The sequence below is a fragment of the Lygodium microphyllum genome, chromosome 25, assembly GCF_053477565.2.
Source record: "Lygodium microphyllum isolate KBCC chromosome 25, Lygodium_microphyllum_v1.1.10, whole genome shotgun sequence".
Classification (NCBI taxonomy): Eukaryota; Viridiplantae; Streptophyta; class Polypodiopsida; order Schizaeales; family Lygodiaceae; genus Lygodium; species Lygodium microphyllum.
The window spans coordinates 98,478,058-98,622,236 of NC_141159.1; the positions used below are offsets into that span (position 1 = coordinate 98,478,058).

The 144,179-nt window shown below is 39.9% G+C and overlaps 2 protein-coding genes across 2 annotated transcripts; both read right to left on the reverse strand.

The window, feature by feature from the left end:
* Positions 1–22,799: 22,799 nt before the first annotated feature.
* Positions 22,800–25,120, reverse strand: LOC148014541 (uncharacterized). The gene is made up of 5 exons (XM_087666565.1): positions 24,288–25,120; positions 23,861–24,059; positions 23,532–23,743; positions 23,057–23,342; positions 22,800–22,943 (listed from the first exon to the last, which is right to left on the reverse strand). The coding sequence occupies exons 1-5, from the start codon at positions 25,118–25,120 to the stop codon at positions 22,800–22,802; spliced, it is 1,674 nt and encodes a 557-aa protein (XP_087522691.1).
* Positions 25,121–48,694: 23,574 nt separating this feature from the next.
* LOC148014542 (pentatricopeptide repeat-containing protein At4g18520, chloroplastic-like) lies at positions 48,695–90,055 on the reverse strand. The gene is made up of 6 exons (XM_087666566.1): positions 89,912–90,055; positions 88,686–88,926; positions 58,319–58,405; positions 57,722–58,222; positions 57,167–57,361; positions 48,695–49,077 (listed from the first exon to the last, which is right to left on the reverse strand). Exons 1-6 carry the CDS (start codon positions 90,053–90,055, stop codon positions 48,695–48,697), a joined length of 1,551 nt encoding a protein of 516 aa, XP_087522692.1.
* Positions 90,056–144,179: the final 54,124 nt, after the last annotated feature.

The window sequence follows — 144,179 nt, forward strand, 5'->3', positions numbered from 1 at the left end:
ACGCGTACTAAAATTTTAAAATTTTTTGGAAAATATTACTGGTATGTCATTCTTTTCAAAGTAGTCCCGTCTTGTGTTTCTTTTGGGTTTTTTTGACAGGCGCACGACACAAAGAGAGGAGAAAGGAAGAGGCATAGAAGAAAGGGTAAAGAGAGGAGGAAGCAAGAGGCAAAGAGAAAGGAGAGAGAGGAGGAGAAGGAGTTTATAGCCCTGTCACCGCCCATCACAACAACGATTCAAGGTGAGTCCTTCTTCTTGTCTCTCTCACTCACTCACTCACTCTCTCTCTCTCTCTCCCTCTCCCTCCCTCCCTCTTTCTCTCTCTATCTTTGCTTTGAGTTGTATTCTGTTACCTTCTTAGCTTTTGGTATGTTTGCTGCAACGAGGAGAATAGCCAAAGAGCAAGGAGATGGAGGAGAAGGAGTTTGTAGTTGTGCCGCTGCCCATCACAACAAATATTCAAGGTGAGTCCTTTTTCTCTTCTCTGTCTCTCTCTCTCCCCCCTCTCTCTCTCTCTCTCTCTCTCTCTCTCTCTCTCTCCGTGTTTACTCTGAGTTGTATTTTGGTTCCTTCTTAGCTTTGGGTATGTTAGCTGTTGCTTGCTTTTCCTAGTTTTATTTTGTACTTCACTGCTAGTTCGCGTCTACAAGCGTGTCTGATATACAGAGTAGACGCTCTCATAGACGTGCAAGTGTTGAAGATCCATAAAACCTCCTAGGTTTTTTTGAGTTTTGTGGATCCGACGCGTGTAAAAGCGTGTCTGATCTATAGAGTAGATGCGCTTGTAGATGCGCTCGCATTAAACAACCACATCTCCTTTGAGATTTTTTTTTCATACACTGTTTTGCGCGTCTATATTTGCGTCTAATTTGCAGGTGAAATCACATCTATGTGTGCATGTATATGCGCATCTATAAGTGCCCCTGTAGGAGCATCTATATTCGGGTGTATATGCGCGTCTATATGCGCGTGTAGTTTTCACTATAAGCGCACTTGTAGATGTGAATTTTAGATGCACTAGTAGATGCGGTAATAAATGCGCCCGACATTTTTAAACACAATTCAAATATTGCGTCTACAAGCGCGTCCATGGATCCTTTTTGTTGTAGTGAACTCGATTGCCACCCAAAAGGCCACATCACATGTTCACCAATCATGCCAACTTGATTGACTGATGCACTCAAAAGTAAACCTTCTATGTTGGACTCAAGACAAGCCCACACGAGGCCTCTCACACTCAGTGCTAGCATGCTTCTGCCATTCTATGAATTTCTTCCCTCTTTCATACCGCACTACCAGAGTTTTTGGTAGCACCAATTTCTTACCATGCCACTTGAGCATAAACTCAATACACATGCTCAAGATGGATGCATCACTCAAATATCAACTAGCAGAGCTTGCTTGTAATCTCATGATGCACAAAACCCACCAACTGCCCTCGTGAAGTACTCGACTACCAATGTGTTAAGCCATTAATCATGAGGGAAAAGGTGAGACTTTGCTTCTCAACGAGGACAGAGGGTAGAGACGAGGAGCACGAATTGGCATGCACATCCAGGACAATGAGGCACAAGCTGCCAATGTGATTAGCTTGGCTAGCCCACCAAACATACTAAGACCTCCAAGCTGCCCACTAAGTGAAGGATTTTGGGGGAAGATGCCAACCCAACAAAGGCATCATCCAGGGGAGGACAATGATGGTGATGCTCTCATTGTCCCATCAGGTTTGGTCTACATGGGTCAATTGCCACAATGCCATGAAGCATATGCCAAATCTACCAACACCATACCACTTGTAGCACATTGATTTGGAAATAACGATGACATTGGGCATGATGCCTAAGAAGGGCACACCTTTTTGGCCCCTCCAATGTGGCTTATAAGCAAGGGTGAGCCATGGTACAAGACATGCCCTATGGGCTAGTTTTTGAAAGTTGAGTGTGTATATGTTCTCAAGATATGATCATTCTACATCTTAGAAGAGACATAATAGCTCAAGCTTGCATGATAATGCACACTTATATGATCATTCTACATAGGTCCTTGAAGATGAGGCATTTCTATATCTCTAAAGAGAAACTAGAATTTTTGTGCTAGAATATTTGACTTGAGTCTGTATGTATTATGTGTTATTGTCTACACATTATGTCTAATTTCTAATAATTTGACAAATATACATTGTAATCACTTATATGTGGATTAGTTTATGTGACCATGTTACACATATTTTTAAATTTGGCTTGTGCGATGACCCAAGAAAGTATTGAAAAGACCCAAACTTGAGTTATATATAATCATGTTGGAAATGATCCAAGTAAATACAAAATGATGAGCTTTGATTGTATGAAATTGACATTCACCACAATGTGGGGTGATGATAGATCATAAAAATACAAAACAAGTATGTGTACATTCAACAACTGTTGAACAAAACATTTGGTATCTAACTATACTTATAACTTGGCTAAACCCTAAATGTGATTTAAAAAATTCCGTAATACTTCTATGTAGTTTTATGCATGCTTGTTGCTGGTACTACACGTAATTTGCAATGCCACAACTTTCCAATGGTCGAATTTAAGCTTGATAGTTGCTCCTATCTCCATGCCTTGCAAAAGGAGAGATAGCGCCACTCTAGATTTATCCTCACTCTATGGGTAGGGAGTTGCACTACAAGATATAGGCCTTATATTGACGTTTAAAGTGATGAAAATAAAAACAATAAAATTTACCCCCGTCATTGCAAAAAGCGTCGTTATTAACGACGCCATAGAAACGTCGGTATTGGCGTCGCTATTAGCGTTTGTGACGCTGATAGCGACGTCAATAGCGACGCTAATAGCCACGGTGTGCGACGCGTATAGCGACGCCAATAGCGACGCGAGCAGTAAAATTGGTGACGTTAATAGCGACGGTAACAGGGATAAATACATGATCGCATAAAAAGCGATTGGTACAGTCATGACAGGATATCACTAATACATAGAACGTGTCTACATAGATCAAGCAACTAAAAAATAAAGGTGTGTGAGCTCCAGGGATCCAAGGGCGAGCTATGCGTCCTCGTCCCCTGAAAGCTCATCCCGCTGCAAAGGAGCATCCAACGGACTCTGCAGAAAAAGAAACAACACATCAGTCCACCATACAATAATGCATTCAAATATCTCATGATAACTATGAACAAGAAAGATGAGTGACTTACAGGGCTGCCGCGTCTTTACAATCGGTTGATCAATGCATTGAGACCGTACTTCTCTACATATCGAGTCTCAAGGCCAGACGTATTGCAATTTGTAATGGAGTGCTGTAAAGAAAACAAAATGTTAACTCTTAGAAATATGACTGTCAGTACAAATAATATTTCAAAAAAACAAACAAGCAAAACAAAAGAAAAACTTACAAAGTCCTCCAAATATGTCCTGTGGCCGCCACTCGCAAGATGATGGACCACTCCAGCCTCAAGTCGTGCCCTCACCGCCTCACGGTGCTGACTCCAACGTCCTAGAGAATCTGTAGCCTCCTCTCTCAGTCGGCGTCAGTCGTCTGCATCTAACCACTCGGGCTTTGCAGCCCCACTCTTGATTGCCTTGTGTGTGTCGGATCGTCTATGTGACATGTATGCACGCATGCAATCCATAATCCAGCCCGTAGGGAATCTATCTACAGCAGTTGGCATAGGAAACTCTTCGTGCAAGGATGCTACTATGTAGTCCTTGCTCCCCTCCGGTATGTTCTTCCAATGATCCAAGACGACGTTGTGCCAAAAAACTTGTTGGCACAACTCTCTTATATGAGCCATCACCCTCCTCCCCTCATCATTCATGATGATGGCTCCTGACCTATTATCGACTAGATATCCATAACCCCTAGGAGTCTGCCTAAGATGGGTCCTCTCCCATTTGCGTCCACGCTCGTGGGCATATCCAGGAGACCCCTCTGCATCTGGTGTACCAACGGGGGTAATCTCTCTCGGAGTGGCACCCAAAGGGGTGCCACCTAACTGACGGCTGTGCAAAAGCTGGAGTAACTGGAGTAGACGTCCCCACAGGTGTGACAAATCCTGGAGGTGATGCAGCTCCAGTTGAATGATGAGACGGAGACACCACATCCATGTCTCCACAACAGCATCCCTCTGATCCCGATGCACTCCCTCCCTCTAGCCCAAGTCATGAGCGTCGAGATCGTCTGCTCGAAGCCGAAGCATCCGATCGCGCTGATGTAGATCCAGCAGAGCACTCTGACAAAGAACGAGACAGCTCCTGATCTGCCATCTCTCTGAATCTGGCGATCTGGCCTGGAGACATACGTGCGAAGATGTCCTGTAACTCCTCATCGCTCATCCCTTGACTCATCCTAAAAATATCACCTGCAGAAACAAAAAATGATGTTAAAATAATCAATTTAAATCATACAAACCATAGTAATATATATCATTTTTAAAAAATCTCACTTAAAATGCATATCTTATGTACCCTTATAAGAGATTGGTCAATGAATTGAGTAAGTGGATGCTCCAAGTATGAAGTATCCTATGGTCCCATGTTAATCTCCTGACACAACTCCGCATACACTGGAAGGTCGATAGACATGTCACCATAAAAGAATGAGTCCATCTCATTCTCAAAGAATTCTTGGACTCTTGTATTTCTATCATTGTTAGCCGATGCTGGCTCCAAGCTTTCGACGGCCTCCACCCCTTGCAATATCAACCCCTCTATTTGCATATTATCTTCATCTATGCTTGAAACATCGCTTTGATCATATACTCTCACACTTCGGGGAGTTGAAGGTATAACATACCACCATCGAGGTTGTCGAGGGTTTGGATAAAAGATTACCTGTTCACAAACACGTACAAGAGAGTTCAAACCATTGTGACATAAACCATGTCGTAATACAATTAGCAAGCAAATGACTCCACGCACCTGTTCACAATGGGCCGGCAACACAAAGGTATCGCGCAAATCCGTCCATTTTTTTTCGGAATCTATTTCGAGAAATCCAGATGGACCTCATCGAATTGTTGCTCCAGCTCCTCCAAGTACCACTTTGAACCACTGCACATCGAATAGTATCACGGAGAAGCTACGGTAATCCACCGTAATAATACTTTGCAAGTTTCCAAAATACTCCATCTCATCCACAATCGTGTTTGAATCCGTTGCTCGTCGCCGGCTCTCTTGCTCGAACCTTGCCATGACACCACAGTCCATTGTGGAGCGCATTTTGTCAATACGCTCCACGCGAAAATGCCGTCCGTGCGACCACACTGCACTATATATTTTGTACTGTACATTGAAACACTCAAATTAGATGTCACATATAAAATTTAGATACGACAGATTCTAAACCCCTCATCACCTTTGGATTACATCCCCTCGAGAATTCCCACTCCTCCATTGAGACCTCTATCCCTTCGCGAGATGCTATGGTCAAGGCTCTATGCAACCATCGCGTTGACATAAACCGTGGCATCTCCTCCATGCCTTCGGGATATCCAATCGGTTGATGACGCGTACTACGTCAGAATTTAGCTCGCGCTTCCTCTCGATCTTGCCTTACAATCTGGTACTTGGCGAGCCACGTCTCTACGGAGGCATGGTGCAACATACAAAAGCGATTCACCTTCTCTTCCATTGAGGCATCCATTCTTTTTCTATCCCATTTCCAACCACCACATCTCCAGTCAGTCTATCATTGTCCTTCAGCGACCATAGCATTTCATTGTCTGGTTCCACCGTTGGTAGCCATTGTAAAATATACACTAGCGCCTCAGACACCAACCAACCTTCGGCCATGCTACCTTCTGGCCGAGCTTTTGTCGCACAAAGCCTTTCAGGGTTTTCATGAAGCGCTCCAGGAAGAACATCCATCACGTATGGACAGGTCCAGCAATCTCCACTTTGTCCACAAGATGCACAAGAAGGTGGATTTGTATTGTGAGCATGCTGGTGGGTAGGTATTTCTCAAAGAGACAGACCGTCTCCACTGCTCCCCACCTCGCGGATTCATCTGTGAGATCCATTCCATTGCACCAAAGTCGACAACTTGTACATGGCCCCTCGGATTTCTGGAGTAAGACATCCTACGATCACGATCAATAGTACAATGTGCCACAAATGAGAAAGCATTATGAATAATGGCCACATTCCGAATAGCAAAATGCCCATGCTAATTACAATCCATTTGTAGTACAAACCTGACATATCTTATGCCAATCATGGGATTTTAGCCCTGATAATTGGTCGTCTTTAGAAAATGCGGACCTGAGAGAACGCATCATACCCCTCGGAATGCGGATAGACTTGATTACTTGCTTCACAATGCGCTATTTTTTAGTGGACAAAACCCAAGGAGCGCGAGGAAGCTGCATGCGACTATCAATACTCGACTGTGGCCAAAGCACCTCCATCTTACCTACCTCCTTCAAATCCATTCGTGCCCCTATAGTGTCTCTCTTTCTTGTGATGTGGTCCCATAGCAAGCTGCCCACATTCTTGAAAATATGCATGGGATCCAACACCTGTAAGTGGGTCCAATATGGCAACTCGTAGAAAACTGAGAACCGCCGCATTCCATTTGGATGTGATTCCGCGTGGACCATTTTCAGCTCATACCAGCTTGCGGCGTTCATACATGTTGGAGGTCATCTAAGGAAACCTTCCCTGAGTTCATGATCCTCTGGCAAGAAAGCAGCGTGTCCTTGATATACCATCTTCTTCATGGTTCGTGACCTTCAGGAGTCTAACTGTGGTCCGCAGAATGGATATGCATGATAACCTGAGGTAACCAGACGTGTTCCAACACCACGACCTAGTGAATACTTGATTGAATGAGATAAAATATAGATATTACTAGCGAAAATGGAGGCCTGCTCACCTAAGCACTCTCCCAATCCCGGAAAGTCATGCATCGTCCACATGAGAATGGCTCGAATATTAGCTGACCGCGCCGACCATCGCGCCTGCTCATATCTTGCACAGTGACCCCCTCCTCCCACAAAATCTTAAGCTCATCGACTAATGGACAAAGATACACATCCATATTTTTTACTTTGTAGTGGCCTGGGACGAGCAAGCTAAAGATGAGATGTCCTTTCTTCGTAGAAATCCATGGAGGGATGTTGTAGTTGACAAGGACTATAGGCCACACACTGTAAGAAGTTAAGCGCAGACCAAATGGGTTCACGCCATCCATTGCGAGACCGAGCCGAAGATTCCTTGGCTCTCGCGCAAAGCTTGGGAAGGTAGAGTCAATGTGGCTCCATGCACGCGAATCTGCTGATATTCGTTGAACTCCATCCGTGGACCTATGCTGCGCATGCCACGTTGTCAAGCTCGCCATGCCGGATGTACTAAATATGTGGTTTATGTGGGGGATGAGCAGAAAGTATCTGAGAAATTTTTTAGGGATGGTTTGCCCTTGCAAGTCTTGTCGATACCAGTGAGCACCACACTTTGGACATGTCTCCATAGTCTCGTATTCTTCTCAAAATAGACAGCAATCATTGATACATGCATGGATGTTATTGTAGTCCATGCCAAGCTTTCGTAAAACATGTTGTACATCATCATGAGACTCAGGCATGGTATTTGTAGGTGGTAATATATGCTATTTCAATAACCTGAAAAAAATCATAAAAAATCTTGAAAAAGCACAAATGTTTGTAATAATAGTGTCAAAAAAAAAATCAATGAAGCCTATGTACAAGGTACCTGAACAACTCGGTCACACTCGTATCGCTCCACCCGTATTTTGCTTGCACACTTAAGAATGCAAGCAGTGTCTTCAACCGAGATACTCGGCACCCATCATATAATGGTATGGATGCTTCCTCTCTAAGCGGATCAGAAGTCTCGACATCCATGGGAATCAATGCATCGATCATTGCCTCCATCTCAGGCTCCAAGATTGTAGGTAGGTCTGGAAGGTTGCCTGTCTCCTCTGGCATTGACGGTATGGATTGGCCTTGTGAGTGGTGGATTGGCTCCTGCACTCCATCCATTGCACGCCCACAAACTCTTCTAATTGGCCGCAAAGGGTGCACTCCCCCTTGGGATGAGACATCACCTCCCTGGATAGAAAATTTGCTAGCAAGACCCAATCTTATTGTATATGGTATTCAATTAGCTTGCGAGTACAATGCATGATTGATATTAACTTCAAATTACCGTTTGCTGAAAATCTGGAATCGCTTGATCAATGATCTCAGATTGAAACTCGCCAAATCTCGTACGTGTTCTATAGACAATCGGCGTTTTCTTCTAATTTCCAACTTGCATTGAGAGCAAGGACATGGGATACGCTGATTAAGATACACCTTGCGATCTAAAATCTTTGTGCCTGTGTGGGGGTGTGTGTGTGTGTACCATAGTTATAAAAAAATTTCCAATCAATTATACTCATAGTCATAACCTTTGAAGAAAATATCTATTCTCAATTTAAGGGATTCTTCTTCTATGGCAATACTTTTGGGTTCATTTTGATGAAGTACCATAATGACCATTAGCTAGGGGATCATTTTCTTTTAGTCCTTCCGTTGACTAGTTGGCATGATTACTAATTTGTTATGCCTATAAAGTTAATACAAAAACAATGAATTATGCATATCACAATTAGATCCCCTAATTGGACATTATGAAGGATATGACCAATTTTAAGCCATCTTAAAGAGTCACCAATGTACATGGCCCACGGTAAAGCACATTGCATACCATTATCGATAAGTCCATTATCGTGTATCTTAAATCTCCTAATCAGACTTTATAAAGTGTATGACTAATTTTTAGCCCTCTTAAGGAGTCAATGTAATGGTACTTATAAAAAAAGCAAAGTGCATACCATTACCATAATCATGGATATGTTGTCGTTCCAATATATACACACACAAGTGGACTACATCTTGAGTAGACAAAAGCTATCCATTTGAGTAGACATACATCTCCATAAAGCTATCTATTTGAGTATACATCTCTTTCTCTTTCTCTCCCTCTCTTATTTCCTCCCCCTCTCTCTCCCTCTCCCTCTCTTTCTCTCTCATTTCCTCTCCCTCTCACAATATATCCTGACACTCTCCAAAAGCAAAAGGGAGAGGGAGAGAGAGAATGCACTCTCCCTCCCTCTCCCTCTCCCTCTCTTTCTCTTTCTCTCCCTCTCTCATTTCGTCCCCCTCTTTCTCTTTCTCTTTCTCTTTTTCTCCCTCTCTTTCTCTCTCATTTCCTCTCCCTCTCACGATATATCCTAACACTCTCCAAAATCTCCCTCTCCCTATCCCTCTCTTTCTCTTTCTCTCCCTCTCTCATTTCCTCCCCCTCCCTCTCCCTCTCCCTCTCCCTCTCCCTCTCCCTCTCCCTCTCCCTCTCCCTCTCTTTCTCTTTCTCTTTCTCTTTCTCTCTCTTTCTCTCCCTCCCTCTCCCTCTCCCTCTGTTTCTCTCTCTTTTCCTCTCCTAAACAAGCAAAAGAGAAAGTGATTTAAACCTTAAACAAGCAAATGAAGGAGAGAGGGAGACTCATTGATGAGATATGGCGACTGTGGGGCGGCTCCTCTTTGTGATGAAGGCTCCTCCTCTCCTTCGCGAATAACGATGGCAGTGGCGGCGACAAGTCTTCTTCCTCTCCTTCTCTCACAATGGTCGCTTTCTCTCTCGCTCTCGCTCTCAAAACACAAAATGCAAAAACGCGAAATAAAGCCGCGCTTGATTTCAACCTGTTTTTTTTCCTTGTGGAGCGTCGCTATTTGTGTCACAAATAGCGACGTCAATAGCGACGCCGCTACCTGCGTCGCTACCCGTTGTCACTATAGGCTTAAATCCTTATAGTGTTGAGAGAGTCCCATCCGAGCTTCTAATGGATCTTTATTCTATTGAGTTTGCCATGGATGTCCTCCATGCTTGCAACCCTCAATGGTTGGTGCACAATTATCATCTCTTTTTGACTTCAATGGTAATAGCCACATCAATTTTTAGGGTTTAAGAAGACTGTGACTAATGGTGGTAGCCAGAATCTTAGCAAGCTCATGTTGAGCATGTAGGCTTTATACAATTTCTACGGCATCATGGTTGGGGAGAGAGAGAGAAGGGAGCGAGTGTGTATGCATGCATGAGAGAGAAAGAGAGAGGTATATATGTATAGTTACAGAGATAAAGATAATGAGTCTGCATTCTTGCATACATACATTCATGTATAACACATTCTCATACATCCTTGCATTACACTATGAGCATACATTTTTAAAATACACTATTGGCATGCATAATGTTTTGCAATCCATGACTATCTACACCATGGTGAGTAAGGAGGCCATGTCTAGAATGCCATGACTCATGTTTGGTGGCAAAGGAGGAGCTTGTTGTATATACGTAGCTTTTTATATAATGACCTTTGTTATTTTTTATCATTTTATATTTTCATAGTGTCAAAGCGTTTGGTTCATATTCTCAATTTACTATGGGGGAATAATTGTTTTTCTATGAAAACTAAGTACAAACCATGGATAAGTTAAGTTTACACGGAAGCATATATCATTTAAAGGTTGCAACCAAACACATTTTGTCACTCTACTTGCAAATCTCCATTTATAAATGGACTTGATTTATAACAGTTACAATCTAATGTGCCATAGGTAAGATAGCTCATGTGGATTTAGTGTACTAGCATGAATGTCATTGACTTAGGATTGCCTTGTAGTCATTTGAACTAAAAGCTCACCTATTTATCTCAATGGTTAAAAAGCTCACCTAAGCAAGCTCACAAAAAAAAACACACCAGCTCGGTACCAGTCCCATGGCACTTATGCCAAAGGTATGGTCTTTCTTATTGCAAGAGGCTCTAGGATGTTTGATTAGGGATCTGGATATGGAAGGATGGTGTGTTTTGACAAAAGAACTAAGAAGTAGCTCAGAATAGCAATGCTGAGAATACAATTCTAAGTACATTGTCTTAAAGATGGAAGGAATAATCATGGTTGAACACAGGTGATATAGAGGATATAAATGTAGTAAACCCCCCCCCAAGGGGAGTAGCATGAATGTGCCTAAAGATAGCCTTGCTCCAAGAAGATAATCTTTGACGAATTCACATAGCCTCAATTATGACTCTGGGGGGTAGAAGGGATGAGTGTATATAATGAAATTTATTTTCATATATCCAATGTAGATATTACGTTTGTAGTGGAACATAGTTCAACGATTGCCATTCCCTACTTCTCAGAGAGAGATCCCACACATATTGGTGTAGTATACTAACATAATACAAACATAAAGGAGGCTCCCCTCAGGTTGAATATCGTGGCCCCATTGTAGCTCTTTTACACCTCATGGATTGGCCCCAAGATGCGTTGCTCTAGCATAAAGCACATACGAACACACTCCGCTCTTATATATTTCAAATGTTCCGAGATATAAGACTTCCTCACTTCAAAATTTTCCAAAGATTTGATCATCTAGCCCACAGCTTGGGTTTCCTCACAACTCCACGCAGGTCATGTGGCTCGCAATCAATTGCTATGCATCCAAGAGTTACTATGTGATATGCATAATGCAATTGTGGATGATACACCTTGTGCTCAAACATTTTATGATAAATGAACAACAACATGAGGTGCAAAAAAAAATCCTTTAATAATTTTCAAGCTACTCGTAATTGCAATGTTGCTAGAGAGTAGCACTAAGTTTCCTTGTGCTACTAGTCTCTCTTGAGTTTAAATGGTGATTGGCTTGTATGCTATGCATAATTAAATGAATCATAATTTAAAACATTTTTAGTTACCTCTCACTTATACAACCCCTCTTCCCTTCTACCGTTTTAGGTTTTGCATTCGTTGGATAAGTGTAACGTTCATCTTTATGTAGTTATTCATGTAAAAATCGATAAAAACCATAGTTTTACATAAAACAAGTCTTGATTGAGGCTTATCCCTCATGGTCAAGCCTTGTTATGCGTTCACGAACATAAGATATATATTTTTCTATTTTTAAAGCTCAAAAACTATTTTTTTCCTATTTTTCTTATTTTTTCTCATTTATTTGTTCATAAAAATGTGGTATTTTTTAATTTATGTTTCTTGATCAATCATATTGACTGAACACATGCCTTTATTAGTTTTTAATCCCACATAAACCTCATTCCCTAACCCAAAAATGGAAGAAACCCTCATTTTTCCTCTTAAAGGACATATTTTGCTTATTAAATTATTTATTACGACCATGTACGACTATGGGTTCTACATTTTATCATGTGCAACCCTCAAACATACTTCAAACATGATTCATACAAATTTTCTTTCCATGCGCACATCATTTAAGCCATCAAACATCAAAACAATGAAAATTTCTTTGTAAAAATTAGGCATACCATTTATTTGCATGTTATATGTTATTAAAAATGGATTTGGGACAGCCCACTGACCCATCATCAATTCCCCAATAGTGTTGGATATCGTCTCTCAGTGTCCTTTTGATCTTTTACCAATTCCTTCCATGCGGAACAAGCATCCTTCAACCCCCTTTCTTCTTGATTCTCTACATATGCCAGTCTCTTAGAGGAGAGAGGAGGACGAGAGAGAAAGATTGAGTTTTGATCTTTGCATTCAGGTAGCCATTGCATTAACTGAGATGGGCATCGAAGAGTGAAAAAAATGTAGAAACCCATTGCATTTTTCTGATTCATGGCTCACTCATTGGCTACCATAGCCCCACTCCATCAAATCGGTGCAAAAATGGGGGGGCGCCGATTGCATGTTGTGGCCGTTTCAAAAGCAAACCCCCCTAAAATTTCAATTTTTAATTGGGGGCCTTTGGCCTCCCCAAAAAGGCGTGCCCGAATTTTCTTAAACTTAAGCCATTTTAACCTTCAATCCCTTCGGCTTTCTATTTAGCTCATTCGATGTTTGAATCAAGTTGCGAAAAATCCTGCTAGTTCATCTTGAGGTCCCGAATTGCAATCACTTGCTTTGGCTTGATCCGACACCTGTAAAATTTATGAAAAATGCACGACCGCTGTTTGGTCGGACTTCAAAAGTGCTTTTCAAATCCCGTCTTCCAATACTGCCAAATGTTAACAAATCTGCCTCTGCCACTTCAAGAGGTTGGGTTTTCACCTTAAATTAAAATATTTTGGCACATTTTTATTACTTTCCAGGTCCAAGAGCCCATCTGTTAGAATGAAATCATTTTCAAGCACAAAGAAGCATATTCAATTATATATAGAATCAAGGGAACTCTCACAATTTCCACATAGAAGGAAATTTTTTTTGACACAATTTAGGTTTCTATTACTGATTAGATGCCATTTCTTGACTCAACAATATCAGCCAATTGATGTATTCTTAAGCCCTCCCAAATTTTCTTTTCTGTATGGAGACCTAAGGGGTCCATATTTCTTCTTATAGTACCTTCAAACAACACATGATCTTGAGGAATTATCCCTAACCTTGTTCTTAAATCATGGAAACCACAAAAGTAATGTTGACTTCATCAAAAGTGATTATCCCACCAGTAGGTTCGACAATTCTAAAGACAACATGGACCAATGTTGATTTTTCATTCCCAATTCTTCCTACAACACCTATCGTATGTCCACCAGCTATTTCGAGACTGATCCCTTTGATAACTAATGGCATGATTGGTTGATAACGAACCTTTAAATATTTTATGCTAATATGTCCTCTTTTACGCCATTTTGGATACAACACACTATCCTCTATTACTAATAAAGCAGCTTCAGTCAGATGCCTTGTGTATTTCCCAATTTGTTCAGCTGCCATCAAGTACTTTGAATTTGTGTTGCAGTGGTGCAGAGAACAAGAAGAGAAGAGTTCTTAGAGTAGAGAGTCATGGTAGCTTTAGCACTAAAGCTTATTCCAGGTTTTAAAGGGCTAAATGTCTAGATGTAATGCAGCTATGGGAAGCTTTGATTTGCTATGCTATAGTCGCTTGAAGAATCCCACTATGATGCCAAGGATATCCAGGGCGAGAAGGTTGAAATATCATAAGAAATAGTGACGTTGATTTAGTCTTGTCAGGTAAAGAGAAGAAAGAGCGGATCACAGTCAACGTAGAGTATACTTCAATGTTTAAAACGCAGAGACAAAGTAGCTCTTGATTTGAACATCACCCACTTTGTTCCCTCACATAATCATTGTGAAGGTTGATAATGGCAGCCTAATAGGAGGCCAATAATGAACGAGGCAGACAACATATTTCGACTGACATACGAATGTGAACGGCGTTTTGAAGGCATTAACTGACACAACAGCATTCATGGCTATCGGGGCGTACATTAGCATGATCGGTTAGTTTGGTGTGGGGTTTTATTCTATGTATCTTGTGACATGGCAGCATACATAATCAATGGTATTACAGGCAAAATTAATGGCATTATCATAGCAATAATGGCAACGGTAACGACATCACGGAAGGTCAATGCAAGGCGGCAATCAACATTCTGCATAGCAATGATAGTGGCATTCCACAGGGCAAGTCGCTGCATAGGTAGTGTTGACTACTAAGGACGAGCAATAATAGTGACTCAACGGTATTGTGTGTGCATATTCTTAATGAATTGTGTACTAAATTGGATTCCAAAGTAGGAAAAATTCTATTTGTGGGTTATTGTTTTGAATAAAAGGGATAAAAATGTTAGATAACAATGTTATCATGAGTTGAGAGTTAGCATGGATATTGTATTTTATGAAATGAGCAGTTGGTATAACACTATACAGGATACAATTGGACTGATGTGTAGGAGAGTGTGGCTATGTAGAAAATAGGCCAATAGTCATGGAGATTGAGTGGACCATAGGAGTGTCCTAGTTGTGGGTCTATTCATAGCTCTTGGAGTAATAGATTACAATCATACAATGATATTCAGTGAGCTTCCTATACATGTAGAAAATATCTCTAGATAAACAAAGAAACAAGTTTCTCATTGACTTGTTTAACAATATGGCCTCTAACCACTTAGATGAGTTTCTATACCAGTCAAAACATAGTTCTTGTATTTGACAATCATAAGTAGTGGACCCATTGCATTCATTCCCCATCCTTCAAAGATTTTCAAAGATACAAGTACATGTCTTAATGTAGGCTTTCATATTCTTCTTCCTATTTGTTGGCATTGCATGCAAATCATGCATTGATGTGCAATGTCTCTCTACAAATATGGCCACACATAGCGTTGCATTAAAATACTAAAAATGACATTCACATGCTCCTTTATGATTGGCTTTTTAAAAAAAAGGTCTACTCCCTCAGGTATTTGTCTCAATACCAAATTTTCACCTATCATATACAAGTCATAACAAACAAGCATATATTATGTTGCCCTTTTCTTTAAAAAAGTATTTTTGATTCCTTTTTAGTCCATCAAGACAAACCTATCAATAGGAAATTTTCATCCATTTCCAAGGTTTCCCTTCCAAGAAATTAGTTATGAACATTTTGTAAATCAATTATCAAGGAAAAAATTTATTGTGTTGTTGCATGTCACTACAAGGATTTAAGCCTATAGCGATGGCGGGTAGCAACGCGGGTACCGGTGTCGCTATTTAGCGATACTCCACAGGGAAAAAAAACAGGCTGAAACCGAGCGCGGGTTTATTTCGCATTTTTGCGTCTTATGTTTTGAGAGCGACAACGAGAGAGAGAGAGCGACCGTTGTGGGAGAGGGAGAGGAAGAAGGCTTGCCGCCACCGCCGCCCCGTCGCCGTTGTTCGTGAAGGAGAGGAGGAGTCTTCATCGCAAAGAGGAGACATCCCACAGTCGCCATATCTAATTGGTGAGTCTCCCTCTCTCTTTCTTTTGCTTGTTTAGGGTTTAAATCACTTTCTCTTTTGCTTGTTTAGGAGAGGAAATGAGAGAGAAAGAGAGGGAGAGGGAGAGGGAGAGGGAGAGGGAGAGGGAGAGGGAGGGAGAGAAAGAGAAAGAGAGAGAAAGAGAAAGAGAAAGAGAAAGAGAAAGAGAAAGAGAGGGAGAGGGAGGGGGAGGGGGAGGAAATGAGAGAGGGAGAGAAAGAGAAAGAGAGGGAGAGGGAGAGGGAGAGGGAGAGGGAGGGAGAGTGCATTCTCTCTCTCCCTCTCCCTTTTGCTTTTGGAGAGTGTTAGGATATATTGTGAGAGGGAGAGGAAATGAGAGAGAAAGAGAGGGAGAGGGAGAGGGAGGGGGAGGAAATGAGAGAGGGAGAGAAAGAGAAAGAGAGGGAGAGGGAGAGGGAGAGGGAGGGAGAGTGCATTCTCTCTCTCCCTCTCTCTTTTTCTTTTGGAGAGTGTTAGGATATATTGTGGGAGGGAGAGGAAATAAGAGAGAAAGAGAGGGAGAGGGAGAGGGAGAGGGAGGGGGAGGGAGGGAGAGGGAGGAAATGGAAGAGGTTGTGGGCAAAACCTTTGTGGTATGAAGGAGATGGTCTCAATAAAAGGCCATCTTTGTCTCTACTTTTTATATCAGTGCTATCCATGTCTTGACATCTAATTGAGCAAGGTCTATTTTTATGACTTGAATGTACTATTAACCATCATCATCTTTGTCTTCCAAAGGTTCATTATTGATTCTCTATGCATATAAAATGTTTGCAATGCATCCATGTGTCTTTAAAAGCCCTCAAGGGAGTCTGCAATCAATACCACATCATTTGTATACAATAAAATGGATATCAATATGCCTGCTAATTGGTTCCCCCGAGCCTACATGCCCCATGCTCTATTCTCATCTCTCTTTGCCCATGTTCTAAGCTCATATTTCTACTTAGGCACACTAACCGATTGTAATGATTTACCTTTGACATTTTACTATAACTAATTACAATTCAATTATGTTATTCTATATATAATTCTTGTGAAAAGAAAGTTTGCTCTTCTATCAATGTGTTTTCTTTGTAATAATATTTTTAATTTGGTAAAAGTATAACATTCTACCTCTTGAGAATGTTGGGGTTTTACACATAATTACTTAGTGCATCATTTGTACCAAACAAAAATTATTGTATGTTCTTCTTTTACGGCGGTCAGCCAATATTCAAGCCATTCTCATGTGGACGATGCATGACTTTCGGAGATTGGGAGAGTGCTCAGGTGAGCAGGCCTCTGTTCTCACTGGTAATATCTATATTTTATCTCATTCAATCAAGTATTCACTAGGTCATGGTGTTGGAACAGGTCTGGTTACCTCACGTTATCATGCATGTCCATTGTGTGGGCCACAGTTAGACTCCCGAAGGTCACCAACCATGAAGAAGATGGTATATCAAGGACACGCTGCTTTCTTGCCGAAGGATCATGAACTCAGGGAAGGTTTCCTTGGATGACCTCCAACACGTATGAACGTCACAAGCTGGTACGAGCTGAAAATCGTCCATGCAGAATCACATCCAAATGGAATGCGGCGGTTCTCAGTTTTGTATGAATTGCCATATTGGACCCACTTACATGTCAACCACTTGTTGGATCCCATGCATATTTTCAAGAATGTGGGCAGCTTGTTATGGGATCACATCACAGGAAAGAGAGACACTATAGGGGCACGAATGGATTTGAAGGAGGTAGGTAAGATGGAGGCGCTTTGGCCGCAGTCGAGTGCTGATGTTCGCGTACAACTTCCTCGCACTCCTTGGGTTTTATCCACTAAAGAAGAGCACATTTGTGAAGCAAGTAATCAAGTCCATTCGCACTCCGACGGGTATGATGCGTTTTCTCAGGTCCGTATTTTCTAAAGACGACCAATTATCAAGGCTAAAATCCCATGACTGGCATAAGATATGTCAACTTTGTACTACGAATGGATTGTAATTAGCGTGGGCATTTTGCTATTTGGAATGTAGTCATTATTCATAATGCTTTCTCATTTGTGGCAGTTTGTACTACCGATCGCGATCGCAGGATGTCTTACTCCAGAAATTCATGGGGCCATTTACAAGTTATCGACTTTGGTGCAATGGATCTCACAGAAGGAGATTAAGACGTCCTCTATTGAATCCGTGAGGTGGGGAGCAGTGGAGACGGTCTGTCTCTTTGAGAAATACATGCCCACCAGTATGCTCACGATACAAATCCACCTTCTTGTGCATCTTGTGGATGAAGTGGAGATTGCTGGACCTGCCATACGCGATGGATGTTCTTCTTGGAGCGCTTCATGAAAACCCTCAAATGCTTTGTGCGACAACGAGCTCAGCCAGAAGGTAGCATGGCCAAAGGTTGGTTGGTGTCTAAGGCGCTAGTGCATATTTCACAATGGCTACCAACGGTGGAACCAGACAATGAAATGCTATGGTCGCGCTAAAGGACGATGATAGACTAATTGGAGATGTGGTGGTTGGAAATGGGATAGAAAAAAGAATGGATGCCTCAATGGAAGAGAAGGTGAATCGCTTTTGTATGTTGCACCATGCCTCTATGGAGACGTGGCTCGCCAAGTATCAGATCGCTAGGCAAGATCGAGAGAAAGTGCAAGCTGAATTCTGACGTAGTACGCATCATCGACCGATTCAATATCCCGAAGGCATGGAGGCGATGCCGCAGTTTATGTCAACGCGATGGTTGCATGGTGCCTTGACCGCAACGTCTCGCGAAGGGACAGAGGTCTCAATGGAGGAGTGGGAATTCTCGAGGAGATGTAGTCCAAAGGTGATGAGGGGCTTAGAATCTGTTGTATCTAAATTTTATATGTGACATCTAATTTGAGTGTTTCAATGTACAATACAAAATATATAGTGTAGCATGGTCACGCGGACGGCATTTTCGCATGGAGCGTATTGACAAAATGTGCTCCACAATGAATTGTCGTTTCATGGCAAGGTTCGAGCAAGAGAGCCGACGACGAGCAATGGATCCAAACACGGTTCTGGATGAGATGGAGTATTTTGGGAACTTACAAAGTATTATTACGGTGGATTACCGTAGCTTCTCCATGATACTATTCGATGTACAGTGGTTCAAGGTGGTACTTGGAGGAGTTGGAGCAATAGTTCGATGAGGTCCATCTAGATTTCTCGAAATAGATTCCGAAAAAAAATGGACGGATTTGCGCGACACCTTTGTGTTGTCGACCCATTGTGAACAGGTGCACGGAGTCATTTGCTTGCTAATTGTATTATGACATGGTTTATGTCACAATGGTTTGAACTCTCTTGTACGTGTTTATGAACAGGTAATCTTCTATCCAAACCCCCAACAACCTCGATGGTGGTATGTTATACCTTCATCTCCCCAAAGTGCAAGAGTATATGATCAAAGCGATGTTCCGAGCATAGATGAAGATAATATGCAAATAGAGGGGTCGATATTGCAAGGGGTGGGGGCCATCGAAAGCTTGGAGCCAGCATCGATTAACAATGATGGAAATACAAGAGTCCAAGAATTCTTTGAGAACGAGGTGGACTCATTCTTTTGTGGTGACATGTCTATCGACCTTCCAGTGTATGCGGAGTTGTGTCAAGAGATTAATATAGGACCATAGGATACTTTATACTTGGAGTATCCACTTACTCAATTCATTGACCAATCGCTTATAAGGGTATATAAGATATGTATTTTAAGTGAGATTTTTAAAAAATGATTTATATTACTGTGCTTTGTATGATTTAAATTGATTATTCTAACATCATTTTTTGTCTGTGCAGGTGATATTTTCAGGATGAGTCGAGGGATGAGCGATGAGGAGTTACAAGACATCTTCGCATGCATGTCTCCAGACCGCCAGATTCAGAGACATGGCAGACCAGGAGCGGTCTCGTTCTTTGTTAGGGCGCTCTGCTAGATCTGCTTCAGCGCGATCGGATGCTTCGGCTTTGAGTAGACAATCTCGACGCTCACGACGTGCATCATAATATAGAACTAACTGCCCTTTCTTGAAGGTATATTTCTTAGATTTTAAATCATGCAGCTGCTTCATCCAACTCTTGGTCACTTCCTGATGTTATAGACTCTGTAATTTGAGATCATCCATGTGTGCCAAAGTCATTAAGTGCTCAAAGAGTGCATCTCCATCCCCAAAGAATGGTTGATTGTGAATTTTATAGTTCTCAACTCAATCTCAAGAGGTAAAATGCACTCCTCCCCATAAACTAACTTGAATGGGGTATGGCTTGTAGCTCGCTTAAAGGTCATATTATACGCCCACACAATCACATAAAGCTTCTTATCTAGGTCTCGTTTCTTTCCTAATATTATCTTTGACAGGATTTCCACAAGCTGTTTATTAGTGCTTTCAACTTGCCCATTCACATGTGGGTTATAAGGAGATGTCTTATTGTGCTTAATCTGCCATGCTTCAGTCAGGCTCTTAATAACCTTGTTTAGCAAATGTGTTTCTCAGCCGAAAGTAATTCCTTTGGTAGGCCAAATTGGCTGATAATCTGCTTAAGTAAGAAGCTAGCAATCTCCTTTGTATCGTCCTTCTTCGTCACTCGTGCTTCTGACCACTTTGTAAAATAGTTAGTTGTCACTATGATATATCTCTTCTATATAAAAGATGATGAGGTAATAGGACGACCCACTTCTCAAATGATAGTATAGCCATAATAGGAGAGTCAATTGCCACTTTCTATTCTCCCTGTCATGTCTTTGACATATATCACATCTCTTAACACACTCAAATGAATCTTGGAAAATGGATGGCCACCAATATCCAGCTCTTAAATCTTTTTGTGCAATCAATTGCCAAGAAAAGTGCCCTCCATAAGCAGAGTCACGGCACTCTTTCAAGATAAACGAAACCTCATCAAGCATAAATATCAGCGATAAACATCATTAACCCCTTGATGATATGATGTTCCTGCGATCAATGTAAATTTCAAAGCCTGCTATCTAATTTTCCTCTTCTTAGACTTTGATAAACTGGCTCTAGCCTCTCTTTTTGATAAATAGTGCATTATGGCAGCATAACAAGATGGAATGGAGGCTGTATCAATTTTAAACAATATCTTCATATTGCTTCCTTCAGCTAAAGTCTACTTTGGCTCCCCAAAATCCACAAGACATTCAAGGATGCCCTGTAGCTTCGGTGTCTTACTTCTAACATCATCATCAAACTTCTACAAAGTGATTAACCACTTTGCTAAACGATCATGTGGTCGTAGCTTCTTCATTAACAATCTAAGCCCTTTGCTTTCATATAAAATACTATCTTTTCATAGAGAATGTAGTGCCTAAAACTTTTAGTCACAAATACCATTGCAAGGCACAACTCCTCCATATAGGTGTAGTTGATTTTTTATATGCCCAACTTTCAAGTAGCAAAGGTGATCAAATGATACCATTTTTCCTCTGAGATTTGGGCTAAATAGTAGCTAATACTATGCATTATAGTTGTAGAAAATATATAAAATGTCTCCTCCCTCTTTGGGGCTTTTAAAACTGGTGTTTTTACTAGCTCCTATTTCACATAATGAAAAGCTACCTTACAAGGGTCACTCCATAAAAATAGGTAGCTAAAGGATAACAAATTAGTTAGTGGCAATTTTCTTTTTGCTAGTGCATTTATAAACCTTTGATAATATCCTACTCATGACAAAAATCTATGTACTTTCAGAGTGCGTGGTGGACTCATGCTGACTATGAATCAAAAGAGGAATCCACTATAGATGAATCAAAAGAGGGATCCCTATATTGAACTAATCACATGGCCTAACAATAGCCCATAAGTCACCCTGAAAGATACACTTTCGTGGATTAAGAGCTATAAAAAATTTTTTGTAGTGCTCAAAACACTTTCTTAAAATAATCAACAGCCTTTCTCTTATGGTGGCTACTCCTAGGTCATCTCCATAAATGCTCTCAACTCCTCTGGGGAGGAGATGTCACCATTGTGTGTTGTTCGTTGCCATGAACCAGCTACATTGCATAAACCAAAGGCCATCACATGGTACGAAAAGGTACTGAAGACAGTAATAAAAGTTGTTTTGAGCTTATCTTCTTTTGCAAATGCCATCTGGTTGTATCCTGAAAAGCAATCCACAAATGAATATATTTTCCTAACCACTAACTGGTTCAAAATTTTATCAATAAAGGGCAATGGGTAGTAGTCCTTAACTATTTTCTTATTAAGCTCTCTAAAGTCTATGCAAAGCCGGATTTGATTATTTTTCTTCTTTCTGATAACAATAGGTGAACACCATTCAATGTGTTGAATAGGAAAGATTAAACCAGCTTTTCACAATTTTTGTAACTCCTTGAACAGCCCGTCCCTCTGTTCGAAAGGCATACACCTTACTTTTTGATGCATAGGATGGCTAACTTTCTTTAGAGGAATGCTATGGACGGCGACTAGGGGAAATACCTCTTCGCTCATCATAGCTCCAGGCAAAGATGTCACAAAATTCTTGGATTAGGGACACATAGTCCCTCCTCTCTTCTAGACAGAGCATAGCTCCCAATTTTATAGGTTGTGGATCATTTAATGTACCGAGATCTAGCTCAATCACATCTGCATCTCTTATTCTATCTTGAGCTTCAATTGGATCATTATTGAGAGTCACATTGTATATATCCTCTGTAGTGGATCCCTCTTTTGATTCATCACTTGATGAAGTCTTACTACCAAGTGGTTGATCTGCTCTAACATAACTTTGAATGTAGTCTTGAATGCCCTGAGTGAGCCTCTCTATCTGCCCATCTATTTGCGGACGATATGCTGAAGAAAACCTTAACTCAGTATCCAATAATTTGAATAACTCCCTCCACATGTTACTTAGAAAACGGGGATCCCGATCTGAGATGATAGCCAAAGGTAGGCCATGATACTTGACACCCTTGAAAAGAACAATTTGGCCACCTTGGGAGCTGTAATGGGAGGCTCTATTGGAATGAAATGAGCTTACTTTGAAAAATAATGAACTACCACAAAGATCATTGTACAGCCATGAGACTTTGAAAGATCTATGATGAAGTCCATACTGACCACGTCCCAAGGACGCGAAGGTATAGGCATCTCTTGCAGTTCTCCTGCTGGCTTCATGCACTGTGTTTTGACCATTTGACAAGTAGAACATGTGTGAACATATTGTGTAACATCATCCCACATCTTCAGCTAGTGGAAAAATCTTTTAAGCTGATCAAAGGTTCTGATCTGACCGGAATGGCCACCAATAGGACTGTCGTGACACTCCCAGAGTATTTGGTTGCGGAGATCGGCAACCTTCGGAACATATAGTATTGAGACTGATAATAAATGAGGCCATCCTTGATTTCATACATCCCCCATGGTGTTTTGCCTGACTCTATATCTTTGATTAAATGATCAGCTTCTTCATTTCCCTGCATGTGCTCTCTGACTTGAGCACCAAATCTACTTTCAGCTATTGTGATAGCTTGCAACTCGGCCTCTCTACTGAGGGCATCTAGCATCTTATTGGAAGACCTAGGCTTGTGCAAAATTTCTATATCAAACTCTGCTAGGAAATCTTGCCATCTAGCTTGCTTGGGAGAGAGCTTTGGCTGGGTTTGGAAATATTTAAGAGAGATATTATCTATATAGACCTTTGTGGGTTTGTCTTGAACACAGTGTCTCCACTTCCTTAAGCAATAAACCACTGCGAACATCTCTTACTCATGTGTCGCCCATCTCCTTTCTATAGCATCCAACTTCTTAGATTCATAACAAACTGGGTGGCCATCCTGCATAAGCACGCCCCCAAGGGCGTATCCTGAAGCATCGGTATGGACCTCGAATGGGCTAGAGAAATCTGCCATCTTGAGCACTGGTGCATGTATCATCATTTGCTTGAGTTGGTCAAAAGCATGTTGTTGCTTATCTGTCCACTAAAAAGTAGTTGCGGGAGATGTCAAATCTGTTAAGGGCGTCGTGAGCTTGCTGTAGCCTTGAATAAATCAACGGCAAAACACTGTAAACCCCAAAAATTCTCTAAGTTGTCCAACCTTAGTAGGGGGTTGCCACTTCATGACCTCTTGAACCTTCTTAGGGTCAATGGCAATACCATCTTGCTTGATCAAATAGCCGAGAAAGTCTATTTGCTCAACTGCAAACTCGCACTTCTCCAACTTAACATATAACTGATGGTGGCGGAGGTGGGAGAAGACTTGGTGCAAGTGATCCAAATGCTCCTCCAGAGTTTTGCTGTAAATCAACACATCATCAATATAGATGATTACAAAGTCATCCACGAAATCAATAAAAACTTTATCCATTAGTTCACAAAACATAGCTGGTGCATTAGTGAGTCCCTCAGGCATCACTAGCCATTCATAACTGCCATAACAACTTCTAAAAGCTATCTTTTCTTCGTCCCCTTTTGCTATCGTGATCTGATGATATCCCTACTGCAAGTCGAGATGCGTGAAAAACCTGGCACCCTGAAGCCGATCCAATAAATCATCAACTATGGGCACGGGATACCAATTTCTGACTGTAGATTTATTGAGAGCACGGTAATCTGTACATAACTGGAGTGAGCAGTCCTTCTTCTTAAAAAAGAGCACTAGAGCTCCATAGGGGGATCTACTTGGCCGCATGTGCCCAGAGGCTTCCATTTGACCTATCTGCTTCCTCAGCTCCACAAGTTCCGTGCCTGTCATCCTGTAGATCGGCCGAGCTAGGGGCTGGGCTCCTAGCAAAAGATTAATCTTGTGATCTACACTTCTCTGAGGAGGAAGACCCTCCTGCAAATGGTCAAGCATGACATCTTGAAACTGATTGAGGAGATCTTGCACTTTTTCATTCCCTATGGTCCAAATGATCTGTTGAATCACTGGCTCTTCTTCAATTACTCGCGTAATGCACAGACGTAATTGCCCCCCATGCTTCAATTCTTTTTCTAGTTGTTTGGCCGTAATTTCTAAAATAGTTGAGACTTGACTTTGGCCGTAATTTCTACCTGTGAAGACTGGTATTTGTACTGGATCTGTTGGAGGGATAGATTCCTGATGTTGTTGAGAGACTGTGTCCACTGCAAGAGCTGGTACCTGCACTATTTCTTTTGGAGCTCTTGATTGAGCTTGCTTAACATGTGTCTGCTCTCTAGGTGACTCTTTTGGCACCCATTTATGTGTGTAATTACTATGAATAGAGGAGATCGGGTCACTCACCCGCTTATGGTCGATGTGCGTATCCAATGGACTTGGCGATGAAGATGCACCGTGATCCTGAGATCTCATGCGAAAGTAAGGAACCCACACCATTGTGGTTGGGGTTTGAAGATAAATCTTGTTTCTTTGCATCCCCAAAATCTAAACCACGTGATGATCTACCCAATCCATTCTTAGAATGCCCTCAAACCCATCCATGGGCACAACAATGAAATTTAACTTGCTCGCCACTGGCCTATCTGCACCAAAACATCCTTAGCCAGTTCACAATATTTGTATTTGCCTTGCACGAATAAAACTTCGACTCCTGCTGCCTTGGAGGGCCTAATGCCCAAGCGTGCTGCTACTTGCGATGAAAGAAAGTTATGGGTGGCACCAGTGTCCACCATTAAACTTTGCGAAACGTCTTCCATTGTGCTGCCTGCACATACATATTGTTGATGCTAGGAATAAAAGCAGGCATAGTAGGAAGGGGGTTAGCCCCCACAGCGCCCACTTTAGCTTGGTGATCCCAATCCTTATTGTCACTACAACAGAAATGAGGCATAGACGCGCAAAGTCGGGCGCGTCTATTATTGCATCTATATGTGCGTGTAAAAGAGCGTGTAAATAGACACGAATTTTGCATCTATATATCTACACAAATAGACGCCAATATAGACGTGCCACCAGACATGCAATTATTTAACCACCTAAATTTAAAATTAATATAATTAAAAAACCAAAGTTAATAATTATTTAACCACCTAAAATTGATTCTTGAGCATGCACATGTGTGCATGATAAAAACCATAGAATTAAGAATACACATTGAATCATTGAATAAAAAAACCAGAGTTAATAATTATTTTTTCATTGCTCTCTAATGAATGGAAATTCCTCCAGTTGACAAGCCTGATATAAGTAATTAGTGGCAAGCGACAAAAACCTTACTATACAATTAGTAGTAAGCATTGCAATATGTATCTCGTAATATCTCTACTTAAAGATGATAAAAAATACTTCCTTTTTATTATAAAAAATTCAATTTAGCTTTAAACTTGACTATTGATTCTTGAGTATGCACGTGTACGCATGATAAAAACCATAGAATTAAGAATACACATTGAATCATTAAGCAAATTAAGTATGTTACAGTGAATGATCCATCTCATCTTCAATGAGATCAGCCCTTGCTAACTATCTACTTCTAGGTCTATGTTACCAAGAGGTAACGAAACAAATAAGTCTATCCCACTATCAGATGTGTTACTATATTGCTCATTAACTTCATCAATATCATCGACAATCACATTATTGTCTTCTTCTGCGTTTCCTTGAACATCCTCGCGAGGTTCATCTTGTACTATATCACACATATCATCCATTATGGTGTCATCATGCACATCATCATTAATTGTTGGATAGTCATCTGCTATCTCCGTGTCGGTAATATTACCATATATTGGTTTTGAACGATTAGATATAGGGATGACATACCACCATAGGTTATTGTTTACCATTGGATGATACACAACCTGTATTTGAAAAACAAAAGCAAGAAACTTAAATACTTATTATATTGTGTATATGTATCACATGTATACATATTAAAAATTTAGCTTTTGCATATATACCAGCTCGCATTGTTGAGGGAATACTAATGTGTCATTCTTGTTTTGGTGAAATTTTGTAGAGTTAATGATTACAAAACCACTTGGATGACGCGTGATTGTGCAATGCTCACCATTTGTTACCACTTCTTTAAACCACTTCACATCCAGTACATACATAAAGAATCATCTGAAGTCAAGCTTCATAATATCTTGGATCAAGCCACAATAACCTTCCATGGTACCATTGGCATCCTCGAAGTGAGCAAGGACACCACAATCTTGGGTATTTCTCTTTTCATCTATACATTGAGTTCGAAGATGTTTACCCTCACACCAAAGTGCATTGAATAATATGCACTAGTAGTAAAAGATCAAAGATCAAACATGTCAATTATTTATATAAAATATAACTTATAGAAATAAATTAATTGATAGTATGTCTCACCTTTGATAAGCAACCTCGTGCATATTCCCACTCTTCTTGAGATATATTAATTTCCTCCTCTTTTTCCATTCTCTCCATTTCCTCATGTAACCAATCTATATTAATATGACGTGGGAGCGCATTAATTAGATGATCTGGAAATGAGACATTACGTCCATATCTGGTGCGAAATGCTTGTCTTTCGCTTTTTCTTCTTGCCCTTGCTTCATTATATAGTGTCACCCATTTGCTCATTACATCACTATTGAGCACACAAAAACTATTTAACTTACGAAGTTCTTCTTTTGTTAGCACTTTACTCATTTCTTTTCCTTGAGGTATTATAGAGGTCATCCTCAAGTCTTCATCATCTTTCCATAGTCGTGGTTGAGAGGGATCCACTTCAGCAAGATATTCAGAGATATAAACAAGGGATGATTGCACTAACCAACCCTCAGCCATGCTTGCCTCAGGCCGTGCTTTTTGCCTCACAAAATCTTTCAAGATTTTCATGAAGCACTCAAGAAAAAACATCCACCTTGCATGAACTGCCCCACAAAGTGCAATCTCATCAATCAAATGTACGAGTAAATGTAATTGAGTAGTCAAAATGGATCGAGGAAAATTTTCCTCCGCCAAACAAACCACCTCAATAGATAATACTCGAGCATCTTGCAATGTGTTTGGATCAATTTCCTTCGAGCTTACGTATCTGTCAGGATGTATTTGAGAATTGTTTATTTTTGTGTAGAAATTCAAATATATATAATGAAAAAATACAATGTATACACACCTCACAAGCTCTCCCATCTTGTAAATGATATCACGTACATCTTTGGATACACAATGGGATATGCTAGTAGGAAGTATGAACTGAATGTAAACAATATTCATAGATCGAATGATTAGTTGAGAAAAAAGTCATCATACCCCAAAGTTTACACATAGTTACTCCACTAATTACTATATTCATGGTTAGAGATACCCTTACTTGAATCATTTTGTGCCAATCGTGGGACTTCAAACCAGATAGTTTCTCCACACCTCTTTTCTTTTTCTTTATGAAGGCTCCCTTGAGACATCTCATACATCCTGTGGGTGTTCGAAAGCTACATATATGTTCCTTCACTATTTTTTCCTCGTTCTTTGACAAGATCCAAGGTGCATGGGGTAGCTCAATATTTCCTCTGGGTCCAATGCATGGCCAGGCTCGTCTCATGCGACCAATGTTACGTAAATCCTCCCTTATATACTGAATCACGAGCCCCTATCAAGTGATCCCATAATGTAGATACAACATTTTTGAATATGTGCATGGGGTCCTTTGATCTTGAGTTCAGTCCAGTACGGAAGACGAAAAAATATAGAGAACCTAACAAACAAACAATATATTATGTAAACAATTCATCATGCTAAATACTTTAAAGTCAATCGAGAGAAATGCACTTCTTACCGACTCATGCCGAGTGGAGGGTGGCTGTCGGCATTAATCCATCTCTCCTTCCAATCTCGAATGGTTAGAGATTGTGGAGTCATTCCATTAGTAGGGAGAACATATTTGGGATGCTCAATAGGAAGAAATCGATGATGATTGTTGTAGATAACCTTCTTTAAATGTGCTAGCCTAGAGGAAACTAGAGAGGGACCGCAAATAGGATATGCATGATATCCTGATGTGGTTAAACCTGAACAAACAAGTGAATTAATAAAATGCAATTGATTCAAGTCTTGAATTTAAAATATAGAGTTATATACATGTACCTAAACACTCTCCGTATCCTAGAAAGTCATGCATGGTCCACAACAACATGGCCTTCAATGTGAAATCTCTAGAGGATGCAGATGCACTTGTATCTTGCACCTCAATACCTTCCCATAACATTTCTAACTCTTCAATCAAAGGCTCTAAGTAAATTTCCATGTTTTTTACCTTGTGCTTTCCAGGAATCAGAAGGGACAATATTACATGTTCCTTTTTAATTGCCATGGATGGAGGAATATTATAGTTCACCAATACCACTGGCCATACACTGTATGATGTGCTTTTGATGCCAAATGGATTGATTCCATCCATACCTAAACCAAATCACAAATTTCTTGGCTCTTCTTTGAAAACGGGCCACAAATTATCTATATGTTGCCATGCCGGTGTGTCTGCAGGGATCCTCCATTTTCCATCACTTGAACGATGATTAGCATACCATGACATGAGATTTCCAATAGACTTACACTTGAACATAAGTTTTATACGTGGAACAATCGAAAAATGTCGTAAAACCTTACGAGGCACATCCATTGATTTCGTCTCCACTTCATATCTTGATTCGCCACAAACAGGACACTCTCGTGCGAACTCATGAATCCCACGAAATAAGACACAATCATTGACACATGCATGGATCTTGACATAATCGAGGCCTCCCAGTGATGTCAAGTAATGTCTTGCTTGCTCTCTCTTAGTTGGCAATTTGTTTCCTTTTGAAAGCATTTGTGATAATAACCTACATATATTTTTAAAAGTGAGTTAAAAAACCACAAACATATATTTTTGTCTGATTTCAAAATAGAACAATTAATATTATGATTCATAAGCCAAACTGAATTGATATCTACTTCAATAACGCATCCAAATTGACATTACTCCATCCATAAATTGTTTGCATGTTAAGTATCTCGAGGGACGCACGAAGAACGGAGTACGTACAACCTTCATATAACGGAGTAGATGATGCTACGTATAGTGGATCATCTGGCTTCATAGAGTGACCTTCTCCCTAAACCGGTTGCGAAAATAGATGGTGTATCATGTTGTCCAAAATCTCATCCTCTACGACTTGATGGGGCATTTCATGAGGGCTACTATCATGGTCGTGAGTCTCTACTCTTCTTGAAGACTCTGCCTCCTCGTGTCGATGTTTTGCAGCCTCTCGACACTCAGGAGGGAGCATCTGAGGATGTGGCACCACATCCTGCTCAACCACAAAAGGGAGTTTCATGTATGTTGATAAATATTGAGTAACATAGACTAGCAATCTTAGTGGAAAAAAAAAACAATGAATACCGGTGATTTTTCTCAGTCCCATTCTCCATACAAGCTGAGGTGTGACATTGCAATTCGACGTGCTCGAAAAATACACCCTCGACAACGATTACACATGCATTTAATTTTTCGTCATAGCCATGCATCTCGATTATGAAGACGTAATGTTTCATCCTCACTTGAGGATGTGCTTGTTGACTCATCAGCATGCACTGCACTAGGTGATGACGACGACATGATTAAACCTAATTCATGACAACATCAAAATATTTGTCATTCATATGTTTACATAAAAACTTCAAGCTAGCGTATTAATTATTCTAAGATCTCAATTTTAAATACACAAAACTCATCATAAATACATTAAAACTTATGATAAGAATTCACTATCAAAACTTATCTTAAAAACAAAAAATTATGATAAAGCCTAAATGCATGTCTATATCCGCGTTTACGAATGCATCTATTTGCGCGTCTATGTTCGCGTCTATACTCGCGTTTTCATGAATAATAGACGCGCATATACACGCGAAAATAGATGCACATGTCAAAATTCAAACCATACTTAAATCATTTCTTTTCAAACTGTGCCTTTCCTTTCCTACGTTTTCTGAAGCTTGAGTTTAGCCGACATGCAGTCTCTTCATGCCTCACCTCTTCTTTCATTTCAAACACACAAGAAGGGAAGAAGGAAAGCCAAGGAGAGGAAGAAAGAGAGAACAAGAGAGAGAAGAATAAGAAGAAGCAGCAAGCAAGCATCAAGGGAGGGTAACTTACCAAGGAGAGGAAGAAGGAGAAGGAAGAAGCGCCACCACCTGCCACACCAAACACCCAAGGTGAGTCTCTCTCTCTCTCTCTCTCTCTCTCTCTCTCTCTCTCTCTCTCTCTCTCTCTCTACTCTGTCTGTGTATTAGGATTTCTGATTCCATTATGTATTGCATTTTGTAAATCATCAATGGCAGTCGTCAGACTAGAATCATCCGACTGAGCGTCTGCCAGCGCGTCTACATTTCAATGTAAATGCAGGTATAGACGCGAAGAAATGTTTTCTCTCATTGATTTTGAGGGCACGTCTTAGAGCGCATGTACTGGCACATATGCTCTACATTCTACACGCGATGATACACGCACACGCCAGAGCATTGACCTCGAATATGCATCTGACAGCGCGTCTATACTGCAACTTAGATGCGAATATTAAGAAACATGTCTAACCTGCAATGTAGACGCGGTCATACACGCGCCAACTCTCCGAGATCTGATAAAAAACAACATATTTTTGCAATGATGAATGTGACCAATCCCATGTTTGTGTTTATCAGTTTTCTTGTTTATTAGCACTTAAGTTTTATGCTCAATGTCTAAAGAAAGCTCTTTGAAAATGTTTAGGTATGGATGAAGGTAATATATGATTTTTTGTATGCAAACAAATTTGTCTTTTTCTTGTGTTTTTTTTGCAGATGTCGTATCCTGGTTCATCTAGCAATGACTCGGATTTGGATCGCATGAATGATACATTGGCCTCGTTCGGCAGGGGGGTCAATGCATTTTTTGGAGGTTTTCCTAGTAGGGAAGACTTCATGGCAGAGATGACCTCCCATAGCAGACGAGGTGTTCAGCATCATGTCTGGAATGCCTCTGACGTCTTTGCCTGGCACTACTTCCCAAACTCCAATCCTGAGGGTCAGTGATTCTCGGATGATTCGGGATGCACAAAAGTGAGGGATTTGCTTCACAACAAAAGATCCCACCTCATGACACGCGCCAAGGACTCATTGCGGAGGCAGGAGGAGGGGCGTGAAGCCTATAGCCAACCACCTATGTGCCACTACATAGAGTGGAAGAAAGCCAAGAAGAAAGTAGTATAGAAAGTGAAGAGTCGCTAGCACGCAGAGGCGCGACGGATCCAAATGGAAACCATGGGATCGTCGCATTACGGATCGGGCGGCAGAGCGTCGTGGGAGGCAGAGTTTATAAGTATATTTTGATTTCTAGTTTTTAAAAATTTATATTTCTTTCAATTCTTTATATAATTTGTTCTAATACATTGTTTCTCATAATTGTTTGTATATATCATAATTGTTTTGCAGAGTACTATCGTTGGTAGGATACCTACTCCTAGAGAGGTAGGTTACCATCGAGGCCATAACTGCGCAGCCACATGGCTTCACTTCTATGAGGAGGGTCTCATCACTGAGGACCAATATAATCGGGCTATAAGGATTCGACAGCCAGAGGAGGTATTTTTTTCTTACTTTCCTATTAAAAGTATAGCTCATTATAACTTTTTCTCCACCATGTCTACGTAAGCAACCTTGATCTTTTGTGTGTGTAGGTGAACCCGGATGTGGAGCATAGCGAGGAGGGGAATAGCGACGCTAGTAGCCATGGTGGTACTAGCGAAGATGTTTCTTCTTCAGATTCGTAGAGGAGCACCATACCTCCTCTATGGCCTTGTTTTCTTGTATATGTATTATCTATCTTTGAGCCTACTGCTTGCGGCCACGCTTTAGGTCACAAGCACTTACACTTCCCATGTAAATGCTTTTGATCTATAATGAATACATGGACTTTTATTTTCAATTCTCATGCTTTTAGATCCATTGTCTTTTTTCCAAATGCACAATCTGATGTATGGGAGGGGGGGGGGGAAACCAGAGAGCATGTGGTTGCAACTGGTTTTTTTTTCCAATTCTATTTTGCGCGTCTATCCGTGCGCGTTTATTTGACCACCCTATCTCTGCATTAACATCGGTTTGATTAAACCCTTGACTTGTTCTTGTAGTCCATGGTATCCTAGCAAAAGAAGTATTGTGCGTCATGAGTGTTGAGATCGTTTGCTCGAAGAAAGGGCAGTTAGGAGACGATCTCCCTACCTGCATCATAATATAGAACTAAGTGCCCTTTCTTGAAGGTATATTTCTTAGATTTTAAATCATGTAGCTACTTCATCCAACTCTTGGTCACTTCCTGATGTTACAGACTCTGTAATTTGAGATCATCCATGTGTGTCAAAGACGCTAAGTGCTCAAAGAGTGCATCTCCATCCCCAAAGAATGCTTGATTGCGAATCTTATAGTTGGCAACTCAATCTCAAGGGGTAAAATCCACTCCTCCCCATAAACTAACTTGAATGGGGTATGGCTTGTAGCTCGCATAAAGGTCATATTATACACCCACACAATCACATATAGCTTCTTATCTAGGTCTCATTTCTTTCCTAATATTATCTTTGACACGATTTCCACAAGCTATTTATTAGTGCTTTCAACTTGGTATAGCCATAATAGGAGAGTCGATCGCCACTTTTTATTCTCCCTGTCATGTCTTTGACATATATCACATCTCTTAACACACTCAAATGAATCTTGGAAAATGGATGGCCACCAATATCCAGCTCTTAAATCTTTTTGTGCAATCAATCGCCAAGAAAAGTGCCCTCCATAAGCAGAGTCATGGCACTCTTCCAAGATAAATGAAACCTCGTCAAGCATAAATATCAGTGATAAACATCATTAACCCCTTGATGATATAATGTTCTTGCGATCAATGTAAATTTCAAAGCCTGCTATCTAATTTTTCTCTTCTTAGACTTTGATAAAGTGGCTCTAGCCTCTCTTTTTGATAAATAGTGCATTATGGCAGCATACCAAGATGGAATGGAGGCTGTATCAATTTTAAACAATATCTTCATATTGCTTCCTTCAGCCAAAGTCTCCTTTGGCTCCCCAAAATCCATAAGACATTCAACGATGCCCTGTAGCTTCAGTGTCTTACTTCTAACATCATCATCAAACTTCTACAAAGTGATTAACCACTTTGCTAAACGATCAAGTGGTTGTAGCTTATTCATTAACAATCTAAGCCCTTTGCTTTCATATAAAATACTATCTTTTCATAGAGGATGTAGCGCCTAAAAATTTTAGTCACAAATACCATTGCAAGGCACAACTCCTCCATATAGGTGTAGTTGATTTTTTATATGCCCAACTTTCAACTAGCAAAGGTGATCAAATGATACCATGTTTTCTCTGATATTTGGGCTAAATAGTAGCTAATACTATGCATTATGGCTGTGGAAAATATATAAAATGCCTCCTCCCTCTTTGGGGCTTTTAAAACTGGTGCTTTTACTAGCTCCTATTTCACATAATCAAAAGCTACCTTACAAGGGTCACTCCATACAAATAGACAGCTAAGGGATAACAAATTAGTTAGTGGCAATTTTCTTTTTGCTAGTGCATTTATGAACCTTCGATAATATCCTACTCATGACAAAAAGCTATGTACTTTCAGAGTGCGTGGTGGACTCATGGTGACTATGAATCAAAAGAGGAATCCACTATAGATGAATCAAAAGAGGGATCCCTATATTGAACTAACCACATGGCCTAACAATAGCCCATAAGTCACCCTGAAAGATGCACTTTTGTGGATTAAGAGCTATACAAAAATTTTTGTAGTGCTCAAAACACTTTCTTAAAATAATCAACATCCTTTTTCTTATGGTAGCTACTCCTAGGTCATCTCCATAAATGCTCTCAACTCCTCTGGGGGGGAGATATCACCATTGTGTGTTGTTCGTTTGGCATGAACCAGCTGCATTGCATAAACCAAAGGCCATCACATGGTACAAAAAGGTACTGAAGACAATAATGAAAGTTGTTTTGAGCTTATCTTCTTTTGCAAATGCCATCTGGTTGTATCCTAAAAAGCAATCCACGAATGAATATATTTTCCTAACCGTTAACTGGTTCAAAATTTTATCAATAAAGGGCAATGGGTAGTAGTCCTTAACTATTTGCTTATTAAGCTCTCTAAAGTCTATGCAATGCCGGATTTTATTATTTTTCTTCTTTCTGATAAGAATAGATGAATACCATTCAATGTGCTGAATAGGAAAGATTAAACCAGCTTTTCACAATTTTTGTAACTCCTTGAACAGCCCGTCCCTTTGTTCGAAAGGCATACATCTTCCTTTTTGATGCATAGGATGGCTACCTTTCTAGGGACACATAGTCCCTTCTCTCTTCTAGATAGAGCATAGCTCCCAATTTTATAGGTTGTGGATCATTTAATGTACCGATATCTAGCTCACTGACATCCGCATCTCTTATTCTATCTTGAGCTTCAATTGGCTCATTATTGAGAGTCACATTGTATATATCCTGTGTAGTGGATCCCTCTTTTGATTCATCACTTGATGAAGTATTACTACCAAGTGGTTCCTCTTATGCATCTAATTCTAATGAGGATAAAGGAACTCTCTCACTTTGAGGAGACTCAGGAAGGAGACTCAGGATATGCATCTACTACCATACGACTAGCACCTCTACCAAAAATCAAACGACTAACATGTATATCCACTTGACAGTTGGATTGCAAGATCTATGGCCTTCCTAACAAAACTTGATAGCTTGGCCACCCGACGAACCTAATGACTCTAAATTCCACAATGCATTCCGCACTAGCAAACTCTCACATGGACTTTGGTAAGACAACCATTAGGTTGTCTTAGATTGTCCTCAACCATTTCCAGATTTGTGGAGGCATCCTTTTGTGTTTCTAGTTCCAGCCTTTCCATCAATTTCCAACTCATGATATTGATGAAGAATCTTGTGTCTACAATAGCATGATACACTAACATCCCATCAACATATGTTGCCACCCTTAGACAATGCTTTTCAGCATGCTCAAACCAATCCTCTCCTACCCACTATTTTTGCCAAGGGCTCAATTATAACTAGTGCGTAGAATTTTCCTAAATTCCTTGTGCACTCTTGGAGATAGCTTGATCAACTACAACAGGTTCATATCAAGCTTTACATCACAAAGAGAACTTGCTAAATCAAACTCATGACTACTCAAAAGCAATCTCCAAGCATTAGATCCCTTGAACTTTCCTAGTAGACTAAAAACATGCACCAAACATTAGCTTCTTCTTTGTTTCTTAGATCATAAATTTGATGGTTCCTTTGGCTCCGAAAGGGGGGTAAAACTCCAAGTCGCTTACTCTATCCTTGATCGGGTCCTTCTTCTTATTCTTGTTCTCAAAGTGTTCTTTGCCTGAAAATTGTAATTACACGCTGCACAAATTTAGAAGCCCCTTCTTTATTGCAAGAGATCTCCCAAAAGTGGTTGAAAAGCCACTTGTTTTTTGTATATTACCCTATTCTAGAATTTTTCTACACATTTTTAGGATGTTTACAATAAATAAATCCAAAATATCAAGAATAGGCTAAACTTGTTTAAAATTTTCAATTTTTGGATCTATCCATATTATGGATACTAACACTAATGAGTGATATGATATTGAATCTCTAGATTAATAAGAAAGATGGATGATGATGCACTCCATAATTTTTCACATTGTGTCCGCATAGCGGCATGACATCCACCCCCTCTGAACCTGCACATTCTCTTGTATGTACAATTGATGTACCACCACTCGAGTCAAACACACATAGTGTCAACTTATCGCTCATCATGCACATAAGAAGGTATCCCCATAGATCAAGGATCAAAATGACTAGTATTTGCACAACTCTAACACTATACCAAGCATCCACTCTAGGATCATCAGGCCTTGGGTATGCATCATATACTAGAGACTGTTGAATCTCCATATATAGGCTATCAATGTATCCATTAACAATTACATAGCAACATGCCTACTCTTTTAGAGTCCAACACATAGAAATATTCTTATAATGACAATTGTGTACGACATCAAACATAAATTGACCCTCACTTGCATCCAACACATACTGACCATCACCGAAAATAGTAAAGCAATCCATAACTTGAAGCATCTTTGAATTTCCTATCAAGGCCTTTGACAAAGCATCCAAAATAGGTTTCAGTTGTAGAGATTTACACACATGAATCTCTATCTACACAGTCTGTAGCTCATGAACTATCTCAGAAATGATAATTGTATCCTACAAATCATGTATATCCAAAACTTCACCAATCTCCCTTTGAGTCCTACGTTTCTTAGTGAAGTTATGGGGTTCCTTAATGACCTAAGTTGGAACATTTTGGTCTCTATGCTATTAAGAATTAGGATTTTTGGAGAGACATTCAGATTACATGAGTGATGTCAAATATGACTATCATTGAACCAATCAATGCCATTGCATATGGATCACTTTGTGGGCAGTTGCCTTTGACAGAAGAAGAACATGATAGTGAAATTGGCAATTTTGAAATACTACCACTAATTCATGTTGGATCATTGGACACAACAATAATAGAACTTATACATTTGAAGAGTACAAAGGTTGTGAAAGGCTTACCACATACCGTAAAGATGAATGTAGAAATAGCCTCGGTATAAAAGCAACTCATTTCTAAGAAAAAGATCAACTAATTCAGATGTTGTCTTAGAAATGCCAATCAATTCAGATGTTGAATATTGCATAAGTTTTAGTCCACAAATAATTATCGGAGATAGTCAACATTTTTGACAAGTAAGGAAGGTAGCCTATCAAAAAGCTATACATTAGATGCTCAAGTTGTAGAGTGGAGCTAGATCATGTCAGTTTTGTTGGAAGTTAAGGAAAGTGAAGGGCCCTCAATATTCGAAAGCATCATCCAACAGCCAGGCCCTTTCTATATTAACAACCCTCATCTTACTTATGGGGAAATTCTTTGAGATCCTCTTGTTGGAATGATTCGACTTAATGGCAATAGGCTACCCTCAACAGTCTTTGGTTCAAACTCTCCTAAGTTTTTTATTTCCTTTTAGCAAGCGATCAATTGTAGCATCTCCAAATTTGAAAGATTTGATGGATTTGAGACAATATCTGCTTGAGTAGCTAGAGGATTGCTTAATCGAGGAGATTTCTATTTAGAAAATCAAGGATAAGCTTCAAAAGCTGAGCTTGGATCTAGAGGATCTGATTTTGGATCGGGTGTTGGCATAGAAGGATGAATAAAATTCCATGGTAGAACACTTGTGCAAGCTCCAGGAAGAGAACTCAATGATGAGGTGACAAGTCGAGCTATTGAATGCCAAGTAATCAATGACCAAGTCACTCTCCTACTACGAAGACAATGTATGGTTGTTTTGAAAACCTTCAATGTTGGCTTTAAAGCTTTTTGGAAAATGAAGGAAAAAAAGAAGCATTTTGTTAAGATTTATAAAAAGCAATGATGTTTAAAATCCTTAGGCTTTTAAAAACACACTCTTACGGAAAAGTTAAAAGCCTTAGCTTTATTAGTTACACGTGTTGTGTAGAAAAACCTATATAAGGAGGTGAAACAAACAAGGTAGGGGCCCTTCCCTTTACAGCGAATCTTGTTCTCTTATATGAGAGAGAGGAGGGTCACATACAAGTGTATGGATACTCATTTGTGTTGATCAACCTTGCAAAAACTTGGATGCTAAAGGTTCATAATAATGTAATAAACTTTGAAACGGTACGAAGTGATTGTTTTTCTGGACTCAAATTTCAATTTTTAGAAGTTTGTTACTTTGAGTTTGATTTTGGAGTATTTGAGGCTATAAGAGGCATATTTGGTAGTTTGTGCTCGTGTATTGATGGTGTTATGTTTGTCAAACATTAAAAATTTATGTTTTGCATCATGCTTTGACAAAGTCAATTCCCTAATCAACACTCCTTATTGTCTCGTTTTCAGGTTGTGTAAGATATTTGTTGTCACACATCGCTTGCTAAACATTTCTTTTTTGGTGCCCCCACACTGAGAAGTGCAAAAAAAAAAACTTTGTTGAGATTAGTTGAATTGTTGAGACTATTTTATGATGGCTAGTTATTTCGTAGAATTTCATGGTATGAAAGGAGAGTATCCTCAACAATTCGTAAAAAAAATAGAGCTTGGATGCATAATCCAACAAGTAAGTGACTCCATGATAAGACTCCTTTTATAGACATGTTACGGACCATACAGCCCAAAAAGAAGTAGAGGAAGACCAAGGAAGCCTAAGTCAAAAATTGAAAAGATAAGCTCATTCTGCCCAAGCGAGAAAAGTGGAGGAGAAGGCAAGCTTGGAAAAACATGGGAGAGCACATAATATTCTAGCAAGGTGCATAGAATATCCTAGCAAGAAAAGTGTAGGGCACAATGTAAATCATTAAAGAGTGCCAAGATCCCTCATGTGAAAATTGTAAAGTCTAAACGGGCATAGGTGAAGGGATAAGGCAACTAGAAGGGAGTAGGAAAAGAGGACCTTGGCAAGATGCCTGATCATGTAAAATTAAAGGGGATGGGTGCCCAAAGGATTTAGGGCTTGTATATAAACTCAAAAAGTGAATGAGAAGCTCATCCTTTGGTGTGTATGTAAAAGTAGTCTCTTCTTCCCTCCTTCTTGCTTGCTTGTGTGTGCTTGATGAGAGAGGGAGTGTGAGAGTGTTAGGGAGTGAGTTTGTGAGGATGAGGGATCTTGGAGAATAAGCTCTCCATCATCTCCACTCTTCTTATCCTCTTCTCTTCTCTCATGCATAGCTATGGAGGATGGAGTTTGGAGCTGGAGGCTTGAGGTTTCTTGAGCTCACATATCAAATCATGGAGCTATTGGTTTGCTTGAGGGAGGAGGCTACTTATTTGGGTATCACGGTAAGCTCACTACACCTTGTAGGATCGAAGGTGCCTCAACTAGGTGAGAGATAGCCATTTGTGCTCACTTGAAACACTTGAAGCAATAAGTGTTCTATGGGTCTTGGTGGATGAGCATGAGCTCCCACTACATTTTGGTTCTGTTGTTGAGACAAACATATTGAAGCTTAAGCACTTCAGCACCTCAAATCAAGTATAGAAGTAGGGTTTCATCCCTGAATCGATGCTTGATATATGTAGGAGATTTGGGATTTTAAATCTTCAAACAAGTAAGTATTTTGGGTTTTTGATGAGTTATAGGAAAGTAGGATAAATAATTTCAGTATTTGAGATTTTATTTTTGTTGCATTTAGAGTAGAATAGGATCAAGAGATCAAAGAAAAATGCTTTAGGATTTTTGTTGTAAAACATACCCAAACAAGGGAAAAATGGAGAAAAAGAGCACTTAAATGTGTTAATACCATGAGGGGAGCGATCACAGAGGTCAAGGCTAAGTGGAACAAGGGTTTAAGACCCTAGACACTAAGGGGAAAGCTCATTTTCACCTTTAGCAATGTGAGAGAGACAGAGAGACCCCAAGCTTGGAGCGGATCAATCACCACACCACCCCTTGTTTTTTCCAGTAATTACTTACAATATGTCCCTTTTTATTGCAAAAGGAACATTTAATAGAAACAATATGGACTAAGAGTTGATCGCGGATTGTTGAAGTAGATGTTGAACTAGTGTTGTCTTCATTTTGATATATTTTCTCCTCATCTAAACAAGATTGTATGATACCTTCAAGTGTAGGATTTGGTATATTGTTAGGGTAGTTACAAGAGTTGAAAAGACTTTCCTTACAGCTTTTAAAAGTATTGCAATAGCATCTTCTTCAGCACCAGCACTTGGAGCTTGGACTAAAGCTAGTTGAGCCATCAGTCCCTTCATGTGGAAAATGAACTTTCCCAAGTCTTCTCCTTGCTTGTATTCCAAGCTGAAGAACTCTATTTTGAGAAAGATTTTGGAGTTCTTTCCTCTTGCACCATACAATTTCTCGAGCTCATCCCACCTCTCCTTTGCAATTGCAAGCTGATCAATGCGGTGGATTTAAGGATTCATCTCGGTGCAACATTATTATGGCTTGGGCTCTTTCATTATCTTTAACATCTATAAGGTTGGATAGGTCAATGGCTTTGGTCCCTTTGATGAAGGTCAAGTAACCCCTCTCCATCATTTCATATTTCAGTAATACTTGCCATGGGTGAAAGTCTCTTCCATCAAACTTGCAAATTTGAGGTATTACATCAACATAGGTCATGATAGAAAGGTATTATTGGCTACATAGGGCAATGGCAGTGTCTAATCCTTTACAAGGTGGGCAACAAGAGCAGAAGCAAATGAAATGATCTTTAAATGAGTAATAGGTTGAAAGTAATTAAGAAATCAGCAAGACAACATTTGGAGAGGAGATGAAATGGTCTCTGTGTTTATATTTGACACATAGCCTTACAATGGCCAAGAGAGAGAGACGATGATAGTAAAGCACTTAGTGAATATACTTAAGGATTAAAAACCTTTGGATTGTTGAGAATAACCAGCAAGTAATGATAACTAGATTGATCAGTAGAGTTTAAAAACACTAATATCCAAGCCTTGTGAAATGCTTGTGTTGGAATCCAATTGAATGATAGGCTTAAGAGTCACCTTCGGGGCAAGAAGCTCCGAGTTTTGAGCCTTCAGATTTGTGATGAACTTGAATCTTGCTCAGTCAGTGATTAGAATAATTGTTAATGACTTCAGTAAGAAGAACATTGACAAAAACCAAGCTTCAAGCCTTTTGGCTATGTTTCCCAGATAGGGTGATAGTTAGGGTTTTCCTTTGTGTGAGCAACAAAGAGGGAATTAGGCCAAACCCTTTTAGGTTTAGGAGGTCTACTTGGGGGGATTTCAATGCCCCATGAAAGCTCAGATGATTGCGCTCCTTGCAGCCCGTGGCATCACGCTGAACTCGACACTGTCAAATTTGGGCCTTTCTCTAGGATTTCTTCAATGACAACCTCCTAGCTGCCCAATGTCGGGCTTTGAAGAGCCAGAATGGTGTGCCTTGAGTTGAAGAAGAAGTCTCTAGAAAAACTCATGGGCTAAAATGGTCTCCTTTGCCCTCACCAGGTCCTCCACTGACTGCTGGTCCAATTTTGGCTATGGAGGTTGAGAGGTTAAAGTGAGAAACCACACACTCATGTGCACTTAGGTCAAGATGGAGTTAGAGGAAGCTCAGTGGATTAGAGGTGGCTTTGACACCATGTTGAAATATCAGTGGCAACATGGAAATGTATGCACAAGAGGGAGAAGAGAGTTGAAGTACAAGGAAAAGATCTTGCTTATTTAGTTGCTCAAAGTACAAGTAGAGTACACTCTCTCATCTACTTGAGAGGACCTTTGGGTTGTTTATATAGCCACTGGAAGCTAGGATTAGGGTTTCCCCTATCCTCTAGTCTATTCACACCTCACCTTTCCTCATGTATCCTTGCTTACACAATGTTTCCATGCTATACTTTTAACAGGTGGATCGTTCGAGTCACAAGAAAGTCATCAGGATGAAGTCGATCCTTGGGACCAAGCTAAAAGCTGATGGGACTTTAGACAAGTACAAGGCTTCCCTTATAGTGCAAGCATTTTCACAAAAGAAAGGTATTGACTATGAAGAGACTTTTGTTTCTACTATGTGATTGACATCATTTTGTTTGTTGGTTTCACTAGCCACTCATTGCGGTTGGACGATCTATTAGATGGATGTCAAAAGTGCCTTTTTGGATGATTATTTGGAGAAGGAAGTATGTGTGGAGCATTCAGTTGGGGTTTTTTTCTTACTGATTGAAAAGATAAGGTCTTTTGCCTATGGAAAGCTCTTTATTGGCTGAAGTAAGCCTCGCAGTCTTGGTTCTAGAGGATGGATGAATTCCTTCAAACTCATGGATATCATTCTACTCCTTATGACCTGAACTTATATATATGTATCACTTCATAGGGGGTTAACTATATCCTGATGTATGTAGACGATTCACTTCTCACTGGCTTAGATTTTGCTACCATTGCAAAAATTAAGGCCAAGATTTGTGCTACTTTTGAGATGACCAACCTCAGAATTTTATCTTACTTTTTGGGGATGGAGGTAGTTCGATGTGGGGGATGTATTTTTGTGTTAGAGCAGAGGTACGCTTTTTAGTTGGTGGAACAATATCACCAAGTTGCGACACAGCTTGTGGCTACGTCTCTTGATCTCATTGTCCATTTGTCTAAGGATATCCTGGGTCAGCCCTTCGACGAGTATACCTATAGATTTGTAGTAGGAAAATTGTTTTGGTTAATTCATACTAGGCTAGATTTAGCATACTCTGTTAGTTTGCTCAATTAGTATTTCACTGCACCTAGGATGCTACATTGGATTCTATATCTTTGTGTTTTGAGATATTTGAGGTGTACTATTTGTATAGATTGACTTATGGTTCTAGTTTATGTTTATAGGGATACACAGATTCTGATTTGGCAGGAGATCTTGACATTTAGTATTTCCATGGTGGCTACATCTTTACCTTGGTTATGGCTTCCATCTCTTGGGCTAGCCATCAGCAGGATAGTGGCGGCTTCCACATCCGAGATTGAGTATAGGTTTCTCTTTGATGGCACCATGGAGGTCATCTCTATGAGGAGCTTATTAGCAGCACTTTAGTTCCCATGTGCTGCAGAGATTGTCCTCTACTGTGATTATTAGAGTGCGATTGTACTAGCTCCCATTATCACATCTTGGATGTGGAATATTAGAGTATATTTCCATTTCACCAAAGAGGAAGTTGAGCTAGGCACGATATGCCTAGAGTTTGTGCCTTCATCAGATAACTTTATAGAAATATTGACCATAGAAACATGGAATGGCTATTCCAGCCTGTAGGAATGGCCTAATGCATTTCAAACCCTCCGAGGAGGTGAAATGGCCAGGGAACGTTCCCAAGGCCGTTTCCTACCGTTCCTTGTTTGGAACAGCCATTCTAGGTCTTTTGACAAAAAATTGACATTTTTTCTAGTTTTTTCTTTGTGCTTGTGTCATACTCCTAGCATATGTTCATCCATCTCCATTGCTAATGTGCACACACTAATCTCTCTTTTTTTTTCTGTAAAAGGTAATTGTATTAATTACGAAAAAAAGGTACAAGTTTACATGATTACAAGATACACGATGGCTCTAAGCCATCGTGTGTAAATCTCTCTCTCTCTCTCTCTCTCTAAAGTGCTAAACGACAAAAGAGTTACAAAAAGTCATGGCAAAGACGCAGAGGAAATTTCCATATGCCAGAGAAGTAAGTACTCCCGAGGGAGTAAGTCAGAGTGCCGAATGATATCTATCTGCCAATGCAAGAGGCCTTTAAGCCTAGAAATATGTCCCTGAACATTATAGGCTAAATAAAAAAGAAAAGCATTCTGCATGGTCCAATTGTGCTAATAGCCCCACTATCTAAGAAAGTGAAACAAGATCTTCATATGCGATTGAGCCGGTGTGGGGTATTTGGGCCACGCAAAAACCCAGTCGAAAGGGCTTAGCGAGAAACCAACCACTGCTCGCCAAACTACCGACAAGAGTGACCAGATTTTCTTAGCAAGAGGGCAAGAAATAAATCGATGATGGGTTGATTCCACACTGGTGGTGCAAAAGAAACAATTGCCGTTGGAGATTCGACGCTTGGAAAGGGCTAAAGCAAGAGGAAGACCACCGATCATCACCCTCCAAAGAAAGACCTTGCATTTGAAAGGTGTCTTGTTCAACCAGCCCTCCATCACAGTTACCTTCCACCATGACCGAGATTTACACAATCCCCATACAGTATTGGCTTCAGTAACCAGCCATTGATGATCTCTAATCAGAAGATGATACACCTAGTTAGCTGAGGCCTTTTCCAAATTCAACTGGCCTGCAAGGTCCCAATCCTGCCAGGGACGATCCGAAGCAAGGGCAGGAAAGGGTTGTTAGCTTTGGAGCACCATCAAAAGCTGTCCCCATAAATCACGGTATCCATGAGGGATCCTGAAAAGCCTTCATATCAACACATTGCAACTAGCAAGGGTGGCATCTGCAACTGAAGTCAAGCCAAACGTGCCATACGATTAAATTTTAGTCTGAGCTCATGTTTGCCTTCCCAAGAAAGTAATCGTGAGGTTGCCAACAGTTCCCATTGAAAAGAGTTAGTAGCTAAGCGGTCCTTCATTGGATGCCATTGAGTCTTCTGGAGAACCAATTTTTAGGAACATACTAAGTGAGCAAGCAGGGATGATGAAGGACTAGAAAATCGAGAGTATGCATTAAGAACATGCCACCAGGAGCTTCGAATTTGAGTATTACCATGCACAAGCTCGTGATTCTCAAGAAAATGACGGGCTATCAAGACCCATGGGTGATGATCCAAGCACATGGCATGAAAAAGAGACCAACAGAGTGCCAGCATATGAGTTTCAGCATCCAAAATAGCCCCACCACCCATGCGTTTGGGGGTACATGCATGCGACCAAGAGATCCATGAAATACCTAGATGTAAGGAGTCCTTCCATAACATGAAACGAATGCATTGAGTAAGAGCATTCAATGTAGTAGTAGTCCAAGGCAGCAATGGCAAGAAATATGTGAGCATTGGCAACATAATTGTCTGAGCCACTTTGAGGTGAACGTGGAAAGGCAGAGCCTATGACTTCCAATACAAAAACTTAGCTGTCAGTTTCTGTGAAATCCACTCAAGTAGTTGCTTCGGCGGAACATCAACACCCAAAGGGCACCCAAGATGCCTGACAATGGAACCACGGGGAACAACTATTCCCTGCCAGTCCAGTGACTGCAAATCTGACTCTGTGCAACTGAGAATGGCTGATTTCAAAGCATTGATATGAAGACCAGAAGCATGACCAAAGAGAGTCCAAACATCTAATGCTTTGTGAAGATTATCCTTATCCGCACGCAAAATCATAAAGCTATCATCAGCCAAGGGTTGACTAATGAAGTGCTGTCCAAAAGGAAGAGACAATCCAGCCAATTGAGTCAAAGCTGCCATATGAGATAACATCGAAAGAACTGGATGAGTCGCAAGGGCAAAAAAGAGAGGACTCAAAGGGCAACCCTGTCTCACAGAGCATGCAAGGACAAAAGGCTCGGTAACACCACCATTTAGCATAACTCGCGAAGAAGCTGCAACACTAATGGTGTAGATCAAACGAGCCATCCGAGTACCAGAGCCCATAGTAGACATAAGGTCTGCAATGAAGGACCAGTCTAAATAATCAAAAGCCTTTTCCAAGTCCAATTGAATCAATACCACCTTCTCATTAGAGTGCCTTGCATAGTCAATAGCCAGTTGCACATTCAAGACATTATGCAAAATGTTTCAGCCCTTAATGAAACCACATTGAAGAGGATGTACAATGGCAGGAAGATGCTTATGGAGCCGATTCGCCATTACTTTGGAAAAGATTTTATACATAGAACCCATCAAAGAAATTGGTTGCCAATGTTTCAACATAGACGGAGAAGGAAGTTTTGGAAGCAGTTTGATAAGTCCTTCTTTCCATGAGGAAGGCATGAACCCTGTTTCCCAAACCTGCTGAAACATAGCTGTCAATAGTTTCACCAGACTGGTAGCAAAAACCTCAAAGAATTCATTAGTGAGACCATCCCAACCGGGAATTTTATCCTTGGGCAAGTGTAACAAAACATCCATAACCTCCACCCCACAAATATCTGTCTCCAAAGTAGTTTGCATGTCATGTGGAACTTGATTGTAGACCAAATCATAGAAAACTGAGCGAGCATGAGTAGTTTGGTCAGAAGGTGAAAGAGTACAACCAAGAAGGTCTAGTAAATAATTCCTACACATATTCACAATAGTCTGAGGATCAGTGACCATTTGATCTTCTGCATCCTGGAGTCCAGTCATATTCTCTCGAGCGGGAGATGCATGAAGAGCACAAAAGAACTTATGAGTCTGACAAGCACTATCTTGCAAATTCTCCATCAAATTTTGCAATTTGGCCTGTTGATAAGATTTTAACTCAAACTCTTTAAGAGATCAGCAAAACGCATAGCCAATGGCAACAAAAATACATCATCTCTGGAGTCTCCACCAGTAGAGAACAAACCAAAACCAGTAATTCCTCTGTTGTGTGTCGATGCCACCGACAAAGAGAGGCATGATGGATCCCATATTGCCGTACAACCCGCTGCACATTAGAGAGTAATCGTTCAAAAGAAGCATTGCCCTCAGAAGGGAAGTCCAATAAAAATCTATCAATCAATCGCTGCATATAATCGTTGTCGAAGGGTTTGTGAAAGCAAAGTCATGTCTTCAGAAGACCTTGATATATGTCAAGATGGAAGATCAATCAAATGAATAATCCAATGTCAGAGATCAAACTCATCATCAAACTAGTTCTAACATTCAACTCTGAGTCATATATTTTTAATAGCCATACAACAATTCGAGAACTCAATCAATAAATTGTGCTTAGGCTTCAGCATGTCATACAGGTAGAGTGCACCAATAACATTCTTGTAGTCCACTGAAAATAGATTCCTCTCTTTTACAGTGAGCTCAACATCAAGTTTTCAGGGCTAATCCAAGTATAATAGGATCAGTAGGTGGCAATATGTTGTTATGATGGGTTGTTTCTATAAACCTCCCTTCAAATGCAAAGTCTATGTCTGGTCAATATTTACTGATGCATTTCCTCTTACCTCTGCACTCTTTAGACGGGACATCTCAACTAGTGGTTGCTTCTTTTGACATGTGAAGAAATGTCCCATTATCAATCTCAGTGGCGAGGAAAGTTTAATCTTTGTTGTCTACTCTTTGCTTTCAAATGGTAGGCATTCTGACCTGTGAAAGTCTAAGGTATACTTGATAGCAAATGACACAGGATTGTCAAAGAATCATGCACAACTCAGATAACCAGTTCTGACAGACGAAGGGTTACCTGTTACATATCACACATCCTCCATGATTAAAGAATCTAGATAACTTCAATACTAGATTATGTCCATGTTGGGCAGGTATGTACAGATATACAGAATCTAGTATGAAGTCATGATGATCTATGATGATGCCATGTAGTATTACGAAACGACTTTAGAAAATCAGCTCTAGCCCATAGGCCCGTAACACATGCCCATAGGACACATCAAAAAAAGATTTCATCTGTGCCCTGCCTTGCTAACATGTTTTCTGGGGAAGTTGGTGGCAAAATTCCGGCCGTCCTCCCATTTTTTTTCTCCTCAATTAGCTTTCGAAAGTTGCCAAATACACCAGCATACCTGAGATTATGCTCAGATGGAGCAATCTTAGGGAGGGACGATAGAGCTGGTAACTCTGTTGCAACAGATGCTGCTGGTCCATTCTCTGCTTTCACAGAATCAACTCCAGCAGTCTCAATTTTGCATACCTATCAGCTTGTGCAGCCCAAGCTTCCTCCCCAATCAACGACATCCTCTTCTGTTTTCCTAGATTATTTTTAGAGGCAGGCCATTGCAACGGAATTCTATAATTTTGCGGCACTCGATTCAAACACTGGTGTCTGTCTCCAGAGAGATCGCAATGTCTGTCGTACTTTTCACCATTACTAAATCCAACATCAGCGGGGCTAACATACAAAATTCGATGATTTCTGTAATATTGTGCCTCCTCCTCAGTCCAAACGATGCTTTTTCCTTTCTTCGCCTGTTTTTTTACCTTGCTTTTTCTCCTCTTCCCCTTAATCACTTTTCGATCACGGAGAAAAAAACTTACAGCCACCAATCAGAAATTTTCTACGCCCCCAGAGAAAGCTTCCCTTCCCCATCGACGACATCCTCCTTCGTTTTTTTTTAGCGGCTCCTCTTTCGCCTTCACTAATAAAGCGACCCCCCCAATTTGGCTTTTCTCTCCACCAGGAAAGCGGCCCCTTTCTCTATTGCCTATGGTACCACATGCTTTCAAGCAAAGACCAAACATAACAGCATCTGCAGACACTCCTTCAGCCTACACTTGTCTGAGACAGTTCAGAGCTTCTTCAGCAAGCCCCTGCTCAGTATATCCGACAATTAATGCAGTCCATGAGACTACATTGCGAACTGGCAGCCCATCAAACACTTGGACTGCTTTTGCAAGAGAGTAGCATTTCCCATACATGTCCACCATTGTACTCCCCATGTATAGCTCTTTCTCAAGTCCTCTCCTAGTTATCTTAGAATGCATGCTATGCCCTGTTTCTAAATCTCCTTCTGTGCCACAAGCTTTTAAGCAGAGAATGAATGTGCTGGTATCCGCAAACACACCTTCCAGCTGTATCCGCTTGAAGCAAATCAAGACTTCCTCACTAAGCCCGTGTTCAGCATGTGCTGCAACCAAAGCCTTCCATGAAACTGTATCTCAAAGCGGCTGCTTATCAAACACCCTGTGAGCCTCTGCAAGGGAACCACATTTGCTATACATATTTATCAGAGAATTTCCCACAATAAATTCTCTTTCAAATCCCATTTTTGATATCTCACAATGTAAAGATTGGCCTGAGTGCAAGGCTCCTATGCTACCACAAGCTTTCAAGGTGCATAGAAAAGTAGCTCTAGTTGGAACCACACCCTCCTGTTGCATGTCCCTAAAGAGATCCAAGGCAGTGAGACTAAACCCATTTTGAATATATCCTGACATTAAAGCATTCCATGACACTTAATTTCTTTCCAGCAAGCCCTTGAAGACTTTATGCGCTTCGTTTAAACTTCCACATTTGACATACATGTCAACCAGAGCATTATTGATTAATTCCTCTTGCTCCAATCCCTCTTCCACGTAGAACAAAAGTATAATCACAACAACTAAATATGTACAAAGTATCAAACCCCACACACAACTTTTAGGTGGATTTCACACCACGAATGCGCATCAATACGACATCCACCACCTCTAATCCTGCGCATCCTCCAGATGGGCCAACTACCCATGATCGTTATCATCAAGATCCACAAACAGATCAATCTCTTCATTATGCATTTCCGATATATCAACAAGATTATTTGTCATATCATCTATCTCTTCCATTGGAGTTTCTTCTCGTTGTTCTTCTGTTGCAAGTTCTTCCAATGCATAACCTTCATCATCTCTTTTCTTGAAAATCTTGACTCTTTTTCCAGCAATAGGCACTCTAAGCACTGTCCCATCCAATTCTGTCAGCTCATATTTTGCATTACCAAAGACATGTCTGACTATGTACGGCCCGAACCATCTTTTCACCATCTTCCGACTATGTCTGACTATGTACGGCCCAAACCATCTTTTCACCATCTTCCGAAGTGCAGTATGCTGATTTTCAAGGCTGCTATCAAAGACTAATACCCAATCTCCCTCTTTTATTGCTTTAGGCCGCAAGCGATGCCTGCTGTCAAACCTGTCCTTATTTCTTAGTCTAGCAACCTTCAACCTGTCAATAGCTAGCTGAATATCCTCTGGTCTTCTCTCCAACTGCCGGATCCGAAGAGCTAAGAGCTCCTCTCTCGTCAAATCCTCCTGCCAAGGTAAAACTGACCAAGTCAAAGCACAAATCTCAGTCGGCATAACAGGTTTCTGACCATACATCAACTCTGCGGGCATATATCCTGTAGTAACACTGTGAGTCGTACGATCAGCCCACAAAGCAAATGGTAGAAGTCTCGGCCATTCCCTAATTCGTCCTCTGCATGCTTTGGCTAATGCTTTCACTATCGGCGGATGCCCTCTTTCACTCTTCCCATTTCCCTCTGGATTGTATGCTGTGGTTAGAGCCAACTTGATTCCTAGCTGAGAGAAAAACTCCCTAGCTTCATCTGCATCCAATTCACCACGATCCGCAGTGATCTTACCCACACAACCATACCTGCAGAAAATTTCTTCCAAATAAGAACTTACACACTGCACTAGTGGTTTTCGTTCTCAAAGATCTGCCCTCAAAATGATTGGTAAGATCCTCTCTAGCCAAAACAATATACCTCATCTGCCATAGACCCATAGGCATAGTAACCAAGTCAACTACCCACTTATAATGAATGCATAGCGGATAGGTCGGATGAAGCTCATCTCGGTGACGCACTATCGAATACATCTGGCAATCTCTGCATGTCTCTACAAAGTGAGAAACATCTCTATACATGCCTTTCCACCGTTATTTCTTCTTGATTTTCTCATAAGTAACCCACACTCCTCTATGACCAGCCCAAGGACTCTCATGAAACTCCCTCATCACCTGTAACTGTGTCTCTCTATTGTAGACAACCCGCAAAGGTAATCCGCCTCTTTTCTTCGGATGCTTCCAAAGAAATCCGTCCTTGAGAAAATAACCATAGGCTTTCCTTCTGATCTTCTTGAACTCTTCATCTGTCCATTCATCTCTTTTGCTTAGTGTACTAAGATACTTGCCAAAATTTGCAACCAATCTCCAACATAGAGTTCTTCTATGAAAGCCACAATATCATAGACATGACAAACATGATCAACCATGGCGGCTGAAATTTCTGCATCATCCTCTTCTGCAAGTAAAGTCTCCTCATCATCATATCTGGCTCTAGACAACATATCTGCCACTGGATTATCCTTCCCTGCTATGTATTTAAATTCTGGATTTAATGACTTGATGTATGCAATCCATCTCAACATAGCTATATCCGGAGTAGAGCGACTCGTAATCATACCAATCAATGGCAAGCAATCTGTCTCTACCACAACTAAACTCCAATAAAGTACTCTTTATCACATTTGAGAGCTGTAACAATTCCCAGTAACTCCCTCTTGATTTGCGGATATGTCCTCTGTCTCTCGCTTAGGACTTTCGCCCCAAACCGAATAGCATACCTGTTTCCATCTGCATCATCTTGACCCACAACCCAACCTATGCCAATTGAACTAGTGTCAACTGTCAATACAATAGGCCTTCCGCAATTATAATCCGCTTTCCTGAGGGTAGGTGCATTCTGCATATAACTTCTTCAATTTTCGCATGGCTCTAGTGTGGCTCTCATCCCAATAAAATTTATGCCCCTTTCGAAGCAACTGATATAAACAATCTGCTATGTGTGCAAAATGAGGTATCCAAATCATATAAAACACACAAGCTCCAATGAATCTCCGTACCTCTGAAGTGGTAGAACAATACTCCGCAATCTTGCCTATAGCATCCACCTTATCAGGTGAGGGTTTCCTACCATAATACCCACACATATGTCCAACAATGACCACCTCATTCACTCCAAAAACAGATTTTTGCCCTAATAGTGTCAAGTTCACTTCTTCTAATGTGGCCAAAATCTTCTCACAAGCTGAAATATGATCAGCCACAAAGTATCTACATCCCTGCTTATTTAGACTCTCATTTTTCTCTTCTTTTGCACACCCCTTAATGGGCACATCATCCAAGAAAGGCATAGTAAGCTGAGGTATGTAATCTCGAAGGACCTTATGCATGGCATTCATCATATGTGCAATAGAATTAGTGGCTTTCTTGAGGCAAGGTACACATCCTGACAAGCCCAATAGGAGTTCTCATGGTGGTTATGTCCCTGCTTTCCAAAGCCAGCTAAAACTGATCATATCTTGAATACAAATCACCTAAAGAATAGATGGCATGTCCAGCAAATGCTTCTGCAAACTCATCCACAACTGGACCTATACCAACATTCCTAATAGTAACTCTGTTTACTGGCTGCATGTCCTGTATAAATCAGAGAGTACCATTCTTCTTTGGAACCATAAACCACCTGTTTGAGTATGGTGCAGATGAAGGCTCAAGAATTCCCATCCTGATTTTCTCATTCAATAAATCAATCAGCTTTTGCAGGTGTGCCTTAGGCACTGGAATAGGTCGGAGATTCCATGGAATATGAGGAATAGTAAAGATCACCGAAAGAGCAACAATATCAGGATTCACACATCCAATCTCATGCGGGAAAAAAGCAAACCCCTTTCCATGTCACACAAGCATCTCCTGAAAGCATTGCTCTGGATTCCTCAAAATTGGCTGTTTAGCAGCCCTCTCTATTTGCTGATCATTGTCAGGTGGAAGCGGTACAGCTACCGGCTTCACCTTCTTATCCACAGTTTTGTATTTCGTGTCAACCCTGGCTTCATTATACTCTTCTACATTACTCAAATCTTGTTGTAAATCAGCAATTCTGCACTCGAATTGCTCTGGATTCCTCAAAATTGGTTGTTTAGCAGCCCTTTCTATTTGCTTATCACTGTCAGGTGGAAGCGGTACAGCTACCGGCTTCACCTTCTTATCCACAGTTTTGTATTTCGTATCAACCCTGGCTTCATTATACTCTTCTGCATTACTCAAATCTTGCTGTAAATCAGCAATTCTGCACTCGAATGGCTCAATATCCTCAGCCCTTTGCTCTATGGACTGCATAAGAACAACCCTAAACTCTGGATGCTGAAATATTTCAGCAGTAAACTTTGTTGGCTGAAAGTTTTCAGCCCTCTGTGTCTCTGTAAGCTGATCATAATCAGCTGGAAACTCTGTTTGCTGAATTTCTTCAGCACTCAACACTTTTTGCTGAATCATCTCAGCCTCTGACTCAATCTGTGACACAAAATCTGCAATTTCATAAAACATATCCAGGGATTGCACTAATACATTACTGTGACAACTCTGCATATCAGTTTTCAGTATATCTTCCATCTCTTCCATCGTATCTACACAAATCATACTGTCATATATCCCATCTATGTGCTCATCATCCTCTAAAATTCCTGCATTTTTCAAAATTTTCTCCTTCCTGCATACGTACTGCCAGGCAGCTCTAGGCAACCTTGAAAACTTCTGATAGCTCATCGAACTGTTTGCTGAAATCCCAACAAAACCGGAGGAGAAAACACTGCTGCCAGGAGGTGAGAACTCCAATCTCCTCTGCTCTGTACCACTGTCGTCTCGCGAAACGGCGGTACCTAATGAAAACCCGAATCCCTCATAGTGGGCAAAGGTGCATCTCTGAGAGTATCCCTATTTCTAACATGGTTCACACACACAGTCATAAACTGAACTGCTCTCATGCCATCTTTACTGCGAATTCGTGCATAAGCAGAACCATCATCCATTACCTTTGTTTCCATGCGCATCTCTGTGATGAATGGCTGTCCAAGAATTATGGGATAAGAGCATGAATCCTGCACAAAGAAATGGAAATCCTCCTCTACATCTCCAATAGAAACCCTGACACTAGGACAAGTAGCATACAAATCACCTGCAGTATTGTTGGCGGCTCTCATACGCCACCCATGCTCTACATCCATAGGCCATCTGTTACTCTCATAAACTCCACGGACTATGAGATTAATCTCTGAACCATGATCCACCAAAGCAACATAAGGCACCTGTTTCTCTCCAAATTTTACCATCGTCTCTATAGTTGCCCTAGCCCAATGACTCCGCGAAAAGTGACTACGTGGTATCAAGACAGGCTCATCAATTTCAGCATAATGCATAGAATGAACCTTCTTCTCCATCTACGGAAAAACAGAAGCATTCTCAACCAGAACCTCATCCTCATCCTCTTTCAACTCCCCAATCCAAACTCCATGTGTATCAGTAGTAGGCAATGCATGTCTTTTCCTCTTCAGGACCTCCTGAAACTGATCTTGAAACTCTCTTTTCGAGATGCCCAAAACCTCAGAAATAGTGAAAGTCACCTCACTGCCAAGTATCTTGTCATTAAAGATTTTCTTCATGTCTGTAAATGTCTCAATATCAGACATCAATCTAAACCCTGGTTGCTTTCTCTCTCTAGGATCTTGCCTCTTTTCTCTCTTTTGAGCATCTTCCATCTGTCGATCTGGCCCTGGTCTCAAAGACGGTCCTACAGTAGGTGGAGTAACAAACTCACCCCCTCTAGTCTTTTTAGATGCACTTGGATTTTCTTCATCCCTCTTACGCTTCTCCTCAACAAGTACATCTGCTCCCTGAGACTTAGCCAAATAAGCATAAATAGAGTACCTGTCAACAGGCGAATCCCAACCTGTCTCCGATCTGATGCTAGAGCCTGCACTAGTCAAAACAGTTTGCTGAATTTTTCCCTTGTTTGCAGTCTCCATAGCATAAGTCCATAGTGATGACTGATTATCTGATCCCTTCTCAATCTGGACTCCATAAGTAGAAGCATCTCCTCTAGCTGTCACATAAGAAGTACGCGCAGCCATGTCATCCACTAACTTCTTCATTCCGCCTTTCCCAAAGTTGGTAGCAAGCGGAGCTCCTGTTTCAGTCAACCAAATCTTACCATCTTGTCCCCAAAATACCAAATTCTTCCTCCTTGCATCCTGAAAAGATTCACAATCCTTGCAATGCTGATGGTCCGTACTATCACACCAAATACATCTCTGATCTCTCCTAGGTGCACTAGGAGCACTCCTAGGTGCAGTAGGAGCACTAGAAGAAGTAGTAGGCGCAATTGAAGCAAACTGCTCTTTCAACTTTCCCACCAACTCCGTTTTAACTGACTCCAGTGTCAAATCCGTTATGCCTTTGATTATGTCATCAAGAGAGGTAGGCACCGATGGAGTGGATGGTTTTGGAACAGAAGGTGTAGGCATCGGTCGTGGAACAGGAGGAATAGGAGGAGTAGAAACAGTAGGCACAAGCATAGGCCAAGAAACTGGCTGAGGAGGAGAAGAAATAATAGGGATAGAAGCAGGCATAGGAGCAGAAGATGGTGTCGGTGTCATAGAACCATTCTGTAAGCGGGTCTTCCATATCCTCCTCTTGGTCAAAGTCGAGACTGCATCCTGGGCATCCTGCCAATCTGTTTTAAGACCCATAGGCTTCATGCGATCCTCAAGAAGCTCTCCCAATTCTTCCTGAAGAGCAGGATCTGCAGCTTGCAAGAAAAGCTCAACTTTCTCAACATCCAATGCTCCTTGTTCAATGGCATCAAGCTGACTATACCTCTCTTCAAATTCTCGAATCAACTCTGAAGCAGCTAAACCTTTGTTTGGCATGTAGACCCACTCTCAGAATGACCGTCGTGTAGCTATCCCAAAGTCCTCAAGGAAATACTCTTCTTTCACGGCCTTCTTAAAATCTTGCCAATGTGAATTTTGAATAAAAAGATCAGTCACTTTTGCCCTCAAGGCAGGTGTGACAAGACGAAGGAAGTACTAACTCATAAGTCCCAGCTGGAACTCCAAAAAACCCCATCTTGATCTCATATGTCTTCAAATATGCTGAAACATTACGGCCATCAAATATCTTCTTCTCATTCTCAACTGCTTCAATCGCCTTAGTCGCGCTGTTTCCATTCTCCTGCTCCGAATATAGTTGCCTTTGCTGAGACAACTGCTGTTGATGCAATTAGTGCTGTTGCTGCATATACAATTGTGTCTGTTGATTTTGAAGCTGCATATACATGGACATATTTTGCAAAAATCTACTTTAGATCATCTGTTGAAGTACTTGATGCAGTAGTCATTGATGGAGCTGAAGTAGAAGATGCAGCTCGAATTGTAGAAGGGCTGAAATAGATGCTGAAGTATCTCCCATCCTGAAATTTCTGCGATGCTTTCACGTCGGGTTCACCAAAGATGTTGAAGGGTTTGTGAAAGCAAAGTTGCATCTTTAGAATACCTTGATATATGTCAAGATGGAAGATCAATCAAATGAATAATCCAATGTCAGAGATTAAACTCATCATCAAACTGGTTCTAGCATTCAACTCTGAGTCATATATTTTTAATAGTCATACAACAATTCCAGAACTCAATCAATAAATTCTGCTTAGGCTTCAGCATGTCATACAGGTAGAGTGCACCAATAACATTCTTGTAGTCCACTGAAAATAGATTCCTCTCTTTTACAGTGAGCTCAACATCAAGTTTTCAGGGCTAATCCAAGCAGAATAGGATGAGTAGGTAGCAATATGTTGTTATGATGGGCTGTTTCTATAAACCTCCCTTCAAATGTAGAGTCTTTGTCTGGTCAATATTTACTAATGCATTTCCTCTTACCTCTGCACTCTTTAGACGTCACATCTCAACTAGTGGTTGCTTCTTTTGACATGTGAAGAAATGTCCCATCATCAATCTCAGTGGCGAGGAAAGTTTATTCTTTGTTGTTTGCTGTTTGCTTTCGAATAGTAGGCATTGTGACCTGTGAAAGTCTGAGGTATACTTGATAGCAGATGACACAGGATTGTCAAAGAATCATGCACAACTCAGATAACCAGTTCTGACAGACGAAGGGTTACCTGTTACATATCACACATACTCCATGATTAAAGAATCTAGATAACTTCAATACTAGATTATGTCCATGTTGGGCAGGTATGTACAGATATACAGAATCTAGTATGAAGTCATGATGATCTATGATGATGCCATGTAGTATTACGAAACGACTTTAGAAAATCAGCTCTAGCCCATAGGCCCGTAACACATGGTTTACATCCTCAGAAGCCAATGCCCATAGGACACATCAAAAAAAGATTTCATTTGTGCCTTGCCTTGCTAACATGTTTTCTGGGGAAGTTGGTGGCAAAATTCCGGCCGTCCTCCCATTTTTTTTCTCCTCAATTAGCTTTTGAAAGTTGCCAAATACACCAGCATACCTGAGATTATGCTCAGATGGAGCAATCTTAGGGAGGGACGATAGAGCTGGTAACTCTGTTGCAGCAGATGCTGCTGGTCCATTCTCTGCTTTCACAGAATCAACTCCAGCAGTCTCAATTTTGCATACCTATCAGCCTGTGCAGCCCAAGCTTCCTCCCCAATCAACGACATCCTCTTCCGTTTTCCCAGAGCATTTTTAGAGGCAGGCCATTGCAATGGAATTCTGTAATTTTGCGGCACTCGATTCAAACACTGGTGTCTGTCTCCAGAGAGATCGCAATGTCTGTCGTACTCTTTACCATTACTAAATCCAACATCAGTGGGCCAACATACAGAATTCGATGATTTCTGTAATATTGTGCCTCCTCCTCAGTCCAAACGATGCTTTTTCCTTTCTTCGCCTGTTTTTTTAACCTTGCTTTTTCTCCTCTTCCCCTTAATCACCTTTTCGATCACGGAGAAAAAAACTTACAGTCACCAATGAGAAATTTTCTGCGCCCCCAGAGAAAACTTCCCTTCCCCATCGACGACATCCTCCTTCGTTTTTTTTTAGCGGCTCCTCTTTCGCCTTCACTAATAAAGCGACCCCCCCAATTTGGCTTTTCTCTCCACCAGGAAAGCAGCCCCTTTCTCTATTGCCTGTGGTACCACATGCTTTCAAGAAAAGACCAAATATAACAGCATCTGCAGACACTCCTTCAGCCTGCACTTGTGTGAGACAGTTCAGAGCTTCTTCAGTAAGCCCCTGCTCAGTATATCCGGCAATTAATGCAGTCCATGAGACTACATTGTGAACTGGCAGCCCATCAAACACTTGGACTGCTTCTGCAAGAGAGTAGCATTTCCCATACATGTCCACCATTGTACTCCCCATGTATAGCTCTTTCTCAAGTCCTCTCCTAGTTATCTCAGAATGTATGCTATGCCCTGTTTCTAAATCTCCTTCTGTGCCACAAGCTTTTAAGCAGAGAATGAATGTGCTGGTATCCACAAACACACCTTCCAGCTATATCCGCTTGAAGCAAATCAAGACTTCCTCACTAAGTCCGTGTTTAGCATGTGCTGCAACCAAAGCCTTCCATGAAACTGTATCTCGAAGCGGCTGCTTATCAAACACCCTGTGAGCCTCTACAAGGGAACCACATTTGCTATACATATTTATCAGAGAATTTCCCACAATAAATTCTCTTTCAAATCCCATTTTTGATATCTCACAATGTAAAGATTGGCCTGAGTGCAAGGCTCCTATGCTACCACAAGCTTTCAAGGTGCATAGAAAAGTAACTCTAGTTGGAACCACATCCTCCTATTGCATGTCCCTAAAGAGATCCAAGGTAGTGAGACTGAACCCATTTTGAATATATCCTGACATTAAAGCATTCCATGACACTTAATTTCTTTCCAGCAAGCCCTTGAAGACTTTATGCGCTTCATTTAAACTTCTACATTTGACATACATGTCAACCAGAGCATTATTGATTAATTCCTCTTGCTCCAAACCCTCTTCCACGTAGAACAAAAGTATAATCACAACAACTAAATATGCACAAAGTATCAAACCCCACATACAACTTTTAGGTGGATTTCACACCTCGAATGCGCAACAATACGACATTGTGAAAGATTGAATGCTTCAAATAAGACGAGTTGAAACGCAAAGGGAGTTTATCCAGAAATTGCTTAAAAGCTGCAATGGGTTGTGCAAGCATCTCAAGCTGTAGAGGAAAATGGTCTGACAAGGTGTATTGCCGCAACACTTTCATTTCCAGCATCTCAGGAAGAAAAGCATCATCATGTATGATGTACATGCGGTGCAACCACGACCATGTAGATGTATACTGTGCAGAATGAAAAGTAAACCCTGTAGAAGAAGGATGTAGCCATGACCAGAGATCTTGCTTAAGTATGGCAAGAGCAAATGCATTCCACACACGGCTTTCCGAAGTATCCATCACCGAATGCTCTGATGTGGACTACGAAGGATCAACACACATATTAAAATCCCCCATCAAGAAACCCCGTTTGCCAAGTGACAAGGAGGTCTGCAAAGTATTCCAAAGATCCCAGTAGTATAAAGGGTCATTTGGAGCATAGAGCCCAAGTAACCATAAGATCTCTCCTTCAAATAAAACTTCAATCACCACAAAACAACCATGTACATCATTTTTTATAAGAACGGGTTGATATTTCTCATGTACAATCATAAGCACACTAGAATAATGCATGGCATGGGTCCCTGCATAAAACAAGCGAAAGCCATGGCAATCCACAACTTTTCCTGCTTCGCCGTGACTCTTGTGCTCAACAGCACACAAGACATCCCACTGATTCTCATGTAATAAACTCCAGGAACGAGGCAACGCTTGCCTCGATTTAACATTTTCTGCTAGAATGTCAAGGACTCCCTCATCCAAAAAATCAGCCAACATGGCAAAAGAGTTCCGACGAGCAGATTTAGAGGTAGATGGTGTATCCACTGACTTGGGGATAGAATGGGGATAACGCCGATCCCATGGGGTAATCACATTACCTCTAGCATCAAAAGCCAACTTAGTAGGTGGGCCCTTCGGACCATTCGCATATACTTTCCTAGTGGATTGATTGCAAGGAACAGAAGAAACCATAGCATGAGAAGGGTGCTCTGACAACAACATGTCTTTCCTGCGCGTATAAGTACGCAAGGAATCTTGTGAAGCATTAGGCACAGTATCCGCCATGCCAACATCAAACCTTTTACCTTTTTTGGAACGTACATCTACCCAATCATTGTCACGGGAATCCAAGCCCGAAACATGTTGTTTGCCTTTATCCAAAAATTTAGGGGGCTGGGTCACATCCTGCGACAGAGCATCAAGCACCATATCTTCCCTGGGAGGCAAAACATGCTCCGCATTTGAAGTCGATTTCTTTGCTGGACATTCGGCCATAAAATGCCCCAATTTTCCACACGAAAAACAATGGCCTACAAAGTTATCCCATTTCAGACGAAAGTGCAAAGGATGCATGCCAGAGCAGTTAAGACGTAATCAAGCAGGCCTTTTCCGGGTAGTGTCCCATAACATATACAAATGGTTACGATTCGTGGCCCTTAGGCTTGGGGGGACCAAAATAGTGCCCACAACGGCTATGGCATCCTTTAACAGTGGCCAATAGACAGCCGGACAGTTTTCCATCTCAACCCACATCGGGCATTCATGTTGAAGCAAGTGCTGAAAATCTGCCATTGGGCGCCATGGCACAACATGGACCAAACGGTGATCAAAGAACAATGGTAGTTTAGTTAGCAGATCGGCATGATGCTTCTTGGATTTCAACAGCACCTCATAAAAGCCTCGGGGCCCAACAAAAATCTCTTCAACACACTCCCCTTGTAGTAGACTTTGCAACCCCACTGGCAAATATAGGAAAGCATTGGAATCCTACCAGTGAAGAAGAGTATAACAGCACGTTCATAAAACACCGAGAATGAGCGCAAGACATTTTTCGGGTCCACAGTGGCTTCCGAAACATCTTCAATTCCAGAGTCAGAAAATGTTTCATGATTATGTTGAACATAATTGCCAAGTAGAGTGTTGGCAAACTCCAACAAATGCTCCCAATCAACATCCTAAGAATCCACAGAATCAGAAGCAACCTGCGCATAAGAACCTTCCTGATGATCCATTGTCTCTTCCAAAGTATATTTGGTGCGTTTGCCCGCACGCTGGAAGTCAGGACTAGGGGGAATCTCCTCTGTACAAGGAACCATATCCTCTGGTTCCTCTGTATCAGAATCCGGACCAAGGGGCTGCCACCATTTGGTTGAGAAAGGCCATATCCAGACCAGCCATATTATATCACTACTTATGCAGGTTAGATGCTGAGCCAGGAGCTCACGGAAGATAGAAACAGCACAGGCCTCTCTCTCTCTCTCTCTCTGTGTCTGTTGTATCACAGATCTCTGTCTGCTATGTTAGAAATCTGCACCTCTGTAACTCTCTCTCTCTCTCTATATATGTACAGGGGCAGGTCAGCTCTTTGATCTGTGTAGGGTTGCACATGCATGCTCCCAGGTTATGTCTCTCTTTCTCTCTCTCGGCACATCAAGATGCACATTGTAGGCACCCACGGGCAGCAAACGCAGTGCAGATGGCTGACGGGACAACGGATGAAGTATACATGTTTCTGCAAAAACTGTGGCCTGTCAAACTGTCCTGTGGACACTTGTTTGCCGACTGGACTGAATGCCATGTCAAATGTTTCTTCTCCTGGATGCTTGCGTCGTCTCCACCATCCATAGCCCAAGCGTCACCCCGTCTGCTCGTTGAACTGAACGATTCGTCGTGTTCTTGCTCTGTGCCCTACTACTCGCGAATGTCTGGCGGAAGCGAGCAGGTCAATAGGCGCGTGTTTAGACAGGTTAGCAGGGCGAAAAGTCGAGGGCACGATGTTGACCTCAAGGCAGAATGAACCGCGCGCAGGTCTGAGGTCTCCCACAACGCAGGAAGCACGTCACGTGGTCAGGGCGAACTAGATCCGCCATCACTTCGCCGACTCTCTCCTCTCCTCTCTCTCTCTCTCTGTCTCTCTCTACTAATCTCTCTCTCTCTCTCTCTCTCTCTCTCTCTCTCTCTCTCAGGTTGAAGATTCAAAGTGCCAAGACAAACCACAAGCCAATCATGAGTCCATGCAAAGTTAAAATCTGATGCGTTATCAACTCTTGCAAATCACAATCAAATTTTAGCCCTATTTTCAATTCCAAGGTAATCAGTCCATAGATAATGGTTTGTCACACTGCTGTATAATATTTGTTTGTCTTGTAGATGTCTATCCCTCTAATCTTGAGGAATGGCAACCAGTGGAGTCTATTGTGATGTTATTGATGTTATACATGGTTCAATTGGAGAAGAATTGTATAGAGGCAGAAAGAAGATAGAGCTTGCAGAGAATGGAATATTCTTTTATGACCATTCTTATGTTATTCCTATGCGGTGTTGTCAATGGAGATCAATAAACCTCCTTCCTTTGCCAGATTTTTCAAGCTTTGAGTGACCTTTGCCAAGTCTAGCTACTAGTGAGGGCTATAGATGTAAGATATTTTCTGAGATCCAGAAAGCATTAAAATCTAATATCTCAAGTAGGCTAAGTAAAGTTACTTTGTTTATGCCTATTAATATATTTATTGATTTCTTCTCTAATATGGAGATAAAAATAACAAAAACCATGCTTTTAGTGAAGAGACTAACATATGATCATGTGATACAATTTGTTGATGAAGGATGGGATACAAGGACAGAAGGAAAAATTATATGTATAAAGATAGATCAAGACTCTATAGCTTGTAAATATATGATTGCTACTTAAAATTTTATCCTTAGATTTTACTATAGTCGATGGCATTTTGTTGGTAGTAGTTTAGTTGCTTTAGACCAGAATCTTGATGATTTCAGCAAAGATCCTATAGTGGATCTTGATATTTGGTTCAACGAGGATATTATTGCAAACTTAAAGATCAGAAAATCATGTACGCTACATCAAGTGAGGATGGATTTACAAAATGAAGACATTGAACTACCTTGCTCCTTTGTATTCCAACTTGACAAGAAACGAGTAAGTTTTCACATCATATTATATCTACTTAGATATATATCAAGATCTCACTTCCTAACTAACAAGCATTTGTAATTTATTTTTGGCAGATATCGAAAAGGAGAGAAAAGAATATACACTGCAAGGACATTCAAGAAAATATATATTTACTGTCAATATAAAATATATGTAGAAATTTTGTAGCAGATGTCTATCTGCCATCTCTATGAGATATACAAGGGCTGAAGGGCAAATTTCTATATATGAAGGCTTACAAGGTGATATGGCAAAGCTATTTCTTTTTTCGAGAACTATCCTTTCTAGGAGTCCTTTTGCCTTTCTTTGATGCCTTGGGTATAGAAGGTGTGGGTAAAGGTGTTGAAGCTGTGGCTTCACCTTCCGCGGTTATAGGCACCGCATCTCCTTCGTTGTGTAAATCCCCACCAATCTCTGTTGTTGGTTGTATACAATTGACCATTATATACTTTAAGAGCTTTGGTCTGACATACCAAACATGCTCAAATGCATAGCAATCCTTCAAAAACTATCACACATTTATAGGAAAAAGAGTTTTAGTTCATTATTGTTCTTACAATAGACTATATTTTTATCATCAATGGACTATTTGCAATGAATATCTATCTTAAAGTTAGCATCTTTCATATTACCTTTACATGTTTATCATCATTAAGATAAACAAAGTTAACCATTCTTCTAGCATTTGCAATCACCCTCCAGCCACAAGAATGGCTATCATCTTGATGAGGACACTGCAACCACCAACACAAAGTAAAACTATGAAATTTACGGATGGTAGTTCATAGAATAAACTTATGTTTCAATTATTTTAATAATAACTTGCCGCAACTTGTCTATATTGCATTGTTGCAAGCAAATCAAACGGCATAGGGAGCCTTTTCTCTAGCTCTTCAATTAATATTTTTGCACGTCTATATATAAAATATATTAAAATTTAGAGTACTTACAAAAAAAAGAATTGAAATATCAAGGAGCCCTTGGATAATATAACTTACAATTTAGCATTTCCATGGCTTCCTTTCATAGAGTTGATTAAAAAACATTGCTTATCCACACAGTCTATTGCAATCAAGCTCCAATGAGAATTGAAAGAAATCATATCTCAACAAAATAGTAGGATAAAATCTCAAAAACTCTAATAGAATATTGAATTACTTACTTTTCATTATATGGAATTATAAGGAGCTCCAAAGTATGAAAGTCAATCAGATTCAACCACTACTCAACAAAACTTGTATCAAGCTCGTTCCTCATAAAATATGAGATAGATGGATCAAGAACCTCAATTTTTTGTTGCGTATTCAAAGGAAACTCATGCATTACACTCCTAGAAAAGGCATAGAAATAGTGAGTATAAACAAGAAAAATCTTATTGTTAAAAAAATATCAAAAAGTAGAAGTAATTATGGGTGGATATACCTTAGGCTAGCAAGAATAATATTGTCATTTATTTCTCTTCTTTTATCCTTAAGAATCTGTGTTAGATATGATCAATGCCCCACCCTCATTAGGTGCTACCAATGATCCATGGTACTCAAAGTTGTAAGGCCCCCATTATGAGGAGAAGCCAAGTGTGAGCCCGGACATTGGTGGAGTCCTGACTTGTATATCAGATGAGGTCTATGTGATCGGATGGCAAAAAGGTGGCCATTGTGGGTCTAATCTTTGGATTAGACGGAGAGGTTAAGTTGGTAGCAACTCGAGGCACATTGCATTGAGTTGCGTGGTAAGGGAGTTAAAAGGGGCCCCTATTGTGGGGTCCAGGGGCCGCGGAAGCGGCCCCTGGCTGGGGGATCCCAAGGGGGCCAGCGGCCCCCCTGGCGGGGGTCCGAGGGCAGCGCCCCCAACCCGATGGTAAAGGGAATATTCCTTGGAATATTCCCTAACCGACTAGTGGAGGCTCATATGGTAGGTCGGCCGACCTAACGACCTTCGCGGGCTATAAAAGCTAAACCCCTTCGCAGCCATCTCTCACTCATCTTTCACCCAGTCAGAGTTGTTGTTCCAGCTAGCCTTAAGCTCTTCACCTATCTTCTGTCTAGATCGCCATCTAAGCTTCACACAGTGGAAGCGCACGGGTGGACAGAGCCATCTTTGTATCAGTTGTTTGAAGTTAAAGAATTTACTGATTCTCCTCTTATCTGTTGTGTACTCTCTATCTCTTTCTCAGATTCTGTTCGCTGCACCGTGTAATATTTTACAATCTGGACATAGGCAGCATTAAAGGAGACAATCTCAGCTCTTTTGCCTAAGTCACCAGGTAAGAAACAAAACACATTGAATCCTTTTGGATTAGCTGCTTCAAGAAGGGTGGCCAGCTCATTTTCAAAGGGCTCTAGTTTCTTTGCTTCCCTTTCTTCAACCCTTTGCCTCCTATACTCTCTCCATTTATCTGCATGTTCCTCTTTAGCTTTCTCCTCTTTTTCATGTTGCCTTGAATCCCTCTCATGGGTGACATCCTCAACCTTGGGACCAAAATCTTCTTTCTTTCTTCTAGTAGATGGGGGTACATTAAGGATATTAAATGTCCTCTCATCACTGAGGTGAACTGGCTCAAGGACCTTTGAAAATCTATATCTTAGCCTCCTAAGAATTACCATGTCCTTGTCCATGAGTGTGAGCCTATGAGCATAAGCAGCACAAATATAGGCATCTTGAAAAAACTCAACTAAAAAATCCTCTATGGCTTCCTATATACAATTAAGGACTGTTCTTGTCCATCTGAAACTATCGAAACTATGTTTGTCACAAATCTCACTGACAAGCCTTTGAAAAGATAGCTTTGGAATTGCATTGTTAAGAGCCGTTATTGCCTTCCTAATCTCCCTTAGGCACCTGAAATTTTGAGATAACTTTCTCTTTGGCTTTGAATTTCTAGAGAGCTTCTAAGGCTTTGAAGATTGATGAATCTTTGATGCTAAACCCCTAGGATCAATATTCTCCTTCCTTGCTATTGCTTTAGTCCTAACCATCTGCCAAAAAAAGACATGTTATTTCTTGTCTAGTGAAACGTGAGTTTCAGAAGAGAGACCTCCTTGCAGCATGTTATTTTCGCGTTTCACCAGACAACACATAAATAGCAAAACAATCAACAAAACTAAGGAAAACAAAACATTAACCTAAGGAATACCATAACAATTACCTACAATCTCTACACCATTAAATCCATAGAAGCAATGTTATAAAACATTAGGGAAAAATAATTATTTATTGTACCACCAGATTATATCATAGACATGAACTTTTCAAACGCGAGTCAAAGGAAAAATGCAGAAAACCATACCTTGTCTCACGCTTTGCTAGAAAAAATCCATTTAAAACCAATTTTGTGAATAACTCTGGTGAAATGCGAATACATTCTTCACAACCATAGCTCGAAGACCCTGCTGCATGACCACGAAAATGTGTTGCATGACCACAAAAATGTGAAACAAATTTGGCCGTTGTTTCCCTTTATTGGGGGACTTTCCTAAAAATTGATGGTGCATGCATTACTTGGCGGTGTGTTAAGTGGAACACGTGCGATGTATTCTGAGACTGTTATTCCCGAAAAAAGGGAGTGCGAACATCTTCTGAGATATTTCATGTGGTGTGTTAAGTGGAACAAGTGCACACGTATTCTGAGGTATTTCATGCGTGCCGAAATATTTGAAATTTCCTCAAAATTTGCGGTCGCCTTTATTTTGCCATCATTACGTTAACTTTTTCATTGGAACTATCAACACACATTTGACAATCAATATAAAAGGTTTTCCAAATCATCTTATATTGTCTTTCTTTCTCCTGAAATTTTACTTCAATTTGCCTTCAAGGTCCTTGCTTCCTGTTTGAAGAGCACTTCAACAATTTCTGATAGGTAACAAAATTTTATTATTACAAGTATCTGAACAAAATTTCATTGATTAGTATAGAAATAATTTTTAATAACACTTGAAAAATCACAGATGCCATGTGCTTTGTGTCTTTCAAAAGGAGCATAGCACTTCTAAAAAGGATTTTATCATAAATTTCTGTGTTTTAATAGAATTAATTCATAGTTCATGTTTCTCTTCTTGTTCTGCATCTATTGATCGATGAAACGCGAAATAATGTCTCTGGTTAGTGATGTCTTGCTAACTGTCGCGTTTCACTGGTAAAATGTTGAAATAACGCTTGTTTTCAAGTAGTGTCTGGTGAAATGCGAGTTCTTCACCAGCTTTGGCCTCTGGACACCTGTTTTCGCATCTCACCGGTCACATAAATTTTTTTCTCCTTTTTCGATCTTTTGTCTTGTGAAACACAATTTTGGGGTCTCTTTCCATGGTTCTATCGCGTTTGATTGGACATTGTTTCCATTCTGCTTTGTTTGCAGGGATAAATCTTTTGTTGGTCAAGATAACAAAGAGAAAGCTATCTTTGGAAGGAATGGATGAGGAGGAGCTAATGGAGACTTCTGATAGGCTCTTTGATTTCTTACACACAACTGGAAAATCTTCCAAGTTTAGCTATATCAGGGAAATTTTCAATGTTTCTTTTGATTTGAAAGAGTTATTGGAGGAACTTGAAGATAAACTTAAGGAGTACATATATTTTTATGATAGACATGTACAAGGTTTAGAAGTCAATGGATTTGTTCATTATAGTGATGTCATGGGAGCCACCAATACAGCCAGATCAACTTTGCTAGGCAGGTTCAAGCTCATTGATGAGGAAATCAGGAAGAGAGAAACATGTTGCCCTTTCCACATGTATCAACACCAATGCCTTCTGACCCACAAGGATGTTGGATTTATTGTGTATCTTCAGTACATGGAAAATTCTTCTCCAAATGTAGGCCAACAGAGAAAGCTAGAGGATATTGCAAGTATGGATAAGGAGGTCGAAGAGAAGGAGAAGATGTTCCAAGAAGATATTGAGAATCAACTTGTCCAAGGTTTTGATATAGGTTTGTTTAAGAGTAACAATATTACAATGGTGGAAGAAAAGAAGATCGAGCCAAGTGCACAGGTTGATGAAGAAGGTCCTCTTGCATGTGTTCCAACATTTCCCACTTATCTTATCAACAAGAAGAGATATGTGTTGCTAAATGATATTCAACATCTTTTTGATCTTAGAGAAGATTATTGCTTAGCAATCCTTGCAGGTTGGGGCCAAAATGACATGAATTTTATAGGTTATGAATAAGAACCACTAGCAAGTCTTGATGTTGAGGGAGAGAATTTCCAAGACAGCTATATAGCCTTACATACATGTATTAATCAAATCGTAGAATACGAAAAGGGGGGGCTACCTACAAAAGAAGAGTTCTTGCAGGTCCAGAAGAGACTTTGTATTGATGATGTAGGGTATGAAGAGAGATTGAAGTCTCCATCAGATGAGAAACCCAAGAGTTCAATAAATCTTTATGATGATAGTCTTCTCGAAGAAGACGAACACCCTAAGATATGAAATATAATTTGAAGTTACCCATTGAGTTTATGTTAGACTTTATTATGCATTATAGATAAATATCTATAACTTATACTGTTGTGGTTTATTGTGTAGATTGAGATTGAAGATCCGAACAAATTTCTTGGAAGGGCCAAGGGCTCTAGGCCAATGAAGCTTGGGAAAAATCAAAGCCTTGGCCATTATATTGGAAACTTAAACAATCAAACAATTATAATATATCATAGTAGATTGTCAAGCTCTCTAAGTCTACCAATGATGGCTTTGAGAGCTATCTCAAAGGTAATTGGATCTCAAGTTTTCAGGAGAGGTTTGGACAAGATCATTTTAGTGGAGAAGCAAGAAGCCATAAGAGTTTTTGGCTTCGTGCCTGGATACAGTGAATCTAGAGCTGGATATTTTGGAGTTCTTGGCTCCTATTTGCTCTCTTATGTAGGAGATAGTAAGAATTTGAAGCTTCTTCCAGGCTATTAGAAATAGGAGTTTTTGAAATATAGAGGTCTTATTGAGTGGGATGAAACAAAAGATTCCTCTAGAGGCCCTGTCGAGCTACCTGAAACCAAGGACTTCTCTAGAGGCCCTTGTTGAGGTGCTTGAAACTAAGGACTCCTTTGGAGGCCCTGTCGAGGTGCCTGAAACTAAGGACTCTTCTGCAACACAATCAGACTAGAAGATGCCGAAGATCAAGGGTTTCTTGAAACCCATCTTTTCCTAACTCTTTGTTTGGTTTGTAACCATTCTGTAAATCTTTACGTTGCACAAGATTTTAAATATCGATCTTTTCTTCTTTGGGTAACAATTTGTATAGTCCTTGCTAAAGATGATGTATTGCTTGATGTGATTGTATCTTTAAGCTTGAATTTATGCCAGATTTGTCAATAGAACCATTGAAAGACCTCTAATAAACTGTTGGCTTTGTGTCTTCCACCTCCATGTCTTGTGTGTCTGAAATATTTTGTTCTTGCTTGATAATGTGATTTTTCCATACCTTGGGTTGACCAAATAGATAGAGATCCATATTGTTTAATAAAGTATGGAGCATGGTTGTATAAAATATGCTGCATAGTGCCCCTTTTAACTCCCTTACACCGCAACTCGATGCAATGCACCTCGAGTTGCTACCAGCTTAACCACTCCGTCTAACCCAAAGATTAGACCCACAACAGTCACCTTTTTGCCATCCGGTCACATAGACCTCATCTGATATACAAGTCAGGACTCAACCAATGTCCGGGCTCACATTTGGCTTCTCCTCATTATGGGGGCCTTACAACTTTGAGCACCATAGATCATTGAACTTACCAAAATATAAACTTTTTAAAAATTCTATAAAATGATTTTATTTCTTAAATTTTTTTCTCTCTTTAGGATCTCTTACAGGGCATTTTCGAGACCTCAAAACTCCCCTAATTCTCTCTCGAACTTGCACGAGAGCGAGGAGTATCACATGTATCCCAAGCCAACCACGAGCTCACTGTATCCATGTCTTTGTAATATCCCCAAGAACCTCTCTCTCCGTCCCGCCCAAGTCTTACCTCGTCTACTGGAAACTAAAGCATGAGAGAGCACCAAAGTACATCTAACAGAATGGCCTGATGGTGTCCAAGACAGCTCTTGGTGTGCCATATCTTTGAATCAAGCCATCCGATCTGGAGACATACGTGTGAAGATCTCATGTAGCTCCTCGACACTCATCCCTCGACTCATGGTGCGGATCTAAATATACATAAAGGTCATCTGCACAGACAAAAATTGATGTTAGCATAATCAATATAAATCAAGCAAAGTACGGTAATATAAATCTTTAAAAAATGATCTTACTTAAAACACATATCCTATGTACCCTTATAAGCGATTCGTCAACGAATTGAGTAGGTGGATGCTCCAAGTATAAAGTACCCTATGGTCCTATGTCAATCTCCTGATACAACTCCGCATACACTGGAAGGCCAATAGATAGGTCACTGCAAAAGGATGAGTCGACCTCGTTCTCAAAGAATTCTTAGACTCCTGTATTTCCGTCATTTTTACCCGATTCTAGCTCCTCTACATGCTCCAAGATTTTGACGGCCTCTACCCCTTGCAATATCGACCCCTCTATTTGCATACAGTCCTCATCTACGCAGGGGATATTACTTTGATGATATACTCTCGCACTTCACGGAGCTGAAGGTACAACATACCACCATCGAGGTTGTCGGGGGTATATGATAGAAAATGACATGTTCAAAATTATGTATAAATGAGATTTAACTTTTGTGACATGTATCATGTCGTAATAAAATTTAAAAAAACATGAGTTCATGCACTTGTTCACAATGGGTTAGCAACACAAATGTGTCGCGTAAATTTGTCCATCTTTTTTCGAAATCTATTTCGAGAAATCCAGATGGACCTTGTCAAACTATTGTCCCAGCTCCTTCAAGTACCATTTTGAACCACTGCACATGGAATAGGATCATGGAGAAGCTACGGTAATCCACCGTGATAATACTTTGCAAGTTTCCAAAATACTCCATCTCATATATAACGGTGTTTGGATCCGTTGCTCGTCGTCAACTCTCTTGCTCGAACTTTGCCATAATACCATAATCTGTTCTGGAGCACATTTTGTTGATACGCTCCATGCAAAAATGTCGTCTACACGACCACGTGCCACTGTGTACTATACATTAAAACAATCAATTAGTTATTGCATATAAAATCTAGATACGACAAACTCTAAACATGTCATCACCTTTGGGCTACATCCCCTCAAGAATTTCCACTCCTCAGTTGAGACCTTCACCCCTTCGCGAGATGCTACAGTCAATGCTCCATGCAACCATCACGTTGACATAAATCACGACATCTCCTCCATGCCCTTGGGATATCGAATTGGTTGATGGCGTATACTACGAGTCAAAATTCAGATCGTGCTTCTTTCTGATCTTTCCTAGCTTGCTCGTACCTAGTGAACCACATCTCCATGGAGGCATGGTGCAACATAAAAAAACGATTCACTTTCTCCTCCATTGCAGCTTCCATTCTTTTTTCCACCCCATTTCCAACCACCACATCTCCTCTCAGTCTATCATTGTCTTTCAACGGCCATAGCATATTGTTGTCTGAATCCACTATTGGTAGCCATTGTGAAATATGCACTAATGCCTCAGAGACACCAACCAACCTTCAGCCATGCTACCTTCTGGCCGAGCTTGTTATTGCATAAAGCCTTTTAGGGTTTTCATGAAGTTCTCCAAGAATAACATCCATCGCGTATGGACAGGTCCAACAATCTCCACTTTATCTACAAGATGCACAACAATGTAGGTTTGTATCATGAGCACAGTGGTGGGCATGTACTTCTCAAAGAGATAGACCGTCTCCACTCCCTTACGGATTCAATAGAGGATGTCTTGATCTCCTTTTGTGAGATCCATTGCACTAATTTTGAAAACCTACAAATCGCCTCGCGTATTTCTGGAGTAAGGCATCCTACAATCGCAATCAGTAGTACAAACTGCCACAAATGAAGAAGAATTAAGAACAACGACTACACTCCAAATAGCAAAATATGCAGGCCACTTACAATCCATTTGTAGTACAAACCTGACATATCTTATGCGAATCATGGGAATTTAGCCATGATAATTGGTCTTTAGAAAATGCGGACCTGAGAGAATGCATCATACCCATCAGAGTGCGGATAAACTTGATAAATTTCTTCATAAGATGCTCTTCTTTAGTGGACAAAACCCAAGGAGTGCGAGGTAGCTGCAAGCGACCATCAACACTCAACTGAAGTCAAAGTACCTCCATCTTGTCTACCTCCTCCAAATCCATTCGTGTCTCTACAATGTCTCTCTTTCCTGTGATGTGGTCCCATAGTAAGCTTCCCACATTCTTGAAAATATGCATGGGATCTAACAAGTGGTTGATCTGTAAGTGGGTCCAATACGACAACTCGTAGAAAAATGAGAACCATTGCAATCCGTTTGGATGTGACTCCATGTGGACCATTTTTTACTCATACTAGCTTTGGGCGTTCATTCCTATTGGAGGTCATCCAAGAAAACCTTTTCTCACTTCATGACCCTCCGACAAGAAAGCAACAGGTCCTTGATATATCATCTTCTTCATGGCTTATGACCTTCGACAGTCTAACTGTGGTGCCCTCACAATGGACATGCATGATAACTTGATGTAACCGGACTTGTCCCAATACCTCTATCTAGTGAATACAAACTTGAATTAGCTATGATAGATATTACCAACGAGAATGAAAGCCTACTTACCTCAGCACTCCTTGAATCCCGAAAAGTCATGCATGGTTCACATGAGAATGGCTTGAATATGAGACACCGGGAAGTGGAACCCCAGAAGTGTATCAACTGAGCACACATGATAGGAATATATAGAGGGGACTTGGGGCACTATATATAGCTAACACAGACTATATATAGCTAACACCCCCGCTCAAATAAAGGTCCCTTACTATGGATGAAAAAACCCTTGGGGGCTCAAGGGAAAAACCCACAGCTCTATATAGGCCTACCGTTATATTAATATTCAAAATATAAAATTACAAAGTTGAACTTACAAGAGCCTATTCATAGGCATCAAAGGAGCTACATCGCTCATGAATTACAACATCAACGGAGAAGGAGCTACATCACTGAGGAGCTACATCACTCTTGAATTACAACAGTCTATTCAAAGGTATCAAAGGAGCTACATCACTTGTGAATTACAACATCAGCGGAGAAGGAGCTACATCACTCTTGAATTACAATAGTCTATTCAAAGGCATCAAAAGAGCTTTATCACTCCTAAATGTACAACATGTAAAATAAGAATAAGAGATATCACTGCAAAAGATAAAATCTCCAAGAAATTCCTTCAACCGAACTTGGGATGTAAGCAGTATATCTGTCACATTAAAAATTAAAGAAAAATATTACAGTGACATTAGAATAACACAAGGTCTATAGAGACGGTTCGCGACGCCGCTCTATAGACAACATAACACATGTGGGGCCCCATGAACAGAATATAAATAAAATAATTTGTCATCAGCTAGAATATAGATGCTCATCAGCTGGAAAGAATATAAACGAAATAATGTGTCATCAGCTGGAATATAAACCCTCATCAACTGGAAAGAATATAAACGAAACAATGTATCATCAGTTAAAATATAGACGCTCATCAATGGAATAACGATATATACCTCTTCAAAATATCTATCTCAATTTATGCCAAATCACACTTTGATTTTTCAATTCTTGAAGCTTCTTCTCAACTATTTATATGGGATGTGATCTAAGCACATATCTTAATATTCAAAAGCAAATCTATCCTCCAGAAGTCAGCACATGTCAAGTAAGAGATGGCTTGATTATCAAAGGCCATATATGTCCAATTTGGACCAGTCCAACAATCGCATACGCTGAGTGTGTCAAGTGAAGCAGGTAACAAATAAGCAAGGGCACCGTTTTACAATGAACACCAAAGACAGTCATCTAATCTGTCCAAATATAACCTCTATGACTGTGTTTTACAATGAATGCCAAAGACAGGCATCTGATCTGTCCAAATATAACCGCTATGACTGTGCAAAGATGGCCACATGCAAGCCATTTTTAGACTCTAATCCATCAAAGCAGTCTTCCGATAGATTTTAGCCCCACTAACAATCACTCTTGGCAAATTATTTCGAGAGGCATGCGAACTAATCCATGTTAGAAACAAGTGCCGTGTCAACAGCATGCAAGATTCTCACAAGCTTGAGATAGTACGAACCTTCATAGATGGAGGACTGCGCAAGGAGACGCCTATGATGCAATGTAGCAAGAACATGAGGGTTGGCGATGGACGGCATCTGCAACTTCAATTCAATCAAGAGCTAATAGGAATTGCCTCTTCTTTACTGTGTGTGTGTTGCATGCGTCTTTCTTCTGCAACGTTTGTTGTTTGTTCCGACCTTGCTTCTGTCTTGTGCCAGGCCTACTTCTATCACCATGGTCAGAAATTTGGCCTGAGTGGTAGTTTCTCCACTATGATGCCTTTCTGAAGCTCCATCTTCAATAGGTTTGTTGACCTCCTTCTCTTTTGTGTCTTCTAATCCAATATCATGATACCTAACGTCCTCTGTCTTTTCTCCATCCGCTGATCCAAGAAACTGGCATCCATCATCGTCCTGGCCTCGTCATCGACACGTCCTCTATCTTTTCTCCATTCTCTAATCCAAGAAACTGGCATCCATCATCGTCCTAGCTGGTCACAGTTTTGTCATCGGCATGGTCTTTGCGGTGCTTTCTCCGATGCTTATGCCTGTGATGCTTGTATTTGTGCTTCGAAGGTTTACCTTCACGAGTGTACTTATCTCTATGTTTCTCACTGGAACTCCTGCGTTTATGCCCCTTCAAGGCATCCTCTTCTGCCAACTGATCTTTATGCCCCTTCGAGGCATCCTCTTCCGTTGGCTGCGATCTCTAAGAGGCTCACTGTCAGAAGTTGTTTGATGCTCGGGCATGTCGATCTCCATGGAGAACCTGTTGTTGTAGGGCGAGGAGCATAAGAAGAAGGTGGAGTGGAAGAACTCGTTGCCTGCACTCTACACAGTCCTTCCCAACGCCATAGCTAGAACAACGGCGGTGAACGTCAACATCGACCTCGATGCAGACATCAAGAAGCAGCGGTGCCACGCCCCGCGCCGCCACTGTAGCTGCTGGATTGGAAGACGATGCCAACAACATGTATCTAGCGTAAACACTAATGCTGGAAAGCTTTGTGATGTTGTTGAACCTTGCTCTAATACCATGTTTGAAATTGCGAGGAAGACGAGAGACGAAAGGAAGAGAGGAGAGAAGAGAGATATGAGACACCGGGAAGTGGAACCCTAGAAGTGTGTCAACTGAGCACACATGATGGGAATATATAGAGGAGACTTGGGGCACTATATATAGCTAACAGAGACTATATATAGCTAACATCTTCCACCGCAACCCCCTCCCCCCATAAAATCTTAAGCTCATCAACTAATGAATGAAGATACACGTCCATATTCTTGACTTTGTAGCGGCTGGGAATGAGCAAGCTAAGAATGAGGTATCATTTCTTCGTAGAAAGCCATGGAGGATATTGTAGTTAACAAGGATTATAGGCCATACATTGTAAGAAGTTGAGCGTAGACCGAATGGGTTCACACTATCCATAGCAAGACCAAGCCAAAGATTCATTAGCTCTTGGGAAAATCCTAGAAAGGTAGAGTCAATGTGGCTCCATGTACGTGAATCCACTAATATTCGTTGGACTCCATCTATGGATCTATTCTGCACATGCCACATTGTTAAGCTTGCCATGTCGGACGAACGAAACATACGATGTCACTACAAGAGAAAGGTCCTATAGACACACACTGTACACGCAAAATAACGGGCGCGTTTATCAGCGCATTTATCAGCACATCTATTGACGCTAGTATATAGACGCGAGAAACGCATCTATATACCCGTGTTTTTAAACGCGCTTATAGATGCAAAAATAAACGCACAAATTTTTCATTTCTTATAAAATCCCTAAATATGATCAAATATCTTAACAACTAGTATTTTTTAGAATACATTACCAACTTTACTTCTTTGTGGTCTAATATAGCTTACCCAATTGTACTTCTTTGTGTATCTTGGTGCATTGTTCTTTGGATGTGCGCATTCAATTCTAATACTATAACACAACAAACGTTATATGTATCACAAAAGTAAACGGCTCTTAATTGATATTTTAGTTGTTTTTTAGTATTACAAATATACATCCAATCATTCAAAGCTAATTATATGCTACAATGAATGATCAATCTCATCTTCAATGAGATCGGCCCTTGCTAGACTATCTACCTCTAGGTCTATGTTACCAATAGAAAATGAAACAAATAAGTCTATCCCACTGTCAGATGTATTGCTATGCTCAATATTTTCTTCATCATCATCTGCAACCATATTGTTATCCTCTTCTGTGCTTCCTTGAACATCCTCGCGGGGATCATCTTGCACTGCATCATGTATATCATCAATCATGGCATCATCATGTACATCATCATTGATTGTTGGATTGTCATCAACTATCTCTATGTTGGTAGCATTGCCATATATTGGGTTTGAATGATTAGATATGGGGATGACCTGCCACCATCGGTTATTGTTTACCATTGGGTGATACACAACCTGCATTTAAAAAACAAAAAGTAAGCAACTTAGATATTTATTGTATTTTGAGAATGTATCAAGAAGTAATATATATGAAAATAAATAGCTTCTAATATACCTGCTTGCATTGTTGAGGTAGTACGAATGTGTCATTCTTGCCTTGGTGAAATTCTGTAGAGTTAATCACTACAAAACCACTTGGATGACGTCTAATTATGTAATGCTCACCCGTTGTTACTACTTCTTTAAACCACTTCACATCTATTACATATATAAAAAATAGCCTAAAGTCAAGCTTGGATCAAGCCACAATAACTTTCAATGGTGCCATTGGTATCCTGGAAGTTTGCAAGGATACCACAATCATGGGTATTTCTCTTATCATCTATACGTTGAGTTTGGAAATGTTTACATTCATACCAAATAGCATTGAACAATGTGCACTAGTAGTACATTGTTGAGATCATATTAATGATTTAGTTAAAGATGAAGCATGTGAAATTATTATATCATATATAACTAAAGATAATTTAATTATAAGTATGTCTCACCATTGATAAGCAACCTCATGCATATTCCCACTCTTCTTGTGATATATCCTTCGCCTCCTCTTTTTCCATCTTCTCCATTTCTTCATGTAGCCAATCTATATCAATATGAAGTGGAAGTGCACTTAAATGTTTTGGATATGGGACATTGTGTCCATGTCTAGCATGAAATGCTTGCCTTTCGCTTACTCTTATTACCCTTGCTTCTTTATATAGTGTTACACATTTGCTCATTACTTCACTCTTAAGCACACAAAATACATTTAACTTACGAAGTTCCTCTTTCATTAGCACTTTGCTCCTTCCTTTTCCTTGAGGTATTATAGAGGTCATCCTCAAAAATTCATCATCTTTCCATAGTCATGGTAAAGAGGGGCCCACTTTAGTAAGATATTCAGAGACTTGTATAAGGGATGATTGCACTAACCAACCCTCAGCCATGCTTCCCTCAGGCTGTGCATTTTGCCTTAAAAAATCTTTTAGGGTTTTCATAAAGCGCTCTAGAAAAAACATCCACCTTGCATGAACTACCCCACAAATTGCGATTTCATCAATCAGATGTACAAGTGTACTTGAGCAGTTAAAATGGAGTGAGGAAAAGTTTCCTCTACCAAACAAACCACCTCAATGGACAATACTCGAGCCTCTTGCAACGTATTTGGATCGATTTTCTTCAAACTCACAAATCTACCAACATGCAATTGAGAATGATGATTAGTTTTGTCCATAAATTCAAGTGGGTTTACTACATGATGTACGTAATACGTAAACTAAAAAATAAGTATAATGTATACATACCTCGCGAGCTCACCCATCTTGTAAATGATATCACACACATCTTTCAAAACACAATGGGATATGCTAGTAGGAAGGATGAACTGTATGTAAATATTCATACATTGTTAATTAGTCTACATAGTTACTCCACTAATTAATATATTTATGGCTATGAAAATCCTTACGAGAATCATTTTGTGCCAATCGTGAGACTTCAAACCGGATAGTTGCTACACACCTCTTTTCTTTTTCTTTATGAAGGCTCCCTTGGGTCAAGATTGTGGGAGAGAAGGAAGGAGTCTCACTTGTAGTTTTCTCACTTACACAATGGGGGAATACACACAAAGGTGGAGGCTGAAAACAGTTTTCCTCTTCTTAGTTGTGTAAGACAAAGAGAACTCTAGTACAAAGAAATAGAAGAACCCTATATATGGGTCTCAAACCAAACTCAACTAACTAAGGTGGCATACTAACTGAGCCACGAACTAGAGTAGATAAGGATAGCTGTCATCTAGCTATTATTCATGGGCGGTATACCAACCGCATAGCTAACAAGTCGGTGACATAAATGCACAACGGTCACCCTGGCATATCACGAGTGGAGCTCGATATCTCAACACTCCCTCTTGAGCTCAATCCCAATTCCTGCACACCAAGCAGGATTCTGAACTTGCGCACCTTCTCTGCACCCAATGCCTTCGTAAATTGTGACTAGCATGCCATGATATGAGTCTCACAATAGATTCACACTTAAACATAAGTTGAATACATGGAATAATAGGAAAATGCCACAAAACCTTACGAGGCACATCCATTGATTTCATCTCCTGGTTGTATCTTGGTTCACCACAAATAGGACATTGTCGTGCAGATGCATGATCCCCACGAAACAAGATGTAATCATTGACACATGCATGGATTTTAACGTAATTGAGACCTCCAAGAGATGTCAAGAAACGCCTTGCTTGCTCCCTTCTAGTTGGTAATTCATTTCCATTTGGAAGCATTTGTGACAATAGCCTGTATATATTGTGCAAAGAGAGTTAACAAACCGCAAATATTGTCTAGAAGCATTGGTGAATTAATATCAAATGATACATACTTCAATAATGCATTCAAGCTAGCATTACTCCATCCATAAATGGTTTGTAAGTTCAATATCTCGAGAGATGCATGTAGAATGGAGTATATGAAACCTTCGTACAATGGAGTTTTCGACGCTATGTGTAGCGGGTCATTTGTCTCTCTAGTGGCGCCCTCCCCCCGAACCTCATGGGAAAATAAATCATGCACCATGCTGTCCAAAATCTCTTCTTGAAAAACTTTATGGGGCATTTGAAGAGGGCTGCTATCGTTGTCATCAGTCTCCACTCTTCTTGAGGACTCTGCCTCCTCGCGTCGACGCTTCGCATCCTCTCGACGCCCTGGAGGGACCATTTGAGAATGTGGTACCGCATCCTGCTCAATAAGAAAAATGAGGTTTTGTTTAATGTTGAAGATGCAACATAGACCAATAATATTTGTGCAAATAAAGTAGTATAAATTACTAGGTTTTTTTCTTGGTCCCACTCTCCGTACTACATGCTGAGGTGTGACATTGTGATTCGACATGCTCGAAACAAACATCCTCAACAACGATCACACATACGTTTGATTTTTCGTCATAGCCAAGCGTCTCGATTGTGAAGACGCAATGTCTCGTCCTCACTAGAGGATGTACTGTTTGTTGACTCAGCATGTCCCATACTAGTAGAAGATGACGACATAATTACACCTGAATCATAAGGACGTATATGATTTCATTTGGCATATATGTCATATTTTCTAAATATTTCGATAGTTATAACATGGAGATAAACATTTTGATATTGAAAGACTAGGAAAGTCATGTTGATCCAAAAACAACCATAAGCTAGCATTTTTATAAGTTTAATTGTAATCACGTCTATCAGTGCGTGTAATATCTTTTATTTGTGCATATAGACACACATGTTGGGGGTAAAGGTGCCTCTGCCTAGCCACCCATGTATTACTACACTGACAGTCACCGCCACTGCACACTGCAAGTGGCGGGTGCTTGTTCACTGTCACTTTATTCTTTATTCTTTTAGTGATAGTTTGAATAAAGGAAGGCCCGTGGCTATTGAGTTTGGTTCGTAGCATTCTCAGCATCCCATCGACTCCCTACTTGCATTAGGTCTTCTTCCCGACAGCCATATCCGACTTCTTCGAGCTCCCTTCACTCCCCGACTTCCCGAGCACCTTCCCGGCATTATTGGGTACCTTCAAGGCATTACATCAGAGGTATTTGATCATTTTCTTTAGGGTTTACTTCAGTTCTTAGGTCTCACATGCTGTAAACAAGTTGTGGGCAGCCATAGCTCACACCTCTTGGAGCTTCCTTCACCTGGATCTTGCTTCTAGCCTATCAAGGCTTGCTGAGGCTTGGTTTAGGCCTTCTTTGGCCCTCTTTTGTGACACCTTTGGGCCCCATTTTTGACACATGGGATAGCGGACCCCCCCAGCCAGCTCACGTTTTTTTTGCGCTCGTTCCAAAATCTGGCTCAAAAATCACTCTTTTTGTCATATCTTGGGCATTCGGAACCCGATTCAGGCAAGGTAAGAGCCTAACTTGGGGTTTTGGCACGCTCCGAACGCGATGGTGATGTTGGATTTGCCAAATTCTGATGATAGAATAATTTGCAATAAATTTCAGGTCTGAGACAGTATGTATTTATATGTCTATGCTTGTTTGGGCATGACTACATAACCGGTTTGATGCCTATTGCATCCCGATTGATTGGGGGATTGAAGCTACATGTAATGCTATGATTTCGGTCTAATTTTGGGGCTAGAAATACACAGTTTATAACAGTAAATGCATCCTGAATACTCTTGGGCTGAAGCTATCTTTCATGCTTTGACATATGCCTATTGGTTCCGGATGTATGTCTTGGGTTATGCTATGATGTATTGATCAATGAGGGACGACTTTGAGTTTGTCATTGAATTCGGATGCTTTTGGAAGCTTGAGCTTATTTCAGCCCGCACTTATTGACATTAGTATATGCTTTGACAGTGATGCTTCTTGGATTTATGCATACCTGTTGCCTACGGCTTGATGCTCATGTCACGGTTGATTACCCTATGCATACGTTGAGCTTGAGTGCTCATTGAAGCTCCACCTTGGATGCATTTTAGACTATCTGGAGTAGTCTTGGATGTTACTTGTCTTGTCAAAGTTTGGATTGGGATGTATTTGATGTCTTACATGCTTACGGATGCTACATACGGATGCTCTACTGCCTACATGTTTGGGATGTACTATTGATGTATTGTCTTGGACCTATGTCATTGGCACTGTGTCTTGCCTTGGCTTGAGCTCTTGAGCTCGTACATATGACTTTTATGCCAGTGGGAGCATTCTTGAATGCTTATCAGACATTGAGCAGGCAGTACTTTTATGCATTGAGCCGTTACATGCCATTGAGCAGTTTATAGACACTTGAGACTTTAGGACTTCTTATCTTTTGGGATAATACATCATATGTCTTGGTTCACTGTATGCTTATGAGCTAACTCTTAGTTTTGGATCCGTATCTTTGTGAATTGATACCTACTTGTGTCAAGTTTTGGTAGTGGCAGGAACACTTTGCCCCTTGACTAGGGGGTGTGCCTACTTACTGGCAGATGTTTGTATGACATACTTGGGTGTTGGATTCATGCTTATCGACTATCATATGCTTATGCTATGCCCACATGATGTCGGCTTTGGTCTTGGCAGTATCTGATTGCCTTGGGATCCGATTTTGGTACTGTTAGCTTCTTTTTTACTAAAATCTGAAATTTATTACAACAAACATATATGTATGGATTGACATGGATTTTTCATACTGAAACACTCTGAAATGATGTACTTTCACTAGTACTTGGTGGGCAGCAGCTTTGATTCCACTTTCTTTGCCATTTTTTCTCGATTTTGGTGATTTTTAAATAATTTTCTGCAGTAAACAACAAGTAGTTTTGAACTGTCTATAGTCTTCCAGCTTGCATTATGGCAAGTTCGTCCACTGATCATACTATTTTCAACATCACTAAGCTTGATGGTACGAATTACTCTTATTGGAAGAGCCAAATTTGGCAGGTGTTGGTGCAAAAATCGCAGATCAAACCTTTGAGGTTAAGTAGGCATTCGCTTGTAACTATGCCAGATGAGCAATGGCTTGAGCTTGATGAGGTATGCAAGTCTACTATTGTATTGTCTCTCACAGAACATGTTCACTATATTGTCTTTGAGGAATAACAGAGTGCATGGCAGTTGTGGGAAAATATTAAAAATCTCTATGACAAGAAAAGTCCAACGAGTCAGATGTATTGGCTGAAGCAGCTTATGGATCTGTGCATGAAGGAGAATATGACTATGCCTACTCACTTGAGCTAGTTCCATGATATACTCAAGAACTTGACTTCACAGGACATCACTTTTGCAGAGGTTATCACTCCTCTTTTCTTGCTTGGTACTCTTAATGAGTCATGGGATGTATTCCGCACAACATTATGTGCCTCTACTGCTACCTTGAAATTATCTGATGTTGAGAGTGCTCTTCTGTAGGAAGAGGTTAACCGTAAGAATTTGGATGTCTCTCGTGTGTCTCATGCTATGATAGTTAGAGGCACAAATGATGAATATGGAAAGCTGCATGGCAATGGTAGTGGCTGTGGATGGGATTCTTTGAAATCTCGGTCCAAGTCTTGTGGGAAGTCACATAGCAAATCCCATGGCAAGAATGCAGATATTACTTGTCACCATTGTCGGAAAAAGGGCCACATTAGGCCACAATGCCATGAATTGCACAATGAAAGGTGCGAAGATAAGAGAAAAGACAAAGTGCAGGATAAGTCTTCTGATCACAGCATAGTACCTGCAAAGTCCAGTGTTAAAATTGAAGAGATCAATGTTATGCAGCCTGAGAATGTTGATCATGATGATTATATCCTAGCAGCTTCTTCTAATGCTTCGCAGATGACAGAGATACACTCTATGCATGCACAGTGTTGGCTCTTGGACTCAAGTGTGTCCTTTCATGTGACACCTTGTCGAGAGTGGTTTCATTCATACTGTACTGTTTCGGGTTCTGTGTGCTTGGGTGATGATAGCTCTCTTGATATTGTGGGCATTGGTGATGTTAGGCTGCAGTTTCCTTCTGGCAACAGTTTTGTTATGTAGGATGTACATCATGTACCTGCTTTGACACGCAGTCTCATGTTAGTTGGATAGCTTGATGATGCAGGATATCATGTATATTTTGGAGACTCTGCATGGAAGATCACTCGTGTGGCAGACTTGTGATTGCGAACGGTGCCAAGGCTGGCAATCTCTACCCCTTGATTGTATCAGCTTCTTCCCTTTATCATGTTTTGTCTGTGGATTCTATCCCACATGTATCTCTTTGGCATGCCCGTTTGGGTCATATATCTTTGAAGCAAATGAAAATGCTTTAATGGTTTGGCTGAGCGGATGAATAGAATCATCCAAGAGCGTGCACGCAGTATGCTTAGCCATGCAGGCCTACCACAGAGCTTTTAGACTGAGGCAGTTAGTACAACTGTGCATGTCATAAACAGATCACCTTCTAATGGTTTGGATTTCTAGGTTGCAGAGGAGGTATGGACTGGAAAACCCCCCTCTTATGAGCATCTCTATGTCTTTAGATGTGAGGCATTTTGCCATGTGCCCAAGGACAAGAGAAGTAAGCTAGATCCCAAGAGTGTCAAATGCATTTTTCTTGGTTATGGGGATGTAGGCGAGATGGGTTACCGTCTCTGGGATCTGCAGGTGTGAAAAGTCATCCGCAATAATGATGTAGTCTTCCATGAAGACAAAATGCATAGGCAGCCTAAGAGAGTTGTTGAGATCTGCAGGGTCATATTTCAGGAGGAGCCAAGAGCTCTCGCACAGCCAGTTGGACAACCTACAGCTATAGCATATGCTCATGGTCAGGGTGTTGGACAGGCAGTTGGGCAGGCAGTAGAGCCTGCCGTGAGACGGTCTACTAGAGACAGACGTCCACCTAATAGATTTCAGTCCTCAATGCATTATGTCTTGGTTACAGATGCAAGAGAGCCTTTCACCTATGATGAGGCTATGCGCAAGGGTGACAGTCACTGCTGGGAGACGGCTATGTAGTCTGAGATAGACTCCATGCATAAGAATGACACTTGGGATTTGGTTTCCTTGCCTATGGGCAAGAAGGCTTTGCTATGCAAGTGGGTGTACAAGCTAAAAAGTATCCCTGGACACCCCAAGCTAGCATACAAGGCTAGATTGGTAGCAAAGGATTTTAAGCAGGAGCATGGTGTGGACTTTGATGAGGTATTTTCTCCTATGGTTAAGATGATCACCCTGCGCTTAGTCTTGGCTTTGGTTGCTCAGCTTGACTTGGATTTATACCAAATGGATGTCAAGACAGCTTTCTTACATGGGGACTTGCATGATGATATTTATATGGAGCAGCGTAAGGGCTTTGCAGAACCTGACAGGTAGCACCTAGTGTGCAAATTGAAGAAAAGTCTTTATGGCTTGAAACAGGCACCTAGGAGTGGTATCATAAGTTTGATGCCTTTATGCAGTCACAGGGCTATAGTAGGAGTGCTATGGATCTGTGTCTTTACATGAAGAAATCCCATGATGGTTCTTTATTGATTTTGGTACTCTATGTCGATGATATGCTGATAGCAAGGAAAGCTCATGATGAGCTAGATGCTCTTAAGGCTCAGCTCAAGAAGAGCTTTGAGATGAAAGATCTAGGACAGGCCACTCACATACTTGGTATGCGCATTAGATGCAACAGGCATCAAGGACTCCTCCACTTGTCACAGAGGGAGTACATTCATAAAGTCCTTGAGCACTTCCGCATGCAGGACGTAAAGCCTATTGGCTATCCATTGCCTTCTTATGTGAAGGTATCATAGGCTAATTGTCTGCAGACAAATGATGAGAAAAGGGCCAAGATGGCCAAGATTCCCTATGCATCCGCAGTGGGCAGTCTTATGTATGCCATGATAGCCACTCGTCCAGATATTGCCTTTGTAGTTGGTATTGTGGCATACTATATGGCTAAACTTGGCAAGAAGTATTGGGATGCCATAAAGGGTATCATGAGGTACTTGAAGGGCACTACAGATATGTGCATATGCTATGGCAGCCAGGATACAAGAGTCGTGGGGTACACTGACTCTGATTATGCAGGACATGTAGATAGTAGGAAGTCCACTTCCGGCTATGTATTCACCTATGCTGGAGGTGCTGTTTCTTAGATGTCGAGGGTGCACAAATGCACGGCCCTTTCTACTACAAAGGCCAAGTATGTTGCAGCCACTGAGGCTTGCAAGGAGGCCATTTAGTTACTGACCTTGGTATTGATGCTATCCCTACACTGCATTCGGATTCTATGAGTGCTATTCAGTTAGCCAAGAATCCGGTCTTCCATGCGAAGATGAAACACATTGAGGTAAGGTATCACTTCATATGTTGTTGAGGACAAGTCTGTTGATCTTGTCAAGATATCGACTGACAAGAATCCTGCAGATCTGCTCACGAAAAGCCTTTCTACAGAGCGCTTTGCCTTCCTCAAGAGGTGGATGGGTGTGGGATGAGATGACGTCTTTCCTCATCCTATTGTACATGTGTACATGTTGTACTGTCTTTTTTTCTTTTTCTTTTTCACTCCTCACTGGGGCAGATTCGCCTTTAAGTGGGAGGTTGTTGGGGGTAAAGGCGCCTCTGCCTAGCCACCCGTGTATTACTACATTGACAGTCACTGCCACTGCACACTGTAGGTGGCGGGCACCCGTCACCATCACTTTATTCTTTATTCTTTTAGTGACAGTTTGAATAAAGGAAGGCCCGGTCACACATTGTGACTGTTGGAGTTCCCATTTCTAGTCTCTCCCTTTCTCTTGCTCTCCCGCCATAGCTCTCGAGTCCAACCTTCGATCCGTCGCTCCCTTTCAATGCAATTACACGCACTTACAAATGCGCCATGCGAATATAAATTTGTTTTCAAAAAATTTGTGACTTTCTTTTCAAACCAGTGCTTTCCTATGTTTTTTTCATGTTTTCTGCAGTTCGAGCTCAACATCACTAATTATCTCTATCTATCACTTCATGAAGACAAGGAGGGAAGGAAATAAGAGTAAAAAGAGGAGGAAGAAAGAGCTAAAGAGTAAAGAAAAAGAGCCAAATAGCAACAAAGAGAAGAAGAATCAAGCAACCTACCAAGGGAAGGGAGGAGGAGGACAAGGAGAACCTAGCCACCACCTGTCGGAACAAGCAAAGAAGGTGAGTTTTTCTCTCTGTCTTCTCTATCGTGCACAAGATATAGTTTAACTAGTTTGGGAGACAGGTCAAACTCTAAGCAAGCTGAGAGTATTGTCCTGCACTTGAGGACCCAAACTATGTATATACTTCGGTGTAGATATTATGCGAGTGCTCGTGCATACTTAGATATTATGTAGGTAGAAGACGGCGGGCTAGTTTCTCATAACCATATGTGGATGAAGCAAATTTGTCCATGTTGAGAATAAGTACACATGAAGGTGTCTGCGACATCCTTGGCAATGTGACTACATGATGTATCATATTTGAACACAAGGATATGGCACCATCGGTAGCTGGGGGCTATTGGACCTGCATGATGAGGACAGTGTACTTCGCATGGCCATTTGTGTGGTGCTTACCACAATTGATTGCAATGGTACTAAGGCAGAGTGCAAGAGGGAATCGTGTGAATGGATTAGCGTGACAGGTCTAACCATAGACGAGACAAGCTCCCTAGGTATCTCCTGCTCTTGGTGTGCCCTGAACGATTGTGGTTTAAGGACCCCTATATGCTGTGCTATGATCGTGGGTGCCTGTTATCTTTTGGTTCTTTTTTTTTCTTTTTTCCATTTCTTTCTTCTTCTTTTTTTGGCTTGCCTGAGTACAACCATTGCAATATATTGAGGCTATCAGCCTTTCAATGGATTGGGAAATGTCAAGCTTCGAAGGCTCAGGAAATGGATATTACAATGACGATTGTAACCTAGCATCGTTGTTAGAGAAGAAGTTGTTGAGATGGGGAGATACACTTAAGATATTGCAAACCTCTTTGTGACACGTGATGTCGATATAATTCTGGTAACAACTATCGTGAGCCAACTGTAGAGCTTGACCCAGAAAGAGAGCGTAGCCTATGACTATGCTTTGGATCATACAATGTGGGTACTCGTAAAGGTGATTCTTTGCGTTCGACAGCGTGGTTTTGTCGTGGTTCTTTGTGAGATTGGTGGTCTTGCGATGACTTGGGCATTGAACACGTTCGTATGAAAACCTGTGTCATCCTGCATCCACTTGTCACTTCATGAGGGTATATGCAAGTCACATGCGTCAAGTACAACGGACAAATGCAATCATGTCAGGATATTACTTTTCAAAATCCTATGATGCTGATTGCGATGCCTATTCTAGTGCTTGTTAAAGACTTGACATATATTAGCAATAGGTGAGGAAAGTGTGTACAAGTGGGGAGCCTGCTTCTTTAACCATCAAAAGACAAAAAGTTATGGCAAGATGTGTTAGCTATATATAGTCTCTCTATATATACAGACTATATATAGCTAACAAGATGGCCTTTGTTAAGTTGCTTGCATATCGTAGGAGCTACTCTATTTGTACAAGGCGGGGTGAGTTTGAATGGTCAGGCGACTGAGGCTCTGCTGATGAGGGGCTCTTGTGAAGTTGGGCAGGGAAGATGTCGGCCGGGACCTGAATGGTATAGTCTTTGGCCGCAACCATGTCCAAAATGCTTTTGAACAATGCATCGAATTCTTCCTTGTCTCGAGCTGCCCTCTCCGCTTTCGAGCACCTGGTGCCCGAGCGTCTGTTGGGGGCCCACACATCGGGTGTTGCCACGCCTTGTGTGCTCCCTTGAGCTTCTATTCCCCTGGCATGGGGATTTTTTGGCCTACGTCTGGGGCGGTGTCGCTTGGGACCTTGTTTCTTTGCATACCTTTTGAGGCTAGGCACATAGCACACCGGCGGAGGAGCTTGTGTTGCATGCTCCCTTCGATGGCAAAGAGCGTCTTTGCAAGCCAGATGCCCTGGGTGCTCCATGTCTTCCACATAGGGGGACCTGCAAAATGTGAACCAAGGATTAGGCCTTGATATAGGAGAAAACCACTCGCATGGAAGGGATTATAGTGTGGGTTATCAAGCGCATATAACGAGGAGGGAAGGGGTGATGCATGCAGTGGTTGTAGTAGAGGGATGGCCCCTGTCCACACCCTCAGAGATGTTGGTCAAAGCTTCCTATGGTGGTGATGAGGGTTGCATGCCCTCCACCTAGAGGCGGTATTGGTCACACAACTTCTAAATGTGCGGTGAGAGGAGGACCTGAGGAGCTTAGCCTATTGAACCCAACTCTTCTCCCTGCGCTTGACTATCATTGCTTGTGGGTGTTGAAATTGTCTATGCACAAAATTCATTGTTTATTTATATACATATCTACGAATCCATGTCACTTTACAAGGATAAAAGCCAATTGTAGAACTCTGGATTGTACTGGAGCGTGCTGAATGCAAAGGATTGTAATCCCCCGACAGTCGATACAGCAAAGCTTGATTTGGTTGAATTTGATCTTCATGAGAGCTTACAGTAATAGCAATCCATGACAAATTGCAGTTATTTACAAGAGTAGAGTAATCAAATGTCTCAGCAGCTAATGCACTCAGTTTAAAATGACCAATTTTGTGCTCTGAAGTACATACTAGTATAGTAGCATAGCATAAGATGGAGCAGCAGCACTGGTCACTACTTGTTACCTCCGAGAGAGGAAGTAATGCTGAATATTATAGTGATGCAGATGGACGTAGCAAGACGAAGCCTGAGAGCACTGGTCGTGATCTTTCCAAAACTTCTTCCCCTTAGCTTCTCTATTGCAACAGTATCATCGATTACAGCTCCTCCCCAAATCCCGTACCTCCCTTCACCATCATCCCTGAATATGATAATTTGTGTTGGGCGACGATCTGAAACTGGGCGACGATCTGAAACTCCTGGCACCTGTTTACAATTGTTGTCGAATTCTTTCAACACTGAAATTCTCCCTCTAGACTTCCCTAGTAGTGTTCTTATCTCTTCCTGCAAGCATTCATTCTGTTGCAAAGCGGCTCTCTTCTCCTCCGTCAATCTTGTAGCCTGGGATTGGTACTCTGCCAGTTTTATTTTCGATCACCGAAGTCTTTTCCCCAAACTCCTAGAGGTTGTGATTTCCCAGTGGTTATTGTCCTCCCCTTCGATCCCTCTTCTTCGTCTTCACAATCAAGTTCTTTTCAAAATTTTCAATCTCCCTCAGTCTGCATCTGCACTTCAGGAACTGAACTCCCCTCTGCATCCAATAAAGATCGTTGCAATACACAATTGTTCCCTCCTTTTCTTCGTGTGCAGCATCTGACTCGTTGCCAACGTCGCACCTTTTCAGCAGTCCAGGCCTCTCCTTCACTGTGTTTCTTTGGTAGTATGTGACCTCGGCTTGAATTAGCAGAATTAATCGATCAGTACCTGTGGCTCGTCTAAAAGAAGAGAACTGTTAGCTCTCTCGTCATAGCTGCAATTCGATTTGTCATAGTTGCTATTCGATCCGTCGTCTTCAGTCTTCATCATCCTAATCAGAAATTAGCCCAATCGAGTTATAAGTCCTGTATATACTATGATTTGAAGTCCTTCCTTCTCCCTTTCACCCGTCGTATGTTTCTCATGCGCAGTGAGGAGATTGCCTGCCCCCTTCGCAATAGCCCGAGTGCGTCCTCTTCAATCATCAATCACCACTAACTCTCGCTTTACTAATCTTCTTCAAGCTTTTTCCTTTTCTTTTCGTCAGCTCACGACAATTCCCCATGTCCCTCTCAAAATAGTTTCCCTCCAAAAAGGCTCTTTCAAAAATTAGTCCTCTTTTGCTTTTTCTTTTTTTAATGCCCCCTTTGTCCTCTTCCCCAGCACAGATGTAGGCATAATGGTAGGCACTGCCAACCGATGGACATCAACTGACCAGTTCTGCATAACAAAAAGCTGAGAATGCTGCTGCTAAACTAGCAATTAAGAAAGATAGAGTTAAAGCTGGACCAGATCTTTCTCTGGCTACAGTACCAACAAGTACATACACTCTAGCTCCAATCGTTGATCCCACAACCATCTGCTAGCTTGTAGCCAACCCAACCAGTTTTGAAGCCTATGACAGCTCCAGTGGCAATCACAAAAACTAAAACACAAACATTGGCAAAAGTTACGGTTGCTTGCACAACTGCACTCTCTTTTATTCCAGCACATAGCAGAATAGTGACCACAATAACCAAGATGGCTGCATATGGATCAATCACTATACCAGTTGCAAAGAGCTCTCTCTGTACCAGCTAGGCAGGCAGTCTGTCTTTTCCTCCCAACAATAAGGCTAGATTGGGAGATATGCCACGTGCTACTACAGAGCCACCAACAGTATATTCCAAAATCAAAGCCCGGCCAATCAGCCATGCAGCCCCTTCATGCTCACCACTATGCCTTCAAACTTCTCTCCACTATACTCATACGCCGAAAATAAATGTAAACACAACAACTAAGTATGTACAAAGTATCAAATCACACACACAACTTTTGGGTGGTTTTCACACCTCGAATGCGCAGCAATATGACAACGTATGTGTTTTTGCAGTGTGGCCTTTTTGCCCTTGTTGGATAGATTGCCCCATTGAGGTTCTAGGGTCTCTGTTTATCTCTCTCCAATTCTCAGATGTCCAATTTTCAAGAGTCCGATTATTAGAATCGGACGTCCAATTTTGGGTTGGTCCGATCGGCCCAATGGTCATCCGATTGCTGGAATCGGACGTTCGATTTTGACAGGTGTCCAATTCTGAGTGGTCTGATTCCTTGTGTCCAATTTCCACGATCTGAGTGTCCTATTTTCAAAATCGGACGATTAAGTGTCCGGTCAGACAGGCAAAGGTAGTCCGATTTTGGGACTGGTCCGATTCTGGGAATCGGATCGAAAACGTGGTCCGATTTTCGAAGTCATATGGTTTTCGGAGAGGTCCAATTTTCGGAGTCGGACGGTCCAACTCCAAAGATAGGGCAATCCTATTCTGGGACTCAGACGACTGGTCCGACTGTACGGCCGACAGCTCGGAGTTGCATGCGACACCTCTAGGCTGACGTCTACTTCACCGAATCGTGCCGTGTCATCTAATTAGATGCAAAGCAACAGAGGGAAATGCCTAGCATACCTGAAAACGGTGTGGTGCTCGAATCGATTAGCATGTTGATGATCTCCATGCAGCTCTCTCTCTCTCTCTCTCCTTGGCTCTCAAGCTCACTCTCTTCTCAGAGGGCAGGATATCAAATGTGGCCTTTCCTGGTTCCCTGGGCCTCTTATTGCCCCATCTGAGTCTGCTGTGACCTCAGAGGTTAGTCTTCATACTCTTCCAACCAGAAATCTGAATTTGTGCCCCTATTTTCCTGTTTCAGCCTATTATACAACAACAGAAAACCCTATTGTTTTCCTTCTTTTTTCCTATCCTAACCTTAACCTAATGCAACGAAAATCAAAACTAGAGATGGAGATGGATGGTCCTACTCTAATATTCAACAACAAATTAAAAACCTACTTGCTAAGGAGATCGAATACCTCCTTAAACTCCCTCGCTTCCTACCTATCTACTTCAAGCACTGGTTCGGGGAAAACCCTACTGCAATGCTCGATTCGAAGCGCGCAAGCGCTCAAGGCTTAAATCCATTGGTCCTAGCAATGGAACCAAAATGTGGGAGCTTTCGCTCAACCACCAAGACCCACGGACCACTTATTGTTCAAGCGTTCCAAGCCGAGCACTAATGGCTACCTCTCACATAGCCGACACACCATCCATATCTACGAGTATAGTAAGCTTACCTCTATGCTGATCGAGTTACCTCCTCTCTCACGCACTCCGGTAGCTCCACGATCCAATTACAAGCTTCAAGCAAGCTCCATCCTCAAGCTCCATGCTCCAAGCCCCATTGCCGCGAGCAAGAGAAGAGAAGAGAAGAGAAGAGAAGAGAAGAGAATAAGAGAGGAGAAGATGGAGAGCTTCTCCTCCCCGGTCCCTCACCCTCACACACTCACTCCCTCACACTCTCACACTCCCTCCCTCATGCACAAGCTCAAGCAAGCAATAACAAGAAGAAAAAGAAGAAGAGGAGAGCCACTTTTGGCCACACACAAGAATGAGCTTCTCATTCACTTTTCAACTTTATATACAAAACCCTAAATCCATTTTGGGCGGTCATCCCCTTATCCCCTTTTTTACATGGCCGGCCGTGGCCTAGGCCATTTTTCCCATTGTCCTTCTATCTTCCTAGCTTCCTTTCCACCACCCGTCTACATTTACAAATTGCATGGGTGAGAGCCCGACGCTCCTTGAATTAAACCATGATGCACTTGCGCTCTTTTACAAAAGTATTGACTTGCGCTTTTCCTTGCGTGCCATTCTCCCTTATTTAGAACTTTTCTCCTTGTGTGTCTTTGTCTTTCGTTTCACTTTGCCTTGGCCTTTGTCTTCTGCTTTAGCTTTTCTAGATTTTCCACCTTCGTTCGTTTGAGGGTTAGCAATGACCATGACCATGTTTGAGGTCACAAGCACTAGAACTCGTCATGAAAAATGTTCCATCTTTATATATAAAATTTCATGTTCTACATTGTTTTGTTTTTAGTATAAAAATCTTCGAAATATGTATAAATGTTTCAGCATAGTACGTTCATCATGTGTTATTATCAATATATGGACTTTGGCTCTCCACATTCTTTTGCTTTCAGTATAATAATCTTTCTCTGTTTTCCCTAAGCATATAATTTGATGGGGGGAAAAAAAACCAGGTTTTTCATACTCTGTTTTTTCATGGAAATGTCTCCATAGCCTCGTATTCTCCTGGAAACAGTACACAATCATTGATACATGCATGGATGATGTTGTAGTGCATGCCCAGCTTTCGTAAAACATGTCACACATCATCACGAGACTCAAGCATGGTATTTGCAAGTAGTAATATATGATACTTTAGTAACCTTTTAAAAAAATCATAAAACACCTTGAAAAAGCACAAATTTTTTTAATGATAGTGTCGAAAATAAATCAACAAAGTGTACATAGAGGGTACCTGAATAACTCGGTCACACTCGCATCGCTCCACCTTTACTTTGCTTGCACACTTAAGAGTGCAAGCGATGTCTTCAGGTGAGATACTCGAAACCCATCAAATAATGGTATGAATGCTTTCTCTCTAAGTGAATTAGATATCTTGATATCCATATGCATCAATGCATTGATCATTGTCTCCATCTCAAGCTCTAAGTTTGTAGAAAATTCTAGAAAGCTGCCTTTCTCCTCTGGTATTGATGGTATAGATTGGATAGTACCTTCCAAGTGGTGGATTGGCTCAGGCACTCCATCTATCACATGCCCATAAACTCTTTTAACTAGACACAAAGGGTACACTCCTCCTTGAAATGAGACGTCACCTCTCTGTAATAAATTTTACGGCTACATCCAATGTTTTTGTATATGATATTAAATTAGTTTGGGAATACAATGCATGATTGATATACACTTTTCTTACCATTTGCTCAAAATCTAAAATCGTTTGATCAATGATCTCTGATTGAAACTCGCTGAAGCATCATACATGTTTCATAAACAATCGATGTTTTTTTCTAATTGCCAACTTACATTGAGAGCAAGGAAATGGGACACGTTGATTAAGATACGCCTTGCGATCTTGAACATCACGGCCTTCATCATTTTCCATTTGGTCTATGTTACGACAAACAATTTATTATTATTATTCTTCTTCTTTTTTTCATTTTTAAACTATTTAAGAAGGGATGTTTTTCTTGTAACTCAACAAATTTAACGTATATAAAGTTTCCACTTGCCTGCAGATGGACCTATAGTATGTAAAGTCTAATATGCTATGCATGGGGATGAGGGAGTAGCTATCCTATGTCAGAGTGTTTCCCGTTCCATCGTGGTATTGCACCAGACCACTACTACTACTAGTACTCACCTTCTCAAACACACCAAAGGTGCACCTTTAACAAAATCTCTCTCTTTTCTCTCTCTCTCTCTCTCTCTCTCTCTCTCTCTCTCTCTCTCTCTCTCTCTCTCTCTCTCTACTACCACTATCACTACCACTATCAGTACCACTACCACTGCCACTGCCACTGCCACTGCCACTGCCACTGCCACCACCACCACTGCCACTGCCACTGCCACCACCACCACCACCACCACCACCACCACTACTACTACTACTTCTTGCCTTTTTGAAGCGTTGAACACACCCAAGGTGCATCTGTAATAAAACATCTCTCTCTCTCTCTCTCTCTCTCTCTTCTACTACTACTACTACAAAAAAAAGAAAAGAAGAGATTAAAGAACTACTACTACTGCAACCACAACCACCACCACCATAAAAAAACAAGAAAAGAAGAGATTAAAGAACTACTACTACTACTACTACTACTACTAAAAACAAGAAAATAAGAAATTAAAGAACCACTACCACTACCACTACCACTACCACTACTACGAACAAGAAAAGAAAAATTTAAAGAACTACTACTACTACTACTACAAAGAAGAAAAGAAGAAATTAAAGAACAAGATCCTACCCTCTCTTTGTTTTTTATCCATTCATATATTCTCCTCTCTCCCTCCCCCTCTCTCTCTTTCTCTCTTTTTGTATTATGTTTCATGTTTATTCCTTCTCTCTCTCATTCATTCATTCTTTTTCTCTCTTCCTCTCCCTCTCTCATTTCCTCTCTTTCTCTCTTAGTACACATAATTTTTAAAAAAAACAAGCAAAAGAAAAGGAGAAAAAACAAAAACAAACCAAGAGGGAACAATGACTCACTGCAAAGGTCTAAGGATGGATTCGACGGCTCCTCTTCGCCTTTCATACACTTTCTCCTCTTCTTCGCAAACGGCAGCGGTGGCGGTGAGAAGCTCTCCTTCTCCTTCTTTTTCTCTTTCTCTCCCTCTCCCTCTCAAACGCATGATGTAGTTCACTCCCTCTTTCACTCTTACACGCAAAATGCCATGCTCAGGTTTTGGTCGACTTTTTTTCATCTGAGTACTGTCGCACTATTTGCATTGACATGCTAATATGTGTTGGAAATGGCCGTTGCTATTCTCCTATATCCCCTTGTAGTGTTTTGACATGATTTAGGTTACTATTACTAATTACATGCCATTTCTCGACTCAACAATATTAGCCAATTGGCATATTCTTAAGCCCTCCCGAATTTCCTTTTCTGTATGGAGACCTAAGGGGTCCATATTTTCTCTTATAGTACTTTCAAACAACACAGGATCTTAGGGAATTATCCCTAGACTTGATCTTGAATCATGTAGACCACAGAAGTAATGTTGACTTCATCAAAAGTGATTATCCCACTAGCAGGTTCAATAATTCTAAAGACAACTTAGACCAATGTTGATTTTTGACTCCCAATTCTTCCTACAACACCTATCTTATGTCCATTGGCTATTTCTAGGACTGATCCCTTTGATAGCCAATGGCATGAATGGACCTTTCAATGTTTTATGCTCATGTGTCCTCTATCAGGCCATTCTAGATATGGGACACTACCCGCTATTATTAAAGCCGGAGCTTCAATTCGAAAGCCGTGTGTATATCCCAATCTGTTCAGCTGCCACCAAGTACTTTGAATTTGTGTTGCAACGGTGTAGAGAATAATTAGAGAAGAGTTCTTAGAGGAGAGAGTCATGGTAGCTTTAGCACTAGTGCTTATTCCAGGTGTTAAAGGCTAAATGTCTTGATGTAATGCAGCTATGGGAAGCTTTGATTTTCTATGCTATAGTCGCTTGAAGAGCCCCACTATGATGCCAAGGATACCCAGGGCCAGAAGATTGAAATATCATAAGCAATAGTGATGTTGATTTAGTCTTGTTGGATAAAGAGAAGAAAGAGCGGATCACAATCAATGTAGAGTAATACGCTGAGACAAAGTAGCTCTTGATTTGAACATCACCCGCTTTGTTCCCTCACCAAATCATTGTGAAGGTTGATAATGGCAGCCTAATAGGAGGCCAATAATGAAGGAGGCAGATGACATATTTCGGCTGATATACGAATGTCAACGGAATTTTGAAGGCATTAACTGACACAGCGGCATTCATGGCTATCGGGCGTACATTAGCATGATCGGTTAGTTTATCATAGCAATAATGTCTCCATCTTAAGCTCCAAGTTTGTAGAAAATTCTAGCAGGCTGCCTTTCTCCTCTGGTATTGATGGTATAGATTGGATAGTACCTTCCAAGTGGTGGATTGGCTCAGGCACTCCATCCATCACATGCCCATAAACTCTTCTAACTGGACACAAAGGGTACACTCCTCCTTGAAATGAGACGTCACCTCTCTGTAATAAAATTTACGGCTACATCCAATGTTTTTGTATATGATATTCAATTAGTTTGGGAATACAATGCATGATTGATATACACTTTTCTTACCATTTGCTCAAAATCTAAAATCGTCTGATCAATGATCTCTGATTGAAACTCGCTGAAGCATCATACGTGTTTCATAAACAATCGATGTTCTTTTCTAATTGCCAACTTACATTGAGAGCAAGGACATGGGACACGTTGATTAAGATACGCCTTGCGATCTTGAACATCACCGCCTTCATCATTTTCCATTTGGTCTACGTTACGACAAACAATTTATTATTATTATTCTTATTTCTTTTTTCATTTTTAAATTATTTAAGAATGGATTTTTTTCTTGTAACTCAACAAATTTAACGTATATAAAGTTTTCACCTGCCTATAGATGGGCCTATAGTATGTAAAGTCTAATATGCTATGCATGGGGATGAGGGAGTAGCTATCCTATGTCAGAGTGTTTCCCGTTCCATCGTGGTATTGCGCCGGACCACTACTACTACTAGTACTCACCTTCTCAAACACACCAAAGGTGCACCTTTAACAAAACCTCTCTCTCTCTCTCTCTCTCTCTCTCTCTATCTCTCTCTCTTTACTACCACTACCACTACCACTACCACTACCACTACCACTACCACTACTACTACTACTACTTCTTGCCTTTTTGAAGCGTTGAACACACCCAAGGTGCATCTGTAACAAAACATCTCTCTCTCTCTCTCTCTCTCTCTCTCTCTTTGTCTCTCTCTCTTCTACTACTACTACTACAAAAAAAAGAAAAGAAGAGATTAAAGAACTACTACTACTGCAACCACAACCACCACCACCACCATAAAAAAACAAAAAAAGAAGAGATTAAAGAACTACTATTACTACTACTACTACTAAAAACAAGAAAATAAGAAATTAAAGAACCACTACCACTACCACTACTACGAACAAGAAAAGAAAAATTTAAAGAACTACTACTACTACTACTACTACAAAGAAGAAAAGAAGAAATTAAAGAACAAGATCCTACCCTCTCTTTGTTTTTTATCCATTCATCTATTCTCCTCTCTCCCTCCCCCTCTCTCTCTTTCTCTCTTTTTGTATTATGTTTCATGTTTATTCCTTCTCTCTCTCATTCTTTCTTTCTTTTTCTCTCTTCCTCTCCCTCTCTCATTTCCTCTCTTTCTCTCTTAGTACACATAATTTTAAAAAGAAACAAGCAAAAGAAAAGGAGAAAAAACAAAAACAAACCAAGAGGGAGCAATGACTCACTGCAAAGATTTGAGGTTGGATTCGACGGCTCCTCTTCGCCCTTCGTACACTTTCTCCTCTTCTTCGCAAACGGCAGCGGTGGCGGTGAGAAGCTCTCCTTCTCCTTCTTTTTCTCTTTCTCTCCCTCTCCCTCTCAAACACATGATGTAGTTCACTCCCTCTTTCACTCTTACACGCAAAATGCCACACTCAGGTTTTGGTCAGCTTTTTTTCATCTGAGTACTGTCGCTATTTGCATCGACACTGCTACTATCTGTCGGAAATGGCCGTTGCTATTCTCCTACATCCCCTTGTAGTGTTTTGACATGATTTAGGTTACTATTACTAATTACATGCCATTTCTCGACTCAACAATATTAGCTAGTTGGCATATTCTTAAGCCCTCCCAAATTTCCTTTTCTGTATGGAGACCTAAGGGGTCCATATTTTCTCTTATAGTACTTTCAAACAACACAGGATCTTAGGGAATTATCCCTAGACTTGATCTTGAATCGTGGAGACCACAGAAGTAATGTTGACTTCATCAGAAGTAATTATCCCACCAGCAGGTTCAATAATTCTAAAGACAACTTAGACCAATGTTGATTTTTGACTCCCAATTCTTCCTACAACACCTATCTTATGTCCATTGGCTATTTCTAGGACTGATCCCTTTGATAACCAATGGCATGAACGGACCTTTAAATCTTTTATGCTCATATGTCCTCTTTCAGGCCATTCTAGATATGGGACACTACCCTCTATTATTAAAGCCGGAGCTTCAATTTGAAAGCCGTGTGTATATCCCAATCTGTTCAGCTGCCACCAAGTACTTTGAATTTTTGTTGCAGCGGTGTAGAGAATAATTAGAGAAGAGTTCTTAGAGGAGAGAGTCATGGTAGCTTTAGCACTAGTGCTTATTCCAGGTGTTAAAGGCTAAATGTCTTGATGTAATGCAGCTATGGGAAGCTTTGATTTTCTATGCTGTAGTCGCTTGAAGAGCCCCACTATGATGCCAAGGATACCCAGGGCCAGAAGATTGAAATATCATAAGCAATAGTGATGTTGATTTAGTCTTGTTGGATAAAGAGAAGAAAGAGCGGATCACAATCAATGTAGAGTAATACGCTGAGACAAAGTAGCTCTTGATTTGAACATCACCCGCTTTGTTCCCTCACCAAATCATTGTGAAGGTTGATAATGACAGCCTAATAGGAGGCCAATAATGAAGGAGGCAGACGACATATTTCGGCTGATATACGAATGTCAACGGAATTTTCAAGGCATTAACTGACACAGCGGCATTCATGGCTATCGGGGCGTACATTAGCATGATCGGTTAGTTTGGTGTCAGGTTTTATTCTATGTCAACGGTATATGTAGTTGACATGGCGGCATACGTAGTCAACGGTATTGTAGGCAAAACTAATGGCATTATCACATCAATAATGGCAACGATAATGGCATCACTGAAGGTCAACGCAAGGCGGCAATCAACATTCTGCACAGCATTGATAGTGGCATTCCATAGTGTTGACTACTGAGGACTAGCAATAATGGTGACGGTATTGTGCAAGTGAAATGGCATTACGTTGACGAAGCAGACGGCGATTGATGAAGACGAGTACTGAAACACAGTACAATGTCTGATAATGCAAAAAATCACCAAATAGGACACGTAACTTGGCAGTGTTTTGACATACGGGCAATGAAGATGGTGGGTTCAATGTAAGGATGATGATGAATATTGGATTATACTTCAGCAATAACGTTCGAAAATGCTATATGGCGGCCGAAAATAATGAGTAGAAGGGTGGTTGCGTTAGTTAAACTCAAGGAAGCTTTAAAAAAAACCATCAAGGGTTTAACTTTGAAAAGAACGACAAGGCTTTTAGTTTCTTTGAAAAGCCGAAAACTGAAAACCTTAAAGCTTTTTGGAAATCATATCAACTTATGAGTATCTTGAAAAACTATATAAGGAGGCACTAGGGGTGCTCTCACAATATCCTATTTCTTGTCTCTTGTTGAGAGGTGCTTGGGCATCATCCTATTCTTCAAAGAGGCTTCTTGAAGAGAGGATTCTCGAATCTTCGAAGAGGCTTCTTGGAACTTAATAAGAGATCTTTGCCTTACTCTATTCTTCTTCTTGAAAATTTTCTTGCATAGTGTTCTTGCGACAAGCAATTCTCATGAAGGAGGGCTTCCATTTTGCCAAGCGTCCCTGTGACATGCATCTTTCCGTGAACTCACACACATTATCGCGCAATGTTGTGCTGCTACGCGCACACCGTGTAAAAAAATCTAGAGTGTGGCTTGCTTTTAGATTTAGAGAGCCAATGCCATTTTAGACATTAGTGTTAGTGTCCATGGTTCAAAAATATTTGATTTTAGTCAATTTTTTATATTCTAGATATTATCTCTTGTAAAAAAATCCAAAAAACTATAGACAACTTCTAGATTTGGATGACATGTAAAAGAAAGCATGTAGCTTTCAACTAATTTGAAAGGATTTCGGATTGGGCTACATTCAAAAAAGCCCTACGCGAAGAATTCTTCTTAGAAAACTCTGGCCTAATGACGAAGAAAAGTTTCACTGAATGGGTTGAAAAACCCAATAAAGGCTTAGCTTCAACAGCTCTATACCATTAGTTTGAAAGTAAATTTGGACAACTTGATGCTGAAGACCAACAAAGTATGGAAGGTCAGAAGATTGAATTATTCCTTAAGGCTGCAGATCCCATTCTACAAGAGAAGCTTGCTGATCGCCTAGAAGATGCTACCTCTGAATCAGGAGTTAAGATTGTATAGACAGATATTACTGATGCAATTAACATGATTGCTCGAAGAGAGCGAATGCGACTAAGATTGGGCTCTACTTCAACTTCAACAACTCCATTGATGGAGCTTGTTCCACCTTCAAAATCCCCTATCCTTTGACTAATCAACCAACTCTTTCTTCTTTTCTTTCTTCTAAAAATGATGTAATGGATGAACTCATTAAAAGCATGTGTGACCTTCATTTGAATCTTACAAAAATTAGTTCCAAAGTAGAGAAGCTGGATGTTAAAGTCGAAGAGCGAGGACAAGCATAAACTCAAAGACCCATGAGAGAAGGCTTTAAGAGGCGCTGTATTTAGTGTGGCAACCAACAACATGACAAGAGGGAGTGTTCTGCCTTCTATGAGGCTGAAGCACAGAAGCTCGTCTTTTGGAAAGATGAAAAAATTCATGCGGCTGAAATTGGTCTTCCACTGGAGCCAAATTTTGGCAATGGTGGAATGAAGAAAAGATTAGAAGATTTAGTTGTAAAGAATGCCTATACAGCAATTGATGCAGCTACCTATGGGTTGCAAATTGAGCCAATTAAATCAAGTTTGAAAGCATGTAAAGCTAATGTGCAATCTAAAGTATGGGTGTATGCACTAGATCAAATGGAATGTGGTAAAGAAGCCAAAGAAGAGTTGACTAACGCAGGTAGTATATTCGAGGAATAACTGGTTGAAAAGAACCAGTAGATTTTTTTTCTGCCTTTGCACATTTGGCTGACGTCAATCATAAATAAGTCTTGCTTAAAGAAAAGAGAAGAAGAAGAGAAGATGAACTAGGACCTTCCTCTTCTGGCCCTCCAAAACGGGTAACTAGAAGAACACTTGAACAACCAAAGCTTGCTGAAAATATAACTCCAAATCAAGAGATGAAAGATGCACCACAAACAAAGAAGACCAAAGAAAATAAGAAAGGCAAGCAACTAGGCTAAAAATTGCAGTCTCGCATAGAATCTGCAATCGATCTCAAACAAGAAGAACAAATTCTAGGAAGCAAAATTGAATTCACCTTAGGCAAAATTCTTCGAATTGCCAAACGTGAATTCCATGATGTAATTATTAATGTAATCAAAAGGAAAAGACAATATGTTGGTGATGAAGAAACAATACATGCTTTTTTGCAAGTTCTTCGAGTTTTTGTGCAGGATGAAGAGAAGCTGACTTCACAAGGAATTGAACTTGAAGCAGCTAAAGAATTAATTGCAGCAATTGAAGCTGAAGATAAAGAAAACATGATCAATGCACTAATTAAAGAAGTGAAAGCTAAAAATGTAATGGTTGGCTGGCCCAAATCAGTTGGACAACCCACCTCTAAAAAAGAAGGCCGTCTACAGCACATGCATGAGGAAGAAGAGGCTAGGTTCATTCCAAGCAGTCACTACTCACGTAGCATTGGGCAAGAGCAACAATAGAGACAGTCATCAAAATTGGAGAAAAAGAAACACCATGTATTGTACTCTTAGACCATGGCTGGGAGATAAACGTCATGGCAAGGGGTCTCTATGAAAGTTGTAGATGGCCCATAGATGTTGATCGAGGTTGGTGAATGAGAGCTACAAACAACTCTTCTAGAGAGTTACATACTGCATGTCCTAATGTGCAGGTAACTATTGGGGACATAAAAGACAATTTTCACTTTTTTGTTCAAGACTCTTGTAGTTACCCTATCATTCTTGGGCAACCTTACATTTCTGAAGCCCGCTTGGAAACAAAAGCTCGTGATGATGGTTCTTCCTATGCTCGAATCCAAAGCAAGGATAATAAACGAGCTGTCCAATTTCTTACTATGTGTGTTAACCATCATTGAAATAGAGATCGACTGCATGATTATCTTGTGCCTCCTAATGCCCGAGAATTCAAGGGTTTTCGGGCTGCACTACTATAAAGGGAGGCTATGGTAGTGCGTCATATAAAAAGATTGAACCTTCTCATGCAACAAAAACTGTGTCTCTAGAAAATTTATATGTATGTACAATCAATAGTATGGGCTATTATAAGTCTCTTTCGGCCATGACTAAGGTTGAAAGAAAATATTTATTTCATGTGAAAAGAGAGCTGAAAACTTATGACATAATGGCTGAAAATGAAGATATTTCGGGCTTTTTTTTTGACTAATTACTACTGACACATTGGCTGAAATATATGCAGCTGCTCATGTAGAAAATCAGGCAAAAAATCAGTCCATAGAAGTATGTACATTGGATTTTTATCAAACAATTCAAGAATTTGTTGAACAGGAAGACCATGGTTTACTCAACAAGACTAAAGCACAAGTGGAGACAAAATACAAGACAGTGGATAAGAAAGTCAAACCTATGGTAGTCCCACTGCCTCCTGCAAGTGAAGGGCTTGCTGATAGGGCAGCAAATCAGCCAAGTCTTCGTGATCCTTCCAACAGTGGTCACAAGTTCACATCTGAAAGTATAAAAGAGCTCAAAATAGGTGAAAACTCTTTCCTTTCATTGGGCTAAAAAACACTCTTTTATGCAAATGCTAATGAAACATGGAAAAGCTTTTGCATTTCAACCAAGTGAAATAGGCTGTGTGGATCTAAATATTATGGCTCCTATGGTCATTTTTACGGTCCCATATGTGCCTTGGAACCTCAAGCCCTTTCCCGTTCCAAGGGCACATCTGTCCAAATTATTGGAACTTCTAAATGAGAAGATCAAAATGAAGATTTTAGAATCTTCTTCAGCACCTTACTCAAATTGATGGTTTACTGTGCCTAAGAAAAATGGATCTTTACGATCCATTCAAGATCTACAGCCTGTCAATCGTGTCACAATCCAAAATATTGGTTTGGGTCCAATCATTGATGAGTTTGCTGAAGCTTTTGTAGGTAGAGCAATTTATTCTATGGGCAACCTATATTCAGGATATGACCAATTTCAGCTTTCATTAGAAATCCGAGAAATTTTCACAATGAAGACACCTTTTGGATTGGTCCGCATGTGCACTCTACCACAAGGTGTAGCAAACTCCGTAGCCCATATGATGAATGCCATGTACAAAGTCTTGAGGGACTTTATTCCACAACTTACTCTTCCATTTCTTGATGATGTACCTATCAAGGGATGTGAAGTCAATGAAAACAATGAGGAGCTTGACAAAGATAGTTGCAGAACATTTGTAGTTAACCATATTCATGATTGTGACAGGATTTTGATAAGGCTAGAAGAGGTACATCTTACCCTTTCTGGAGCTAAGTCGCTTTTTGGAGTAGAAGAAGTTCTAGTGGTCGATCATCTATGTGTCCCCTATGGACGCAAACCTTCTCCAATCAAGATAGATGCCATCAGCAACATGCAAGAAAAATGCACAAATGTTTAAAAGGTGAGAAGATTTCTTGGCGCATGTGTATTCTATCTCATATGGATACCACATTTTGCTTATGTAGCCGAAAATCTTTATCAATTATTAAGAAAATATCAAAGATTCTCTTGGAATAAAGAGCATACTCTCATTATGCATAAATTAAAGAAGCTATTAATTTCAGTCCCCACTCTCAAAAGGGCTGACTATTCAAATGGTCAACCCATCGTCCTTACTGTGGATACAAGTCCCATTGGGATAGGATGGGCTGTTGGCCAAGAGGATCTTGAAGGTAACAGGTATGCAATTCGTTTTGGAGCAAAAGTTCTCAATGAACGTCAAAGAAAGTATGCACAAGTAAAAAGGGAATCGTGGGGAGTTGTAACAGCATTAAAGTGTGAATGTGAATACTTTATAGGTGCTTTTGTAGTGGTAGAAACTGATTGTCTTCCTCTTGGGCATGATTGCCAACTACTCTACACCCGACATTGCTATGCTAAGATGGATTGCATATATTAAGTCTCTCAACCATGAATTAAAGCATATTGCAGGAAAGGCAAATCCAGTTGCTGACATTTTGCTGACATGCTATCACATGCAAGATATGATAATGAAAAAGAGCTGATGGAAGAAGATGAAGCTGAAGAATCTATACTTGCTGAATTTCATTCCATGGCTATTGAAAATACATTTTCAGTTGTTTACCGTGTTTACCATAGCACAGAGGAGTGGGAAAATGGAGCAGAGGAGCGGGAAAATGGAAAAAAGGAAATAGCAAAAAAGGTGCAGGATAAAAGAACAAAAAGGTGCCTTGACTGGTAACAGACCCTGAAAATTTTAAATGTTCGGGCACGACCCCCAGAAAGTCTCAGTGTCACCCCAAGAAAGCAAAAGAGTAAAAAGCGCACCATTAAATGTGGAAGCGCTCCCGAATCCTTGTAAAAGAGTGTCAGGCTTGCTCCTATGCAAATTGTACGCATTAGTTGGGAATAGGATAAATTAGAATGGTGGGAAATGAGAAATGGGCTTAGGCCAATGGCCGGCCATGTAAAAAAGGGGATGACCGCCCAAAGAAGGGAGGGCATGTATATAAAGTTCAAAAGTGAATGAGAAGCTCATTCTTGTGTGTGGAAAAAGATTCTTCTTCTTCTTCTCTTGTTTCTTGCCTTCTTTCTTGTGCTTGAGGAAGGGAGTGAGGGAGTGTGAGAGGGTGAGGGAGTGAGCCTGTGAGAGTGCAGGATCGTGGAGAAGAAGCTCTCCATCTCCTCTCTCTATCTTCTTCTCTTGTCTCGCGCGTGGCTATGGAGGATGCAGCTCATGGGAGAGGGATTGAGGTTGCTTGAGATTGCCACAAGGATCATGGAGCTATCAGTGTGCAAGAGAGAGGAGGGTACTCAATCAAGCATCAAGGTAAGCTCACTACACTCGTAAGGTAGGTATGGCGCGTCGGTTATGTGAGAGGTAGCCATGGCCGCTCGGCTTGAAATGCTTGATCAATAAGCGGTCCGTAGGTCTCGGGGTAGAGCTTGTAGTTCCCTTTCATTTTGGTTCCATTGCCGGGACGGACGGAATCGAGCCTTGAGCGCCGCGTGCATCAAATCAAGCATAGGAGTAGGGTCTTTGCCCGAAATGGTGCTTGAGATAGATAGGAGATTTAGGAGGTTTAATCGTTGGAACAAGTAAGTATTTTGAGTTTTTTTATGAGTGCTTGAGTAAGTAAATACAACCCATGCTTGGTTTTGCGATTTTTTGTTAGCATTAGATAGGATAGGATTAAGATTCGAAACTGAAATGGTAGGGTTTTTGCTGCTGTAAATCTGGTTGCAATAAGAAAAAGAAGGCAAAAATCGTGTTTTTTAAGGGAAAAATCGCAACAGGAAAAGGCTCTAAGGTTAGAGAGTGGTTGGGCAATGCTATGTAAGGCTAGGGTAAAGGGAGAAAAGCTCATTTGCATTCTGACTTAGTTGAGAGAGAGCAAGAGAGAGTGAGAGAGCTACAGGCATAGGAGAGGAGCGGACGCCCTTCGATCACACTTCCAGGGTGCTACAGGTATACAAATCTCTTCCCTCGCATGCCCTTGTGTGTATTTAACAGCCTAGAATAGCTAATCATCAACATAACACTAGATTCGTCACCATTTTCATTGTTGGAAGTGCGCGGACCCCGACGCGTTCAGACGTCCGAACCCCAGAATCGAGCAGTTGGCTGCCCTGAACCTAGGGTTCGGCATTCGGCCTTCGGGCATTCGGCCACGTGCCATTCGGGCTTCGAGCTTTGGCTGCCCAAACGAAGGCCTTCGAGCTTCGGAGTTTGGCCTTTGGGCCATCTAGCCATTCGGCCCAACTCGAGTTCGGGCCTTCAGACTCGGCCATTCGGCCTTCGACCTGACCGAACGAGACATTCGGACTTCGGCGGTTCGGACGCCGATTCTGGGATTCAGACCCTGCCATTCGGGCCAATTTTGGCCGAACGCATTTTTGATATTAATTTAATAATTTAAGCCTAGACCCGCATTGCCGACACTAGTGCGACCCTGTAGGTGCGAGAAAATCATAGAAAACTTGGCCATGTGGCTGGAAACCTAGGAGAGTGTGTTGTCCCAGCCTAGTCGCAACAGCAGACCAGACATCAGACCCCCACATACTTGAGAGACACCGCAGAGACCCAGGTTTGAACCAGCCAGTTGTGTGCTGACCTCATACCCAGTGGCCAAGAGCTGAAGGTAGCATTGACATCGCACTTGAGTGCCGTAATACCACACACACAATAGGCCACATTGGTTGTGCACTGAAAGAGCAGAAAGCCTGATTTCGCACCGAACGCACAGACACCACACTGAGTGTACATAATTTGAGGATCGGTTGTAATAACAAGGAATACATTCGAACATAATCATTGAAGGAACCCACCAATAGGAGTGAACCCCAAGATTTAGCAAACAAACAGGATTAGGACCCAGGAGGATGTTAAGTGGACGTGAGGATCTAAAAGACGACAACATAGAGGATCGGGCGATGCTAGAACTACTCGAACTAATCGACGGGAGCCTTGTGGAATTGGAGGTAGAAAAAATGTCAGGATCAAGAGGCGACCGAGGAGAGGACCGACTAGACCTAGGAGAATTCCCAGTCTCAGTACAGGAACTAAATGCAGAATACACACGCTTGGAGACGCGACTGTAGACACGATGATAGCAAACATAGCTGCACGTCTATGTCTGCATCTGCACTGAAATCTACACGCGCTGTCAAACGCGCTCAGTCAGTTGCTTTCAATCCGACAACTGCCATCCATGATTTATTTATGATATAAGAAGTTCAATCATAGATCCTAATACATAGAGAGAGAGAAAGAGAGAGAGAAAGAGGACTCACCTTGGATCTTTGGTGTGGATAGGTGGTGGCACTGCTTCCTTCCCCTTCTTCCTCTCCTTGGTGAGTTACTCTTCCTTGATGCTTGTTGCTTGTTGTCTCCTCTCTTTGCTTCTTCTTCCTCTTGTTCTCCTCTCTTTTGTTCTCTCTTTCTTCCTCTCCTTGGCTTTCTGCTTTCCCCTCTTGTCTCTTTGAAGTGAAAGAAGAGGTGAGTCATGAGGAGGTGAGGCATGAAGACACTAGTGGAGGTAGACTGCATGTCGGCTGAACTCGAGCTTCAGAACGCGCAAAAAATGCAGGAAAGGAAAGGCGCAGTAGTTTGAAAAGAAATGATTCAAGTATCTCTTAAATTTTGACTTTTGCATCTATTTTTGCATGTATATGCATATCTATGTTTACGTAAACGCGCTTATAGATGCGAATTTAGATGCGCAGATAGATGCAGGTTTAGACGTATAGTCAAACACAGGTATAGATACGCATTTAGCTTTTATCATGAGTTTTTGTTTTTAAGATAAGTTTTGATAGTAAGTTCTTATCATAAGTTTTTATGTATTTATGATAAGTTTTGTGTATTTAAAATTGAGATCTTAGAATAATTAATACGCCTTGAAGTTTTTATGTAAACATACGAGTTGCAATGTCACACCTCAGCATGTATGGAGAATGGGATCGAGAAAAATCACCAGTATTCATTGTTTTTAATACTAAGATTGCTAGTCTATGTTACTCAATATATATCAACGTACATGTAACTCCCTTTTGTGGTTGAGCAGGATGCGGTGCCACATCCTCAGATGCTCCCTCCGGGGCGACGAGAGGCTGCAAAACGTCGACGCGAGGAGGCAGAGTCTTCAAGAAGAGTGGAGACTGACAACCATGATAGTAGCCCTCATGAAATGCCCCATCAAGTTGTAGAGGATGAGATTTTGGACAACATGGTTTATACAATCTATTTTCGCAACCAGTTCGGGGAGAAGGTCACTCTACGAAGCCAAATGACCCACTATACGTAGCATCATCTACTCCGTTATATGAAGGTTGTACGTACTCCATTCTTCGTGCGTCCCTCGAGATACTTAACTTGCAAACAATTTATGGATGGAGTAATGTTAGTTTGAATGCGTTATTGAAGTAGGTATCAATTCAGTTTGGCTTATGAATCATAATATTAATTGTTCTATTTTGAAATCAGACACAAATATATGTTGGTGGTCTTTTAACTCACTTTTAAAAATATATGTAGGTTGTTATCACAAATGCTTCCAAAAGGAAACAAATTGCCAACTAAGAGAGAGCAAGCAAGACATTACTTGACATCTCTGGGAGGCCTTGATTATGTCAACATCCATGCATGTGTCAATGATTGTGTCTTATTTCGTGGGATTCATGAGTTCGCATGAGAGTGTCTTGTTTATGGTGAATCAAGATATGAAGTGGAGATGAAGTCAATGGATGTGCCTTGTAAGGTTTTGCGACATTTTTTGATTGTTCCATGTATTCAACTTATGTTCAAGTGTAAGTCTATTGGAAAGCTCATGTCATGGCATGCTAGTCATCGTCCAAGTGATGAAAAATGGAGGATCCCTACAGACACACCGGCATGGCAACATATAGATAATTTGTGGCCCGTTTTCAAAGAAGAGCCAAGAAATTTGAGATTTGGTTTAGGTATGGATGGAATCAATCCATTTGGCATCAAAAGCATATCATATAGTGTATGGCCAGTGGTATAGGTGAACTATAATATTCCGTACATGTAATGTTGTCCCTTGTGATTCCTAGAAAGCACAAGGTAAAAAACATGGACATTTACTTGGAGCCTTTGATTGAAGAGTTAGAAATGTTATGGGAAGGTATTAAGGTGCAAGATACAAGCATATCTACATCCTCTAGAGATTTCACGTTGAAGGCCATGTTGTTGTGGACCATGCATGACTTTTCAGGATATGAAGAGTATTCAGGTACATATATATAAATCTATATTTGCAATTCAAGACTTGAATCAATACCTCAAGAAAAAGGAATGAGTAAAGTGCCAACAAAAGAAGAACTTCGTAAGTTAAATAGTTTTTGTGTACTCAATAGTGATGTAATGAGCAAATGGGTGACACTATATAATGAAGCAAGGGCAAGAAGAAAAAGCGAAAGACAAGCATTTGCACCAGATATGGATGTAATGTCTCATTTCCAAATAATCTAAATGCGCTCCCACATCATATTGATATAGATTGGTTACATGAGGAAATTGAGAAAATGGAAAAAGAGGAGGAAATTAATATATCTCAAGAAGAGTGGGAATACGCATGAGGTTGCTTATCAAAGGTGAGACATACTATCAATTAATTTGTTTCTAGTTATCTTTTATATAATAAATTGACATGTTTGATCTTAATCTTTTACTACTAGTGCACATTATTCAATGCTATTTGGTGTGAGGGTAAACATCTTCGAACTCAACATATAGATGAAAAGAGAACTACCCAAGATTGTGGTGTCCTTGCTCACTTCGAGGATGCCAATGGTACCATGGAAGGTTATTGTGGCTTGATCCAAGATATTCTAAAGCTTGACTTCAGACGATTCTTTATATATGTACTGGATGTGAAGTGGTTTAAAGAAGTGGTAACAAATGGTGAGCATTGCACAATCAGACGTCATCCAAGTGGTTTTGTAATCATTGACTCTACTAAATTTCACCAAAACAAGAATGACACATTAGTACTACCTCAACAATGTGAGCAGGTATATATGCAAAGGCTAAATTTTTAATATGTATACATGTGATACATATACACAATATAATAATTATTTAACTTTCTTACTTTTGTTTTTCAAATACAGGTTGTGTATCATCCAATGGTAAACAATAACCGATGGTGGTATGTCATCCCTTTATCTAATCGTTCAAAACCAATATATGGTAATATTACCGACATGGAGATAGCAGATGACAATCCAACAATTAATGATGATGTGCATGATAACACCATAATGGATTATATGCATGATATAGTACAAGATGAACCTCGCGAGGCTGTTCAAGGAAACGCAGAAGAAGACAATAATGTGATTGTCGATGATATTGATGAAGTTATTGAGCAATATAGCAACACATCTGATAGTGGGATAGACTTATTTGTTTCGTTGGTAACATAGACCTAGAAGTAGATAGTTTAGCAAGGGCTGATCTCATTGAAGATGAGATGGATCATTCACTGTAACATACTTAATTCGCTTATTGATTCAATGTGTATTCTTAACTCTATGGAAAATATCATGCACACATGTGCATACTCAAGAATCAATAGTCAAGTTTAAAGCTAAATTGAATTTTTCATAATAAAAGGGAAGTATTTTTTATCATCTTCAAGTAGAGAAATTATGAGATACATGCAATGCTTGCTACTAATTGTATAATAAGGTTTGTGTTGCTTGCCACTAATTACTTATATCAAGCTTGTCAACTAGAGGAACTGCCATTCATTAGAGAGCAATGCAAAAATAATTATTATCTCTGGTTTTTTTATTATATTAAGTCAAATTTTAGTTGGTTAAATAATTACGTGTCTGAAAACACATCTATATTCGCTTCTATTTGCGCGGATATATAGATGCAAAATTTGTGTCTATTTACACGCTCTTTTACACGCACATATAGACACAATGATAGACGCGCCTAACTTTGCACGTCTAACATGCGCGTCTATGCCTCGTTTCTATTGTGGTAGCACCCAAGTGTACTATCAAGGTTATAAATATCTCTAGGTTCATAAGTATGCTATCATGTGCAATCATACTATTTGGAATCCTTGTCTTGACCTACATTAGCCTATACAAATACTCAATTCTAAGAATTGCAACAAAAACATTTCTATGCCACTCTTTCATCAAAATGATGATTATAGGAAGGCCAAGCCAAGCCAAGCTTTCTTTCAAGACATAGAGAACATCATATCATAACCTTGGTAAGCACCCATGACTATTGGCCTCCACAAAGATCCCATACCCACAATGGTTTATCAACCCAAGAACACCATTATAAGTGATGCTAGGAGGCATATTCCACGGTGGATTTCCTGAGGTTTTGCAGTGGATTCCGTAAAGTTATATTTATTGCCGAGGCTCGTACACAAGGTGGACTCCTTACGTGAAAAGTCAATGGGAACGCCTATCCTTTTCAGGTGTTTGGTTAATTTAATGTGCAAGTGGGTGATTTCATAGCGGATTCTTCCACAAAATATATATTTAAATTAATGGAGGTTTATGAGTTTAGAGTACGTACTCATAATAAATTAATGTTAGGACTAAGTTCCAACCTATTTATTTATTTTGTAGCTGAAGACTGCTAGGTATTCGCTTTTGTCGGTTTAATTTTATTATTTTCTAACAATTGTGAATGCTTCAGTTGATGTATAGAGCAAGTGGCACTGACGCTAGGAAGCACTGGACGATAGTGTATATTCAAGTTATTTAGAAGAAATTATCATTTTGATGGGCGCGCATCTTAGGCGTGGTGCCAATATTTATTTTGATGCGCTTATTTATTAAAGCACTTGACATATATTTATTCTTTTGTATGCGCATGGACGCACGATTTAAATATTTGTTATTGGACATTGTATTTGGGCACAGCCCGACTCTTTGGGCGTCCAATCACTTTATTCTTTATTTGGACAAAAGCAAACACAAAAGCTAAAGCGTGCTAATTGTAAATTTGGGCTATTTTTTAGCTTGGAGATGAATAATATATTAAATACATACTTTGTGGAGTGCTCACACAAGGTAGGGGGGAGATGGTACCCAATTAGTCTTCTTACTTCATGTCATGCAAATTTTCTCTCTTGGTTTTTGTGCAAAAAGTAGAGTTATTTGTTCTTGGGGACCTTCTCACGCTCGCTACGTATGCATATGGCAGTCGATTTGCGCACCAGTGGTATCAGAGTGAAGCTGAGATCGAGGGCTTCCAATCGCTTACCATCTCCCGCGAAGACAAAGCTTCTGGAATGATCAAGCTCTATAGTCAGTCTCGTGGCAATCCATCAATATCAGCGTGTTCCTGGCAGTGAAGAACCCCCTGCTACGCACTCAAATCACGAAGGACTAGCCTCTACAAGTGGAGGACCACCCAGGAAGTTCCAATTGATAAGTTTATTTCTACTCAGAGACTTCCAGTTTGATTATGATTAAACTTAAGACTTAAGCTTTTAAAAAAAGCTTAGCACTTGAAAATTCACGACGCTGCAGCGGGACAGGACGTATTGCCGTTCGACGGCGTCATCTCATTTATATTGACGTCTTGGTCAATTCGACTTCGACTGAAAATGTTTTTTTTTTAAAACAAGATCTTTAAGATTAAAGCTTATTAAGCTCTAAAGGCTAAATTCCCAAGGATTCTAAGTCTCTCTCATAGCAAGAGTTCATACACAGCAACTCCTGAACCAGTTTTTGACCTCCTTGTAAGCCCCCATTTGCACTTGAGCTCTGATAGAGCTAAGTTCTAGCACACAGATTGCTATACACAGTCTAAACAGACGAAGTATCATCTTGGAAGAAGGCCGACATTAATTTCCGTAGCCATGAAGAAGAAAGATTTTTTTTAAAAAAAGCATTGTAATCTCGAACTTGAGATATGCTTATCACGCTAACAAGATTTCAAGTGTGTGAGAGGTTGTTTGAAATTTTGCAGGATGACCGATCAAAATATGGAAGATTTTATGGCCGAAGGTGATTTACAAGAACCAACAATGGAGCAAAAACTAGACCTAATTATGATGCAACTTCAAGAGAAACGAAGAGCACGCCAAACTTTGCAAGTTCAATTAGCCAGTCTGCAACGATCTACTACCAATCAAGATGGACCGCAATCTAAAGATATTATATGACGTACAATCGATGCGACACTTGAACCACAATCTATTCGAAAAGAAACAAAGATAAGTAAAAGAAATTTCAAATTTCGTACTTTCAATGGGTCACACGATGGAAAGACTATACTTGCTTTTATCAGCCAGTTTGATGATTATTTCCATGAAGAACAATATGTTAAAAAAGACAAAATTAAGTGTGTCACTAATCATTTAGTGGACAAAGCATCCTTATGGTGAACTGTTATCCGCAAAAGCATTGATTGTCCTGCTACTCGAGAGACTTTCTAAAAGAATTTTTTGCAGAATTTTCTTCCACCCCAATTCCACGAAAAAGCAATCAAACAGTGGGATCTTTTGCAATAAAGAGATTGCGAGCCTATTTCCCAATATACCGAGCATTTTTGGAATGCTTTATTGCAACTACGAATGCTCGGAGACGTACCCGAGGCGACTCATAAGCGAAAGTCTATGTCTCGGTTACTTGGTCACTTCTATGTAGAAGTGAACATGTTTAAGGCAACGACTCTCGAAGATGCAATTTCCTTGGCCCATGATGCTGAAGATAAGATTTGAGGACGAGGAAAGCGACCACAACAATTTTCAAACAATGGTAACTTCGATACAAAACAATTCAATTTTAATTTTTGAAGATTCAATCAAAACCATTTCCGTCCATCTTCATTCCGTAAATCTTGGACACGACCCCCTGCTTTACCATCAAACACAAATCCAAATCCTAAGCCATCTCTTCAGTCAAATTCCAACATTCCTAAATTTCCTGCTATTACCAATAATGTGTCTAAAGCCAAATCCATAGTTTGTTACAAATGCCATCAACCTGGACATCTAGCGGCGAATTGTCAATCCAAAAAGCCAATTGTTCACATCAACTATTTGGGAGCGACTGAAGATGAAGACCATGAAGAAATGCCAAATTTCATGGAAGATGATGACGATAACGGTACTACTTTAGATACTTTATCAGGTATATCAAATCCCCATTCTTTATTAACGATAAAATGTTTTGTGCATGGTAAAGAAACGACTATTTTACATGATGATGGGAGTACACACGACTTTATTTCTGCAAAATTGGTCAAAGAATTGAAATTACCTGCTGTTTCTACTCATTATTGCATCAAGGCTGCATTCTTAGGCACTAGATACAATGGTACACAATAAGTGCATGACTTAGAAATTAAAATTGGTGATTATGTTGAACCAAGAAATTTCCTAGTTGTGCCTTTGCAATCTAGTGACATTATTCTAGGCATGCCTTGGCATCATCACTATAATCCTGATATAGATTATTCTACACCTTCAATGAAGATTCATTCTCATGGAAAATAAATCACATTGCATGGTATGCACACTTTTAATAATTTTTCATTGCTTAGTCATACACAGGCTAAATGTGCATTAAGAAAAGGTAGCAAATATTATTTAATCTGGGTGAATGAAATTGAAGTTAAGTAAAATAAGATGCATCCTAGGCACACACAATTTCTTTCACAAAGACTGTTTAATTGCTGACTTACCACCTGGTTTACCACCCACACGACTTGAAGATCATAAAATAGACCTAATTCCAAGTTCTCAACCACCATGTAAAGCACCTTATCGACATAATCAAATTGAACAAAAAGAAATTCAAACTCAAGTTGAAGCATTATTAACCCGAGGACTCATTAGACCCAGTAGTTCTCTAGTTGGTGCACATGTTCTATTAGTTAAAAAGAAAAACAAGACTTACAGGATGTGCATTGATTATCGTGCCCTAAATAAAATCACTATAAAAAATAGATATCCCATTCCTAGGGTAGATAATCTTATGGACGAACTACAAGGGGCTGCAATAAAATCACTATCAAAAATAGATATCCCATTCCTAGGGTAGACGATCTTATGGACAAACTACCACTACAACAAAAAGACCTCATAGATGCACTTTTAGACACGATTTTTGAATATAGAGAAAATCTTACGGGCACGTCTATCCGCCCGTCTATTTGCGCATCTACCGTGTCGCGTCTATAATCGCATGTATGAACGAATTTACACGCAAAAATAGACGCGCGATAGACGCACATATACACACGTGAATACAAGCGCATAATAAATCAAAATTGCTATTTATTTAATTTGTTTTGTGCATCTATTAGCGCATATACTCTGCATTGTAGACACGCTTAAAAACACGCATATTCTACAATTTAGACTCGCAGATAGACGCGCAAAACAGAATTGGAAAAAAAAAAACAGAGAGCATGTGCTCTCTGGTTTTTTTTTTCCCCCTCCCATACATCAGATTGTGCATTTGGGAAAAAGACAATGGATCTAAAAGCACGAGAATTGAAAATAAAAGTTCATGTATTCATTATAGATCAAAAGCATTTACATGGAAAGTTTAAGTGCTTGCGACCTAAAGCGTGGCCGCAAGTGGTAGGCTCAAAGATGGATCATACATATACAAGAAAACAAGGCCATAGAGGAGGTATGGTGCTCCTCTACAAATCTGAAGAAGAAACATCTTTGCTAGTACTACCATGGCTACTAGCGTCGTTATCCCCCTCCTCGCTATGCTCCACATCCGGGTTCGCCTACACACACAAAAGATCAAGGTTGCTTACGTAGACATGGTGGAGAAAAAGTTATAATTAGCTATACTTTTAATAGGAAAGTAAGAAAAACATACCTCCTCTGGCTGTCGAATCCTCATAGCCCGGTTGCATTGGTCCTCAGTGATGAGACCCTCCTCATAGAAGTGAAGCCATGTGGCTGCGCGGTTATGGCCTCGATAGTAACCTACCTCTCTAGGAGTAGGTATCCTACCAACGATAGTAGTCTGCAAAATAATTATGATATATACAAACAATTATGAGACACAATGTATTAGAACAAATTATATAAATAATTGAAAGAAATATAAATTTTAACAAATTAGAAATTAAAATATACTTACAAACTTTGCCTCCCACGACTCTCTGCCGCCCGATCCGTAATGCGACGATCCCATGGTTTCCATTTGGATCCGTCATGCCTCTACGTGCTGGTGACTCTTTACTTTCTGTATTGCTTTCTTCTTGGCTTTCTTCCACTCTATGCGGTGGCACATAGGTGGTTGGCTATAGCCTCCACACCCCTCCTCCTGCCTCCGCAGTGAGTCCCTGGCGTGTGTCATGAGGTGGGATCTTTTGTTGTGAAGCAAATCCCTCACTTTTGTGCGTCCCCAATCATCCGAGAATCGTTGACCCTCAGGATTTGGGTACCTCCTATGGACTGCCCTCAACACCTCCTGCCACAAGCCGCTTTTCTGAATTTTGAAGTGCATGAAACAATCTTTATACGTTGCATGCACGACGCTCCTCATGTACCCCATTACATCCCTTTCTTCATCATCATGGAAGATGCCACCAGTATCTGTAACTCTATAGTACTGGTATACAAGCTCCTCTACGTGATCTACTAGTGAGGGTGATCGCTCGCCACCTCCTAGGCAATCCCCACACAAGCCTCGTCCTCCCCCTCGACTCTCCCTCCTCCCTCTCTGTCGACTACCCTCTGCCTCGCTGGATGCACGTGTGTCAGCTGATGCTTGTGCTTCAGCCGATGCACGTACAGGTGCTATACGTGGAGTACCTGCATATGGAGTACGTGCATGTGGAGTACCTGCAATTAGAGTTTGGGAAGTAGTGCCAGGCAAAGACGTCAGAGGCGTTCCAGACATGACACTGAACACCTCGTCCGCTGTGGGAGAGTGGCCAAGGTGTCTGGTCATCTCTCCCATGAAGTCTTCCCTACTCGGAAAACCTCCAAAAAATGCATTGACCCCCCTGCCAAACGAGGCCAATGTATCATTCATGCGATCCAAATCCAGGTCATTGCTAGATGAACCAGGATACGACATCTGCAAAAAAAACACAGAAAAAAGATAAATTTATTTGCATACAAAAAATCATATATTACATACATTTTCAAAGAGCTTTCTTTAGATATTGAGCATAAAACTTAAGTGCTAATGCTTCTCATAAACAAGAAAACTGATAAACACAAACATGGGATTGGTCACATTCATCATTGCAAAAATATATTGTTTTTTATCAGAGCTGGGAGAGCTAGCGCATGTATTACCGCATCTAAATTGCAGGTTAGATGCGCTCTCAGACGCGCTCCTAAAGATAACCCTTTGTTCAGTGCGTCTATATTCGCATCTGAGATGCAGTATAGACGCGATGTCAGACACATATTCCAAGTCAATCTGCGCGCGCATGTATCATCGCGTGTAGACTGCAGAGCACACGCACCAGCACACGCGCTCTAAGATGCGTCCTCAGACGCAATGAGAGGAAATATTTTTTCGCGTCTATACCTGCGTCTACACTGAAATGTAGACACGCTAGTAGACGCGCTCAATCGGCTGATTTTAGTCCGATGACCGCCATTGATGATTTACAAAATGCAATACATAATGGAATCAGAAATCCTAATACATAGACAGAGCAGAGAGAGAAAGAGAGAGACAAAGAGAGAGAGAGAGAGAGAGAGAGAGAGAGAGAGACTCACCTTCGGTGTTTGGTGTGGCGGGTGGTGGCGCTTTCTCCTTCTCCTTCTTCCTCTCCTTGGTAAGTTACCCTCCCTTGATGCTTGCTTGCTGCTTCTTCTTGTTCTCCTCTCTCTTGTTCTCTCTTTCTTTCTCTCCTTGGCTTTCCTTTTTCCCTTTTTGTGTGCTTGAAATGAAAGAACATGTGAGTCATGAGGAGGTGAGGCATGAAGAGACTGCATGTCGGCTAGACTCAAGCTTCAAAACCGCAAAAAAAGCAGGAAAGAAAATGCATATTTTGAAAAGAAATTATTTAAGTGTTTTGAATTTTGATGTGTGCGTCTATTTTGGCTTGTATATGCGTGTCTATTGTTCATGTAGGTGCGAGTATAGACACGAACATAGTCGCGCAAATAGAAGCTAATATAGATGCGTACATAAACGTGGATATAGACGCACATTTAGGCTTTATCATAATTTTTTTAAAAAAGATAAGTTTTGATAGTGAATTCTTATCATAAGTTTTAATGTATTTATGATAATTTTTGTGTATTTAAAATTGAGATCTTAGAATAATTAGTATACTAGCTTTAAGTTTTTATGTAAACATATGAATGACAAATATTTTGATATTGTCATGAATTAGGTTTAATCATGTCATCGTCACCACCTAGTGCGGTGCATGCTGATGAGTCAATGAGCACATCCTCAAGTGAGAATGAAACATTGCGTCTTCATAATCGAGATGCATGGCTACGACGAAAAATTAAATGCATGTGTAATCGTTGTCGAGGGTGTATTTTTCGAGCACGTCGAATTGCAATGTCACACCTCAGCTTGTATGGAGAATGGGACCGAGAAAAATCACCGGTATTCATTGTTTTTTTTTACCACTAAGATTGTTAGTCTATGTTACTCAATATATATCAACGTACATGAAACTCCCTTTTGTGGTTGAGCAGGATGCGGTGCCACATCCTCAAATGCTCCCTCCTGGCATCAAGAGGCTGCAAAACGTCGACACAAGGAGGCAGAGTCTTCAAGAAGAGTAGAGACTCACGACCATCATAGTAGCCCTCATAAAAAGCCCCATCAAGTCGTAGAGGATGAGATTTTGGACAACATGGTACACCATTTATTTTCGCAACTGGTTCAGGGAGAAGGTCACTCTACGAAGCCAGATGATCCACTATATGTAGCATCATCTACTCCATTGTATGAAGGTTGTACGTACTCCGTTCTTCGTGTGTCTCTCGAGATACTTAACTTGCAAACAATTTATGGATGGAGTAATGTCAGTTTGGATGCGTTATTGAAGTAGGTATCAATTCAGTTTGGCTTATGAATCATAATATTAATTGTTCTATTTTTAAATGAGACAGAAATATATATTGGTGGTTTTTTAACTCACTTTTAAAAATATATGTAGGTTATTATCACAAATGCTTCCAAAAGGAAACAAATTGCCAACTAAGAGAGAGCAAGCAAGACATTACTTGACATCTTTGGGAGGCCTCGATTATGTCAACATCCATGCATGTGTCAATGATTGTGTCTTATTTCGTGGGATTCATGAGTTCGCACGAGAGTGTCCTGTTTATGGCGAATCAAGATACGAAGTGGAGATGAAGTCAATGGATGTGCCTCATAAGGTTTTGCGACATTTTCCGATTGTTCCACGTATTAAACTTATGTTCAAGTGTAAGTCTATTGGAAAGCTCATGTCATAGCATGCTAGTCATCGTTCAAGTGATGGAAAATGGAGGATCCCTACAGACACACCGGCATGGCAACATATAGTCAACTTGTGGCCCATTTTCAAAGAAGAGCCAAGAAATTTGAGATTTGGTTTAGGTATGGATGGAATCAATCCATTTGGCATCAAAAGCACATCATACACTATATGGCCAGCGGTATTGGTGAACTATAATATTCCTCCATCCATAGTAATTAAAAAGGGACATGTAATGTTGTCCCTTCTGATTCCTGGAAAGCACAAGGTAAAAAAAATAGACATTTTCTTAGAGCCTTTGATTGAAGAGTTAGAAATGTTATGGGAAGGTATTGAGGTGCAAGATACAAGTGCATCTGCATCCTCTAGAGATTTCACATTGAAGGCCATGTTGTTGTGGACCATGCATGACTTTCCAGGATACGGAGAGTGTTCAGGTACATGTATATAACTCTATATTTAAAATTCAAGACTTGAATCAATTGAATTTTATTAATTCACTTGTTTTTTCAGGTTTAACCACATCAGGATATCATGCATGTCCTATTTGCGGTCCCTCTCTAGTTTCCTCTAGGCCGGCACGTTTAAAGAATGTTATCTACGACAATCATCATCGATTTCTTCCTATTGACCATCCCAAATATGTTCTCCCTACTAATGGAATGACTCCACAATCTCTAACCATTCAAGATTGGAAGGAGAGATGGATTAATGCCCATAGCCACCCTCCACTCGGCATGAGTCGGTAAGAAGTGCATTTCTCTCGATTGACTTTAAAGTATTTAGCATGATGAATTGTTTACATAATATATTGTTTGTTTGTTAGGTTCTCTATATTTTTTCATCTTCCGTACTGGACTGAACTCAAGATCAATCACCTGTTGGACCCCATGCACATATTCAAAAATGTTGTATCTACATTATGGGATCACTTGATAGGGGTTCGTGATTCGGTCAATGTAAGGGAGGATTTACGTAACATTGGTCGCATGAGACGAGCCTGGCCACACATTGGACCCAGAGGAAAGATTGAGCTACCCCATGCACCTTGGATGTTGTCAAAGAACGAGGAAAAAACAGTGAAGGAACAAATATATAGCTTTCGAACACCCACAGGATGTATGAGATGTCTCAATGGAGCCTTCATAAAGAAAAAGAAAATAGGTGTGGAGCAACTATCTATTTTGAAGTCCCACGATTGGCACAAAATGATTCAAGTAAGGGTATCTCTAACAATGAATATAGTAATTAGTGGAGTAACTATGTGTAAACTTTGGGGTATGATGACTTTTTCCTCAACTAATCATTTGATCTATGAATATTGTTTACATTAAGTTCATACTTCCTACTAGCATATCCCATTGTGTATCCAAAGATGTATGTGATATCATTTACAAGATGGAGAGCTTGTGAGGTGTGTATACATTGTATTTTTTCATTATATATCTTTGAATTTCTACACAAAAATAAACAATTCTCAAATACATCCTGACAGATACGTGAGCTCAAAGGAAATTGATCCAAACACATTGCAAGATTCTCGAGTATTATCTGTTGAGGTGGTTTGTTTGGTGGATGAAATTTTTCCTCGATCCATTTTGACTAGTCAATTACATTTACTCGTACATTTGATTGATGAGATCGCACTTTGTGGGGCAGTTCATGCAAGGTGGATATTTTTTCTTGAGGGCTTCATGGAAACTTTGAAAGATTTTGTTAGGTAAAAAGCACGGCCTGAGGGAAGCATGGCTGAGGGTTGGTTAGTGCAATCATCCCTTGTTTAGGGAAGCATGGCTGTTGGTTAGTGCAATCATCCCTTGTTTATATCTCTGAATATCTTGCTGAAGTGGATCCCTCTCAACCACGACTATGGAAAGATGATGAAGACTTGAGGATGACCTCTATAGTACCTCAAGGAAAAGGAATGAGTAAAGTGCTAATAAAAGAAGAACTTCGTAAGTTAAATAGTTTTTATGTGCTCAATAGTGATGTAATGAGCAAATGGGTGACACTATATAATGAAGCAAGGGCAAGAAGGAAAAGCGAAAGACAAGAATTTCGCACTAGATATGGACGTCATGTCTCATTTCCAGATCATCTAAATGCGCTCCCACGTCATATTGATATAGATTGGTTACATGAGGAAATAGAGAGAATGGAAAAAGAGGAGGAAATTAATATATCTCAAGAAGAGTGGGAATACGCACGAGGTTGCTTATCAAAGGTGAGACATACTATCAATTAATTTGTTTCTATAAGTTTTATTTTATATAAATAATTGACATGTTTGATCTTTTATCTTTTACTAATAGTGCACATTATTCAATGCTATTTGGTATGAGGGTAAACATCTTCGAACTCAACATATAGATGAAAAGAGAACTACCCAAGATTGTGGTGTCCTTGCTCACTTCGAGGATGCCAATGGTACCATGGAAGGTTATTGTGGCTTGATCCAAGATATTCTGAAGCTTGACTTCAGACAATTCTTTATATATGTACTGGATGTGAAGTGGTTTAAAGAAGTGGTAACAAATGGTGAGCATTGCACAATAAGACGTCATCCAAGTGGTTTTGTAATCATTGACTCTACTAAATTTCACCAAAACAAGAATGACACATTAGTACTACCTCAACAATGCGAGCAGGTATATATGCAAAGGCTAATTTTTTAATATATATACATGTGATACATATACACAATATAATAATTATTTAACTTTCTTACTTTTGTTTTTCAAATACAGGTTGTGTATCATCCAATGGTAAACAATAACCAATGGTGGTATGTCATCCCTATATCTAATCGTTCAAAACCAATACATGGTAATATTACCGACATGGAGATAGCAGATGACAATCCAACAATTAATGATGATGTGCATGATGACACCATAATGGATGATATGCATGATATAGTACAAGATGAACCTCGCGAGGGTGTTCAAGGAAACGCAGAAGAAGACAATAATGTGATTGTCGATGATATTGATGAAGTTATTGAGCAATATAGCAACACATCTGATAGTGGGATAGACTTATTTGTTTCATTACCTCTTGGTAACATAGACCTAAAAGTAGATAGTTTAACAAGGGCTGATCTCATTGAAGATGAGATGGATCATTCACTGTAACATACTTAATTTGCTTAATGATTCAATGTGTATTCTTAATTCTATGGTTTTTATAATGCGCACACGTGCATACTCAAGAATCAATAGTCAAGTTTAAAGCTAAATTGAATTTTCCATAATAAGAAGGAAATATTTTTTATCATCTTCAAGTAGAGAAATTACGAGATACATATTGCAATGCTTGCTACTAATTGTATAATAAGGTTTCTGTCGCTTGTCGCTAATTACTTATATCAGGCTTGTCAACTGGAGGAACTGCCATGCATTAGAGAGTAATGAAAAAATAATTATTAACTCTATTTTTTAATTCAATGATTCAATGTGTATTCTTAATTCTATGGTTTTTATCATGCGCACACGTGCATGCTCAAGAATCAATTTCAGGTGGTTAAATAATTATTAACTTTGTTTCTTTAATTATATTAATTCCAATTTTAGGTGGTTAAATAATTGCACGTCTGCTGGCGCGTCTATATTGGCGTCTATTTATGCGGATATATAGATGCAAAATTCGTGTCTATTTACACGCACATATAGATGCAATGATAGATGCGCCCGACTTTGCGCGTCTAACATGCGTGTCTATGCCTCGTTTCTGTTGTAGTGTACAAGACGATCTTATAGATATCCCATTCCTAGGGTAGACGATCTTATGGACAAACTACAAGGGGCTACATTGATTATCATGCCCTAAATAAAATCACTATAAAAAATAGATATCCCATTCCTAGGGTAGACGATCTTATGGACAAACTACAAGGGGCTGCAATATTTAGCAAAATAGATCTTAAATCTGGATACCATCAAGTACGACTGGACACATCTAACATTTTTAAAACTACATTTAAAACTCAATTTGGATATTATGAATTCCTAGTTATGCCTTTTAGATTAACTCATGCACCAGTTACATTCAGTCTTATGATCAATCGCATCTTTTTGAAGTATCAGCATTGTGTCATTGTTTTCTTTGATGACATATTGGTTTTCAATAAGAATGAAAATGAGCATTATGAACATTTATCTTTTGGTTTTCAAATTACTGAAAGAGAATCAATTATATGCTAATCCTGAAAAGAGTGAATTTTTCCAAATACAAATTGAATATTTAGGACATATTGTTTCATCTGAAGGTATTAAAGTTGATCCTAAAAATATAGAAGCAATTTTGAATTGGTCGATACCTTGAAATGTGCATGAATTACATTCTTTCTTAAGTCTTGCTAGCTTTTATAGAAAATTTGTGAGAAATTTTTCATTGCTTGCATTACCTTTAACAAAATTATTAAAGAAATGTATTGTGTATCATTGGTCCGAAAATCAACAAAAGTCCTTTGATGTATTGAAACATGCTTTAACTCATGCTCCTATATTGCAACTTCTTGACTTTACAATAACATTTTTCCTAGTAGTCATTGACGCTAGTGGATTTGGAATAGGAGTTGTCCTTATGCAAGATTCTCATTCCATAACTTACTCCAGCTACAACATTAAACCCCTTTGAACTCAAGTATTCTACTTATGATAAGGAATTGCTAGTTGTAGTACAAGCTTTACGTCAATGGAAACACTATTTAATGGGATCTAAATTCAAGATCAAAATTGACCAACACACTATTAAACATCTCCTTAGTCAGCAGAAATATCTGATCGACACATTAAATGGGCTGCTTTTATTCAAAGTTTTCATCAACTTATCCAATATCAACCTGGAAAAGAAAATGTTGTTGTCGATGCCTTAAGTAGAAGACCAACTATTCATAATATCTCTGTGATATCTTTTGATTCTCTTATCCTTATGAAATATACCAATGACCAAGACCCTGGTTTTCAAGCTGCTAGGAATAAATTAATTACCAATAATTGGATTCTAATTGATTCATTATCTTATGCTGATGGATTTATGTTTTATGAGAAAAGGTTATGTGTAACTATTCCATTTACATCCTTTGCATTGCACGAAATTCATTGTCCCCCATATCAAGGCCATAGAGGTATTATTTCTACTTTATGTACTTTGATTGAAGATTTTTATTCACAACAGATGGAATTCGATGTTTCTAACTTTGTATCTTAGTGTTTAATTTGTCAAAGAGTTAAGTGACACCATGGTAAGTAGTATGGTTTGTTAATGCCTTTACCAATCCCTGAAAGCCCATGGGAGCATATTTCAATGGATTTTATTACTGGTCTGCCTAACACTCAAGCTAATCACAATATGATATGGACTATTGTAGATCGATTTAGCAAACATGCACATTTCATTCCATGCAAGAAAACATTAACTGCATCTTAAGCTGCTCAATTGTTTTTGAAATTTATTTTCACTAACCATGGTTTACCAAAAGATATTATTTCTGATCAAGATTCTAGATTCTGCAATAATTTTTAGATTTCTTTGTTTGCTAACTTAGGAACAAAGATTGATTTTTCATCTGCATTTCATCCTGAAACAAATGGACAAACATAAGCTACAAACAACACAATCTTAGATCTTTTACGTGCATACACAATTTCAAAACCACCAACCTGGGATACAATAACACATCATATACAGCTACACGAAAAGCACCTTTTGAAATTATGTATGGATATAGATTGCCTACACCTCTTACTTCATTATCAAACAAAGTTAAAGGTGCTGATGATATTGCCCACATGCATGCTACTATTTTCGATGAAGTTAAAGATATGATTGCGAAAGCCCAGCAATCATATACTAAACAAGCAAACAAGAAAAGAAAAGTTATGAATTTTACAGTTGATGATTATGTCCGGTTAAGAATTGAAAAGCGAAGACTACAAAATGTTGAGAAACACCCTGTTGTAAAGTTACCTCCTAGATTTTATGAACCTTTCAAAATCATTCACAAAATCAATGATAATGCCTTTAAACTAGAATTATCCCAATACTGAAAAATCCACAACACTTTTCATATTAGTTTGTTATGACCTTTCAAAGGCGAATTACCTGTCCATCATGTTAATGAAAATCCTCATTTGTTAGAAGAAGAAACTAAAATCCTTGAACTGGAGACTATTCTAGATATTGACTTTATGACCACTAGAATCGACCGTAGATATTCTAGATATTTGGTGAAATTTAAAAATCATCCTGTTGAAGAGACCCAATGGATACATGCTCATGACCTAAGTGCTTACCCCTCACTGCTCGCTCCACATTGAACTAATAGCAATTGAGGACAATTGCTATCCCATCCCCCCGGGTATGATGCCAAGAGGCATATTCCATGGTGGATTCCATGAGGTTTTTCGGTGGATTCCGTAAAATTATATTTATTGCCAAGGCTTGTACACAATGTGGATTCCTTGTGCGAAAAGTCGATGGGAACGCCTGTCCTTTTCGAGCGTTTTGTTAATTTAATGTGCAAGTGGGTGATTTCATAGTGGGTGATTTCGCAAAATACATATTTAAATTAATGGACGTTTATGAGTTTAGAGTATGCACTCGTAATAAATGAAGGTTAGGACTAAGTTTTAATCTATTTATTTATTTTGTAGATGAAGATTGTTAAGTATTCACTTTTGTCGATTTAATTTTATTATTTCCTAACAATTGTGAATGCTTCAAGATGTGTAGAGCAAGTGGCGGTGATGCTGGAAGCACTGGGCGATAGCATGTATTCAAGTTATTTAGAAAAAAATCATCATTTTTTATGGGCGTGCATCTTAGGTGTGGCGCCAATATTTATTTTGACATACTTATTTATTAAAGCACTTGACATATATTTATTCTTTGGTATGCGCATGGACACACGATTTAAATATTCGTTATGGGACATTGTATTTGGGCACAGCCCGACTCTTTAGGCACCCAACCACTTTATTTTTTATTTGGACAAAAGCAAACACAAAAGCTAAAGCGTGCTAATTGTAAATTTGGGCTATTTTTTAGCTTGGAGATGAATAATATATTAAATATATGCTTTGAGGAGCGCTCACACAAGGCATGGGGGAGATTGTACCCAATTAGTCTTCTTGCTTCATGTCGTGCAAATTTTCTCTCTTGATTTTTGAGCAAAAAGTAGAGTTCTTTGTTCTTGGGGACCTTCCAGCGCTCGCTATGTACACATACGGCATCCGATTTGTGCACCAATAAGTCCCTTTGTTCTTCCTCAAGAGGTCCACCTATAAGAAATCATCTATATAATGTGCGTTCAAATGATATTAAGAAATACTCTTTCTTTACATACTATATGATCTTAAAATGACCCCTTTTACTTTACTAGACTTACGTATTTTTTAAAAATTTTGATTTAAAAACTATTTTGTAAATATAATCCTTTAAATTTTACTAAATATAATACCCTTTCTTTTGAATTCATGTGGTATCTTACATGTTTTATAAGGTGGACTCCTCGGGGGTTCTTCTTGAGATACTTATACTACTTGAATCTGTGTGCTTACATAACCACCCAATGCTTCATAAGACCCTCATAGTACATTGCAACCCTCAACTGCTCTACCTTCCAAGTAAGAACTTAGTGTGTCATATTCTCTAGAGTATATGCCCTATTAGATTTTGCAAGCCAATAACTCAAAACTTATAAAAAATTCTATTGGCAATGGGCATATAACTAGACTCCTCTCCCAGCATTTCGCTTTCAGGTGAACTTTGTGAAACACACATCAACTCAACTCGTAAAGAACCTAAAATTGTAATCCAATTCAGTATAATCCCTCGCTTCCATCACATAGAACTTCAAGATATAACTCATGAGGTTGGTACATAACTCATTTTTGCTAGCGGCACCACTTTCCCAATACAAGATAGACACACGAAGTCAAACTGAGGCAATAGCTCTCTTATATAATTCAAGCTTATTGCAACACTTTCTCCTTAAATACAATAATGTGGCTGGGGGATGTCTAACACATACTAAAACACAATATCATAAAAGATGAATATAGGAATGAGCAGGTACTCAAAGGCAATTCAAGGATTCACAACTCTCCCTTCCTCTCTATTAGGAACTTTTAAGGACTCTTTTTCTACCCTAAGCTTAGAGAATCATGAGTACGAATTGTTATACCTATGAGAAGCCTCAGGCAATAAACCATGGAACATAATAAGAAGAATCTATATAATTGCCTAATGAGAAAGAAGCGTGTGTGCTCAAGAAGTTGGGAAAAAGGGTACTATTGGTGTTTCCTCTACCTTGAATCTTCAATCTAGGAGATGTCCAAGTAGGTAAGATGCTTCATACGGCAGCACACAAAAGCCTATGGTCCCAACAATCAACACACCTCCATCACACAAAAGCCTATGGTCCCAACAATCAACACACCTCCATCACACATCCTGGGAAGCTAGCGTGCCCTCCTCTATAGTTGCCTTTGAGCATGATAGGCCCTCCTAGCTTGCATTGTTTTACCCATACTCGCACTATATACAGATCATGATCAAGTCCAAACTTATCTCTATGGTGGTCCGATAGGGACAAACAAGTTCTATCCCATGGCACCAGCAAAGAAGCTTGTTATTCTAGTTCTCTCCATGTATGGTTGGCGGCTCGGGCTATATTTCAAGCCCCATCGCCTATGTGGCGATGGGGCCACATAGGTGATCGGCCCTCCAACCTTTACCATTTCCGAGTGGGATGCTGGGGATGCCACCGAAGAGCCAAGCTGCCATCGTCGTGTGGAGCAGCATTCAATGCCGAATCTCCACCTCTTCCCACCCTCCCCGTCTCTCTCTCTCTCTCTCTCAGCTAGTTTTGCCCTTCCCTCCGGCACTTGTCCATGGATTTATAGGAGGACCTCTCTCTCTCTCTCTCGTGTCATCGCCTTTGTTATTTATCATGAGCCCGCTCCCTAGTGCAGCCTTGTTGACAAGGTTCAAAATTGGAGGAGAGACGAAGCTCCCATCAGGAGTCGTATCGTATGGCGCTGGGCTGGGCGCCAACATTTTGTGGCATGCGGTGGCAGAAAATAGCCATTGAGCTGGCAGCGGTCTTCTCACTCATTGCTTTCTCACTGCCAACTGCCACATCAGCGATGGGAAACTGCATTTATAGTCGTACATAGATCTCTCTCTCTCTCTCTCTCTCTCTCTCTCTCTCTCTCTCTCTGTATCTGGTGTCTGGCCATCTGCTGTTAGGGTTAAGTAAGAGGTTTGCCCTCCACATCTTTCAAATAAGGGGCGTTCTGTGCATGGTGCTCGACCTTTCTGGCTTGAGCCTTGTCGTCCGCCTCCACTCTCTTCCTATCTGCCTTCAGCTCGGCCTGGATTCTCTCTTCGCATTTGTGTAGCTGCCTTTTCCATCTGCTTGTTTCTTCGTTCTCATGTCTTTGATTGATCGTTTGCTTATGGTTTTGCAGGGTAAGGGATTAAGGCGGTGAAAATTGAAGAGGAAAAAGAAGATAATCAACATATTGAGGAAGAAGAAGAAGAAGAAGACGATGATGTTGATGATGGGCCGGAGCTCCCTTCGGTCCAACTGAGGCCTCGGTTTAGGTTCTCTCAGCTGCCGATTCAGGCACACGCTATCCTTGTATGACTGCTCCGTATGGCGGTACAGATTTTTTAAACAAGAACATATATATATGAGAAAGAGCCAGAGAGAGAGAGAGAGTGTGTGTGTGTGTGTGTGGAGAAGATGAGCAAGGAGAAGCACCGGCGCTGCACATGCAAAATGCCATGATTATGGTGCGGCTTGATAACATCATGATGCCTGCAGTACACAGCGCACCGGGGGATATTTTATGGGCTCAGCACGTCGTACCTGTGTTGGACTCGCATCAGCACGTTGTACATGAACCATTGCCCTCAACCTCAAAGCCTCAAGGAGAAGGTCATGCTTCAAGGAGATATTTCATGGGGGGATATTTTATGGGCTCAGCACATCGTACATGAAGCATTGCCCTCAACCTCAAAGCCTCTTCCTTGCCTTGGAACCTTCTTCCTTGAAAAGAAAAGTATATATGTTTGGATAGTCATTGGTCCATGATGGGTGGAATTTCACTAAGCATGGCTCTTATAAAATCTTATCTATGAAATTGTATACTTCTTGTGGAAATATATTCAATATTTTTATTATGTCTACACCTTGTCAGCCATCTACTTTGAGTACCAAGGAGAGCTATCATCATTGTTAATCTTGGATTTGTTATGATTTGATAGAAAGTCATTATAACTCAACCTACATAATGCATAGTTAAGTGCAACTTTGCAAATGTTTTATTAATAATGTTGCTATTTGCAAATTCAACTTTTTACTACAAAAAATTCTTCTGTAAAAGCTAAATATTTGCATCCCACAACTATAAAATTGTCTCAAATTTTGTGAAGCAAAATATCACTATCTTTTTGTTTTTTGATACAGCTATGCATGAAAGTGCAATTGCTACCACGAGCGCCCATCCATGCTTTATCCTTACAATGGGAGAAGTTAGTGGATACCTCTTCCAAGCACGACATCATGAATATAGCTTATATTCCCATGGACCGCATTGTCAATTTTATCAAGGGTGAAAATGAAAGGCCCTATGCCTCCACAAACTTTCGTGTCCAATGGACCAAAAAACATAGTGAAGGGTTACTAACAAAACCAAAGTATGATAGTTTTAAGGAGCTAAAACCGTAAGAAATTTCACTCTTATAAGATATCATGTTACAAAAGTATTGAATTTTTGTTTTCATAGAAGTATTGGATCTTTGTTTTCACAAAAAAAATATTGGATGAGTTATAAGTATTGATGCGCATATGGACCGAAGGACTCAAGGGATAAGGATTTGGAACCACGACTAGTAAACAAAAGGCGTGCCGTCTCAGGCAAAAGAGCATGCGGATGTATATGCCACTTTGTGGTATCGCAACTATATATATGGTCATGGATCACTCGCATCAATTATGTGCAATATCAACATACAGATCATGTTGGAGACATTCGCCATGGCTCCTTGTGTGTATTAGATCCACCATGTCAAATTACATTTGCACCATGGCTGTCTTATGGGATGAAGGATTGGATTTGTAAAATGTTGCTTAAGGGATTCACTCCCCAACAGGTACTAATGCAACACATTCAATTGATTTGACAAAGTGTTGTTCTAGGCACATTCCAAGCCATAAGAGACACTTTCATAACACTTCATGATATACTAAATGTTGCTAAAAATTTAGAAGTGTTATCTCTAAAGACTGCTTCAAATGATGCAAAAAGTGTCCATAACTGGGCTTTAGCTAATCCTGATAGTACCTTCTTTTATCAACCTTATGGTGATGGGGATAATCCTTTGATGTTGGGTATCCAAACAACATGGCAACTTCAAATGCTTAGTAAGTATGGTCATAATAGCTCGCTAGAAATGGATGCGACATTCGACACTAATAAGTATAAGGTACTATATTTCTTATTCTTTCTTAGCTTTAATTTTGTAATTATATTATCCTAAAGTTCTTTGATTTTTTAGCTTCTCTTTGCAGTTCCATTTGTATACAATTCTTGTGTTTGACCACTTTCACAATGGAGTGCGTGTGGCATGGACCATTACATCCTCTTCTTGTACCATGTCAGCTACATCATGGCTAACTGCATTAAGAAATTGAGTCTTGGACTATAACAAGTCATGGGAATCAAATGCTTTTATGGTGCATGATGCTCAAGCAGAAATCAATGCTATTCAGCAAGCCTGTTTCTTTCTACAATTACATTTGCTATCTTTTCTCCTCATGGTGAACCACAAAGTGATTTTATACATTTGTATTTTCACACGGAGGTTTTTGGTGTTCCTATATATCTATGTATATGGCATGTGAGAAGGAGTTGGCTAAAAAATCTTGTGCGTAAGGTGGACGATTTTCAAGTTCGTGTTGATATGTTTAGAGCACTTGGCAACATTATGAACATGCAAGGTACACCTAATTCACATGAGAATGCCAGGATAGATGAGGCTCATACTCTACTATCAAAATTTTATGAAAAAAACAAAGAGGAAACATCATTCATCAAGTACTTCAAGGATACATGGTCATCTTATATAGGTAACCCTGTATACAATAGTATGCTTGTAGTACTACAAGTATATCAAACTATAAGTATACATGGTCATCTTATATAGGTAACCCTGTATACAATAGTATGCTTGTAGTACTATAAGTATATCAAACTAATAAATTTATATATAATTATCTATTTATGTGATTTAAAATTTATGATTTCACCTTCAATATGTAGGAATGTGGATACGTTGTCATCGTGTTGGGGGTCGAAGGTCTACCACCAGGGTTTAGAGCAGAAGAGGAGTGAGAGATTCAAGGTAAGGAGAGAGAGAAAAGAATGGGGTTTGATAAGTCTTGGGTTTTAGAGATGATTCAGTTGGAGAAGAAGACCTCAAGCTTTTTCATATACTTAGTATACATGAATGGCATCAAACACTTTGACTTGATTACATCAAATGCCTATGAGCTTAATAGACCAATACATGTAGAGATTCTATCTTAGATTTAATCCAAATACATATTTCAAATGTAAGCCCAAATGGTTACAATTTCATGAATGCCAATGAACAACAACTCCAAGATACAAGTATTTGAGTGGTAGATTCCACTACTTCCAAGACATAAACCAAAAGCTCTTGAAATGCACTGACAAAGCTTTTAATTCACTTCATACCTGTTTTATAATAGTAATTTCCAGCCCATATTCAAGCTCCAAAAATTCACATAAACTCAAGAATAAGCCTCTCTAATCACTCTCAAATGAAGCCTTGATGTTTAGAGGTCAATACCAACACTTGCAACCACATAGATCACTTGATTTCCCTTCAAGAAGACAAGAATAGTAGGCTGCCCTGTTTATGACACTTTTTGGGAGAGCCTATTCAGCCCATACATTGGCAAAAATCACCTCTTGGCTTGCCCAAAGTCACTCAAGTACTTGGGCACAAGAAGGGGCTTCAATTGAACACGAATATGGTAAGAGAATGGAAGAAGACACTCATAAGAGCACGCTGAATACTTTTAATCTATTTTTTCCTTTTATGGACTATCATACCACTCATTTTCATGACCAAATGGATGAGGCAAAAAGGACTGTCACCTTCCTTGTTTGTATCTCCTCTTTATCTTCAATTTTCTCTATGTTTGCATGCTTTGGAGCATTCACCATGGTCTTCAACTCTCCCTCCATCTTCCATAGGTGTGCAAGCTCGAAAAATGCACCAAAAAATGCGGGCTTCATTCCTCTCCTTCTTCCACACAAAAAGCGGACCATACAGGTCACTTACTAGTTACACAAGTCTCTTACAACCATTACTTCATGTCCCATACAAACCAAATGGACTTTGGGCACTCTTCTTGACTTCCAAGGAAATACACCTCATGAACTAATGTGTCATAACATGTAAACTATCAATTACCACTTGTTGATCAAGTTGAAGGTCCTCATAGACTTAATTTTTGTCAATTTACATGATACAAACTGAAAATTGCATGTCAAGTTACAAAGGAACTTATGAGATTAAATGGCTTCTAAGACAAATGTAGGGGAATAATGACTGATTTATGTATGAAAGTTTCTCATGTGAATCCTAATGAAGTTCTTCTGCAAACATAAGAACTCCATGTTTTATGCCATGAACAGAAAACCCTTTGACAATGTGCTACAAGAATTCTTCCTCATGCAAATCAAGAGACAAATGGTAGCATTGAGTCTTACCACTGGGTTTTGAAGAGTCGCTTTCTTAGTGAGCGACGCAACTTGCATGGTCGACGCATTGACTGGTTGATTGAGAAGTTGGTTTGCTCTTGTCATGCATACTATTGGTACCAAGATATGCTAAAAGATGCAGGTTTCAAGAAGAACTTTAATGTTCTAAAGTTCGTAGAAAACTCCATTCAAAGAGCTAAAGAAATACCAGATTCTCATGTGAAGATTATTACTAGTGATAGAAGTCAAGCTTCAGTATAGAGTTTAACAAGAGATGGGCATTGGTACCATGTTGGAAATGTTAATTGTAGTTGGGCATGTTGTACTTGTGATTGGTTACAAACAGGGAATATATGTAAACATCAGTTAAAGGTCCTTATGTTAAACGGAATAGAAGTGGAGACCATTATAGGAAAGTCCATGGAGTTATATGGTACACAGTTTCATGAGCACCAAAGTATGTATTTAATATATCACCACTATGGATAACAAGAATTCTCTAGTCATTGTTTACTATCTACATTCTAAGTTTTTTCTTATTTTGGGTACAGGACAATTTTTACCCTCAAACGAGATTGGGTCACATATCCACTCACTTGAAATGCACACTATAGAGGATATAGGTGTGATTGATATCGACCAAGCAACTAGCACACATGAAGAACATGCTCCCTCCATGCAAGATTTGGATATAACATTATACGTGCAAATTCGTGCTAATATAGCTATGTGTGACTCATACTTTTGATTACACATTTTTATTCAATCAAATTCTAACATGTTCTTTAAACAAAGGGGATAAGAGAAGAGTTCAAACCTATGCCCATAGACTTTTAATGCGACTACAAAAGGAGCTTCAACAATACAAAGCATCCCTTCCAAATATACATGCACATCCTTGCACTGCATTCAAGTCCATCGAGGATGGGTTTGGGAATACATTGAGAAGAGCAAGACCATTCATTGAGAGTGGTCATGCTTCAAGGAGAAGGTGTAGGTCAATAAGTGATGATCCCAAACCTTTTCCCCTATATTGCATGAAAAAAAAGAGTGAACATGCAAGGCAAGTTGGATGCAACAGCAACTGCAAGTGGAGGGAGGTCATCACATTGTGATGATAGCATTTCAAGAAGTGATGAAGAACTGTAGTAGTACACGCAGTAATGCCCTTGATGATGCCATTTTTCCACCAATGTTCGTTACGGTTATTCTCATTTAGCTTGGTAGATATCCCCTCTTTTTTAATCTCTCATTGATATGGCCTTACCATTTGATTCCTTGGTAAAGATAATTTCTTTGAAGCTTTATCATCAAGATAGTCATTGGTCCATAGTCCACAGCCAACACATCATTGAGAGTGAAACTAATGTAATCTTATCTATGAAATTGTAAACTTTTGGTGGAAATATATTGGATACTTTTATTATGACTACACATGATGAAAGATTTGGTATTAAAAATTGGAGTGAGGTGAGCTACATGTGAATATTTATTTTCAATTCATTATTAGTAATAATAAATTTATTAAATCTCAATCTATGTACATTAGTACCATGTTTGAAATGTTGATTGTAGCTGGGCTTGTTGTATTTGTGATTGGTCACAAATAGGAAATATATGTGAACATCAAACCTAGGTTCTTATGCTAAAGGAAATAGAAGTGGAGACCATTGTAGGAAAGTCCATGGAGCTATATGATGCCCAATTTCATGAGCATGAAATTATGCATTCAATGTATCACTATCATGGCTAATTTAGAAATCATCCAATCATTTTCTAATATATATGCTCTAAGTTCTTTCTTATTTTGGATATAGGACAAGTACTACCCTCTCAAAGGAGATTGTATCACATGTCGAATCAATTGATATACGCACTATAGAGGATATTGTTGTGACTGATATTGACCAAGTTGTTGGAGCTATATATAGCTCCAACAACTTGGTCAATATCATGGATGGTGGTGACAAGCTACACTACTTGTGGATGATTGTAAAAGATGATGTGAACTAGGTGTGTGGGGATTTGACTAGTGAGGAGTGTTAAGTTCTTAGTGCATGAAGTGATATGTGGCCTGGGTTCTTATCAAGAGTGAATGTCCTAAAATAAGGTGCCATATGTTGAAATACCCTACCTAGGCAACTTTGGCTATTGGTGATATGTTTCTAACCTAAGTGGTGTGTATGTGCCTATGACTAAAGTACTTAAGAGTGCGAATGGGGTTTCTACTACATAAAATTTTGGATTGAACCAACTATATTCATAATTTTGTAAGGTAAGACAATAGTGTGAGTTGCCTAACCTAAGAGCATGTAGTTTTGTGAGTTCCTATTCTAAGTGCCAATGGGAGTGACTAAAGGAAATGTGACCTATAATGTGAAGATGTGATTATGGCTTAAGAATGGGGATAAGGTTTAGGTGTGTAACACTATAATAGGGTAAGGTATGATGTAGATGGGTGTAAGGTATACATTGTGGTGTATGCACATGTAAGGGATGGTGTACAGGCTTTTCACTTATGCAAAGTGTAAGGCTATGTGTATGCATGTCTAAGGGATGGTATTATGTAGAGTTATGTAAGGCATAAAGGTGTAAGGTATAGTGTAGAGGTATATTGTATAAATCGAAGAATGGACGAAGGAGAAGGTCTAAGTAATATTTGAATTGAATTGACTTGTGTATTTGGTATCAAGGACACACTAATCTAGTGCATTAGCTTAGAAGGCCACTCAATAGAAGAGTTTCTTAGGTCTTAATAATAGATGTTTTAGAGATTTTTCAACTCATTTTATTAGTTTTTCTTATTAAAAATACAAAGATTATTCAACAAGAGCTAGGTTTTTGCATCCTTTGGTTGAAAACCTACTACGAAATTATATTTCAAAATGCAAATATCTATTCTTTTAAACATAGGCATGCATAAAAGTTCAGTAATGCCACAAGTGCCCATCTGTGCTTCATTCTTGCAATGGGAGAAGTTAGTGAATACCTCTTCAAAATATGAGATCATGAGAATAGCTTATATTCCCATGGATTGCATTGCTGATTTTATTAAGGGCAAAAATAAGAGATTCGATGCCCCCACAAACTTTCATGTTCAATGCACATAAAAACATAATGAAGGATCATTGAAAAAACCAAAGCATGATAGCTTTAGGGAGCTAAAAGCATAAGAAAATTTACTTTCGTATGACATCAAGTTAAAAAAGTGTTATTGTAGGGTTCCAAGCTACAAGAGACACCTTCTTGACACTTTGTGACATATTAAATATTGCCAAGAAGCTAAATGTGGTATCTATAAAAATTGCTTTCAGATGATACCATAAGTGTCCATAATTGGGCTTTAGCGAATCCTGGTAATACCATCTTCTATTAACTTTATGGTGATGGAGATAACCCTTTTATATTGGGTATCCCTCATGCAAACCACGAAACTGAGAAACAAATGGTACCATTGAGTCTTACCACTAGGTTTTGGAGAGTTGCTTTCTTAGTGAGTGATGTAGCTTACATGGTCGATGCATTGATTGTTTAATTGAGAAGTTGGCATGCTCTTGTTATGTGTACTATTGGTATCAAGGTGTGCTAAAAGATGGTGGTTTCAAGAAGAACTTTAATGTTCTTAAGGTTGTGGAAAACTCTATTCAAAGAGCAAAACAAATTCCTAATTCTCATGTGAAGCTTATTTCGATGTTAGGAGTCAGCAAGCTTCAGTACAAAGTTGCATAATAGATGCCTATTGATACCATGTTTGAAATGCCGATTGTAGTTGGGCATATTGTACTTGTCATTGGTCACAAATAGGGAATATATGTAAACATCAAACTAAGGTTCTTATGTTCAATGTGATAAGAATGGAGACCATTGTAGGAAGCTCCATTGAGCTATATGGTGCACAATTTCATGAGCACCAAAGTGCATATTCAATATGTCAATGCCATGCCTTATTTAGAAATTGTCTAGTGCTTTTCTAATATATATGTTCTAAGTTCTTAATTTTTTTGAATGCAGGACAAGTTCCACCCTCAAAGGAGATTGGGCCACATGTCGACTCACTAAATCTACATATTGTAGAGGATAATGGTGTGATTGATATTGACCAAGCAACTACCACAAATGAAGCACATGCTCCCTCTATGCAAGATTTGGATACATTATAAATGCAAATACATGCTAAAATAGGTATGTAAAACTCACACTTATGAATATATGTATTTATTCAATTAAATGCTAATATAGTCTTTAATCGAAGGAGATGATACAAGAGTCCAAACATATACCCATAATACTCCTTTTGCCATCAACTGAGTGATAGGGCCTAACCTGGCTATGGTGCAAGGTGTACGGGATATACATAGTGTGAGGTGTGTGGTATAAGGTGTGGTGCATACCAAAGAAAAGCCTTCTAATATTATTCTTTTCTAAAGTAACTGTATAAGTGGAAGGTCTAAATATTTGTGTAACATTATTTTTTGGAAATGGTAGTGTAAAGCTTTAGGGATGTAAGGGAGTGGTAAAGGTATGCTTTTCAAAGGTGTGGTTTTAATCTATGAGGGTGCAAGCTATGGTCTAAGGGTAATGATGTTAGCAAATGCTATGGGGTGTAAAGTGTAATGGTATATGTGATATGTAGGGATATATAGAATGTAATGAATGGTGTACAATTGCAGTTTATATGTCTATATGGATATATGTGAGGTAAAAGGAATTATGTATACGTGTAAAAGGCTATATATGCAAAAGAAGCTATAAAGATGTGTAAGATATACATTGTGGTGCATGTGTGTGCAAGGGATGTTGTAGTGTTATGTAAGACTATAAGGGTCTAATCTATGGTGTAGAGACATGTCACATGTACATTGTGGTGTAAGTGCAAGGTCTAATGTAGAGGCATGTAAGGCTTTAAGGATGTAAACTATGATGTAAACGTGTAAGGTCTTCAGGTGTGAGCCTATAAGAAATAGTTTAATGAGGGATAAGGAATGGTGTATAAGTGTAACACTATAGGATGTATATTGTAATGTTATTAATGTGAGGCTCCTTATAATTGCAAATAGTTGAAGGGATGGTGTATGGTGAGTTGTAAAGGTTTATGCCCACGAAAGGTTGTGTAAAAGCGTGAGATAAGGGATGGTGCATGGCAAAGAGAAAGATGTGCCATATTACTCATGGTTAGAAATGTCGAAGTGCCACATCAGCCCCATCTCCAATCAGGCGATGGGGCTTGAAATTTATCCGGAGCCGGCGCCGTCGTCAAACATGTGTTTTCTCTGTAAGTTTGTCTCCAACTGATTCCAATGTTGACACTGACAACATACCATTTGCTGAGCCTATGTGGTTGTTGCTCGGGTTGTTGTACGCATGAGGAAAGCTCTTGGTCACCTGCAAGAATTTGACATAGTTGTGAGGAAGGTCATCAGCAGGATGACGACACTCTTTGCTCTGTGAGGCAGTACGATAGTATCCGTCAGTGGCGACTCCAGCGATTATCATGAATGTAAACATGACCCTTCTTTGTTAAAACTATAGTTCTTTATCATGCCATCTTCAATATGCTTGTAATGAAACCAAAGGCTGCCATTTTTCAGCCGTCTGTTTGAAGTGCACTTCCGAGAAACTGTTTTTTTCTCTTCTTATTCTCCATGCCAGTATCTCCTCTTCTTCATGACAATAAGAAAGCAATATCAAAGACTAAGGAGTGAGCGGTTGGGCCGGATGGAGGAAAATCGATATTATGTGGACTACAATAAAGAAGGTAAGCATGTTCTCCCATCACATCTAGATCCATCACGTGAGTAGGCTAGATAAGAGCTAGTCATGGATTGCACACATCAAAATCTTGAAATAATAAGAGCATGTCCAATGTTTCTTATGTCAATCTCGTAAAGCGCAACAATTATGGTAACTAAGAAAACTTGGTGCAAACAATTAGACCAATGTACACAATGTGACAATTGACCTTTAACTAGTATTTTTCTTAGGAACTTCAACATTGAGTGTCCACCTAAATCAATGGATGAACTCTTAATATTGCCTACCTACCTCCATGTTTGGTTGACTGCAACCAATGATATAATCACTAATGTACTCATTGACAAAGGTGTTGAACTTAATGACCTTTCTTACTGCTATTGGCAAAACTTCAATCATCCTTTACTACAAATGATTGATGCTAAATTGCATCCCTATGGAGGCCAATCATATTCATTGATGGGCAAGTGTGTGTACAATTTCTAGTAAGCACTCAAACCATTCCAATCTTCTTTCATGTTTCTAATGAATAGAGAAGGGGTTGGAACTAAAATCTTGGTGGGAAGTCCATTCTATTTCCTCATAGATTGCCACATTTAGTACATTGGCAAACATATCTACTTGAAATTTCCTGGTGTAAGGATTATCCAAGTTTCAACCTTGGGAGTTTATCAGTGAGACTCATGACAATATTCAATACTTCCATTCAGCCATCCCAGTAAACTAATTTTCGAATCGACATAACTCTCCTCGCATAACTTTCAACCATTGAGGGCCAAAATCAATAACTTGTCGAGCACCAATACTCCACCACCTCAATTCATGGATCTAAGCCATGCAAGATCCAAATCTACTTGGACCACTACCAGTTCTTGATAGATAGTTTATAATTGTGGCTTCACTAGATGCACGCCATATATGATACCTTGATGGGTGTCTAAGGATCTCCCACTACGAGATATAAGCCTCATATCGATGTTCAAAGCAAAAAAAAAAAAGTTCATCAAAAAATTGCCCTCATCATTGCTAAAAATGTTGATATTAGTGTCTCCATGCAACCATCGATATGGACATCATTATTTGCATCGCAAAACTGATGAAAATACCGACACCAATAGCAATGGTTTATGACGCATATTGTGACGCCAATAGCGATGTGTGCAATAAATTTGTGACACTAATAGTCACGGTTACAAAGAAAAAAAAATTGTGGCTAATAGTGAGACAGTTACAAATGAAAAAAAATTATGGCCTGCCACATATATCACTATGTGCTATATTTATATTCTACAAATGGATTACATGTTAAGTGTGCAATGGTCGTCAAGATAAGTGCAAAATGTACTTGAACCCACAAGACTAATACATAGAATAAATGCAAGATCGTTGATGAAAACTCATGGAATCATGGCAAGATACAAATGATGATAATAACATAGTACATAGAAGATGCTTGCATAAATCACAGGACCAAAAAGTAAGGAACCAAGCACCTTTGAGGAAGTTGATGATTGCCATAGAAAAAGAGAGAAAATTTGAGTAGATTAGAAAGAGAGAGTCATTTACAACACCTAATGTTGAAAATAGAGACAAAAAATGACAAGGGGATGGAAAAAAATTTCAATTTTTAATAAGAAAAAAATGCTCAATTAGCACCAAAGTTTGAAGATCAATTGTCAGGTCAAATGCAAAATATGAGATTAGGAGCTTTGAAAGGAAGACCTTGGGGAAGAGAAAGTGGAGGACTTGTAGGGCAAACTAGTTAGGAAAACATCGAAAGTGGAAGGGGAGGAAATGGGACTAGAGGATATTGTCGAAGACCAATGGTGATATGTTTTTCCTATGGAGAGTTAGGTCATATGAGCATAAATTGTCCTTATCCACCTAGAGAAAGAGAGGATATGTATCCTTTTACCTCAAAACTTATCTAATACACATAATGATTTTGGGATAGAAATAAAAAATGATTCTACTTCTCAAGTTCCTAGGTTGAATGAAGAAGATAAATGAACAATTTCCATTAATTGCATTCTTCTAAAAAACCAAAAAGAGGAAAAGAAAAGTGTTGATATAATGCTTGCAAAAAAAGGAGAGATACTAAGAGAGATGAACCTGAAACTACTAAGAATGGTGAGAAAAGAGGATAGAAAGCAAAGAGAGGAGAGAAGAAAGAAGAAAACAAATCAAGAGCGCTTAGAAAACATTAGTTAATATTCCATTGGGGGAAGAAGAGAGTGACTATGACCTTAAAAGGGATATAATGGGTAAGAAAGTTGATATATCTTTTGCCTAATTAATGGAGTTATGCCCTAAGTTGAGAGGACAATTGAAGAAATTAGTAAGTCAAGTATAAGGAAAAAAGAAAGGAATTATGAGAGTTTTGAGTATAGAAGAATTGCATGATGTTTGTCCTATTGTTGATGCTTGGTACAAGAATCAGAACATATGTGAAGCATATATTGATGGAGGATAGCAAAGTAGTGTGATTACTCAGGCTTGTGTAGAGCATTCTAGACTTTGAATTACTGAAGGATCTAAGTTTCAAATTAGGCTTGCTAATCATGCTAAAGTCAAGTACTTAGGTACCATTCAAAATTTGGAAGTGAAGGTTTATGGTGTGTTTATGAAAGTTGATTGTCATGTTATGGTAGCAAGGTTGGGAGCTTTTTCACTTACTAGGTAGGCCTTGCCTTAGGAAAGCAAGAGCAATATAGGATTGGGCAAAAGGAACCATAAAAATTTATGATTGAAGGGGAGTAGCAAAGAAATTTCCTATGTCTTGGAGAAAGGAATTAATGAATAACGATGACAGTGAAAAGGAAGAAGAAGAAAATGAGGAAGAGAGTGATAGCTCTTCTAAAGAGGATGATAGTGAGGATGAGAGTTTAAAAAGTGACTTTGATCAAAAGGTGTCGTCTTTTGTAGTTGAGTTAGTTAATCTTGAGAGAGAAGGAGAGAGACAAGAGAGTTGAGGAAGTTCTGAAGAAAGAATTGAGTGTTTAAGAGATTAAGAGAGTTTTGAGGTTATGGGTTTTGACTCATGTTGTGATTTTGATGGTGTTGGTGTTGTAGACTTTGATGAGTCTTGTGAGTTGTTTGGTGATGGTTTGAGTGGCCCTAGAGAGGCTTTTGTTTGTGGTGATTATGATGTGATTTTGACTAGACCTAACCTCATGCTTCTTGATAGTTGTATGGATGACTATATGGTTGATTTAGGCAACAATGACGAAGAGAAAACTTCATCTGGTAGTCTTGTGGTTTCTTTGAGTTCTTCTAGAGTGTGTGATCATTTTGATTGGGGTTTTGAGGACCGTGAGAGTGACATTGATGAGGATGTGAAAATAAATTTAAATAAGGCTTTGGAAAGGATTAAAAATTTGGGAACGCAGGTCAAAGAGTGTGAAAGAGATTGTGAGGTTAAAGTTGAAGAGGATTGGACAATATGGTGTTTGGAAAAGGATTATGACCCTAATGTGTTGCCTAGTGATTTTGTTTGTGATTCTTGTCAAAATTCTCTTGAGTATATTGTTTGTGAGAATGCTATGAAAAAGGTTGACCATTATGTTTTTGGAGTTGAAGAGTTGATTGGAGTCTTGTTTTGTCGAAGAGATGAGTAGTTTGAATGGGTGTTCTAAAGAGGTTTCTTGTTGTTAATGAGTCTCAGTTTGATGTGGATAATGGTTGGTGCTGCAAAATGTTTTTCTAGCTTTTCTTGAGTTGTTTGCAACCTTCGTGAATGGAATTGTATTTGGCAACATAGAAAGGGTTGTAAACTTGTTCCAAAACCCTTGAATTGTCATGGTTTCGGCCTCTTGGGAGGATGGGAGGGGTATGTGGATTGTTGTGGGGGTGAAGAGATGTTCTCTATTGACAATGTGAGTTATTTTGAGAATTTTGGATTTGAAAATTTTGTGGATTTTAAAGGAAAATTTTTGGATGATTTTTGTATGTTCATTGAGGAGTTTTTTGAGAGTGAAGTGCCATTGATTTTTCTGATTTTTTACTTTGAAGAACTCAGGGATGGAGTTTTGGATAATTCGAATTTTGATTGGCTCATAAATGTTACATCATTTTATGAAAACAACTGTTGCATATGAATATTTGCAGACTAGGGAAAGGGCTAAATATGTCGAGTGTTTTTTTGAAAATTAAAAAACCCTAGCGAAATTGTAGATAGGTTTGATTTTTGTTAGCTTAGTTGTTTGAGTCACTATTTATTTTGTCATTTTGTAGTTGGATTTTTTGTGTTCATTTAGCTTAGGATTTGTTTTGTCATTTTTTTTAAATTTTTTGAGTGTGAAAGCTTAATAGCTTTCATCAATTTTGGTACTTTTTTGGAAATGTTAGAGCTGGAGTTTTCCTATTAGCTATTGAATATTATAGAACATGTATGTTTTCTTATGAAGACTCTTACATATCATAGGGGATCGTGGGTTCACAAGCACTTCACATTGCACTAGTTGATACACTGCACTCGGGGGTTGTATCCAGATTTTATCAAATACTTCCATTCCAAGAGTTGGGTTGATGCACATTTTTACACAATCATCGAGCACTAGCACAGCATGAGGCTATTGTAGCTATATGCAATAAATTTTAGATACATACGCACTTGAGAGAGTACATTCATCGAGCACACACTATTTCTTGCACACACAAGAGTTGGGATATTCATCACCCAGTTAGGAACCTTTGGTTGAGTGGGTAATGTGGTTGGATGAGTTTGAGGGTCATGAAGGACACTACCAGTTGTGAGATGGGTTGTTTTCCTCATCAAAATCTTGAGGATCATTATTGTTTTGAGCAACAATGAGATTTTGGGTGGGAGGAGTGGAGTACAGCATTTCTTCTTGTTGAGTGTTGAGAGATAAGGATAAGGATCTTAAATAATCATGGAACTGTGTTTGCATTTTGCATGACGCACGGGCACATGTAGATAAGCTAGGCACTCTATTTTCCAGTACATCCATTTTTTGGTGTAAAAGCATTTCTTGTTTGATTGAATCAAATGGCTCCAACTTTGTATCTCTTCAAATATCATGAATGGATGGACATGAAGTTCATTCTTGAAAACATACTCCCACTAGGATACTTTGCATTGCGACAAATAATGTATGGCCAAATCAAAGAAATGTTTTTAAAAGCTTAAGAATCAAAGGAAGGTCAAATGTTCTTAGAGAAGTTATGGGAGATTTCAATTTGGCTTAAATGTACAAGAGACTCAATCAAGTACCATGTCAAGGATAAGGAAAATACTATTGTTTGTGCAAATGGAGATGGTGTGATTGTGAAGGGTCTTAATGGTTTAGAAGAGGGCAATAAAGAATTTCATATTGGTTCCAAAAATAGAAGGTTTTTGATGTCTTTTTG

Coding starts and splice junctions, on each gene's coding strand:
- LOC148014541 (XM_087666565.1), bottom strand. CDS start 25,120: ATGGTGTGGGTTCCTTACTTTCGCATGAGATCTCAGGATCACGGTGCA. Junction 24,060..24,287: donor GATCGGCTTCAGGGTGCCAG/GTTTTTCACGCA, acceptor GTTGATTTACAG/CAAAACTCTGGAGGAGCATT. Junction 22,944..23,056: donor TCCTATTGGTGGCCATTCCG/GTCAGATCAGAA, acceptor GTCAAAACACAG/TGCATGAAGCCAGCAGGAGA.
- LOC148014542 (XM_087666566.1), bottom strand. CDS start 90,055: ATGGTTGTGGGATCAACGATTGGAGCTAGAGTGTATGTACTTGTTGGT. Junction 88,927..89,911: donor CTTTTTGTTATGCAGAACTG/GTCAGTTGATGT, acceptor AATTGTAAACAG/GTGCCAGGAGTTTCAGATCG. Junction 49,078..57,166: donor AAACATGTTAGCAAGGCAAG/GCACAAATGAAA, acceptor TTTGAGATACAG/TTTCATGGAAGGCTTTGGTT.